This window comes from Anastrepha ludens, chromosome 3 (assembly GCF_028408465.1).
Source record: "Anastrepha ludens isolate Willacy chromosome 3, idAnaLude1.1, whole genome shotgun sequence".
NCBI classification, from domain to species: domain Eukaryota; kingdom Metazoa; phylum Arthropoda; class Insecta; order Diptera; family Tephritidae; genus Anastrepha; species Anastrepha ludens.
In genome coordinates, this window is record NC_071499.1 from 71,254,858 (window position 1) to 71,399,036 (window position 144,179).

At 36.9% G+C, this 144,179-nt stretch overlaps 1 protein-coding gene across 1 annotated transcript; it reads right to left on the minus strand.

The window, feature by feature from the left end:
• Positions 1–7,579: 7,579 nt before the first annotated feature.
• LOC128858193 (uncharacterized) lies at positions 7,580–87,980 on the minus strand. Its single transcript, XM_054094250.1, has 5 exons — positions 87,808–87,980; positions 14,095–14,347; positions 10,319–10,429; positions 8,281–8,433; positions 7,580–8,205 (listed from the first exon to the last, which is right to left on the minus strand). Exons 2-5 carry the CDS (start codon positions 14,335–14,337, stop codon positions 8,089–8,091), a joined length of 624 nt encoding a protein of 207 aa, XP_053950225.1. The 5' UTR covers positions 14,338–14,347; positions 87,808–87,980; the 3' UTR covers positions 7,580–8,088.
• Between the last annotated feature and the right edge of the window lie 56,199 nt (positions 87,981–144,179).

A 144,179-nucleotide genomic window follows, 5' to 3' on the forward strand; every position in this document is an offset into this window, starting at 1 on the left:
GAAGAAAAATGGCAAAAAAACGGCCAGAACTGATCAGCAGAAAGGGCGTCGTCTTCCATCAGGACAACGCTAGGCCACACACATTTTTGATGACTCGGCAAATACTGGGAGAGCTTGGCTGGGAAGTTTTGATGCATCCACCATATAGCCCTGACCTTGCACCATCGGACTACCATTTGTTTTGGTCAATGCAGAACTCCCTTAATGGAGTAAAGTTGGGTTCAAGAGAAGCCTGTGAAAATTACTTGTCGCAGTTTTTCGAGGAGAAACCACAAAAGTTTTACACTGATGGAATAATGTCTCTAGAAGAAAAATGGCAAAAGGTGGTCGGCCAAAATGGTACATATTTGGTTTAATAAAGTTCATTATAAATATAAAAAAAATTAGTTTGATTAGAAATACAAAAAGACTTTTTCGACTACCCAATACTAAATAATTATATTAGTATTTGTGACCTGCTGGCACCATTTTTGAGTTAGCCTGGAAACTTTTCACTCCGCCCTCGTACATGAAAATACATTTTTTTGTTATGCCATAGGTTTTAATGCCAATTTTAATAGCACTCACACTAAAGTAGATTCCGCGTCTTTCCTGTTTTATGTAAATTATATTTCTACAAAATGAAAAACGTCTATGTTCAAGGTCAATTTATTCTCGATTAGAGAGTTTACTTAAAATATCGATTTGCTGACTACAGTGCTGTACATTTAAAACCTTCTGAATGTCTCTCCCCAATTATTTGGTTACAATTGGTCACTGTGTGTTATGAGACCAAGTTGAAAATGTGGAAAGGAATGGCACTCGTAGAAGATAAAAATACAAAAGTATGAGAGCGCACACAGTCAGAAAGTCAGCAAAGCAGCCGTCTCGTGGGTATCGAATTATGACACTTTTAGTGGTTTTTAAAAAAATCGCAAAACTTTTACAACCAATACTGGTGATTTGATTTGCGTGTTGTTGTTTTTGCTATTTTCACTGCTACTGTAGTTGTATTTGTTGTTGGTTTCGCACATTGCATCTTCGTTGTATGGTTTTATGTTTTTAAAGTTTTAATTCTTCTTGGCTGACTGTTTGACTAGTGGCATGTCCCAGACGGGGTAACCGAACCAGCGTTGCCGGCTACGATGATGATGCCGCCAACAAGGCATGCGACAAGCGTCAACGACAACAACAATGAGGACGACTGTTGCGACAGAAAGTTTATCAATAAAATTCTGACATAAACTTTTTAATTTGATGTGTTATTATCTGCTGGATGTGTTGCCACTAAATGTACCTATGTATCTATGTATGCATGTTTGTATGTAACATTACAAATATATGCACGCAATGGTACGAGTTTTTTTTAGTTTTGTTAAGAACTGTTTACGCTTCTGGGTTTTAATGCTCTGCTACTGAGAATTCACCGGCTTACTTGGGTACAAACTTTAAAGTATGGAAACTTGGTTTACTTTATAGCATATTTTTAAAAGTTTATTTTAACTTCGTTTAAGAGGTGGCAACACTTAACCATCATATTAAAAATGCTACTGTAATACAGTTGCATTAACTCTTGACAGCCAATGGGTTAAGGCAAAGGGAAGGCACTGCTGCACACGAACGGGTTCAATGAACGAAGGAGCGGGTGCTACCATAAAAAATGTCCTTACTTGGCAAATAAGGAATTAAGTGGATAGCTAAGTGACAAGAAAAGGTCAGTCTAGTTTAAAAAATTATGTCACTTGCTATAACAACGGTACTTTTTTTAAACAAGAATTGTTTCACAGTACAAATTTTTAAGTTTTGACGTGCATTTCGTTCACGATAAAGTTTGCATAAGTCCGAATGAAACATAAAGGTACGCTCAGATATTGCGATTGGTTGTACAATATGGATAGATTTTACAGGAAGTTGCAACGACTTGTAGCTTAGTTGTAATTGCGGTGCAACTGAACATCCATTTTTGTTTTGCCGCGTTATGTGAACAATCGCAACGTATGAACAGATGTCGTACAATTTCATGTAATTGGCTATTTTAATATGGAAATATAGAAATTTGCCATGACTCTGGAACTATAAAGGTGAAAAGTTCAAATTTAGAAGTATTCCCCGCATGACCTATGAAAAATTCTGAAAGATAATAGACAAATTTATGCGAGAGCTACAATTATGTGCGTGAAGAAAAAAATGCCAACTAATTTTTACAAAATATGCTGAAATTTGTTGTCAACTATGCGCATATAATTTTAGTATTCACGGGCCCTGCGATTTCGAATGTTTCTAAAAGTTTCACAATTGAAAACTTGTTTGTGTGATTCAACAAGGAAGTGGCGTTTATCTTTATTTTCCAATTTTTTTTTTCTTTTCTATATTTTCACTTATAATCAAAATTATAATCAAATTTGTCATGTTGCTCGTTTCTTTCACACTCAAACACAGCTAAATATCTACGAAAATATTGTACAGCAAATCTCAACGTGTGAATCTAACACCTAACCTTTTGCACGAGTGGTTGCACACACTGATCGAAACTTCCAAAAGGTTTGTAATGGTTTCAATTTAGTAGAAAATGTATTAAAAAAATTAACCTTTACAAAAAAGTGAAAGTTTCACGGCACTATCAGAGATCTTGTTGTGCTTTATAAAAAAATAAAGTATACATACCTATTAACTGAAAAGGAAAATAGTTTTAAAGTGATACAATTAACGATTGAAGGTTAATTACATAATCTTGTATTTTTTGTTATTTGCCCTTAAAATACTTCTTCTTCTTCTTAATTGGCGCTATAACCGCTTACGCGATTTTGGCCGAGTTTAGCAAAGCGCGCCAGTCGTTTCTTTCTCGTGCTAACCGGCGCCAGTTGGACACACCAAGTGAAGCCAAGTCCTTCTCCACCTGATCTTTCCAACGCAGAGGAGGCCGCCTCCTTCCTCTGCTACCACCAGCTGGTACCGCATCGAATACTTTCAAAGCCGGAGCGTTTGTATCCATTCGGACGACATGACCCAGCCAACGTAGCCGCTGGATCTTTATTCCCTGCGCTATGTCTATGTCGTCGTAAAGCTCATACAGCTCATCGTTCCATCGTCTGCGATATTCGCCATTGCCAACGTGCAAAGGTCCAAAAATCTTACGCAGAATCTTTCTCTCGAACACTCCAAGCGTCGCTTCATCGGATGTTGTCATCGTCCAAGCTTCTGCGCCATACGTTAGAACGGGCATGATGAGAGTCTTGTAGAGTGTTAGTTTTGTTCGTCGAGAGAGGACTTTACTGCTCAGTTGCCTACTTAGTCCAAAGTAGCACTTGTTGGCAAGAGAGATTCTACGTTGGATTTCAAGGCTGACATTGTTATCGGTGTTAATGCTGGTTCCTAAATAGACGAAGTCTTTTACAACCCCGAAATTATAACTGTCTACAGTGACGTGGGTGCCGATACGCGAGTGCGCCGACTGTTTGTTTGAAGACAGGAGGTACTTCGTTTTGTCCTCGTTCACCTCCAGACCCATTCGCTTTGCCTTTTTGTCCAGTTTGGAGAAGGCAGAACTAACAGCGCGGTTGTTAAGGCCGATGATGTCAATATCATCGGCATACGCCAGCAATTGTACGCTCTTATAAAAAGTTGTGCCTGAGCGATTAAGTTCTGCGGCTCGTACGATGCTCTCCCACATCAGGTTAAAGAAGTCACACGACAGGGAGTCACCCTGTCTGAAACCTCGTTTGGTATCAAACGGCTCGGAGAGGTCCTTCCCAATTCTGACGGCGCTGCTGGTGTTGAGCAACGTCATCTTACATAGCCGTACTAGTTTTGCGGGGATACCAAATTCAGACATCGCGGCATACAGGTAACTCCTTTCCGTACTGTCGAATGCAGCTTTGAAGTCGACGAAAAGATGGTGTGTGTCGATTCTCCTTTCATGGGTCTTTTCCAAGATTTGGCGTATTGAGAATATTTGGTCGATGGTAGACTTTCCAGGTCTGAAGCCACACTGATAAGGTCCAATCAGTTGGTTGACGGTGGGCTTCAGCCTTTCACACAATACGCTCGCTAGAACCTTATAGGCGATATTTAGAAGACTAATCCCGCGGTAATTGGCACAAATTGCAGGATCGCCCTTCTTATGGATTGGGCAGAGCACACTTAAATTCCAATCGGCAGGCATGCTTTCATCCGACCATATTTTGCATAGGAGCTGATGCATGCACCTTACCAGCTCCTCGCCGCCATGTTTGAATAGCTCAGCCGGCAGTCCGTCGGCGCCCGCGGCTTTGTTGTTCTTTAGCCGCGTTATCGCTATTCTCACCTCGTCATGGTCGGGCAGCGGAACGACAATTCCGTCGTCAACGATTGGGGGTATCGGGATCTTCACTTTCTCGGTGACATGCGCAGCTGTCACTGTTTAATAAGTTCGAGAAGTGTTCCCTCCATAATTTAAGATTGCTCTGTACGTCAGTCACCAGTTCGCCGTCTTTGTTCTTACAGGAAAACGCCCCGGTCTTAAAACCTTCTGTAAGCCGCCGAACTTTCTGGTAGAATTTTCGGGCGTTTTTCCTGTTGGCCAGCATCTCAAGCTCTTCGCACTCACGTATTTCGGCCTCTCGTTTCTTCTTTCGGATAATACGTCTCTCTTCCTTTTTCAGCTCTCTGTAGCGATCCCACATGGCTCGCGTTGCGCCCGATCGCAGCGTGGCTCTATAGGCGGCATCCTTAGAATACTTACAGAGGTAAAATATGCCCACATGCAATATAATAAAGAGCCCAGTAAAGCAAGTGATTTTCGAGATCGTTAAATATGAAACTGAAGTGAGATCTAGGCGACTTTTTTTATTTGATTACAACTTCTGACTTATAGTATTTTGGGGTCGGTAATTCGAATTTGAAATTCGAAAATAATTATTGAGCTTGGCGTCTGTCAAAAATCAAGTTAGACAATTAATTTGTTTTGATGTTTGAAATTATGATATGCAGTGGTAAACTACAAGGCTGAATTTTTATATTGGCTATTTTGTAAAGTTCTCAGCACATCAGATTTAGTACGTACAAATTTTCCTAGAAAATGTATTAGAATATGATTTTCGGAGGCTTTAAAACACAGAAGTATAAAAGTACAAACACCTTACTTTCAAATTAAGGAAAAAATGCGCAGCTAGAGGAAATTACAGTACCAAGTTAAGAGTATCACGCAAGTAGCTCTAGCGTGTCATTTTGATATAATGTAGACCACTACTTGCGCAAAATTACAAAACTTAAAGGAATAAAAACCATCAAGTGTGTTGACATATGGTAGTAGAGGAGAGAAAAGGAATATAGGCTGGAGAATTGTCTCAGGCTATCCCCAAAAGGCAAACTATGGAACCTCGAGCGCTTAGCCGCCAATCCCAGTCATTTGTATAGAAAGTGTCAAACAGTCTCTTTATCTGTAGGATTTCCACAGCCTCAGCAATAGGGAAGGCCAAGTTTCTCCGCATAAGTTCCGATCACCCATCGGTGAGCGCCGCTCTGCGTTTAGAAAATTGAATGGCGGGAGATCCCCATCATCCCTTTAAGCGTCCAGCTTCTGTCGTACCAAAGTGTGTTTGAGCTAGCGCACAACCACATAGAACTTCATCTGCGTAGCACTTTTTAAGAAAGAAATTGTGCAGTTTTCCTTTTTCAATTACGGTATTATTTTATTATTTTAATCTAAGTAAAAGCAAGCGCGGGTAGAGAAATCAGGTACTGTAAGCCACTGCAAATCGAATTTCATTGAAATTTTCTGGCAAATGCACAGAAACTCACTCGTTAGTGGATTACAGAACCTCCCCTTATGTCTTCAATCCACTGAAAGCGGATATTCCGATGTAGTTATTTTGAGTTTTCTAAAGAGAACAAAGTTAGCCGGAGCCATTTGAAATGGTGGTTTGGTCGAGCTCCTTCTCTAAGTTTTAATGTGTGTCGTGATTTCTAAATGGAGATATTTTTCATGGCAGAAATGCCTTCAGCTGTCGAGGGACGATCGCTATTGGAAAAAAACCTTTTCTATCATTTGATGCGCCCTGTGTCCCGCAAAATTTACGTAGCTTTGTGTAGATCCATTTCTTTTTTTCTTTTAAAAATATATTTTAATAGTACCGGTTGAAGGCCTCCTAGCCACTGCTGCGGTTTTAAGCATTTATATAATTATTATTATTACAATATTTCCTATGGTTCCAGGGAAGAACAAAGGGTCATATTTACATTAATAGGTACATTTGCGTTATATAAATTTTATAAAAATAAATAAAATAACTTTTGTTAGTGAGGAGGGTAAAGTGGTGCCAGTGGAAGTTCTATCAAGGATGTGTATGTACTAAATTTAGTTGGTCTCCGCAAAACGAAGACCCAGGACTAAGAGTTAAGTTTAAGTATTGAGTTAAACGGTTTCTTTAGTAGTAAGGGGAGGGAGAGGTATTGAGAGAGTGAAATTCACATTTTATCGGGCGAATACCCGTGCTCGTTATCTTGAAAATCTGTGTGGCTGCAAATCCAGACCATATCGGGTTTTTCGAGTTTCTTCTTAACTGGTATCGAATTAATTGCTTGTCTCCCACCCGGTGGCGGATCGGGAAGTATTCGGCAGACATGCAGTGTAGGCAAAAAATGGGACCAAAACAAGCAAAACACCTACTTGGAGGTGCTGATAGAAATCTATTACTATAGGCTAGCAACCTAGTTGACTGATATTGGACTTGTCACGAATCGTCAACTACATTGCCTTTGACGCCCTATGCTTCAAAAAGGAGTTAAAGGAATTCTTCTTCTTAATTGGCGCGAGAACCGCTTACGCGTTTTTGGCCGAGTTTAACAAAGCGTGCCAGTCGTCCATCTTCACCTGATCTTTCCAATGCAGAAAAGGCCTAACTCTTCCTCTGCTACCACCAGCTGGTACCGCATCGCATACTTTGAGAGCCGAAGCGTTTGTATCTATATTCGACGTTGCCAACTTGCAAAGGCCCAAAAATCTTACGCAGAATCTTTCTCTTAAACACTCCAAGCAACGCTTCATTGAGTATTGTTATCGTTCACGCTTCTGCGCCACACCTATATCTACTTATATACATATATTATTATTATTATTAGAAGGCCATTACGCACTGCGACCACTGCTGACCTATTGTGAAAGGCCTATTTTGTAACCCTAGAGTTTTAGGCTTTTTAAAAATTTTAGCACAGTTTTGGGTTTGTTGTTCCAAAGATTGCATGGAGATACTACGATACCACCAAGGTGATGAAGTCTCTATCTGCCCAACGCAGGACATTCACAAAGCACATGTTTTGAGCTTTCTATGTCCATTTCACAAAAGCGTCAGACATTGGTCTCACATAGACCAATATTATTTAGAGGATACCTCAGGCTGCAGTGACCTGTAAGATATCCTGCTAAAAGACGCAGATCTACTCTGCTTAGTGAGAGTAGCTTGTCAGATATTCCTTTGATGAGACTTAGGAATAGTTTGGCTTGACGCTGACCGGCACAGTTTAGCCAGTGTTATTAAGAGAGACTAAATCTTTGTAACTCTGGCAAGAAAATATTCAAACTTTTAATCGATTGGCATTTAATGAAAAAATCTTATCACAGCGATGACAATTGGCACCTAAATATTGTAACCTAAAGTATAAAATAGTAAAATATAAAATTGTTTACATAAACGTACAAATGGTTATGACTACAAAATATATATATATTTACAATGCTGATACTTGCATATATACTCGTATGTGTTAATTGGCATAAAAAAATTACATTTTGTGGCGAGCATTTGAGTGGAGAACATGTCTCTCTTTCATATCATCTTCATATTACATTTTAACAAAGTATGTACAAAAAATACTTCTTATACCTATATACACAAGTATATCTATACACATAATATACAACTAAAAATTACATAGTTTTTATAGAAGTTTACGTAGCTTCTGCGTTGGTGAAATATAAAATTATAATTAAGTAAATACAAGTCTATGTACATAACAGCTTCTGCGACTTATGCATACACGATGTAATTTATTTACAAACGTATATGTTTCTATATATACATACAAATACATCTCTGTATACTATATATATTTATAAATATGTTCGTCTTCAGCTCAACCACTCAGCGCCGCTTTGAGTCCTTTTATTTGGTTTACCTTCTCCACGCCCACACTATTGGCGAATTGCTTGCGTGCTTCTTCTTTGTATTCTTGTATGTTGTAGTGTGATTGCTGCGCACAGATAAATAAAAATAAGTTCATAGATGTAGCAATGAATACAACTTTTGCAGCAGATATTTGACTTACATTAAAAGCATCTTGAAATTCGATTTTTGTTAAACGCTGCAATCCTCGAAAGTTTCGTCCCAAAATACGTCCCAATTCGTAGCGTGAAATTCTATAAGGCTCAGTTGTAGTGGACATCTCGCCGCTGCCAGACTGATCCTCATCACTCGTTTTCTAATAAAATAATACAGTTTATAAAAGAAATTAAAAAGTTAGCGCTGATGTGCTTAGAGAGATTACATCATTGCAGAAATTAAAAGGAAATTAAAAAAAGAGGTTGTCTGTAAAGTCGGTTTACTGACGATAGTTTAACGTGGCACCGTCATAAGAAAATACTGATGGAATGGTTGCATTTTTCAGAAAGAAAATTTTAATTTTATTTGTTTGATAGATATTTTGTATGGATATAAAGGAGGAGATAATGGAATTGCAATGAAATAGGTCAAGTTACATTTACACAAACGTGAAAAATGACGAAACATTTAGCAAATTCATGAAAGATATCTTCAATTTCGATTGTGCATCAGACGTTAATAAGTCAACAACACTAAGAGGCACCATCATCGATTTGCCTTTTTGAAGACACTTTTTACTCGAGACACTCCCTTTCATTTTCTAATTTACATATCATCGTCCTATTCTCAACAGAGAAATGGTTCATTACCATGCACACAGGAAGAAGACATATGCAAATACAAATATGTGAATTTATATACCTACATACATATGCGCATATACATACATATATATGCTCACTAAAGAAGGAGAGAGCCAGATGTCGAACGTTGCCGAACGCGGGCGCCGATTGTGCCTCTTTGTCGTTCGTTCCGGGTTCTCGCTTGCAGTTCAAGCAAGGCAACGACGCATGAGCAAGATGACGACGCATTTTTTGGTGCGTGCAGCCGGCTACATCGAATTATAAGACATTATCACGTCAAAAATGTGTTTATTTTTGGCTTAAAAGGCGCTTAATTGGCCCTATTTGGGTGTTAGGCCGAGCTCCTTATCCTATTTGTGGCGTGCGTATTGATTTTGTTCTACAAATGGAGGGACTTACAGTTTTTTGCCGACTCCGAACGACAAATATTTTTATCAGGAGCTTTTCCATGGCAGAAATACACTCGCAGGTTTGCCATTGCCTGCACAGGGGCGACTGCTATTAGAAACAACTTTTTCTTCATTTTGGTGTTTCACAAAGTTTCGAACCTACGTCTTCCAAATGGTAGTCACGCACTAACCCATTCGCCTATAGCGGCCGCCAACGAAAATATCTAAATACTTAGCCTAAAAAGACTTACGGATGCAGCCTCATTTCTTACAATAAAAACATAAATATATGTGAATCTATTTTAAATTTTAGTGCAGCCCCTCTCAATCACATGTGTACTGCACGCTATTATAACTTTAGCGCGTTTTTCCCGAAACAACAATTTCCAAGTCAAATAAACTCATCACTCAACCAAATCCTAAGCGATTGGCTTGAAAATAAAATGATATATTTGATATACAATATTACAGAGTTTATTTTCTGCAAATTTATTGAATGATTTTTATTTTTTTAACTTTTCGTTTTGACAGTTTTGAACTTTATTTTTAAACGCGATACAAAAATCCTGCCCAATTCTAAAAGGTACTTCAAAAGTGACGCCTGGATATCAGTAGTGAATAATTCCTAGACTGTGCTTTCTTTGTGCCGTCTTTGACCCTTTCAAATAAATTTTAGCGAGGTAAAATTTACACCAAGAAAACGCGTTAAAATTAATGAAACTTATTAAGAAAATGGGCGATCAAGAATCGAAGTCAATATATCGCAAAATTCGTGATTTCTTTGGTGGAGATAATCAACCAAATGAGCCGACAATTCAAAGGTTGGTGAAAAAATATCAAAAAACTTGTCCTGTCGAGGATAGAAGTAGGACTGATGAACATTTTCGAAACTTAACATTTTTGTTGAAATTCTGTGACCACTTATTCCCCTCGGATTTCAGAGGTGCCGTACAAAATGATTTACGAGTGCTGTATATGAGCTTCGTTGCAGAAAAAATACTTTCTAACTTACCTTTGTACTTGTAGGTGGTCGTAATGTGGATTTCCGAGGAGCTGGATCACTGAATCCTTCGTTTAGCATATTGTAAACATCGCTCAATGTATCTCTGGTATCAACGTATTGCTGTAATAAAAAAAAAGAATCACCGTTAAACTACAGAAAAACCATTTAATTTAGCGTCGATAAAAAGTTCGATTAGAAGATTATAGCAGAGATCAGGAAGAAAAAAATATTTAAAGACTACGAAATGTGGCTATTAACGAATGAGACTGGCGCTGCTATCAAATAAGTACGCATGGCTAGCGGCTGACAGCTGTTAACCGTGAAGTCTTCTCTTTCGCATGCAGTGCCTGTTGTTTAGATACCATGAATGCGAATGAAGGATTCACATAAATTTGTTAAATTTTTGTTTGGTTCCGGTGCAAAAAGGTTAAGTGGAGCAACAGGGAAATGAATTGTTGGGATCTATTGGTCTGCACTTTCTTACTGAACTCCGCGAAAGAGTACAGAGAAAATTACCCGATTTGGGAGTGAATAAGCCTGGGGTTTTTGCTAAAGCAACTTGCTGGTTTATTTCGTATCGTCGTCTGTCAAGTGATAATGAGGCAAGTACAGCATCCCTATTTTAGAGTATCCGACTTAGTAGCCGTATCTTGCGCGCCGTATTTTCTAAATGCTTTCTTCCTGCTTTAAGCGGATCATGACTTGAGTCCGTTGAAGCTTTGAAATAGAAAACGGCAGGTATCCTGGAGGAGCTAACAGAAGAGGACTTCCGCACAGTTTCGAATAGTGTCAAATAGAAAATTTTGTTAAGTCAGTCCAGTTATTGAGGTTGGCAAACAAACTCCTAAGGTATGCAGTTTTTGTAACCCATTATATTGTACAATATCAGTTTAAAATGGTTCAATATTCGCTGAAGTTCGGTGTTGAGCATTTTTATATAACTAGTGGCCGACATTTTTCTATGGACAAAATATATAAGGCAGCCACAAAACAACTTTGCGCTTCATCACACAGAAATTCAATGACTATACCTTAAATTAAATTATATGGATAACTTTAAACGGTTATTACTCAAAACATAAATAAATAGTCAAAACTTTGAATGATGTTCAGCTGCTATTAATGTGAACACAGGTGTACTTTGATTCAAAAGTTGGTCCCAAAAGATCAGAATTTCATGCAAACAAGGGACCGCCAAAGACATGATTTCCAAAGCTGAATCGGACGGAACATTCATTAAAGACGCTATTGGTGATGACGAGATATCAGGCAAGAGAGAGAGAGAACTCCGAATAAACTAAGACCAAAAAACGACGGACGACGTTGCTGTTTCGGAACAGGAGGCCCTTCACTTATGAACATCTGTAAGAAAGTGCAGACAACTCTGGATATGATTGCCACTTGGTCCTGTGCAAATAGGCTATCGGCAAACCCCCACCAAGACTTGCATTGTCATCTTCACCTGAAGGAGAAAGCTTGATGGACTCATTCTGCCTAAGCTAAAAGAAATTAAATATCTTGGAGTAATCCTCGATAGTAAACTGTACGGCCCCTGTCCGGCATTGGACAACAGAGTAGCCATGGACTTCGATCCAACTTTCCTCGCCATGCTCCTTGACTCCATGCCATCCAGAGTCGTGATTGACAAGAGATACAGTCTGGTGTTGCCAGTGGCTCTACTGTGGTCAAACTCAGAAAATGAGCCCGGGAAACACCGTTTTCGCATTTTCACGGATGGCTCCAGGCCGAGCACGGCTCCGGCTCTGGGATCTACGGGGAATCTAGCGTGACAAAACTGCACTTTGCTCTTGGAATGCATGCGCCTGTGTTTCAAGCGGAGTTGTATGCTGTTCAAGAAGCAATAAACTTTGTTGTGGAAAGCAGATGGAAAGGCAGATCTATATGTATCATCAGCGACAGCAAAACTGCCCTCATGGCCTTAGACAGCCCCCCAGCCACTTCAAGGGAAGTCGAGTCCTGTAAATCCAGGCTGAACTATGTCGGTAGACATAATAGCCTGATGCTAACATGGGTCCCGGGACACGTGGGTATCGCGGGTAACGAGATCTCTGACTCTTTAACCAGAATGGGCCCAGAATGAGCCCGTTCTGCCACTCCCTTCTGCAGCCATCAAAGCCACGGTTTCCAAACTGGTTACTCTAACCCACAAGCGAGCTTGACAGGCTGAGAGAGGCTGCAGATGGACAAAACTGATGTTACCTGTCATGTCCGACTGACTGTCGCAGTTCCTCCTGTTACTACTAAGCAGAGGGGGCTGAAGGCAGCTGGTTGGACTGATTACGGGCCACTTCCTTAGGCAAAGCACATGGAAAAGGTGGGCATCTCAGACAGTGCACTCTGCTCAGCATGTGGAGAGGAGGACGAGACGACGGACCACTTTCTGTGCGTCTGCCCAGCCTTCGCTTGAATAAGGCTTGAGGTCTTTGGCACTAATGTGTTAAGAAGCGACCACCTCGGGTCCTTGGCACTACAAGATCTACTCAGATTTCTTCGGAGGTCGAGTAGATTTAAAGAAAATTAAAAAGGGTACCCAAGTGGAGTAGAATGGACTTAATTCGATTTGAGTGCTGTACTTGCAAGCCTGTCTGACACAAACAGTAAAAAATAAAAAAAACCTTATTTTCAGTCAAAAAAGAAAGCGATGCGCTCGGTTTTTATGGATTACAGGAGAATTGTACACGACGATTTTTTGCCAGAAGGTCACAGACTTAACAAGGAATGTTATTTGGGCATTATTGTTTGGGCATGAGATGTTTACGTGAAGCAATTTCGTAAAAAAGAAACGATTTGGGGGAAAATAACTCGCAGACAAAATCATCATTATCCGACCAAGATCGAAACGAATACCATCCAACTGCCATCGAATTTCCCTGATATGACTCCCTGCGATTTATTTCTGTTTGATTCCACTACGAGAGGCGCGTTTTAACAGCCGAATAGCCAAGTTAAAGGGAGAATCAAAGGCAGATCTGATAGATATACCGAAAACAAAGTTCCAGAAATGTTTCGAGAGCTGGATCAAAGGCTGGCATGAGCGTATTACAGATGATATCGCCATCATCACTAGTGCGGAATAAACTTGTATTTTGAATTTTCTGAATATATTCCGGGAGCTTTTTAATCAAGGAGGTATATCATTGCCCACGAACTGAAGATTAGTTAGAAAACTGTTTGGAACATTTATATAATACCGCTCTAAAGAAGAAGCACGAAGAAAAAAAATTATGTAATTGGGATAATTCTAACAATACCAATTATATCGTCAAAACAATGGGGAAAAATGTTCCGAGCTTTTCACGTGACCCTAATGACCCTTTAAGAACAACACATCGTAAAATTCGTAATTTTTTTGGTAGCAATAATCGTTCGAAAGAGTCGATAATTCAAAGGTAGTTAAAAAAATTTCAAGAAACTGGTTCTGTCGAGGATAGGAGAAGGACTGGCAGGCCAAAAACTGGACGTAGCAAAGTGTTGATAAACAACCTTCAACATGGATATCTCGACTTTTTCAGCAATTAGGCATTCATAACTAGCCTGTTTGGCGGGTGGTGGACATTTAAATGATGGCATTCTTCACATATAATGGTTGAAAGTCGTATTTGAATAAAAATGGTGAAACCTGAAAATATTTAAATTAATTTTTTATTTTTTATTCCAAAAATATGGCTCACATTTACTCATACTTGAATTAAATACAATTTTTTTACCGTAGTAATTTTCTTTGCATTTCTTTAATAAAATTAAATCATTTCTTTATTACTTACATCAACAATTAGATTCTTCGTAGTCACCATTTTCTGAAAGAAGTCCCAAAATATGCCACGTTTCGTGCGTGATTTCGGAACATCCTCTGGCGCTACTATGTTCATCTTGCTCGTCTCATGATCATCAAAGGAAATATCCTCAAACCCTTCAGCCAATTGTGGGAAGTGTACGATGGTCGTCAAGAAGACTAAGAGAAGACAGACTCCAAACACTGTACGGGATGACATTTTGTTTGACTGCATTCAAGAAATACTGCAATAAGACAATAGCAAACACATTTATGATATTACTTTTAATAAGAGTGAATTCAACAACAACAACAATCAGTACTTCGTTGTCCAAAGCAAAATAGGAATTTAATCAATAAAATCATTATGTAAATGGCAAGCCAAATAATGCGTAAGGCAACACTGTAACGTTAACAACGAAATTGTTAGCAAATAACCAACAACAACACTTGATCAGAAGCTAGATAAAGTTAATGTGGCATGATGCTACGGTGCGTGCGTACATTGTGTGGGGCTTGTTTATCAGGGATAGTCCCGTTGTCCGTGTAATTTTCCATAAAGCAGCGCGGTTGGCTCAAAATCTAAGCTATTTTCGCGCATTATGCGCCTTCGTGAGCGGCTCATTATTTTAGCATTTGACATGCATACGTAAGTGGCAATGCAGATTAAGGCAGCATGAGGGGGTGCGGGAACTAGCAGAATAAACAGAAGATTTATGTTTATGTACGAGTAATTGACTATCACCGAACGACATTGCGCTTGGTCATATTGCCCTTTGCACATGTAAAGCCATGGCAATAAGCTGGCTAAAACTTGCAACATGCAAAAACCAATGCTGTAGGTAGGCATACAAAATGAAAAAGTTGGCGTGTTTGTAAAGGGGTTCTCAAGTTAAAGTTTGCATTAAAATTTCCTATGCGTATTCAATATATTTGTTTTTGTGTATTTAGCAGAAAGTCTCTAATAATGAATAACACAGATCTACACACATCCCGGGTTTCTTGTTTTTTGGAAAGCCCCAATTGCAATTCACATACATGGTTATTAACTTGTCCTAACCCCATATACCCCATTGCAAAATTATAAGCACTCCACAATTTTTTTCTTTAATTATAGTTGATACAACAACAGAAACCATATAAAGCAAAGTTTCACTCTTTGTATAACATGTTTTTAAGTTTCATCAAAACTTTGAACTTTATAAATAAAATTTTCTTGGGTACTCAGTTTTATGGCCTATTGAAATTTTAGAATTCTTTTCGAAATTTCTTTAAAGAAATTTGGAAATAAGTTTTCGCCCTCGTAGAAAAAGTGTCGCTGCTGATACTATTTTTGTGTTCGCTGTAGTAATATACTGGTGATTTGAAGGTGTATACTCGTATGTGAGTTCGCGATCGCAGTAGTTGACATTCGTTTGAAGCGTAAAGATCCTTTTCTGTCTGACGTAAAAAATGTATAACTTCGTCCTGAAAAAGCAGCGTTTGCGGGAAGTCATGCTTCATTATTACCTTTTAAAAGAAAGTGCAGCTGAAACGTGTCGTATATGGATCAATATTTACGGTAATCACGCTCCATCAAAGAGTGGTTTCGACGCTTCCAAAGTGGCAATTTCGACGTCAGCTATAACGCCAAGATAGCGAAATGGCACCAAAAAAATTTCGAGGATACTCAACTACAACAATTATTGAATGAAAACGCTTGCCGAACCTTTGATGATATGTCTAAAGAGTTGGATGTTGACATATCAACCGTTGGTAAACGTTTGCACGCGATGGGAATGGTCCAGAAAGCAGGAACTGGGAACTGGGTGCCACATCAATTGAAGGAGAGGGATATCGAGAGACGTTTGGTGGCGTGTGAGATGCGTCTTGAACGGCAGTAAAGAAAAGGTTTTCTGCATCGCAGGCGAAGAAAAATGAACCTATTATGATAACCCTGGGCGTCGAAAATGTTGGAGCCTGCCAGGTGAACCAGGTACAACGACAGCGAAAAAAATATTCATGCTTCAAAGGTTATGTTGTGCAACTGATGCGATCTGAAGTGTGTCATCTATGATGAACCCCTTAAACCATCTGAAACCATCACTGGTGATCGTTACCGACTGCAGATAATGCGTTTGATACGAGCTCTCAAAGAAAAGCCGCCGGAATGGACAATAGACATGACAAACCGATTTTGCTGTATGACAACGCCAGGCCATACGTTGCTAAATCGGTCCAAAAATATTTAGAAAGACTAAATTGGGAAATCTTGCCCCACCCGCCATATTCCCCAGACATTGCACCTTCAGACTACCATGTGTTCCGAGTCGGACCTAATTGGAGAGCATCGCAAACTGGCTCAATGAATGGATCAAGTCAAAAGAACTCGAATTTTTCATCAGAGGAATCCGTATTCTGCCTGAAAAATGGAGTAAAGTTGTAGCTTCCAATGGCACGTACTTCACATAATATCATGTTTTATTTAATTGTTTAAATAATTCGTCACTTTGACTAAGAAAAGACGGAAACTTATTCCCATACCCAAACATTTTTTCACAAGAATTTAAAACAATTTTTTGGAGTGCGCAATTTAAGCAAATTTAATTCTAGTTTAAGCAATAAGAAGTATCAAGTGATTTTTAGCAATTTTTGTTTTTTATCGATGTTAAAATTTTTTCCATATACGAAAAAACTTGTACTTTGTACCAAAGAAAAGGCGTGAGACCACAATGAAAAAAAATTTTAAATTTTCGCAAAACATGATGTAATGCCCACTTTTGGAGCCCAGAATGTTGTGTTCAGCACGCAACAAAAAAAATCCAGTCCCATCAATAAAAAAGGGACCTTTGTAGACCTAAGTAAATAATAATATTTTCCAAATGTTTCCCTCAAGCCTGTTTCAGACGGCGAATCTTTTTCTGAAATTTTCATTTTCGAATGCACTTAGACGCAGGCATTGCAGCACTTTGTCGGTATACCGAATGCTAACTTTCAAAGCTTCCACTCTTCTTGGAACTCTACTTTGAAAATTTCATCTCCAGGAATAGCCCAAAGGTGGAAATCGCTGAATTTTGATGACTAAATTACTGCAGAATATAGGTATGGCAATTATCCTCCCTGGGAAGTTTGGTAGTAAATTTTTTGGTATTAATGGCTGTGTGTTATGCCGCACCATTTTGTTTTAGTCACATATCGCCACTAGCCATACCATTAACAATAGGTGACATAGGAAACGTTGTTATCTCAATATCAGAATTCGCTACCAGAACACAATGAGTACTAAACAGTGGCACGAGAGGAATATAAAGACTTATAAATATGTCAATGTGCAAGAACTACCTTTTCAAATGGAAATAAGTTTCGTTTGATACCATATTCTTACAGACCACCTCGGTTTACTCAGATCTACAAGTATTTAAGAAATGGTTGCCGTCACCACCGATGATCATATGGCTTTAACTTTTGCACCAGCTGAATCTTGTAAGGCTTAAATGCCTAATTTTTATGCAAAATCTAAAATTTAGTTACTGCAGATAGGCCAAACTTTCTTTACTTATTTGCAAAAAAAATCAATAAACCATTTATACGAAGGTTCTAAAACGATAATTTAGAACTATAGCGCAGGTTAGGTTAGGTTTGGCAGCCGCATCGCACATAGAGACAGTGATGCCACTTAGACCATGAAATAGGTCCGTTGTGAGCCGCAGGGACTGGGCTACATTTCTCTTTCCATATTGAACCATTATGAGCTTTTGACAAAGCGTAAAAGGTTGTTGATACCTAAAGTGCATAGATTATCTATATTCGTTCAGAAGTAGGATCTTAAATATCGGTTCCTGCTCCTAGCTAGAGCTGGGTATGTGCAAAAAAGGTGTTGAATTGTTTCCAACTCCTCCCCATTTCTGCAGCTACGACATAAATCATGCATGTAAACGCCTAATATCCCTGTCGTCGTTCTGTGAGGGCCCCTACTAAGGTCCCAATTTGAACTCTATACAATTTTATAATATTCTTGGACAGGTGTAGATTTCGCCTTGACCATGTTTGCCTAGCAATTTCACAGGTATTGACACTAATCCATCTTTCATTTACAGAACTGATTAGTGCGTCCTTAATAAGAAGCATACAAGTTGCAATTAAAGTGCAGAAAGCACTCAAATAGTTTTGAATTATTGCAGTTTTAATAAATTAGAAAATACATTCTTTGCCATAGATCAAGCAATATATAATTCAAAATCTCGAGGGAACTGCAATGGTATCAAATTCGTGAGATGATGCAAACTGAGAACTGGATTTATAATAGAGCTATCCCTCCATGCGATGTGTGGCAAGTGGCCCCGTCCTGTTGAAACCACATATTGTTCAGTTCACTAATTCAGGTCATAAAAAGTTCTTTATCATATCACGATAACGTCACACCGTTACCGACATCGTTTTCGAAAAAGTTCGGTCCGAAATGCGACACCAAACATTGATGCATTGAATGAGATGTGGAGTATTATAGTACCACAAATATTGAAGTTTTGCTGTCCATATTTGAATATAATCCGGTAAGTTATGGGAATCTCATTATTAACTTTGCTGAGACTACTGAGTATAGTGTTAGCCATTTTTTAACAAGTGAAAAAGACCATCGTAGCCGAATGGGTTGGTGGGTGACTACTAAGTGGAAGTACCCGGGCTCGAAACCCCCGGCATGAAACACTAATTTATAGAAAAAGTATTTTCTAATTGTGATTCGCCCTCGGCAAGACGAAGACAATGGTGCCATCACCAAAAGAACAAGCTGTGCAAAACATCGGCAAACGTCTTAAAATAGGTCTTAACATTTTCGAAATTGGTCAGGAAATCAAATATCTCGGTGTAAAAGTCGACAATAAAAACTGCACAATAAAAACGACAGAAATTGATCAAATAATACTTACCACAAAGACGATGTCACTTTGCGTTACAAAAAGACATAAAACGTCGTATTCTTGGAAGCCCGGAAAAATAATAATTTATGGTACCATTACCGTACCAGTGCTTCTAGCGTGTACATGTAAGTCGAAGCAAAAAACTTGAAGCAAAAACTCGACGCTTTGAGTGTAAAATCCAACGAAAAATATTTGGTGCTCTTTATGAAAACGGCACTTGGAGAATACCATTCAATCTTGAGCATCAAAGACTGTATAAATATCCGGATATTGTCACGACAATAAAGTTGAACCGTTTACGATGGCTTGGTCACTATATAAGGGCAGCCGAAATATACCCAATGAAGAAAATCCTATTGGGTACGTGCGGAAGCAAAGAGGCAGAGAAAGACTAAAACTGCGATAGTTGGATGGCGCAGATCGGAACGCTGATCTACTTAGTATACGTTATTGAAGAACTCAAGCGAGGGATAACTCGAGCTGGGGACAAATGTTACCGCAAGCAAAGATCCGAACTGGGTTTTTGAGTTAACAATGATGATGATGATAGCACCTCGTCTGGTAGGAAAGGTTGGCGGAGGAGTCGTCTGCGAGGAGCTCCCCATCAGACTCAAATGCATGTTACCGAACCACTGTAGTGTGTTCCTGGCAGAGGTAGCCGCAATCAAAGAGGCAGCTGATTGGCTGCTCACATGCGTACTAACAGTCAAGAAAGTAAATATTTACTCCGACAGCCAAGCGACAATAAGGGCCCTCGGGTCAATGACGGTGCATTCGAAACTAGTCAAGGAATGTTTGACCTCACTTTCGACTGCGTCCGAATTCTTTGACATTAGCCTCATCTGGGTTCCTGGTCACAGCGACGTTGCGGGAAACTGTGAGGCGGATGAGCTGGCCAGACAAGGGACATGTGAGGTGATTTCCCTTCGAAGGGATAAAATTGGGATCCCCCTGACTACCAGCGGTCTGCTCCTGGAAAGATGGGCATCGTGCCAACTCAGCGAGCGTTGTAAGGTCGCGAAATCCTTCTGGCCACGTGTGGACCTTGGGTGCTCGGGCGAGCTTCTGAGGCTGACAAAATTACAGCTCTCGAGTCTCATGGGATTTCTCACAGGTCACTATGCGCGAGGAATATATGATGTGAGACTTGGAATCACTTCGATTCCTTTTTGCGCTGGATGTATGGAGGATGAGGTGGAATCATCTCAACACCTTCTCTCTTTCTCTTTCACCTCATCTCCTTCATAATGGTATCACAAAGGACGAATCCATTTTTTCTTCGTCCAAGTGTGCTTAATCCTTGAGCAACCATACCAACCTAAACCTAAATCTAGCCCATCGGCAACCAAAGACAAACCTCCAAGTGTATTTCTGTCACGAAAACTCATAAAATCCTCATGTCGGGGCGGCATAAAACTGTAGCTTCCGTCATTACATATACATAAAGAAGGTCAAAGTGATATTAAGTTTAGCCGGCTGTTAATTTTTGGAATCAAACATGAATACAAGTAGACAATGAGAGTTTCAAATTTCAGCATCAGATGAATGGACAGAAATTTCGTCTCAACAAAGAAAAAAACTTTTGTCCGATAATATTCAATAATATTTAAGTTGGGTATCCCAATTCTGCCGGTATACAAATGTTTATAACTAAAGGGTGATTTTTTAAGAGCTATAGGAAAGTAAAACACGTAAATTAAAAAAATTGCATGACATTTTTATCTAAACCGATAGTACAGTCCATTTAATTTAATGTTTGAAGATTATTTCATGCAAATGTTGACCGCGACTGCGCTTCAAATGGTCCATCCGCTTAATCCAATTTTGGCATACTCTTTCCAATGTTTCGGCCGGTATCTCACATATAAATGCTTTACTGTTGTCTTCCAATGCGTTTAAGCAGGCTTGTCTGAATAGACATGAGTTTTAACATAGCCCCACAAAAAATAGTCTAAAGGCGTTATATCGCACGATCTGGGTGGCCAATTCACAGGACCCGAACGTGAAAAAAAATGTTCATCGAACTCGCCTCTCAACAAGTCCATTGTTACGCGTGCTGTGTGGCATGTGATAAGGTCTTGCTGAAACCACATGTCTTGCAAGTCAAGCTCTTGCATTTTGGCCAAAAAAAAGTTGGATATCATTTCACGGTAGCGCTCACCATTCACAGTTACGTTACGATTCGCAGCATCTTTGAAGAAGTACGGTCCGATGATACCTCCATTCCATAAACTGCACCAAACTGTGACCTTTTCTGGATACATTGGTAGCTATTGCAATTCGTCTGGTTGATCTTCACTCCGAAATCGACAATTCTGCTTATTTATGTACCCATTGATCCAAAAATGAGCTTCGCCGCTGAACACAATTTTTCGATAAAGAAGTGGATCTTAAATTTTCTTAACAGAACACGCATTTTTATAATAAAATTCAATGATTTTCAAGCATTGTTCGCTTGTAAGACGATTCATGGTTAAATTATAGACCAAACTGAAGATGTTTGACAGTGAAACAAAACACGAAACGTGCGTCAGCTGTTTAAAAAGAGAATAGCTAAAAAATTCCTTTATTTTCATTAATTGATGCTGCTATGTACATACAACCGCTATGTGAATAAAACTACAATAATTGTATTCCTAAGTTCCCGGGTACAAACATATAATTTGACCATAAAGCAAAAGCAAAGTAAACGAAAAAATACAGGTATCCTACAAAATTAAAAAATAAATTGAAATGTAAAAGTTTCACTTTAAAGAAATCCACACTAATATTTTCAACTTCCAATAAATCTCTTGAATTCTTTAAAACATTTTTTAGTATACTTCTTATTATACTCAAGATAAACAAATTTTTAGAAGCATGATCGAATTGTAGCAGCTGTCAAAACAAATCACTAGAAGAACCTCGAACTTGAAATACCCTGCTTTCATGTAATTATTGAAAACACACACACACACACACACACTAATACATACCCTAATACGGCTTAAAAGGGAAACTACTGATATTGTGTTATATTTGCCATAGAAGCAACTGCTATTAAATACGTGCCACATGCCAGGCATCGGCGAAAATCATTCAGGCAGGCGCCGTGTTTGTGCCTACATACACACACATACATCCTTACCCACTTATAAGGGCGTGAACGCCCGTTACCAAGCACTTGACTGTTCGTTTAGTGTAACTGCTGCATTGGCTGGCATTTCAAAACTATTGACCATCATCGCAAATTGAATGCATAATTAATCGCTATTCATACAAACAAACAAACAAACAAACAATCACGTACTCCCATTTAGCCAATTACAAAACTAATTTAAATAAGCATCTCTTATTGTAAATACTAATTGAATTAAAAGTGAAATAAAAAGCGCGCTTTTAATGAAAAAGTGAATCTGAACTGTGCTTTGCTCCACGTAATTAAGAGTGATTAAGAATTGAGTGTACAAATTTGTATAAATACAAACATAAGTATGTATATATACGTACATGTACACAAAGAAAAGTCATGCAAAAAATTATAGATTAATAAATTCCTTGAAAAAGGGAATCTTTTTCAATTTAAATCATTTTTCCATTTAAAGTAAATTAATTAACATTTAATCTATGCAAATTAAATAGACAAAATTTAATTAAATCAAATTAACTTTGCACTGAATATTTGCTGATTTTCGTTCAGTTTTTATTGGATGTTAGCCGCAACATGACACAAACGGAGCCAAAAAACCAAAAATTGCCGTATATGCAAAGCGTTTTTTTGTTTTTTAATTTTGTTTTGGCAATGTTCAACTTATGGAGATTTCGAGTTATGCTATGTGTTTGCAAGAAACTGGAAATATATGTAAGTAAAAGATATAATCTTCTTCTTTTTCTTAATTAGCGCGATAACCGCTTACGCGATTTTGGCCGAGCTTAACAAAGCGCGCCAGTCGTTTCTTTCTCGTGCTAACCGGCACCAGTTGGACACACCAAGTGAAACCAAGTCCTTCTCCAAATGATCTTTCCAACGCAGAGTAGGTCTTCTTCTTCCTCTGCTATCACCAGCTGGTACCGCATCGAATACTTTCAGAGCCGGAGCGTTTGTATCCATTTGGACAACATGACCCAGCCAATGTAGCCGCTGGATCTTTATTCACTGCGCTATGTTCCTTTTCGAAGGCGTTTAGAGTATAACATTTCAGGAATGCTATTTTCTTTTCAGTTATTTTAGGTTTGCGAAATTGCAATAAGAATATCATCCGCAAGCCTGTTTAAATTTATCCATAAAGTTTGAGATACATTGAACTCGCAAAACGGGAACGATGATTTCGGCGAACTGTTTAGTCAATACGAGTGGGGTGAAGCTGTATGCACAATTCTCAGACGAACGACGGTCTTTATATTCCGGCATCATGAAATTGGCGAGTATTGATTGTTGAGCCTCGAAGGATTGAAGAGTTTACAGTGATATTGGTACTCATTCCATTTGATCAGGGATGTTTCATAATTCGTTCATCTTAATCTTTTTTTTTATATCTTCTACAAAAATGTATTCGAAAATGTATAACGGCTCTCTTCCTTATCTTTGATGTCGCTATGACCGGAACCCCTAATAATTTTGACTAAACTGGTTTGCTGTTATGGGCTTTTGTGATTACTGGCGAGTTGTTAACTGGGCTCAGAATAACCTCAATTGCTGGTTTGCCATCACTACAAATTATGTATTTATGTTTTTTTTTCGAGCGAAGAGTACGAGGGGTGCCTTTTATTTGTCGGGATTTGGCAACCCTGGTGTTGCAATCTGGTAACTGACACCTGTATCGCAAAGTTTGACATTTTTTGGCTTCTACGTACTCAGAACGTTTTGAAATTCCAAAGCTATTTGTGTTGTTTACAGTAACTTAAAAGATTCATCTCGGTCCAAAAATGGAATTAAATCGTGAACATTTTCTTCCGATTATTTTTTACAACTTTCGACATGGATTAACTCGGCAACATTGCATGGATGAACTTAATTCATTTTTTGGCGCTGAAGCACCATCAAGGACCAGTGTTTATCGATGGTATGGTGAATTCAATCGTGGTCGTAGTTCACTCCAAGACGAATTTCGTGAAGGTCGTCCAAAATCAGTTGTTGTTCCGAAAACCATTGATGCTGTGCGCGAACTGATATTGCAAGATCGTCATGTGACCTATCGTGAGACTGAGACCATCTTAGGGATTAGTGGGACCAGCATACATTCAATATTGCATAAACATTTGACTGTCAAAAAAATTTGTTCGCGTTGGATCCCACACAATTTGTCAATCGCTCAAAAAAAGGCTCGTGTCGATTGGTCGAAGGAAATTCTCAAAAAATACAATCGCGGGGCTTCGAAACACGTCTATGACATCGTGACAGGTGATGAATCATGGATTTACGCGTATGAGCCCGAAAGTAAACAGCAGTCGACTGTATGGGTGTTTCAAGATGAGCCAAATCCAACAAAAGTTCTTCGCGCACGAAGCACTTCCAAGCAAATGGTCGCCTGTTTTTTCGGAAAAACTGGACACGTCGCAACCGTACCACTAGAACAACGCAGAACAGTAAATTCTGAGTGGTACACAACCAGTTGTTTGCCAGTTGTCTTCCAAGAAATTAGGAAAATCAATCGCCTAAGACGGATCACTCTTCACCAGGACAGTGCGAGCTCTCACACATCGGCTCAAACAACTGCATTTTTGAGCACCGAAAACATCGAATTAATGGGTCATCCGCCGTATAGTCCTGACTTGGCACCGAATGACTTCTTTTTATTCCCGTACGCAAAAAACAAACTGAGAGGTCAACATTTTTCGACACCTGAAGAAGCGGTTGCGGCATTCAGAATGCATGTTTTGGAGGTACCTTCGACGATTGGTTCAAACGCATGCAAAAGTGTATAGATCTTCATGGAGAATATTTTGAAAAACAATAAAGTGATTTTCGATTATTAAAATTTGTTTTTGTTCTCTAATCCCGACATATAAAAGGCACCCCTCGTACAGATACAACTAACGCAGCAGCTTTGGCTGAAAAATGTATCAGTGAATTGGCAAAAGAGGTTGAGCTGCCCATTTTTTTTTACTGTAAATGAATTGCAGATATCGGTTTGAGATCCGTTAGTAAATAATATTTCTCAGCCTGGCTTCGAAGGAGTTACAGTTTCCAGATATGTATATAAGTAAATTCTTTTATTTATCGACGCAAGTAGAATTTTTTGACGGTGTAGTAAATTATTTATGACTAAATAACTTGGAATAGGACTCAGATTTTATCACAGCAAAATTCAATGGGCTATAAAACTGCGTGCTCGAAAAATCTTCTCGAAAAATCATCTAAAAATTCTGATTAAAAAGTGTGACATTTTTATGAAAATTTATTCAAGTTCTTTTTTAAGTTTGAGCAACATTTTTCTTAAGAGATTTAACAATATTTTCTTAAAAACATGTTTAAAATGAAATAAAAACACATAAATTGTCAAAAGCGCTATAGGTATTTAACGCAGTATAAATACTACCCAACAAACTCCTCATTCACCTGTTACGGCTCTGACTACCTCTTTTCTCAGATAATCCTAACTATGTTAATTTCATCATCGAAATAAGGTGGAAAATGATCGATGTTTAGGCCACACCCTAATATTAAATATAAATTTTTAGCCACCCTATTGGTAACTGCGCCTACCGTTCCGACTGTTGCTAACCACCGTTTCCAGTCGCTGCAACGTGAAGGCCGTTAACCCTGGCATTTCCCCGCCGAACAGTTAAAACGTTTACCGTGTTAAACGTTGTTCGGCGAGGTTACTTTCACTTTAATTTTAACTATAACTTTCACTGCGATTGTACAATCAGGAGCAACAGGACGTGTCAGCCAACCAGTAAGTAATATGATATAAACTATTAATTATACTTAACATAATAATCAATATATGTACAATAATACGTAAGCAACGTATTGCATATATATTTCTATGTATATCTATCTATGTATATACTGCCAATAAACTTTAAAGAATATATACTGACACTGTGCCTTTCATTTCTTTATAAAATATTTCATCGGAGCGACCGTGGAGGCCCACATTTCAAACCGCCCATCGCGTCGCATTCCGATCGAGAACACTCGATATGCTATACCTAATCTAATAATCCTTTTTTGAAGAAATGTAATCATCCTTAATATTCCCTTAAATAAGCCCTATTCCATTAAAAGTATGGTAATTTCTAACGCATTATTTTATTACAAGCAGAAACCTCGAAAATGGTGTTGCTAAAGAGTAAGCGCTACCCTCAATAGCGCGCTACGCTTAGTTTGTCGCCACACTAAATTCAATCTGCTGCCATATAGCCAGTTGTTGCCGCTATCGTTGGTCGCTGCTCGATAAAAAATACTGTAAAAACTTCCAAGTTTGTCTTTTATATTTTTACATCCGACAGTTTTATGCCCTTTTTGCTTACTCTTTGCATATTCCTTTTTTTTGCTTCTGCTACTCTGGCCTGCATTGAATTGCCAACTAGGCTGCCTATCTGTCGCATTTCTATACAAGCACTCCCGTTTTAACTCTTTTTGCCCTCCCCTCTATGTTGATTATAAAAGTGCTTTTGTGCACTATATGTCTGCAGGCATTTTTTAAATTAATTTTTCCAAATCGCCTCTAACTTCGCTTTATATGTATAAAATATGGCAAACGCTTTTGTAGTTTTGACAATTTGGACAAGCTTTTGTTTAATTCCCATTTTATGTGCATATATTTGGTAGTTTTGAAGCCAAAGGCAGTGTGTATTATTTTAAAACTGTCTCATATTTAAAATGGATTTCAATTTAAAGCAATCACATAAAAATGGAACTGATGGGGTATTCGTTTTTTTTTTTTTGAAGCTTTCATAGAAGTTTATTACTCTTTCATAGTAAAGAAAACAACAAACTTGCTGCCAAAATGACTGACATTTTTTTCGTTTATGGAATATCGCAATTTGAAAAACAAAAGAAAAAAACACACACACAACTATAGCAGAGTGTATAAAAGACCTGGCAACACAGAATTTGAATTTTAAATTTGCTTCACTTGACTTAAGGCTTAATGAAACTATTTAAAACTATTTAAATGGAGTTGTAGTTGATGGCCAACGCATCTCAGAAAAAAATTGTAGATCATGTCAAGTGATCCAAGTATTTTGAATATTGTCGACAGCTGTTCTAAAAATTTTGTTTTTCTTTGGCATAATAAGAAGTAAACTTAGAAGTTGAAAAAAGTAAATAAATATATACAAATTTTGAGATTTATTTTGCTATGCAATTTTCTGAATGAAACAACGTCGGTTCTTTGAACTATAGAAAAATAATAATAATAGGCGCTTAAATCATTTGTCTGGTGTTTGGCTGAGCTCTTCACTTTATTTCTGGTGTGCTCCTTGATGTTTTCCTCAAATGGAGGGAGTTTGATGCCGTCACCGATCAGCAGGTAGTTTTTTCATGCGGAGTTTTCTCATGATAGAAATACTCTCGAAGATAGAATTCAATGGGCGCTGAAAAACTTCGAAGCATGCAAAGCAGTCGGCCCGGAAAGGATATTCCCTGCCATGCTGTGGATAATTCGAGAAAGGATGATTCCATGGCTAGAGGTCTTTATTGGATGCTATGGCATATCTAATATTCTAATATTTTTATCCCCAAAGCTGGTAGACACGGGCTTGACACAGCGAAATACTTCAGACCCATCAATCTATCCTCTTGTATCGATTGCTAGATGCATATCTTAGAGAGAAGATCACAAACACCACAATTCCAACATCACAACATGTCTATCTCAAAGGAAAATCTACAGACACAGCTCTTCACGAAGTTGTAAGTACGATAGAGAGAAGCATAGAATACAAACAATACTTACTTGTCGCCTCGACATAGAGGGTGCCTTCAACAACGTTAACACAAGCTCCATTACTGAGGCTCTTAACACGTTAGGCACGGACATTGGCATCAGCGATTGGATAAACAACATGCTTAAAACTGGAATAATAATGGGAGAGATGGGCGACAGCACAGCCAAACGCTCTGTCAACAGGGGAACTCACAGTTGTCAGAAAAATAGTTACCAAGTTCAACCGAAAGGGAATTAAAGCAGTGGCGTATGCGGTTAATCATGATCGGATGCGGATTATAGTGATCATGGTTTCAAGAATGTTTCCCACAAGGGCATTACGGAAGGAGATTTGGGATTACTCAGCAATTGGGACTGCGGTTTAAGGGTAAACCCAAGCAAAACAGAGCTGATGTTATTCACTAAGAAAATCAAGATTTCAGACTCTGATCTCCCAAAATTTAACGGAGTTAGTATAACATTAACCAAACAAGCAAAATACTTAGGAGTTATCCTTGATCCCAAAGTAAGCCGGAGACCCAATGTAGAATACTGGGTGAGGAAAGTTAGTATAGCACTTTGCACGTGTAAGAGAATGCTGGGAAAAAATGGATTATTCAACATAAATACAATCGTCAAAACGTCGCAGCAAGAAGATCCTTCTACTGGGACCCTCACTGCTCAAAAACAAATCAGACTTCATAATCCTCGACCTCAACTTCAAGAAAGACTTTACTGTACGTTTTCCACCGAGAGCCGAATGGAGGAAAGGGAAAGTGATTGATAGATTTGATGTCGGAATCTACACTTATGGTTCTAAGATGAACTGTGATATGTGAGTTGGCCTCGAGTTGTATTAAAATACGTACGGAGAATCAGAGAAAAATCATGCAAAATATATTTCCGAACCAAAACCATTTTTTTGAGTAGACCAACCCCTTAAAATTAAAAAAAGACTTATAAAAATGCTTAAGAGTACCGAAGATATTTCACTTTAAAAAATTCTATACCAAAATTTCCAACATTAAATAAATCACAAAGTTATATATATTTTTTTTTATTTTTATAGAATAAAATAGTATCAAAATTTCCAACATTGAATAAATCTCAAAATCTTGAATTTTTTCAGTTTACCTCTTTCTAATATATTTAAGCCAACCACTAACAAACCAATTTTCAATAAAATCGAAGTCTCTTCCAAAATACGTAGATCACTCGTTCATACAAGTACGATTTTAAATATATGTTTGTACGCTTGTGTGGTCTGCTGTGCCACCAAAGAAAGTTGTTTTTTTCTTAATCAGGCACTTAGCGCTTTTCAGGTTAGAAGTATTTGGTCGATAAATTAACATAGAACGGTTTAGACCCAATATTCGCATGAGCAGTTTTTCGATAACTTTCGTCTATTTTGATGACAATTTCATAAATCGACATTATAAAAATGCCCTCGTCCTCATTGGGTGATAATCATTTGGTGGCTGATCTGTAATATATTATAGGGTGTAGTAGAACTACCCTTTAAAGTGTTCGAAGAGTCTGACGCTCCATTTACTGCTGTCAGCTCAGTACACTTCTAGTCGATCATGTGCTTACTCTAGTCATTAGTTGACAGTATGTAGTGTCCGAGTTGATTGTTGTTGTTGTAGCAGCATAAACATTCCCCATACTTACATATGGGGAATGCTGCTGGAGTGACAGTCCTTGGCCGGATATAAAGCCGGGTCGTTTCGGTAACGTAGAACCGACTGTCGTGGAAACTTTGTCCGAGTTGATCATTTAGGGTGCCTAAAAGTTATTTTCCCACAGTCTTATCAGCGGTTGTTCTCGTCAGCATCTTTTCATTGCTAGTTACGATCTGAATCAAAAATTGGTTGATTTCGTTACACTACAGCAAGTGATAGCAATCGTCAATTTATGTAGGTTCAAAAGGTTCACTTATGTAAATTTATTTAGCATTAATATATCGAGCATCTTCTCGAACCAGCTAAAAACTGTCAAATAATTTCGAATAATTATCTCACCTTTAAGTCCACATATAGTATGAGCCGATGCAATGATAAGTCACGAGATGTGGCTCACTAAAGACAGCCAACAAATTGTGAACTTTTACTGAACCTTATACACTACGTTAAATAATTATAGCACTAGAATGAATTGGAAAGTTTTGACAGTTTATTTGTTTTTTATTTAATTAGAACTTTTTTCAACAATTTTTTACTTCATTATTCCACAATAAGTTGAAAATTAAAAAAAAAGAATTAAAAAAAATTCAATCAGAATCAAATTTTGGGCATGTAATTTTAAAGCGGCAGGCTAACCACCTACCCTGTTAGAAATCAGTCCATTAAGTTCTGATAGCCCATTAAGTTCTGATACAATAAAGAGCTAGCTTGAGGTAGCTCAGAAATTGGTTTGAATTTTGACAATTTTTTGATATGGCTCAAAACAGCCAAAACTGACAAAAAAAAAATTATCTAAAGTCCACACAATTTTTTCACTACAAGGTGGCGTAAAATTAATCACCCTATAGTAAGATTTACAATCTTTGCAAATAGCATCTCCAATCATATTTGGCACTAGTGAACTGACCGTATACAAACACACAAGCAGTGGAGCGCATAAAGTTCAGAATAAAGATTTCCACCACTTAAAATTATTTTTTTACTCAATAAAAAATTATTCAAAAAAAATAGATGATTAATTTTGCGCCACCTTTTACTTAAACTTGAACTTTGTTATTTCACAAAAACAAATACATTTACTTCAAAGTTAGTTGAAATCCGCTTCACCCTTTGTGTTTTGAAAAACCACAAGTTTTAGATTTTACTGCTGCCAGTGCTCTGCAGTGTTTGATTTCATATATGCAGTGCAGGCCGTGCAAACCGAGAAAACTTAAAACTATGCTAGAACAGCTGCAAAATTTCCACCTTTTATTTATTTTACTCGCAACGATCAACTTAAAAGTTTTACAAAAATTACTAAAGGCGCTATTTTCAGGTACTATATTTGAACTCCTTTTGTTTCTAAAGCCTAACCAAGCCGTCTCTTATTCGCATAAAAAAGTATATTTTTTTGGTGGCATGTGATGCAATTGTTACGAGTATTAGTTGCAAATGAAGCTTTAGGGCCACTCAGCAGCATTTAACTGCATATAATATTTTTCCGGTGGTCAAATGTTATGAACAAAACGAAACCAAAATTAAGAGGAATTAGCCGGAAATACAGTGAATTAACCCATGTAGCTGGTATTTAGTGGATGAATAGCTACATGCAATAAAAACACCAGCAAAGGAGTGACTATTTACAAATATGCACAATTAAAATGTAAATAAATTCGATGGCGAACTAAAATGCTTAGTCATTTAAAGCGATTTCATTCAATAAATTGGCAGCTAGTAGGCAAATGTGCACATGTATAAGTGAGCTGTCATTGTGTGCGCCACCAGCACATTTATTTATAATTTAACGTAAAGCCATTTCATTTTCTCATCCAAAACAATTTATTTAAATTAATGAGTAACCGGCAACATTATTCGAAATATCAGCAACTAACTAAACTTTATTCTGCCCACACGAACTTATACATACATATTTAATAAACAGCAAATTTCTGCATATGTTCCCGTGCAGTAGCCAATGAAGGGAACAAAAGTGGCTGGCCCGAACATTTCAACGCATTCACAAGCATTATTTAATATATTTGCAAATGTGCTTTTAACTCGCCAACCCATCATACAAAAACGCTTGGTTTATAAAAAAATTAAAAAAAAAACGTTTTTATTCTTCAGTTTGTTTACCACTCAGAGCAATGACCCAACAGTTCTCTAATATTTAGTTAACTTTGCCAAAAAGATTTGTCCATACCTGCAAAACAGAACTCAGTTTCTGTTGAAACCTTAGCATTCAACGTACATTTTTTCGCCCCTGGAAGAGTTTTTTTTAGTTTAGAAATAAATATTCAGGGTCCGGCACTCGAAGTGTAGAAGTGAAGATAATCAGTAATGGATTTCTAACTTAGTAACGTGATTGCATTATTTTTTGCTAGAAAATCACAACCAGCGATTGTTCGTGAGCTCGAGCACCTTAAAGTAAATAAAGTGTTTATTTATCGCACCATTACTCGTTACAAGGATACTGGTAGCATCGCGAAACGTCATGGAGGTGGTCATCAAAAGACTGCAACGTCACGTGAATTGGTACAACAAGTGATGAAGCGACTTGAGCAAAATCTCCGACGAATTGGCAATCAAATGGCGAAAGAACTGAAAATATCTGCCCGTAGCATCCGCCGCATACTGAGGAATGATCTCTTAGTTAAGCATTACAAGATCCAAAAGGCGTACGATGTCATACCAAAGCAGCAACAACTCACACTTGAGAGAGCGAAGGAGTTGCCTCGCTTGGCCGAAGCCGAAAGGGGTCCATTTCCAAACATTGTGTTTTCTGACGACAAAATTTTTCAAATTGTGCAATTCGTAAACTCCCAAAACGATAAAGTTTATTTGACCGACCGTTCATACGAGAATTTGAGCAATCAGTTGGCCACCAGGAGGAGCTATAACCGCAGATGGGCGCTCTCCAATCGTTTTCATCAAGCCTGGCGTCCAAGTAAATGCGGTATATTATCGGGAAAGTATTTTGGAGGTTGCTTTAAAGTCATGATTAGACAAACATTTCGGTGGCAGAATGGCTAAAAAACAATGTTCCGAACTTCATTACGTCCACACAATGGCTCTTAAGGTCGCTAGACGCGAATCCGATGATTATTCTCTTTGGGCCATTTTGGAGAGCAAGGTGCGAACTAAAAGATTCACCAGTCTCGAGGCGTTGAAAAAGGTCCGCGACTGGGCCAAAATACCTGCAGTAACATTCGGGCAGCTTGCGACTCGTTTTTGGACCGTCTCAAAGTCATAGTCGGCAGATATCTTGGTTGGTCAAATGATCCACAAATAGGAGGAGGAGCTAAAACCGAAAAAATATTCGTATACTGCGTACTCTGAGTCTGAAGTATTTTAGCAAGAAAATTTTGAAAATAACTTTTCACAATTTTCCTTATATCCTCGACATTTACAGTCAAATCTAATTAAAATCTAAGTACTAACCCTTCATATTCCTGTTCTATAAACCTTAACGTCAGTAGATATAATTTATTAAAATGTAATTGAACGATGTCTGAAACTACCCCACTGCCCTATTACTTAGATTTACTTTTGCTATTTGTGTTCTCTGCTTTCAAATATATGTATATCTTATATTCGTCAGTTGCCGGCACACGTTTCTTATACTGACCGTCCGTTCATTAAAAATGTCGCGTACTTTTTCCAACCCGTGAATATTTCGTTAATGTTGAGCAACGGGACACATTAGTCAAATTTCTGGTCTACAAACAGATAATTTCGAAAAGTTCGGGTGTGACTAATACTTCAATATAATCGATTGCACAAAATTCGAATTGACTGATCTGACATGCTGGCAATTCTTCTTGCAAAACCAAATAGATGCCATGCAATATTCAACAGAAATAAACGAATTATCAAGTTGGCATAAGGGAAAACCTTCATTCGATGGTTTGCTTTATTAACCTTAGTTATTTTCACAGCTTATTAAGATTAATATTTTTCTCAAAACATCGAACTTTATATTCATGGAGCTCATGAATCTGCCACGGCGGTCATCGTCACTAATCGTCATCAAACACGAGTACCACCAGAAAAACAGCCAATTTGAATCCCGTCGGATTTTGATCGATTAATTAAGATCAAAATCGATTCGATCCACTACGAAACAATCTTTATTTGAGTTTTTATTTTTATTTTTTACTTTACGCTATGGAGGTTGATCTCCATCTCGTGGTGAGGGACTAAAACGTTGAACTTGAGCTCAAAAACTTTTGGAATGAATAAAACTTGACCTCTCGGGACAAAAACATCGATCACACATATAGGTATCACTACAAACGCCGAAATTGTGACGAAAATTTTGAAAAGGCAACCCCTGCGTTAGATAATAAATTATTATTTTTAAATACATCACTTCAAATAATTGAAATATTTCATTAGCAAAAGTTTAATGATTTTTGGCGACGATCTTTAATTTTCTGTCATAAGATGGCGCGTTAGTGTGGGAGGAACTGAATGGTTGGGTATGCACTACAAAGGGGTATTTGAAATCAATGAGCTTTGGAAACAAATTGTCTTCTCGACATAAAAACATTGTCATATTGGCGCTAAGGTCCGACTATAAATTTCGAAATTATGGTAAAAAATATTAAAAAATTACCCCTACGTTCGACAAAAAAGCAAAAAACACAATTTTCTAAATTATTGGGTATAGGAATAAGTAACCGCCCTCGTAAAAGAGGTGCAGCTGGTGATATTAATTTTAAGTTGGCTCTAGTAATATACTGGTGATTTGAAGGTGTGTATATGTGAGGTACCGATCCCACTAGTCGACATTCGGTTGAAGCATACAGATCCCGTTTTAGCTGACGTCAAAAATGATGATGTCTACGTTCGTCCCGAAAAAACAGGATTTGCCGGAAGTCATGCTTCATTATTACCTTTTAAGGAAAAGTGCAGCTGAAACGTGATCAATAAACGATGAACATTTACGATAATCACGCAAATACAGCTCGTAAGGAGTGGTTTTGACGCTTCCAAAATGGCAATTTCGACGTGACGGATAAAGACCGCGAAGGCGCAGCTAAAAAATTCGAAGATATTCAACTACAAGAATTATTGGATGAAGACGCATGTCGAACCCTTGATGATATGTCTAAAGAGTTGGATGTTGACAGATCAACCGACGGTAAACATTTGCACGCTATGGGAACGGTCCAGAAAGCAGGTAACTGGCTGCCACATCAATGGAGGAGAGGGATATCGAAGGACGTTTGGTGACGTGTGAGATGCTTCGTGAACGGCAGAAAAGAAAAGGTTTTCTGCATCGCATCGTCACTAGCGATGAGGCGATGAAAAATGGATCTATTATGATAACCCTAAGCGTCGACAATGTTGGAGCTTACCAGGTGAACAAAATCCATCGACAGCGAAATAAAATATTCAAAGGTTATGTTGTGCATCTGCTGGGATCAGAAGGGTGTCATCTATTATGAACTCTTTGAGCCATCTGAAACCATCACTGGCGATTGCTACCGACTGCAGCTAATGCGTTTGAAACGAGCTCTCAAAGAAAAGCCGCCGGAATGGACAATAGACATGACAAACTGCTTTTGCTGTATGACAACGCTAGGCCACACGTTACTAAATCGGTCCAAAAATATTTAGAAAAACTTAGAGATTGGGAAATCTTGCCCCACTCGCAATATTCCTCAGACATTGCACCTTCAAATTACCATGTGTTTCGATCAATGTAGCCAGACCTGATTGGAGATCATCGCAAACTGGCTCAAAGAATGGACCAAGCCAAAAGAACTCGAATTTTTCGTCAGAGAAATTCGTATTCTGCTTGAAAGATGGAGTAAAGTTGTAGCTTCCAATGGCACATACTTATGTATTATTTAATTGCTTATATAATTCGTAACTTTGGCTAAGAAAGGACGGAAACTTATTCCCATACCCACTACCTTGCAAAAATGCTTTGAACTCAGTGGTGTACGGCGAACTTGTCTTCTTCGTAAGGTGTCACGGTCCAGTGTCCTTTTTTTATATGAGGAGGAAGCCAACCCCGTGTGGCATTTAACTCGAACAAAAACCCCTACCGTCAAATTACCTATCCACCCTGTACTACCGTCAAGTAGTTCGTCGAGAGGCGGTTTGAATGTGCAAAATTTCTTTTGGCTCCATTCTGCTGATGTCAATAGTCTTTCTGACAATCTTCGTCCACTTTTTAGAATAAAAAATACGTAAGCGTACTTGCAGCTCAAAACCGGTCCCCATTGACTAAGACAGCTTCAACTTAATTTTCAGGTCGATTCGTAAGTAATCCAAGTTTAGTTATGTCGAGAATTTCATACATTGTTTGTAGTATTTTTTTTTAAATGGCAAATTTTCAAACTCGAAAATATTCAAATATTTAAATATTGTTCAAATGTTTTCCACTTTTTGGAAATATTTGTTAAGTGGGTTAGATATGGTATGGATGGCGGCTCTATTTTGCACATTAGAACTTTAACTCTTCTGGCACGCGCCCACAAATATGCAACAATATTCCCGTATATAGAAGCTCAAAAGCATTTTATTGTTGCAATAACTGTGAAATTTATACATTTAATTAAACTGCAAATCGCAAGCACACTCATACAGATGGAAATATTCGCACAGGCAATATCTGTGGTAATGAAAATATGTTGGCTGTCATATATGTATGTGTGTGTATTTGTATGTTAACACATATTGCAAGCCAGTTTCGAAATCTGTTAATCGACAGTAATAAAATGGAGTTGTGAAAATAGCAAGTATCAATACTACGCATTAAATGAACGACCAAAAGTGCATTCACTAATGAAACCTTAAACTAGAATTATGATATTCTTAAAATTAAAAAAAAAGGAAAATATGTGTAAGATATCATCGTAACGCTTGGGAATTGCCAGATCATAAAAAAATGTAAGGGCGCATTTGTAATTAAATAATAAAAAATAGCAGATCGGTTAGTTATTAATTATCATAAAAGCGCTGCTATGGCTAATAAATGTAGGGGGGTGCTAATTAGTAATTTGCTTCGATAATAAATTACCGAATGGGTTTGGTGGTGAACGAGGACAAAACGAAGTACCTCCTGTCTTCAAACAAACAGTCGGCGCACTCGCGTATCGGCACCCACGTCACTGTTGACAGTTATAATTTTGAGGTTGTAAAAGACTTCGTGTATTTAGGAACCAGCATTAACACCGATAACAATGTCAGCCTTGAAATCCAACGTAGAATCTCTCTTGCCAACAAGTGCTACTTTGGACTAAGTAGGCAATTGAGCAGTAAAGTCCTCTCTCGTCGAACAAAACTAACACTCTATAAGACTCTCATCATGCCCGTCCTAACGTATGGCGCAGAAGCTTGGACGATGACAACATCCGATGAAGCGACGCTTGGAGTGTTCGAGAGAAAGATTCTGCGTAAGATTTTTGGACCTTTGCACGTTGGCAACGGCGAATATCGTAGACGATGGAACGATGAGCTGTATGAGCTTTACGATGACATAGACATATCGCAGCGAATAAAGATCCAGCGGCTTCGTTGGCTGGGTCATGTCGTCCGAATGGATACAAACGCTCCGGCTTTGAAAGTATTCGATGCGGTACCAGCTGGTGGTAGCAGAGGAAGAGGGCGGCCTCCTCTGCGTTGGAAAGATCAGGTGGAGAGGGACTTGGCTTCACTTGGTGTGTCCAATTGGCGCCGGTTAGCACGAGAAAGAAACGACTGGCGCGCTTTGTTAATCTCGGCCAAAATCGCGTAAGCGGTTATCGCGCCAATTAAGAAGAAGAAGAATAAATTACCTATATACCTATGAAATGAGACTTTTGTTTCAATTTGAAACGTTTATTAACAAAAAATTGTTACAAATTTAATTTTCAAAATAATAGCCATCGCTAGCGACACATTTTTCCCATCTCTCAGGCAATTTGTGAATGCCGCGCCAAAACAATTGGCCGTATTTGGCCGCAAACCAATCATCGAGCCATTTTTTGGCTTCTTCGTGAGAATTGAAGCGCTGCTCGGAAAGTGCGTGGCCCATCGATGCAAACAAATGATAATCGGAAGGCGCCGAGTCTAGTGAGTAAGCCGCATGCACCAACGGTTCCCAATCGTACGTCTCCACCAATTCCCGGGTCGCTCTTGTTCGATGTGGCGGTGCATGTGGTGGTGCATTGTCATCCAGAAAAATTACTTTGTGACGCCGATCGGCACATTGTGGGGCCACGCAGATCCCAGAAAACATATAGCATTGTCTTGCGGCCGAAGCGATTTGGTTTCGCCGTTGTTTTTGGCTTGTGGCCGGTTAGACCCTACGATCGTTTACGCATAGGGATTGGAGAAATACACCCATTTTTCATCACTCGCAAGGATTCGATGCAAAAAAGACTTCCTTTTGAACTGGGGGAGCATTGTTGCATGAAACGTAACAAATAATGAACTGAATATTATTGACAGATGAAAAACGAAAATAACAAGACACTTGGGAAGGTTTAAAAATACTCCTAGCGACATCTATAGCTTATAGCTGAAAGTCTCACCTCATAGGTATACCACTGTGGGCAAAAAGTATGGTTAATTTGGTTGTAAAATGAAAAATCTTTATTTATTCTTGTAAATCAATTTCATCCCCTTCAAAATAATCCCCTCTCGATGAAATACACTTATGCTAACGATTTTTCTTATCCCCGAAACATGCCAAATAGTCCATTTCCGGTATAGCCATCAGCACGTTCTACGATTCAGCTTTTATCTCCTCAATCGACTCGAAACGCGTTCCCCGGAGTGGTCTCTTGAGTTTTGGGAATAGCCAGAAGTCGCACGGAGCCAATTCAGGGGAATACGGTGGTTGCGGAACGATATGCGTGGAATTTTTGGCGAAATCGTCACGAAGAACGAGTGCAGTGTGAGACGGTGCATTATCGTGATGCAAAAACCAAGAGTTGTTGGCCCATAATTCTGGTATTTTTAGACGAATTGCTTCACGTAAACGACGCATAACTGTTTGGCCAGGTGGAAGGAATTCATAGTGCCCCACACCACGAAAATCGAAAAAAACTGTCAACATGACCTTTATTTTTGAACGATTTTGATGTGCTCTTTTCGGTCTGGCCTCGCCTTCAGCACGATATTCGCTTGATTGTTCGTTGGTTGGTTGTTTCAGGGCCGTAAGCATAAATCCAAGTCTCATCTCCCGTAATGATGCATTTGAGTTTGTCCTGATAGTCTGGAAGCATTGTTTCACACACATCAACGCGACGACTTTTTTCCAAGAAATTGAGAGTTTTCGGTACCAAACGAGATTTGACTTTTCGTAGGCCCAAATGGTGTTTCAAAATGATTTTCACAGATCCTTCTGATATTCTGATCATATCAGTAAGGTCTTTAACAGTCAACCGACGATTTTTGAGCACTAACTCCTTCACTTTATTGACGTGTTGGTCATCTGTTGACGTCGATGGTCGTCCGGAGCGCTCCAAGTCATCAACACGTTCTCGACCCTCTTTGAAGTCTTTGTACCACTTATAAACATTTTTCTGCGACATTTTCGAATCACCAAATGCCTTCTGCAACATGCTAAACGTTTCCGTAAACAAAATTTGATGGCACTTCTCTGCTCAATCAAATCAGACATTGTAAAAATCGAAAAGTGCACTCTTGGTCGTTTGGTAAACACAAGCGTAAATATATTACTGATAATGATATAATAACGACGACAAATGTTCCTTAAAACCAATTTAAAGAAGGATGATGATTTGCTTCACTTTATAACTGACGCTTACATTCTTTATTAGGTATTTGACAGAGCTTCTTCTCCGATTTTCTTATTTTTGTCGTCAGCATATGGTTTTTATTAGAAACTTTGGCAGAAATACACATATCCTCAGTCCAAGAGCAGCCTCTTCATTAATTTACAGAAAGTGTTAATAAAAAACAATTGCAGAAATCACAAATAACAGTTGCGCTGCCGTTGGTGGGAGTAACTTAAAAGGCCTACCTTAAAAAAAAAAGAATATGGTAGTTTATTCAAAATTTCCACATGATATCGTTGGACTTAGTAGCCAAAAAAATTGTGTTCCCAATTATAACGCGTATTTTTACTTGGAACAGTTTATAGTACTACGAGTACAGCACCAACATTGATGGGTGGTACAGACTACGTTACACTGACCTTGAGCTTCGAAAGTTCTCTGGAAGGTGGTGCAGAATGATAGAAGATGGCAAGGAAGAAAAATGGGAAAGGTGTGGCAATATTCTATTTCGAACTGATGAGAAGCAGATTATTTTTGCGGCCGCCACAACACTGCAGTATATTTCAGGGTGAAATCCGAGAGGAAGTAGCAGAGCCAATATCGGAAAACAATCCACCTAAATGGAAAGCAAACCTTTACTTTGACAGTTAGATGACCATAAAGGTAAGCCAATGTTGATTTTGAGGAAAGCTTGGCTATGACTATAGGGTGCTGCCATTGGGGAATACTATGTCATTGAAGGCAATGAAAGTGTTGACGCTTCAAAGAAGGTGTTCCTCTAGATTAAAGTGAGTTACAGAGTTCTTTGTAAGTAGCACACACATAAAGTTATTCTAAAATTATATACAACAGTAAAAAATGATGTTACATACTTGTACAGTAAATTAGAAGATAGATTTGCCAACACTAAAGCGCAAGTGGGAGCTTTTTAAATGGAGAAAAATATTTTTGATTTCACGTAAGTTGACGCTATTATCAGTTCCCCTTTTCTTTATTCGGTTTCTCTCTTAAGCTTCGAACAGCAAAACTCTACTTTAAGCTGGTGCTGTAGGCAGATGAGTTCTATCCAATACTCTATTTATTTGATGATTTAACCTATTACTATGGCACGAAATCTCATCTTATAGGATGAAATATGAACCTACTACATAAAATTCCCTTCTTACTACCAAGGATTTGCGGATTTATGGAAATAGATCTCAAGTGCCATTATTTTTTATTATGTTGGGAGTTCGATTGTGATCAGCTGTTCATTTCATGGAGTTAATGCGGTAATAATGACGTTTGTTTCTGTCCAGCCCAAATTCCATTTGTTTTTTTTTTTTTTAATTTTTAGAGTAAGCGGGAGGTCTTTTTATTATTTGATGTTATGATGTTGTCATGATTTTCAATGTAGCAGCATCTAAGCCTTGATGCAACCATTAATAGTAACGTAACTTAACCCTCATCATCACGTTGAAGTCCAATATAATTTTGAATAATGGAGTACTTAATTCCGAAAATATATTTTATCGGATGTAAACTGTTTCGAAATTTGAACTGTTTTGTGATTTCAGCTGGTCTACGCTCGAGAGGTTAATAAAGATGCAGGTGTCCTTAGAGTGAGATGAGGAACTCAGCAAGCAAAACATTTTCGATAATGCGCAGGATTTCATTACAATCAAAGGAGTGATAAATGACGCTTTTATACGAGTACACATTTTTGGGCATGCAAATTTAGTCCAAAAATAAATATCTGTGATCTGACATGCAGTCTGAACGCCCATTCTCCAGTTGATTAGTACGCACTCGCGCATGAAAAATCGCAAATATTTTTGCACAGCTATGTATGGCTAAAAGTTTGTCCTCGTATGTTGGTGTATATGCAACGCAACGATAGCAGTTGGCAGTAGCATACCAGCATAGCAATAGCAATGTACTCACGCATTTTGTTTATATTTGTTAATGTTTTTTTTTTTTTTTTTATTTTATTTATCTGCGCTTAGTTCGACTAGAAGTTTCTGGTTGAATTGGAGTTGGAATTTTGGTTTGGGAATTGAAAGTGCAACTTGAAAATATTTGCACATGGCTGCAATTTGCAAATACTTTGTAATTAGTTTTATAATGATAAATCAATTGGGAATTGAGAATTTACGCAACAAAATACACTAAAATAAGCAGGTCAGCATGCATTCGCACACCCGTAAAATATACATGCAAAGGTATGTCTGAAAGCAACAACAAGTGTATGGCACAGATTTTTGCTCAGCGTTATCTACTTGTATATATGTGTATGCAAGTATGTGTGTACATACAAATTTAGCTACACGTACTTTTTGCTTTTATGCTTTTGAAAAACGTTAATTAATTTTATCCGAGATTTCCACAACACAGCTGCCAAGCACCGTGCATCTGTTGCAGCTGTCTGCAAATTCGCTAAACATTGTTCACATATACAATATATACAATTTTTTATTAATTCATATGCCAATTGATACTAAATTTTTATTGTTATTACCAGAGCGCGGTGGTCCGAGGATTTGCTCGATTTTAAATATTATCTCTTAATGAAATATTGTTAGGAATTCTTCTTAATGCCGGTTTTTGGAGGATTTACAACCAAGTTTGACTAGGAGCTTTTTACAACGTCTAAAATTCTTCAGCTGTAAAAAAACAAAAAAACAATAATTGGCGCGTACACTTCTGTTAGGTGCTTGGCCGAGCTCCTCCTCCTATTTGTGGTGTGCGTGTTGATGTTGTTCTACAAATGGAGGGACCTACAGTTTCAAGCCGACTCCGAACGGGAGATATTTTTATGAGGAGCTTTTTTCATGGCAGAAATACACTCGGAGGTTTGCCATTGCCTGCCGAGGGGCGGCCGCTATTAGAAAAATGTTTTTATTAAAATTCACGCAACAACCCATTCGGCTACGGCGGCCGCCTGTAATAGCACAGAATAATCCGAATTAAAATATTATAACATACCAAACTTAATTTAACATAACCAAAACAAAACATAACATAACACAATAAAACATAACATAACAGAAACATAGCATAACGTAACAAAAAAAAATATAACATAACTTATTACAATCAAAACATAACAGAAACATAGTAAAGCATAACAAAACATAACATAACACAACACAACATAACATAGTAGAACAAACAAATATAATGCATGGTACAAAAAATACATAAAAAAACCAGCAGTACATAACGTAACGCAACATAACATAACACAGCATAACATAACACAATGAAATATAAGATAGCAGATACATAGCATAACGTAACAAAAATAAAATATAAGATAACTCAATAATATAAAAACATAACAGAAACATAGCATAACGTAACAAACAAAATATAACATAACTTATTACAATCAAAACATAACAGAAACATAGTAAAGCATAACAAAACATAACATAACATAACACAACACAACATAACATAGTAGAACAAAGAAATATAATGCATGGTACAAAAAATACATAAAAAAACCAGCAGTATATAACGTAACGCAACATAATATAACACAGCATAACAAAACATAACATAACACAACACAACATAACATAGTAGAACAAACAAATATAATGCATGGTACAAAAAATACATAAAAAAACCAGCAGTATATAACGTAACGCAACATAATATAACACATCATAACAAAACATAACATAACACAACACAACATAACATAGTAGAACAAACAAATATAATGCATGGTACAAAAAATACATAAAAAAACCTAGCAGCACATAATGTAACGCAACATAACATAACACAACATAAATACAAAAAAAAAATTCAATATCATGTGTTTATCTGTCGAACTTAGTTGTGAAAAATCGCAGACATATGACTGCCTGTGATGCCAAATATGACAAACACATATAGTATTTATGTTATCTGAGCAGTTATACACGCTACATATTCGCTGTAACGCGTTAAATAATTAATTATTTATATTATTATTAATACCAACAAACCGATACTCTAATATTTTTTCCACGTACATAGACTTCCACACGTGAGCCGATTGGGCACAGATTTCATTAATTTTCACAGGTATAATAATTAGTATGCATATGCACAAGTTTGGCTTAATGAAGGTATTTTAGTAAAAGTACTACGTTTGCGTATTGCATTTTCAGTGATTTAGCATCTCCAATAAGCGCTGATGGGAGTAATTTGATGAGCGAATATTTTTATACATATGCCGTTAAATACTATAACATATTATTATCATTTATTATTTATTGAAGTAAAACTTAGTCAACAAAAATAAATAGTCGTACAGAATAATCCAGCAGTTTTAACTTAAAATATAATTATAATCTTAATCCATTTGTGGAACAACATCAAGACGCACACCACAAATAGGAGGAGGGCTCGGCCAAAGACCTAACAGAAGTGTACGCGCCAATTATTTATTATAATCTTAATCAGTAAGAAAAAGATATAACAGAACATTAAAAAAATGTTTTAAGAAATTTAATAAAACTTTGTTTAGAAGAAGCAAAGTCAGTATCAAAAGATTTGCAAATAGTATTGAGATCGAGCAGAGCTCTCATGATGGATGTATTTCTTGCAAAAAGAGTTCTTATAAGGTTAGGTTAGGTATATCAGGCTGATCCGAATAGATTTCACATAGGCCACAAGGGCCCTTAGTGTTAGTGCACTTTTGTCGGGGCCTTGTTGAACATAATTCATGATACATATCTCGGCGAGTTATAATAAACAGTTTACACTTTTGTCAGCAATATCCCCAGGCCCAGGCAGTGGTAACGAGTGCTGCTTAGAGCATGAAAATTCTAAAGAAGATGTTCTAATGTACCCCTTTCTTCTTCGTATAAGTTACACGCGTCGTTCCAAACCAATCCCATTTTAGCTGCGTGATAAAATGAGTGAGACGATGTTCCGTCAGTACTCCAATCAATATTTTACATTCTGAAGTTGTACAAATTCTCAATGGTATAGATTGTCCAAATTGGCGAAATCTTGCGATAATTTTTCTGGCAAACGCCTTTTTTATGTTGGCTTATGTCAATGCCGTATTTTTTGTAAATTACATACTATTTCTTATAAGTTATATAATTAATGAAGTTGGTTGCTTTTGTGTTGCAAGTTCGTAGCATTATTTTAGAAATCCTGTTTCCAGAGTAGATATATATATATATAGATAGATATATATACTCGACGTGCTCATCCTAAGCAAACGGGCCACTGCCTTAGCATGCTCGTCAACTGTCTCATTTCCCTCTACTTTCTTGCGGCCTGTTATCCAGTAAATTGTGACCTGTCTATCCTCACAGAGCTCTTCTTATCCACAACACTTTGAATAATGTTAAAGACAACAGATAAAGGAAAAATCGATCGCCGAGATTACGAAAATTTAAAATTTCCAGGCACCTGCAAATAAAATGAAGGAATGGGCAATGAAAACGAATGAATCATAAGGTCTCCAGATGAAAGATTCATATTCCATTTTAGAATGCACAAATGATGTGTAGAGTTATTTAAAGTATGAGGACTTGTAGAATCTATTGCGGCTTACAAATGCTAATATAGCATAAGATCTAGGAGTTTTGAATTAATATGACTAGAAAAATGAACTTTGCGTCCAAACAAACTCCCAACTCCAAAATTAGTTGTAATATATTGTATGTATGTATGTATAATTGGTATGTATGTATAACGCGTTCACCCTTTCTGGATGGTTTACCGAGCTCCTCCTCTATTTTTGGCATGTGTGTTGATATTGTTCCACAGTTTCCAGCCAACTCCGAACGGCAGATATTTTTTATGAGGAGCTTTTTTAAGGCAGAAATACACAGAGGTTTGCCATTGCCTGACGACGGGCGACTGGAATTAGAAAAAAAAATGTCTTTATTTTGGTGTTTCACTGAGATTCGAACCAAGTTCCGAATGAAAGTCACGCACCAACCCATTCGGCTACGGCGGCCGAATAATTGGGTATGGGAATAAGTTTCCGCCCTCGTAAAAGAGGTGTCACTTCTGGTACTATTTATGTGTGCGCTCTAGTAACATACTGGGAATTTGAAGGTGTATATGTGAGGTCTCTATCGGTCTACTATGATAACCCTAAGCGTCGAGGGAGTCATCTATTATTAACTCCTTAAACCATCTGAAACCATCACTGGCGATCGTTACCGATTGCAGCTAATGCATTTGAATCGAGCTCTCAAAGAAAAGCCGCCGGAATGGACAGTAGACATGACAAACTGATTTTGCTGTATGACAACGCCAAGCCACACGTTGCTAAATTGGTCTGGAAATATTTAGAAGGACTGAATTAGGAAATCTTGCCCCACCCGCCGTATTCCCCAGACATTGCACCTTTGGATTACCATCTGTTCCGATCAATGCAGTCAGACCTTATTGGAGAGCAGTTCACTTCTTACGAGAGCATCGCAAACTGGCTCAATCAAGTTAAAGGAACTCGAACAATTCGAGGCCTGAAAGATGGAGTAAAGTTGTAGCTTCCAATGGCACATATAGTACTTCACATAATGTCAGTTATTATTTAATTGTTTCAAAAATTCGTAACTTTGGCTAAAAAAGGAGGGAGACTTATTCCCACATTCAATATAATTCTAAAACTAATTAGGAAGGGTATGAGTACTAGCTGCTATATACTATTGCTGGGACAAACGAATAGGACTGCATAAACTTGGAGTTGAATTCTGCACCGTTGGGAGGCATACATATATACACACATATATTATAGTTTTAAAGTTAAGTGTAACTAATTTGCGCTTCAGCGCCAAGTCTCGCGCAAGCTACTCTTAAATTTAATCCACTCTAACGACTAGTGCTGCTGTGCTCTCCCCATAACTCAGCTTTTTGCCGAGTTGTAACACTAAATAAGCGAGATTTGTAATGCCAGGATAACTTATTAGGCGTATTTCATTGAATTGGTTGTAATGTAGAATAAACGAAAAAGGTAGTTTCAAGTCTAAATACTTAATTAAGATGGATTTTATTTAAAAAAATGGATCAGAGGGAATTTTACTAACGTTCTTACTAGGGCGAACTGAGTGGTAGTCAAGCATAGTAAAGCAGTGAAGTCTATATATAAATTTACAAATATACATAAGTACATACAAATATGCGCCCATTATTATGAAAGTGACCTAAGTCATATACTTTTCGAGATATTTAATGAATTGCATTTGAACAAATTAAGAAATATTTTTACATTATGCGTCTTTTTTATTTTGAATTTTATAAGTTTTGATTCACCGAAATTTATTATGAATATGAAATTTTGTGTTAATTTCATATGAAAATGTTGTTTTCAAAGTTGGAATTGACTTGGAATATTTTCAAAATTAACTGAATGTCCTATAATAAATCTGAAAGCAATAAGGAACTTGGACTTTTATTTGAAACAATAACTTTAATGAAATTATCCATAAATATTTATTAACTATTTTAAAAAAAGGAATGCATTTTCATCATTTCGAGTTTTAAGATTCTTAAAATGTCCCTGAAAAACTGGATTAATGTATGGTAGTAAATACATAATAACTTTATGTTTTTCTTCCGTTACTGGTCTTGTCTAAATTCATAGAAATAAAATCCGGCTGTGACATTCGTTTTATCGAAGTCGTATTTCTTTTTCTACACTTTTCTATCAATTCATAATAATGCTTATAAGTATTATAATGTTGCATAAGTAATTTGCTTTTTTTATTTTCATTTCTATCAACCCAAAATGACGGCTATTTGGTAGAAGGGAATGACCCTATACCAAAAATGTACGGTATATTTTTTCAATATTATTATTTGATGAGTGAGCAGTTTTCATCCATGTCAATGCTACTTGAATGATACCATCTAATGGCTCATTTATGACGATATCGTAAGAGTTACATTGAGTAAATTGGTTTAGATGTGGTGTGAAATAACTGATAAACTCACTTTTCTGTTACTTTGACTTAGACCAATTTCATAATTACGGGACCATCCACTTAGTCTTGGCATAATTGCTGTGACAAACTGCAGGATCAATCGTTTTCCTTAAACTTCTGAAGTGACGGACAGAAAAAAGTGCTCGTCCTCGCGTGGCTCGAATCACTGCAGCTATAAAAGCCGTTCGAGAAATAATTGACTGAAATCCCCCGACGAAGCAGAAAATCATACTAATTAAAGATGATATCCACGTCGTTGAACTGGTAAATTTTTGACAACGCGCTTGAAGACTTCTTTAGCTGCAACCAGCTTCTTTGGTGGCGCGCGGTCAACGGCCATAAAAATATTCTTTTCACAGATGAGAAAATTTGCAGGAAGTTTTTAATAAAAAAAACGGCTAAATGTATGCTAAAACTTCTAAAGACACAAATAATGTTATTCCAAGGGTTCAGCGTGGCCACCATCCAGCCTCTGTAGGGGTTTGGTCTTGTAAAGGCGTTACATCGCTTCATATCTGTGGAAGAGCGGTTAACGCCGGGGAAAAAGTGTACCAGGAGGATGTCTTCAAAGGCTTGGTGAAGCAGTTGAGCAGTATTTTCTTCAATGGAGAGCGTTGGATCTTCCAGCAAGATTCTGCTCCAGACCATAAGGCAAAAACCACCCAGTAGTGGCTGAAAAACAATATTTCTGTGTTCATAGCCACAGAAGATTGGCCGTCTGAAAGTCCAGATCTGAATTCATTGGACTACAGTTTGTAATCATAATTAGAGAACATGGCCTGTCGAAGGCTTCACAGAAATTTGGGAGCCTTAAAGAATCTTTGGTTCGAGTTGTAACGTCAATATCTATAGAAACCGTGCGTGGTGCAATAATTGAATGGCCTAGTCGTTTGAAAGCTTGGGTCAAATCAAATTGTGACTTTTTCGAATGAAAATTAAAAAAAATATTTTTTAATATTTACATGATTAAATAAAACTAAAAGTAACGTACGTAAAAGTTTTATAATTTCATATCTTTAACAGATTTAACTGATCTTGTTCCACAAATGGAGGGATCCACAATTTTATGTCTCTTCCGAATGGTAGGTATTTTTTTATGAGGAGCTATTTCATGGCTGAAATACTCTCCAAGGTTTGCATGCTACTGTCTGCTTATAGGCCGAAATAGGCGAAAAAAAAGTTTTACTGCATAATAAAGAAAAAAACAGTAACAGAATAAAGTAAACCTATTTTTTAACACATCTTCTGCCCTTTTCTCTTTTTAAGCACGCTTATTTTCAAAACGGATGAACCGAAATTGACGGAACTTTTTCTGATAAGTAAAGGGATTTCCTGAGCAAGCTATAGAAATTTTTTTATATACTTTTCATATGGTGTTAGCGTTGAAATAGTATCATCATTATATAAATATGCCACACTAAAATACTTAAACTGTTTTATACCATCTGCCCAATTTCAATGAAACATGCACCGATTTGAAGGTAACAACTTCCTCTCTTAGACCAATGTAGTCGACTCCTTCCTGGCAAGCTCATTAGCAATTTCATTTCCCTCTATGCTCCTATGTAACCCAAATTAGAGAAATGTGCACTCGTCATACCGAAGAGATTTGAGCTCCTCCTTGTAGGAGTTGAACAGTTGGGATCTGCTGTATGGCGTCGTCAGAGCCTTGATCACGGCTTGACTATCAGAAAAAATGTTAATATCTCCCGTGCTGCCTACTTGGCTAGATTGCCCTAGCACAACCCTCAAACTACAGTTTGCGAATGGAGAGATCTGCCCGAAGTTCAGAGAAATGCAGTGTTAACTACCCAAAAATGCTACCATGTCGCCCGAGAGATAGCCCACAAAATGGAAATAATGTAAAACACGATGGGAAGTAAGAGCAAACCGACGTTCAAGGCAACACTGGGGTAAGTTTTACATGCGCTGGTGATGCCAATACATGCAATCCTTTGCACCCTCCCCAGTTTAGTGATATTATAGCCCTTCCAAGCCGCAGAAATTTGCAGTAATTTTTCTCAGTGATGGGACGCCAATGGGTTAATATCCGATTGGTTGAACGATTTGACGTCTTTTGTTCTAAAATCCTTTCTTTTAAATTAAAAAATACATTTTTTTCGCTTGACTTCGGGGAAAGGATATATTCTTATGTTGCTGTTATTCAGAAACCTATAGAAATGCTATAATATGGTGTAAATGAATATTCGTTTATTTTAATAAGGCGGCATTGAAATAGCCACTGTGAAAGTTATTCCTTCATTTGATGCCCAGAGTAGTTTTATATAAAAAATTGACCAACTTGGTAGCGGAGTTCCCAAAAATTCTAGTTTTCATCTGTTCTTGATTAAATTTAAAATAGATCTTAAATTTCGAGTAATTTTAGAATGTAGTATGCCAGGATTCAGCTATAAAATATTTCAGAAAGATCGAAAAATGATAATTTTAGGGCCTTCCCTCTTTTAATTTCTAAAACGTGTCCTGATGGACTTCAACTTCTGTTCCACTTACGAAATTCGATGAGATGCATAAGACTCTATGTATTTAAATCTTCAGACCAATTTATTGTATAACAATAAGAACAACAACACAAATTCTTTCACTGGCATATTCGTTAACGCAAGAGACTTAAACTAAACAATTTAAACCTCGATAAATAAATTTGACTTCCCTAGCGGCACTTTCCATGATCCTTTAATTGAGACCTTTAAGTCAAGATTTAATGAAAAAAAAATTTCCATCAGCACTATTAAAAAGAAGATTTAAGAAACTGCGATTTTGACATCCCTAATGTTATATACACCTCTGAAATCATTTATGTATTTTGTTGCCGCTGCCAAGTCCATATGAAATACTCAATCCACCGTAGTTATAACGACTCACTCGACCGCTTGACTGGCTCCGTCCTCAACTTGAATCTACTAACATTTCCTATTTACATTCCACCATCCTTTCATTTTCGAAATATTTTTCTTCATTTATATTCGCTTGCAACTATCGAGAAACTGCAATTGTGTGCCTGCAAACTTTGGCTCCTTGAGAATTTTAATTATACCCTAATGGCATATAATGCAAGTAGTTGCACCTATCGGACCATCTTGACGTACATTGCACATATATATCTACTCGTACATACACACATCGCGGCAAAAAGGGCAACTACGGGCGTGGAAAGTGGCGTATAGAGTGTTGAAAAGAAATGCCAATAGTGGCACATTCCTCTGTAGTTCCGGCAAAGTACGAACGAGTAAGTAGCCTTTTCCTTCATTAGTGTCCTGCGATTGCGTTAAGTAATTTCTCTTTCATTTATTTGTCCATTTTACTTGCTTGTTGTGTGTGACCTCGTTTTTTCGGTTGCATTTTTCTTTTTCACTTTCTTTTTCTTATTTTTCTTTTTCACTTTTTTTTCTTATTTCTCTTTTTCGCATTTTCATTTTAAATTCTTGCCACTGATTAGTTCCTCATTTCATCTTCATTTGGTCTTCACTTCACTTTGTTGCTCTTAAGAAAGTGAAGTTCTTCGTTTGTGTTGTGGAACTTTTGCCATTTCGTTTAGCTTTGATTATTTTATTACCTTTGCTTTTGGAATAACTACCGCTTGCTACCATTTCGCTTGATATCTACGTTGGACACACCTCTGCAAGCATACCACCCCCTTTGAGCATTTTCTCTGCATTCTAATTTTTATTCATCTTCTACAGTTTCCATCCGATTTCTTGCCCATTTGAGGTCGCAGTTCTTTTCGAAATTAAAAACTTAAGCAATCAATGCCGAATATTCGTTTGCTAACTGCCACTAACATTTTAATTTCTTTCCCTTGATTCTCGCATACTTGTATGTATGTATGCGCTAGCTAGTGTGTGTGTACTTTTTCTCCCGAATCGAAAGTTATATTTACTTACGAGTAGATGTGTGCGAACGTTTATGCATTTTTTGCAGTCACTTGAACTTTTTTATAAGCTTATGAGCTGGTTTTTCTTTCCAATTAGATATGCATATATATGCATATATATGTGTGTATGTATATGTGTGTGTATATTTTGATTAATCTCTCAATTTATGGCCTTATTTTCCACACGTATTTGGTAATTTTCAACCAACTTCGCCTTTGCATGCCTTAAGCTAATTAAGGACATTTCAGTAAATATCCTTTCGGTTGTTCAACAAATAAATATTCGACTGCGACAAACGATTTATATCTTTAAGCTGACAATACGGTAATGTGTCATAAATAATATGCATCGATAAGCAGTTATCGGCTGTCAATATTTTGGAGTGTCATGCATACTTGAACAATACTTAAATGTATTGCGAAATATTTATACATACAAATACAATACATAAAAATATTTTATTACATAAATATATAAATATGTATGTTGGACACGCTTTAGGCACGCACGCACTTGAACGTCTACAACTCTATTAGGCAAGCTCAGATATATTTCGCAACCCAGATGCACACTCATGGACAAAATAATGATTACTCGATATTTTCATCAGTTTTTACTATTTGCTCTTTGGTGTTTATCTTAATTAACTGTGTAGAAAAAAACTGTCGATTCGACAATAAATACATTAAAATCAAAACTTCAAACCTTGTGCAAAATTTATAAAATTTGCTAAATTTGCATTGAAATTTGTAACACTTAAATCAGAATTAAATAAATGGTTATGCAGAAAGGAAAAGGAACCCATAGGATAAGGATAAGCTCCAGTGGTATTACAATGGAGCTACGAAAGGCCTAAGTGTGTCGTTGTGACAGCTACTTTACCTACCTACGCAGTTTAATAGTCCGTTAAATTTAAAACTAAAAAAGTGCAAATTTTACGCGGTACAAAATTCTTGTTGATTTACATTTTGTTTCCTCTTGTGTCTTTCCCAGGTTTGACCACTTTTCTTTCATTTTCTTTAATTTTAATTTAGTTTTAATTAAATTCTGATGATTTTTCTCGTTAATTTTTAAAAAAATTATTCTCTGACGATTTGGCGCATTTTCACCCTAAAAAACATGTGTGGCTTCGCCAGTTTTGATTGTATGTATATATAATTGGCGCGTACACCCCTTTTGCGCGTTTGGCGGAGCTCCTCCTCCTATTTTTGGCGTGCGTCTTGGTGTTGCTCCACAAATGCAGGGACCTACAGTCTCAAGCCGACTCCGAAGGACAGATATATTTCAAACGGTGGTTAAGTTTTAAGGGCCGGTCAAATACATTTTTTTTTAGAAATTATTATCTTTTCTCTTTATTATGATAATATTGGTATAGCTCAATTACAAAATATCGGCCAAATAGCTGCCGCGGCCTCGGCGGCACATCTCCAATGGTCCAAATTTTCGATGACGCAGAGGCATAATTGAGGTTCTGTGCCGTTAATGTGCCGAATTATCTTATCCTTTAGCTCTTGAATTGTTGCTGGCTTATCGATGTACACCTTTTCTTTCAAATAACCCCAAAGAAAGATGTCCAACGGAGTGAAATCTCATGATCTTGGGGGCCAATTGACATCGCCGCGACGTGAGATTATTCGGCCATCAAATTTTTCGGGCAAAAGAGCCATTGTTTCGTTAGCTGTGTGACAAGTGGCACCGTCCTGTTGAAACCACATATCATCCACATCCATATCCTCCAATTAGGGCCATAGAAAGTTCGTTATTATCTCACGATTGCGAACACTATTCACAGTAACAGCCTGACCGGCCTCATTTTGAAAAAAATACGGCCCAATGATGCCGCCGACCCATAAACCGCACAAACAGTTACTCTTCGTGGGTGCATTGGTTTTTCGGCAATCACTCTTGGATTGTCATTCGCCCAAATGCGGCAATTCTGCTTATTGACGAATCCACTGTGGTGAAAATGTGTCTCATCACTGAAGATGATTTTCTTCACGAAGTGCGCGATATGCATTTTGAATTGAACGCCCGTTTTCATAATAGGCCTGAATAACTTTAACGCGTAGTTCGATTATGTGTATTTCCTTGGTTCAAATTGAATTAGTCTGATATTGAAAAATGTCAAATGAAATGCAGAAAAAATATTGACGTTTAGGTGTGGTTTACATTCAACATCCGCCCTTGAAATTTAACCCTTTATAAGGAGCTTTTTCATGCCACAAACACATTCGGAGGTTTGACATCGCCTGCCGAAGGGCTATTGGAAAAACGTTTTCTTCATTTTGGTCTTTCACCGAGATTCGAACCTACGTTCTCTCTGAGTTCCGAATGGTAGTCACGCACCAACCGATTCGGCAACGGCTTTGCCAGTTTTGATTAATTTTCTTTCATTTTGTTAAATTTTAATTAGTTTTAAATAATTTCTTATAAAAATATACTTAACTCGACAGCAAATATCACATAAATCAAACTTCAAAATTCGTACAAGATTTATTTATTAGTTCGACAAATTTTCATTAAAATTTAAAATTTTTAATCAGATTGTAAAACCAAACGTTGGGCTCATTATTTTAAGCCCATTTAATTCTAATATAACATCGTTCAAGTTTGAAGGGGCTTAAAACTCCCATTGATTGTTAGAATTTTTTTCCTTTACATTTTTTTTTCTCTATATAAAAAAAAATGTCGTGGATTCGTTATATCAAAAACAGAAGCCAGTAAAAAAAAGTATCAAAAATCAAAAAGGGTTTTGACACACTTAAAACTTTCACTTTGTTATACTAGAATTTTATAAGCTATAAAGCGGCGTACTCAGTTTCCTTTTTTAAAAAGTTTGAAATTTTTGGTAAAATTTTTACAAATCTTGTATACAGTCTGAAAAGTTGATTTATTTGATATTTGAATCAAATGAGCTATTTTTTATAAAAAAAAAAAACGAATTAAAATTAAAAACAAAAACAAGAGACGAGTAGTTAGTGCTGCCCAAAACAACGTGTATTTATTAATTTGAACATGGGTGTATATACCCTAACTAAACACAAATTATAAATATGGGTTTTCAAATAAGAGGTGTTATTTTGATATTCAAAGAAAAATGTTTTTCTTTAATATAAATCATCGGATGTTTATTTCATTATAGAGAGGAGGGTATGCCGTTAATGGTGGAAAATAATATCAGGCAAATGACCACCACGCCCAGGCTTACAGGACAATATCCTTTTCATGAAATTTTCCATAACCGAATTGCAAAGTGGCTGCCCTATGTCCTTGATAGCCTCACGAATTCCATCTTTGAGGTTTTGAATCGTTGGTGTCGACCTTCTCTTTCACGTGGTCTCAAAGAAAAAAGTCAGAAAGTGTTAAATCACAAGATCTCGGTGGCCAATTGTGATCACCTCTTCGGGAGATAACACGGTCCGGAAACATTTGCCGCAAAAGATTAATGGTTTCGTTGCTAGTGTGGCACGTAGTACCGTCTTGTTGAAAATAAACGTTGTCCAGATCAATACCATCCAACTCCGGCCATAAAAAGTCGTTAATCATCTCTCGATAGCTTTCACTATATTTAAAAAAAGGTGTGGTTTAACAGCTTGGGAACTTAAAATGGTAACACAAATCAGAAATATTGTTTGAGTGATTTTTTTTTATTATAAACTGTCCGCTGCGATTACGAGCTACATCGTCCATTCGATAAGTCCAATTTTTGTCTAATTTTTAAAAGAAATTTGGCCGTATGTCGTCAATGGTGGCTTGAATATTGCAATGAATAGATTGTTGAGCGCGCTGTAAGGCAAGTTACGCCACTTTGTTGGAACCAAATGTCGTCGATGTTTAGCTGATTAATTTTTGGAATCAAAAATTGAGCTAGCATGGCTCGATAGCACTCGCCATTCATCTCTCTTCTCTCATCGGAAGAAATAAGAACCGTTGATGCCACCAGAGCTTTATGAATTTCGCGCCGCAGATATTATATATTTTTTATTTTTGCAAAATAAATTTCCACTATTTGTAAGCAGTTTTTTCACGTTTCACGATTAAGTGATGACTTGCCAAACCTTACTGAACAGAAATGTTAATACAATTTGCCATTCTCAGCTAACAAACCATAATTATCGATATTGGTAGTTCTCATGCAGCTAAAAAAAAACACCCGATACATATACGTGCATATAAAAATGTATACTTTTATATATAAGGGTACATCCAACACAAGTATCTACATGCAAATTTGGCAATTGTCGCTTGACATGCAACATTTGCGCCACAATCCTGCTCAACTAAATTTCCCTTTGCTCTACTTCTCTTTATTACAATTCAATTCAATTTAATTCGATTGTATCCACATCGTGTTTTAGTGGTGAAAATCGATTTGATTTGTGGTTATTGAATATTGTTGTCGCATATGTATACCGTTGTTGTTTTTAAGTTTTTGAAGAACGCATTTTGTGGCCAATTGTCGGTATTTGTGACAGTTACAAGCTGGATTACGTAGCTGAATGCCTTCATACAATATACATAAATACATATCTACATAAAAATATATACTCGTATATACAGTATGTCGTTGTGTAGTGCTTTCTATTCCAGTTAGCTCACTGAGAAACTAAATATGTATGAAGCTGAACAGTTATGGAGTAAAATTCTTCAATTTGTATATTCCTCTAAATTTGTATTACTTTGTACTACTAAATGTTGAAAATAAACTTAAGACTTACATTACTCCAAATATAATTGAGGGAGATAGAAAAAAAATTAAAAAAAGTGTTGCACCGAGATAATTATGTACCAATAACCTTCAAAGATATCTCAAAACGAACAACCTCTTCTTCTTGATTGACACGTTAAACGCTTTTGGCCGAGTGTAACAAAACGCGTCAGTCGTTTCTTTTTCGTGCTAGCCGGCGCCAGGTGGGCATACCAAGCGAAGCCAAGTCCTTCTAGACCTGGTCTACAGCTGTCGGTGATATGTAAAGATCCAAAAATGGTTCGCAAAATCTTTCTCTCAAGCACTAAAGGGACGCCTCATGGGATGTTGTCATCTTCAAAGCTTGTCCGCTCTACGATAGGGAGGGCATGATGAAAGACTTATAAAGTATAAGTTTAGTTCGACGAGAAAGAACAATTGCTTACGAGCTCCCGGTAGAAAGCCCACATAGCTCGTGTTGCGTTCAATCGCAGCGTGATTCCATGGGTAGCAGCCTTTCTGAGAGCAGGAGTGAGAGCCGAGTGGTGAATCTTCTGGCTGTCTGTTGCGATTGCAGCTTTCCAATGTCGAACATTCTTTGCGTAGGTATATAGATGTACATTTTTTGTTGCACACGGGTGTCTGCGTAATTTGGGTGCAGCAAAGTAATGATCCGAGTCGTTGTTGGGTCCTCGGATCGTACGTACACCTAAAACACTAGAAGCATACCTTCCATCTATCACAACATGATCGATCTGGTTTCGCGTTTTTCGATCAGGAGACAGCCACTTGATGTATCTTCTTATGCTGGAATGTGGAGCTGCAGAGTACCATGTTTCGGGCCCCGGTGAAGTCGATCAGCCTCTGGCCGTTACCGGATGTTTTGTTGTGCAGGCTGAATTTCCCGACTGTGGGATCAAAAATTCCCTGCCTGTCCACCCTGGCATTGAAGTCGCCAAGCACGATTTTTATGTCGTGGCAAGGGCAGCCTCATAGGAATGTTCCAGGTGTTCATAGAATGAATTTTAAGTCGCATCTTCTTACTCTTCCGTCAGGGCGTGGGCGCAAATAAGCGAGATATTGAAAAATCTCGCTTTGATGCGCATTATTGCAACACGCTCGTCCATCGGAGTAATCGACAGTGCTTGGCGACGAAGTCTCTCTCCCACAACAAATCCAACACCGAATTTTCACTCCTTTAGGTTTGTTGTTCCGAATATTGCATGGAGATACTACGATACCACCAAGGTGATGAAGTCTCTGTCTGCCCAACGCAGGACATTCACAAATCACATGTTCTGAGCTCTCTATGTCCATTTCGCAAAAGCGGCAGACATTGGTCTCAGATAGACCAATATTATTTAGATGGTACCTTAGGCTGCAGTGACCTATAAGGTATCCTGTTAAAAGACGCAGATCTACTTTGTTTAGTGAGAGAAGTTTGTCAGATATTCCTTTGTTGGGACTTAGGAATAGTTTGGCTTGACGCTGACCGGCCCAGTTTAGCCAGTGTGCGGCAAGTTTTCTTTCTTCCCATTTCCTAAGGAATTCATTAATGTGGCCTACGCTCCTTTGCTCCAGCATAGTGTTACTATGTTGAGGTTTCCTAACGTGTTGAGAAGGTTTAGGCAATCATTTACCAATTTAGAGGTGATAGTTGTTGATAGAAGGGCTTGGTTATCTGAAAGTATGTAGATGTGAGTACCTCTCATTTTCCTGCTAAGGCATTCTCTCACACATATTCCAATGGCATGTATTTCTGCCTGGAATGTTGTTGTGTAGGATCCCATCGGAATCGATTTTTTGAATTTGGGCCCATTGATTCCTGCCCCTGCTCTACCATTTTCCAATTTGGACCCATCAGTAAACCATAGCTGGAAGCCAGGTTTGAAAGTGATAGAGTTAGTTCTCCAGTCTGTTCGTTCATTAATTATAACTTGGAAGTTCCTGAAGAGTATTGGTTTGGGTGATAGTATATCATCCCTATGAAGAATGGGACTATGTAGGAAATCTTCCAAGATCTTTAAATGTCCTTTCATATCCCCACTTTTAAGTTCAGATATACCTTTTAATCTTAAGGCACTCGAGCGAGCTTCCCTTTCAATTAGAATTGGAAGCGGTGGTATGTTCAGGAGCACTCCCAACGCATCCGTGGGACATGTTTTCATAGCCCCTGTAATACCAACACATATCAGGCGATGCAGTTTGCTTAATTCGTTTGCTGCCTTTCTTTGCTTGACCCTGGGCCACCATGCTAAGGATGCATAAGTGACTATGAGTTTCACAACTGTGGTGAATGTCCAGAAGGTCATTTTAGGGTTTAGTCCCTATGTCTTTCCAAAAAGCCTTGTACAGGCAAAGAATGCACTTGTGACTCTTGAAGTAACTATCTCAATATGGGTATTCCACGTAAGCGTTTTGTCAAGACTGACGCCAAGATAGTTCGCTTCTGTCGAGAGCTGAAGTGTTGTTCCATTAAGGGGTTAGGGGTAGTCAGAGGCCCGAAAAAATGATGATTTTCACGAATTTTTTTTTGCTACTTAATTAATTTATTTAACAAAAATAAAAACATAGCATAAAAACATCATGTTTTAACTTGACTTCACCAAAATTTCAAAAAAAAAAATTAATAATTGCAAAAGTTATCGCTGTTTGTGTGAAGCCCGTTTCTCCAGAAGTCCCTTGCGGTGAACATCACAAGTCCTTGCAGATTCATCTAAAACCAATCGGATGAGAAAAATTATTTTTATTGATAGATAATCTCGAGCCGGATCGAAGCTTGTTTTTTTTTCAAAATGAACAAAATGGCGGCCTCAGGAAATATTTTTCAGATTTTCGGGAAAAAACCAACAGTTAATTGTTAAAAAAAAAATCGAAATTTTTGAAAAAAAAAAAATCCTTCGATCAGGCACAAGTTTTTTATGTTTTTCAAAAGCTGTATAAATTTTATTGAAATCTACGTAGGGGTTTTTAAGTTACAGTGTTCACCAGTTTGAAAAACATAGTTTTGAGAAAAACGCATTTAAAGTTTTGCTATCGGCTCCGGAGCGGCCGAGCGCCCTTTGTTAATTGTTGAATAACTTGAAAAGTATTTGTCGGATTCACTTCAAATTTTTACACAATATTTTTAAAACATTATACTTTAAGAAAATGCAAAAAAAAAAAATCGATTTTTTGAAAATTCTGACTACCCCTAACCCCTTAAGGGTCGGACATTTGAGATTTATGTTCCTTCTCCTAGTAAACGGTACAAGTGTTGTTTTGGATGGGTTGATGGAGAGCTCTTTTTCCGTGCACCATTTCTTTATTATTGTAAGGGCTTGCTGCATGCGCTCCGAAATGGTTTCCTCATGCCAGCCTAATACATAAACTACTAGGTCACCAGCGTAACCCTGAGAGTGAAATCCTAGGTTATTCAGTTTGTGGAGAAGTTCATAAACTTAAAAACCTTAAAAATATCAACCACCATTCTTCCCACTTGAAAAAGGTGTAATGGTATCGATTTAATCATCCATATACCCTTGTAAACCCTGATTGCAAAAAATCCATATTTCCAACTTCCCTTTCCAAACAACAGATCACAACTTTCATACGTCTGAGACTCGGTCGTACTAAACTGACACACGAACATCTTCTCCTCGGCTCTCCTTCCCGGACTTGACAGTTTTGTGGAGAGCACCTCTCAATCCAACACATCCTAGAGCTCTGTCCAACACTAACCACCAAACAGACTACTGCATTTGGAACTATGGTACCATCAACTGTATTAAATAATGTTACTTTCGAAAATGTGGTTGAAGTATACAATTATCTGAAATGTATTATTATATATCAGACACTAAATTGCACAGTAAGAAATAAGTCATTTTGTAATCGTCATTAAGTACTGAAGGCCCTAGTAGCCAGTGTTCTAATTAAGTTAGGGTTATATTGTATATATCTCCTATAAACAATAATAAAAATAAAAATATTAAATAAAATACTAAGTTTTAAACACGATGATGCACCAAAACAGATGTCAAAGGAACCTTTGCGTATTTCAAATCGGCCGCTTAATCGGCTTGGTACGCACGTATGTATGTCTGGAGCATTCCTGAAATATTACAGATGGATGCCAAAGCTTACTTACCAAGCATCCTGTACATAGCTAAACCGCTGGTTAGATGACTGGAATATTGTTTATGTCATACATGCACCTCATTAGTTGTGGAAAATTGACATGCCAACGTGAATGCCAGCCAGCGTGGCACATAGGACATGGGAAAGACGTCGAGGAGAGCATAATTGCCAGCAGGAATGATAAAGTGAGTGTGCGATGGGGCGAATGAGTGGCTATCGTATAACTACGCGTATGTGCATCTATGCCTGTGTTGTGATACGTTTGTGCAAATATTAGCTACCGTTGGCCATTTTGATAAAGTACGGCGATTCGAAAAAAAAAATCGAGTAAAGAGAAAAATACCTCTGGCTAGTATAGTAAAGGTAAATTGCGTACAAGTCAATGCAAAAGCCAAAGCAGGGCGGAGAATAGGGAATTTATGATTACATGAGTACACATGTACGTTTTTGATTTTTTTTTGCGTCCATCTGGCTGCCTGTGCGTTAGAAATGTGTGCGCAAAAACATGGGAGTGCTGAATAATAAATGTTAATAAGCTTTATGAGCAACTGTGCAGCTTAGCTGGAATGCATGCATTTGGCGCGTGTCCTGCTGCTGCTTATACATACATACATACATGCGATTGGAAGGTGGTGTCGTGTTAATAAAAATATACAAATATACATAGGTATGTACAAGTATTCGTGCTTTGTATATAAACGAAGTACCTCACCGATTTATGTTTGTTTTTTGTACGCCAGAATTTGCCAAGCATTAAACAACAAAATCTTCTATTAAGTGAATGGGTTGCCATTCATAATAGTCGCACACACACACACGCACACATTTTCACGCAACCTTATATAGGTACTCCTCTCAAGTCGTGTATGTGCGAACAATAATATTTGTCTTGCCACCTTTGCGCTCTTGGCCATTAGCCTTTTCGCTCGCTCCCGCAATTTCCGTCAGCTAGTACCGTTCACCTCTGACCAGACTGATATGTGATTTATTTTATAGCAACACACACACACACACACAAGCACAATTGCCTTCTAGCAATGTGAATAGGATATTCATATATATGCGTACATATGTACGTACATACACGTGTGTGTCATATAGTTGACGCAATACTTAGATGATTGCGGGCGCACTTTTGTACACGTAGAGTGGAGCGGAAAATTGCTTTTCTTGGCGCATATTTTTGAGTTATGACATCCAAAAATGGCGGTGGTGACCAACTACAATACCAATATGAAAAATAAATTCAGTTCTGTCAATGCTTTCGCTTACGGAACAAAGCCTGCGCAATTTTCTATAAAAGGAAATTATGGGGGTTTAGCTATTCGGCATTACGCCTAAAAAATGCCTAAAAAATATATACTAGCGCAAGGGATTTAGGAATCCCTTGAAATATATCAGAAGAGCATTTGAAGCTGCCACCAGTTACTACACTGACGGTGATGGTGATTTACTACCACATAAATTTCTTCCCACGAAATAGGAACCTAAAATAGCGTAAGGTGCCCTATTTTGAGGCTTTCAGTAAAAATTTATTCATTAGTGTTCAAAAAATGCATTGATTATATGAACCTACAGCTCTTCGCCACTTTTAATAATTTTCTGCATGCAAATGAGGAACGTATCCAGTAACAATAATATAAATAAGATTGATACCTCAAATTGGTCGATATGGCACTTTTAATTGCTGGCAAAAGGAAAGTAATTTCGCAACCAATTAATGAAATATTTGGATCAAAGGTTTTATAAGTGAAAATCTTCATAGATGAAGCAGAACTCATGATGGAAAGAATACTGAAATGGCGCCTATCGTGGTACCGTTACTTGGCTCTCAGCGAATTTGACAACGAGTTACGTGATTTTAGCTCCAGTATGGCCAGATTACCATTTTCGTAACTTGATTTAGCTTTTTTTGTTATTTAGTCTCGGAGTTCTTATTAAAATGTTATGTTTATAATTTTGTAAAATATACATTTTTTAATAATTAGTTAAATAATTCACTCAGTTTTATTTGGCTTTACTTTTTTTTAACATCTGGTGGCATTGCCCGCGATTGCAGGTGTTGTTGGTGTTCTTCTGCTTTCGGCAGTCAAATCTCTCTCTCGCTACTGCAGTGTTGCCTAGCTGTGGATATAAAAACGCACTAAAATGCCCATTCAAAGAAAATAACCCAACAAATTTTTATTGAATCACTTAAAGAACTTTGTATGCGTGACAAATTGTCTTTAAAATATGCGTTTGTTTTTTTGATAAATGTGTTATTCTTATGTACAATTTAATTTATCAGTTTTTTTTTGTTAAGCGAGACTATATTGTCAAGGGAACGACTTTCTTGCTATATTTGAGGTCATGTAACAAGGTGAGGTAATTGTAAAAATGTCGTTATGTTTTTTGCAGTATTTTCTGGTATTTTGTGGCTTATTTTTACAATGAATACATCTATTGATGCCCTATGTCCCACTAAGGATTAATGGCCGGGAGGAACGATTGCACTTCAATGGTTTTAATCCGCATTCAGTAATCTGGTTCAGAAGTGTTGAGAGAGGGACATTTAATATTCTTGCATGAAGCAAAAAATTAAATTCACACTTTCAAAATATCAAATTTTATAAGAACTAACTAATTTTCATTAGCACTAAAATCTTCTCTGAGTGGCCTTTTTTAACCTTCTTTTGTATAATAATACAGTTTTGTTTTAAGGGGGTAGTATGGTATTTTTTTTTTTTTTCATTTTTTTTTTTTTTTTTTAAATTATTCTATAACATCTTAAGATTATTGTGTGAAAGTTTGAAGTGTATTAGAGTAAAATTGACAAAGACACAAAGGATTAAGTATCTACCTCTCCAACCGGATTTCACGCTGTAAAAATCTTCACAAATCTTTAAACGCGTTTTTCTCACACTTGCCTTTTTTACGGTCGGTGTCCACTGTAGATTCATATCTACTGCACCGATTCTTTTCAAATTTGGTTTTTTTGTTTCTTTACTTTATTCACGAGGTAATGACGTCGAGTTTTTTTTTTTTTTTAAATTTTGTCATATTTTAAAACAACAAAGTTTTCAAGTTTTTTTTATGACTTTGTGTTTTGACTTCAAAGCGCTTTAAAAAATTAAAAAAAAAATAAAAAAAAAAAATTCGACGTTGTTAATTGCGAAACTTTATTAGCTGATGAAATCAATTTGGTTTTTTGATTTTAGTTGATCCAGTAATGAGTTCTGAGGGACACCGCAATAAAACTTTTTTATGAGACGTCCGCGAAGATTCGCTGCCACCAACTCATTTCTTCATAAAAATCAATGAAAATTTCACACAATATTCTTTAAATATGACTTTATAATGAAGTAATTTTAAAATTTTGAATAAATCAATTGTGTCGACAAAAAAAATTTCGAAAAATATGCTTGTTTTACATCGAATTAACCATACTACCCCCTTAACTTAAAGTTTCGGTAGCTTTAAATTAAAAAAAAGAAACAAACACGAAACTTCAAAATTTTCGATATAAAAAAGCACTAAACATATTGCGAAGAGCAAATGGTTGGCAATACTGCACAACTTGGAAAATCGTGACGTCACGTACTCTCTGATTGGCGCAATCTTCTTTCTATCATTCTTGGCAGAACTCTTACGTAAAATAAACACATTCACTTTCTTTGCGAAACACGCGGAATTTGAGGGCTGCTTCACACACGATATAACCGCAACTTTGACCATCAAAAATTAACATTTTTAGACCCTTTACTGAATGAATTAATAAAGAGTTGAAAAATAATTATTTCACTTTTGAAAAATAATTATTTTTTTTAAAGAAAAATAATGAGTAAGGCTTACATTTTTTTTTTTACTGAACCATATGTATAACTAGTTGTGAAGTATAGAAAAACACAGACTCAATGGAAATATTTTTTTTTGTCAAAAAGTACTGACTATATATTTTACTCTGTTGTCGTTTTTTGAAAATGAATCTCTCGCGCTGCATTTCTGCGCTTTCACCCCCTTGCACAAAAGTGTTTTTTCAAAGGTTATTTCGAAATTTCATAAAATCATAGACAATTTTAATATTGCTTAATATATATTTGATTGAAAATTGTTTTGAATTGTTTTATATTACTTAATTTGGAAATAAAATTGGATCAAAACTGCAATACCACGTACGATAAAGGGTTAATTTGTATTTATTTTTTGGTTCAATATGAAGGCCGAAGAAAGGTCAAAAATAAAACAAAGTCTATAGAAATGTGTCAAAAGGATACACTGCCGAGTATCTACATATAATTTATTAACTATTCTTGCAACTCTCCCATAACAACCTGCCTTAATGAAAGTAAAAGATTATGAGAATAGAAAATAAAGATAAAATTCCTATGATTAAATTTTTGAAGTACATAAGCAATTGAAAGGATTGGTGGTGTATACATATTATTAAACAAATAAAATGGCTGTTTTATTCCCCTTTAAAATCAAGAAGAGCCCATGTGAGGGAGCCTTATGTTTCTGAGGGTCTCTTCTGTCGGGTTATCCATGAAGGTCTCCGGTAGGTTAGGCTAGGTTAGGTTAAAATGGTTGCCCCGGGAGTGGGTATACTTGGACGAAGAACGAGTAAGCACCAAGATGCCTAATCTTAGCCGTGCGGGAGGAGGGCCGCTAAGGGGAAGGTGCTGAGAGGATTCCACCTCACTCTCCATTCATCCGACGCAAAAAGGAAGCAAGGCAATTCCAAATCTGACAGCATACACTCCTCTCGCATAATGTCCTGTGAAAAAACAAACGAAGTTAGAGAGGGGAGATTTTGTCAACCTCAGAAGCTCGCTCGAGCGATCCCGATTAATACGTGGCCAGAAGGATTTCGCGACCTAACAAGTTAGTGTACTTGCCCAGTTGGTGCAAAGTCCATCTTTCCAGGAGCAGACCGCAGGTAGTCACAGGCTAATAGAGATCAGTAATTACTATCCACTCTATGCAGCCAGCTTAGCTTAATACAAATTAGCTCATCCTCCTATCAGTGGCGTGATTGATGTTGTTTCACAAATCGAGGGACCTACAGTTTCAAGCCGACTCCGAACGGCAACGGTCTTTTATGAGGAGCTTTTTCGTGGCAGAAATACACTCAAAGATTTCTCATTGCCTAGCGAGGGGCGACCGCTATTGAAAAAAACTGTTTCTATCATTTTGCTGTTTTATGCACGGAGATTAGAACCTACGCACTCTCGAATGGTAGTCATGCACCAACCCATCCAGCTGCGGTGGTTACTTATGTTATTTTTATAAAATATTTGGATTGTTAAATTATGTGCACACTACAAAAATGGGTTATTACTTTTAACGTACTTTTGACGGCCGTAAGGACCTTTGTGTTTGAGCGTGACATATTGCGAATATTAAATAATATAAAACTATGCCAGCCTAGCGGCGGCTGACAAATCTTCGAGTGCATTTCTGACACTTTCTCCTAAAAAAAGCACCAACCATTCGAAGGTAGCTTAGAACTGAAGATGCGTAAATTTTTTGGTACATCGTGAAGGCGCACACCACAAATTAATGGAAAAGCTTGGAATAATGATCTTTGCAGGTTGTATGCGTCAGTCTATTGATATTCGACGCACAAAAATTTGACAGTCCTCAAACGCCACACGAACATATTTAATTGTTAACATTTACATTAATATTATTACAATAATGGCGAATGTACGTGATCAGAAGGACAAATGGTTTTTCATGCACACGAGCATTTGACAACAGTGAACACACACAGCGGCGTTAGCAAACAACTACACAAGTTGAACCGCACATACACTCGCACAAAACATTCAGACAAATAAGAATCGCCCAGTAGGAGATGGCAACGTTGCAGTCAAGATTAGACAAATGAATGGCTGTCTTACATGGGAAAAGCGACACCGTCAAAATTAGTCTTTGGTGGAAAAGACGCTGTTAAGTCAGTTGCACTGACTCCACAACAATCAATTGTACATCTACATGCTCGTATATGCATTGTAGCACTGTCGGAATTTTTACCTGTCCTCGTGTTGGTGTGAAAAAACAAACTTGTCAAAATTCCAGCTCTACGTGCACATGTATGTGCTGCCATAAGCAACGTGCGTGATTGTCATATGTCCCGGGAAAACATTTATTTATATTACCTACTCATTTATTTATTTGACTGTGCTATGCACCAACAAATATAAACATATATGTAGAGATCTAAGTATGGCTATTTCTTAAGTCTGTTATGAATGAGGCGAAATCTATGAAATTCTCACGTAAGCGATGCATTATCTATTAATAAATACTAATTTAATTCAGTCACATTTCATATTTGGTCCATTTAATCATAATTTCATTAAAATATTGCCCTACGTTGCTACTGTACATACATACGAGTAAGTACTGCAATTTAGCGTACAATTTTCATTTAATTATTATTATTTGAAACAGCAAAATTTAACTCGAGTAGTCGGATGTCACCTCCAAAATGTTTGGATTTTAACACGTTCTGGAGGGTTTCATAAATTTTTCATTGGAGGTAGCGTGCATCATTGATGCCAAAACGCCTCGAGAAACAACAAAACAAGAAATTGGCGTCACAGTATTGGACAGGCCTTCCCAGTTCCCAGACGCCAACCATTATTAAAAATATGTGAATGAAAACGCGTCTTACCCGAAGGCTAGTCCATGATTTAAAGAACTCGTGCGTCAAGTTCGCAAAATCTAGTCCTGTTTATCGACGAGCTACGCAGAAAAGCTGGTTTAAAGCACAAAGAAGATGGCAGGCTATACTCGATAACGAAGGAGGCTGCACGCCTTATTGAGTAAATGCGACTCGTAGTTTTGTACATACTTTCAAGTAAAAAAAAAAATTTAAATATATATCTTTTATACTTCAAAAATAATCTTGGCTCCTTTTTTCTGACACAGACTGTATATATACAAATCCTTATTTAACTGTTTGGCTGAGCTCGTTCTCCTATTTGTTTTTTTTTTTTGTTTTTGCGAAGCTTAGGGGCGTTCATATTCTACCATTTGGAAGGCTTCGAGGCCGTGCATTCAACTACGGCGACCTCTACTCATATTTGCTTTACATAAAAATATTCATATTTTTAATACCACTTTTCGGATTTTGCAAGATGTATAGCTAAAATTGTAAAAAAAACTACAACAACAATGCCGCATACATATGCTGGGTGGCACAAAATTAATCATGGAAGTTTGTTTTGAATAACTTTTTTCTAAATAAGAGAAACTAATTTTGAGTGATGAAAGTGATCAAAAACGATCGTACATCTTCCATGATTAATTTTGCGATCATTATGCGTTAACTTCAAGATCGTCTGCATGTGTGTATGTTGGTTTTTCAATAAGTATGAAATATATTTAATTATTCCGCATGGTTTCCCTGAACACCAACCCATTTGTTCCAACGAGATTCCAATTTATAAATTCCATCCATGAAGTGAGAATCTGGAAGGGCTGCAAAAGAAGCTCCCTCATCTGTTATCAGCTAATCATTTGATTAAAAACGCTTTCCACGCATGAAGTTTTTTTAGATCTGGAAAGAGATGGAAGTCGATAAGTGCCAAATCTGGTTAACGTGGTGGATGCTCCAACAATTAAATCCCTAATTGATGGATTTTAACCATTGTTAAAATGCTCTTGTGACACGGTGCATTGTCCTGATGAAAATTTTTTTTCTTTTACAACCTGGGTATTTTTTCACGAATTTTTCCCTCCAGCGGGTCTAAAAGATTGCAATAATATTCAGAGTTTATTGTTTTACCAGAAAAACTGATGCTAACACCTTCTTGGCCGATTTCTGAATGAATGGTGAATCGACGCCCAAAATCTACTTTATCCTTACAAAAATGTTCTAAATGTTGCTGAGAAAGTCGCATTTGAATGTATTTTTGATCCATTGTTAGCGAATTTTGCACCCATTGTGCACACAGCTTTCTAAAACCCAATACTCCAACCAAAATATTACTTACACTGCCCAATGAGATGCATACGGCTTTTACAACATCTCTTTTATTCCCTCGATGATATTCCAATACGATATCCTTTTATCCGTATATCTTCAATAATGTCTGCTATTGTTGCTGTTTTCGACCATCTCTGACGTGGATTGTCTTTAAGACTGGTACGACCACGTTTAAATTTAGCAATAATAATTAATAAGGAAAAAACCTTATACAAAAATTTCATTTGCTTTTAAACCTTCCAAAAATAGAAATTCAAACACTGCACGATACTTGATATTTTCCATTGTAGAAAACACTGAGAAACGTCTATACCATTTGGCTTTCCAAAATAGTAAACAAAAGTGGGACATGAATACTACCTTGAGGTGCTATAGCTTGCATGAAATAAATGGGAGAAACGTATTTTGACGTATTTTAAACAGCGCAGTATCTTTCGCGGAGGCAAGAGCTAATCCAATCAAAGAATTTGAAATAAAACCGGAGTGACCTGGTTAATTTAGTAATCAGTATCAAATGAATTATGGAACTCGGTATATGCAGTATCGACTGCTTCAAAATTCGCAATGCAATATTCGTTAAAAATAATGAGAGTTGAGGCATTAGTCTTCTTTTAATAAAATCGTGCTGGTTCAGGCAAATAACATTTTGGATAGCATACCACATTTTGTCAAACTTTCCAAGAGGAGGGCAACCATTGTTAACTTAGATATGCAAGAATAAGTACATATAAAATATTTATAGAAACTATAATTTAAGACACAATTTTTGATTACACTTTTAAGAACCGTAACTTCGTTACTTGTGAGTGAGGAATTAAGTTAAATTTTTTGCGAATATTTTTCTATTCAAAGTTTAAGCCATCCACAAGCCACGAGAGCAATTGAAAGAAACTTACATGTGAAACAAATTTTGTAGAATATCGAAGATTAAAAGAACAGGATTTCAATATTCTGATACGTCCAAGAAACTCAGATATCACAACCTGCTTTTTAGTATATTCCAGGCTGAAATTGTAGCCATTAATGCGATAGCTGTCTGGCTAGGCAACAATGTGGCTAACTTTAGTGAGGTATATATTTACTCTGATAGCCGATTAAATATCTTCGCGGGTATGTTAATAACACTAGTCTACAAGGAAAAGTATCCGAAATAATTTAAACTAATATCTGCTTCTCTGTCCATGCAAAATTCGGATTGATAACTAAAATTAATTTATTAGTTTGAGTTTTCGATATATCCTAACCTAAAAGTGCAAAAAACACCATTTTTGCCTATATTTGAGGTTATGTAGCCTTGCAGATGTTTTCTTTCACCAAAATTAAAGGATGGCATCTTTAAATACAATCCTTCTTTTTTCAAATGGCGTTTTGTTTGCTCAAATATAATTTTTTTTCGCAGAGATATCGCATTTTGAAATTTTCATGTTTCGAAATTTTCCTACACCTGAAAATCGATTAAGATAACATAGACATGATATAGTCGATTACTAATTTTCTTGAATTGAGTCTTATTTTTCTTAAAATTTTGTCTCACACCATAAGTGTGCTGACTCACCACACCCCTACACTATCTAACCTTTGGGTACCGAGTCACACACAGCCCTAACCCCTAGTAACCACCCCTATCATGCCGCAAGCAGGCTTACCCACAAACTCCAAATTTACATACTATTAATCCATATATTTCAGGCCCTCAAACCCAAGAAAATTAGTAAGCGACTATATCATGTCTATGTTATCTTAATCGATTTTCAGGTGTAGGAAAATTTCGAAACATGAAAATTTCAAAATGCGATATCTCTGCGAAAAAAATGATATTTGAGCAAACAAAACGCCATTTGAAAAAAGAAGGCTTGTATTTAAAGATGCCATCCTTTAATTTTGGTGAAAGAAAACATCTGCAAGGCTACATAACCTCAAATATGGGCAAAAATGGGGTTTTTTGCACTTTTAGGTTAGGATATCTCGAAAACTCAAACTAATAGAGCAATTCTGAGGCCAGATTTGGATTCAGCGCATCATAAACCTTCGGAAATATATAGTCTGGTTTCTGGGTCTGAATGTTGGTTAAATTTTGTCGGCCTGTGTAATTCCATCATTCCTTGCAAATGCCGGGCATCTCTTAATGAGATGATGGAATATTTTCGCATCCACTTGATTGCCAGTCCATAATGACAAACCAGGGAATTGTAAGGCAGGCAAATTAGCGAGAGAGGGCACTATCACTCGCCTCGTTCTTGATACGGAGAATGTAGGTATACCCCTCTCAACCTAGAAACTGCATGGTACAAGTAGTATTGTCACTTCAGCCAACACGAGATGTGTTGATCGTCTGCTGAGATAGTTTGATGAGGCGTCAGGTGCGCAAATGCGCTACTTAATCCGTCAAGGAGAAACGTCTCTATGTTAGTTGCTTTAATCACCGGCCACTCTCCCCAGGTCCACATGCTCAAAGATTGAATTTACTTCTTTTCGGTTATTGCACAAGCTGCAAGAATGAGGCCGAGGAAGAGTATTTCAGACATCTTGTCTGTCACTATCCAGCCTGACATGCCATGAAAAAGTTCCCTATAAAATAATCATCTGCCGTTCGCAGGCGGCATAATCCTGTAGGCCCCATCATTTGCGGGAAAAAATCAATCAAATCAATTCATGCGCCTACAAATTGGAGAAGGAGCTCGGTCAAACACTTATCCAGAGGTGTACGGTCCAACTATATGTAAATATTCCCTTAGATTTTGTGTACTAAAAAATTCCATCATAAACTAGCACCTTCATGAGCCAAAGCTTACTGAGAATAATTTGTAAAGTCAAGGTCATAACAAATACTTGAATGTTTTACTAGCCCTTGAAGAACTTACGACCGTTAGCAGTTGAAGACCATTAAGTTTAAAGGCTATGCATGAATTTAGATAATAAACTAAATGTATTCAAGTCACCTTTTATTGACATTGCTTTCGATAACGGACTGAACTATAAGTAAAATGTATATGTAAATGCGACGCGCAGTTTGAATTAAAAGATGAGAAGAAGCAGTGCTCATAGATATGTAAATAAAAGAGCAATTATATACGTACATACATATGTTTGTTGTTATTGCACACATGCGAAATTCAACGTTTACGTTGCCCTTGACTTTCTTAAAATTTGTTAAATTTTTCAAACGACTTTTTGTTTTTGTCGTAAACTATTTAGTTGCCTCAAGTTTTCGCTCATACATTTATGTTTCTTTCTGACACGAATGTGTGGTGACGCGTTCACATACTGCTGAACATGATTGAATGCGTGTACATACTTGTACATATGTATGTATAAGTATATACTAGGGCGGCTGAATTTATTTTCGACATTGTTACTAGCAAATTTGGGCCCTACATCAATTTCTAAGAGAAAAAATCGATTAGAGCATAGATGTAAAGTCAATTTCGAGCCGAACAAACTTTAAAAAAAAGTTAGGCCTCTTCCTTTCGCCAAGCCTTGGCGAGTGGAGAATAGATGAAGCAACTGATTTAAATAAACATATCTTAGCAACGCTGGAATAGAGCTGCCTAAAATTACATTTGTTTGTAGAATAGTGTGTTATACCGGTTTTATCAAATAGAGCCATGTTCGCTAGTGGCGTATCTTGCTCGATAACTTTGTTGTTGCTTTCACATGCTAATTTTACGTCAAGTGCGCCGAGCAGAGTGTAGCGAGCAGAGAAGTGGCGAATAGATGAGGCCTTATCTTTAATTAATACGACTTTAATGTGAAAATTAATATTGGCCAAAGTATTATCAACGTTATTGTTTTTTTTTTACAAATTTGTACTTGATTATTTTTTTGCCGAAACTATTGTATTTTTATTTTTGTTAACAAATTATTATTTAAAGAAATCCAAAATGGCGCTATAAAGCAAAAAAAATGCAAATTTTTAATTTTGTATTAAGAAAAGTGACCGTATTTAATTTTTTCTAATGCAAACTAACTGAACCTTCAAACAAAAAACAAAAAAAAAAAACAAGAAGCAATTGAATTCTAAAACATTACAAATGTTTTTTTTATTTTTTTCTAATTATTAATTTTTCATCTTTAACAAATAAAAAGTATGTTTGTACACAGATTTTTATTTCATAATCTTTTTACTTTAAACACGAGGTGTCTCTTTTCCTAATATCTGCCTTCATACCTTCATAATTCCCTCTTAATTTTCGTATTTATTATAGATTTTTCTTTTCTTTTCTTTTAAAATTTGGCTGGCCCAAAACTGGCCCAGAGCTATGCTCTAATGAGCTCTTTTTCTTACAACTTTATTTAGCAACCGAATCTACTGGGAACAATGTCGAAAAAAGATTTTCATATACATTAACCCACCCTAGTATATACATACATACATATGTACTGCGTACTGTGTGTGATCGTCTGCATTGTTTGAAGTTCAAGCCAAGTTTTATTTCTGCGCCATCAAATGTTCAATGCGTTTCGTGTGTTGGCTTATTTTTGTTGTTGTTGTTGTTTTTGTTGTAACATGGAAATCAAATTGTGCGAGAGCTCCAGTACATTTGCATAAAATTTCAAAGTCAAACAAAGTGAGCTCGCGCACAATCACACAAACAGATGTACTCTTATAAGCGAGCAGAGTTTTTAACTTTTATGCGTTGGCAAAGAGGTGTTGCCGCCATAACTGAAAGTAATTACAATAAAACCAACATTGAAGAGTAACGCAAAGTAAACGACAAATTGGTTAATATTGATAACATGTCCGCAAAGTGAGGGCTGAGAGAAACTTCAAAGCGTGTGGATTGCCTTTTTAGACGCCGTATTGCCAAAGACGGATTTGTGACGTACGAGTATTTACACATCTACATACTCATATAATGATAAACACAATAACAATTTAAGTGAGTTGAGCAAAGTCAATGAGTTTACAATGACGTCTGTCAGCATTCACTAGCTCAGTTGCCATTCAAAGCAAATGCCAATAGACGATTAGTCTGACTACGTGTGTGTGTGGGTGAGTGTCAACGTCTTTTTTTGTTTACAAACATTTGGTTGTTTATATCAGTTGCAAAATTTACACCTACCGGTGTGGCGCATTTCAATGAGCCAATAATGACAGTGACAGTGAGATGTGACAAAATCGAAACCCTTTATAAGGGGAAGGCTAATAGACATTCCTAATAAATATTTTTCGCATACATAGAGTAGATATGTATGCAGACACACGTTTAAGGTGCTCTTATTTTGAGCTTGCGAAATTAAAACTATGTGGCTTAGCATTGGCTAAAATTTACAACAGTAATGTTTAGTAGAATGGGCATTAGGGGTGCTAATCCCGGGATCCATTTTTTTGGGATTTGTAACGTCTGCATTTTTTAAGTATCAAAAATATATGGTTTACTTGAGATGCATTCCGAGATTATTTGATATTTTCTTGCATTAAAGTATTGGTAAAATTTTGCATAAAAGTAATTACTCCCTTAGCTATTAAGGGGTTACATGGATTTGGTGGGTTCAAACAATCGATTTTTTTTAGCTTATTAATTTCTACAGAATCTCGAAAATATTATCCTAAATTTTCAAGTCGATCCGAATAATACAATAGTTTCGGAGATACAGCCTTTGCAAGGTGTGCGCTCCAAGCCGCTTTTATTGTTACTCAAAACTTTAAACGCGTTTTTCTCGGAACCGTGTTTTCAAAGTCGGTTGTCAAATGTTCTCGAAAACTACTCACCCGATCTTGGTGAAATGTTACATAGGTATTCGAGATACAATTTACTCGTGCTTGAACGAAGGATTCTGTTTTTTTTTTTCAATTACAACTATTTAAAAAAAACAAAATGTCAAGCAAATTTGACCGAAATTTTCATTTTTTTGGAAAAATGTCTGCCAAAATTCCAATTTTTACTTCGTTTTTCTTTCCTTCGTTCAAGCACGAGTTTATTGTCTTAACTAAAACTATTATTTTTTTTTCATTTTTGATGATCCTGTCAGGAGTTATGCTGACAACGCGGTCGTACCTTTTTTTCGAGGGGTCACCGGAAATGACGTCACAATGTAGGAGTTTTAATTTTTTTTTTGAAAATTTCAGAAATTATTCTTTAAATATATATCTATAAGACAGCAAAAAAGTTTGGATTAAGTAAATAATTTTTTACATAGAAAAAAAATATTGAAAATGGGCCTTTTTTTACCCGACGAACCCCTTAAAGTATTTCTCATTCTCGACACCGGACGTACAGTATAAGTGAGCACCATCGATAAACAGGTAACATGTGTTCCCCTTTATTGCAAAAGGATAAATATGCAAATTTTCCAATTTGAGTTAATGAATAGATTTGATTCACCTTTGTATTTTCTATGCTTCACCGAAACCCAGGATACAGTGCCAATAAGAAAATCAAAAATATTTATTTTATATAATATATCCAAGAAACCACACCTTTCATTTGTCATGAAGCAAAAAGACGTTCAAACTTGATTTCCCAAAATTTTTAGTTTTAAATATTTTTTTCTGGCGATAGGGAGGGCAATATATAAGGTAGCGCAAAATTAATCATCCTATCGAAAGTTCTCTAATTTTTGCAAATTACTTTGTACGTAAATCATATTTGACACTTGTGAACTAGACAGCTTCATTATACAAACAGACAAGCAGTAGAGCGGGTAAAAGGTGAAATTAAGATGGAAACTAAAGATAATACCTGTAATACCTGAGTCAACAAAAATATATACTTGTTCCCGTTAGTGTTGAGTTTAAACCCATTAAATTTTTCAATAAATTTATTTGTTGTTTAAAAAGGTAATGTCAATTTTTTTTAATTTTTTTTTTCTTGTTCGGGAACATAGGGCCTGCACAAGACTCAGTCTTGCGTTGGTTTCGTTTATCTTTTTTTGATTTCGGACAGGGTAGATGAATAGCCTGCCGTTACCAGTCCTAAATAGTGGGAATGCCCACCTGTCGTTGCATAAGAACAACATCTTCTTACTGCTTGGAGCGCCTCCTGTGTCTCACCTGTGGCAGAAGGATCGCACAGATTCGCTAAATTTCGTGTGTCTGCGCTATTACCGCGGCTGCCTGCTTCTTCTTGCTGGCGCCACTTGACGCAATGTGTAACTGTGTGATTTTCTTTGTTTTTGCTTTTTTCAACCGCCACTATGGAAATAATGCGCAGACTATTGTGCGGGAGTGAGGCTTTAAGAATGGAAAGGATAAGGTTTTGGGTTGAAGAATGAATTTTTTTTTGTTAGGTAAGTAGGTAAATTTGGAAAAAGGCGAAGGGACTCGAACCCACAACCTCTGGGTGGGCAGGCTAGCACATTTACGCTAGACTATCGAGGCCGCATTAAAAATAAAAATTAACCTGCTTAATAAAAACTACTCAGTCGATTTTTTTCATTTATATGTAGATGAAATAATTACTGCTATGGGAGAAATGGTTCGAGCTATACGAGTGCTTCATTTTGGCATTACCACCAATCAAAATATAGGCTAAAATATGATCCCAGACAACCTAAATAGCGTATTTTTCGACACAATAGAAAACAAAGTGTCACGATATGGATATCAAAAGAAGAGTTGGGCAAATCTTTCATTTAAAAATATTTTTCAATAGAATAAGAAAAAATTTTTAAAACATGGTATAAAATGGGTGCCAAATGGTGAGGTCAATTCCGGGATCCAGAAATTAGGAAATTCCATTGATAGTTAAAGTTATGTAAGTCAGAGTAATGGCTTGTATTAGTTCCGATATCCCGCGGTTACTTTAGAATTACCCCAAAATCCCCGGATCCTGCTAATTTTCGAGTTCTGAAAATCCTGAGATTAGTTTATAATAATTCCGGAACTATGCTATTAATTTGGAAATATCCCAAAAAGCTGGGAACAAAATTTTCCGCTAATATCAGCAACCCTAGTACCAAACGAAGGTTTTGGAAAGCATGAACAAACAATTTTTTTTCTAAGTTTCTATCTACGTTCGTACGATGCTTGGACTTCCTTACAACCCCCATTGCCGAAGCTGTGGGATCCTGCAGAGAAAGAACTGCTGAATATTTTCTTTGAAATGGCCAGGTTTGGCGGCCAGGTTTTTCAGTTGTACCTTTTGGGGATAGCCTGAGGTAGTTCTACAGCTTAGATTCATTTTCTCTCCTCCACTACATTAACAGCACTGGATGACTGGAGATGGGATTTCTTCCTTTAAGTTTCGTAACTTTTCCTTATGGTATAAAAACGGCAATCGAGTGATACAAGTAGCTCCGTGGTGCTCTTGTCATTCAACCTATCTTGACCTTTACATTCTAGATTCCAGGCTCTAATTATGTAGAAGTATTTCATCAGGCGGAGTATATTAATGGTGAAAACTCAAAAGGGTTATTCAAAAATATGTAGCCTCTTTCGACAAATCTGCGCTCTAAAATGCCGGCTAATCCCTTTTTTTAAATTTTGATCATTCTTTAGTTATTCTTCCCTCCAATACCACCAAAAATATTACTCTCCACGGCATAATTTTCGGTCAATCTGAAGTTAATAAAACTCTCTCCAAGTAAATTTAGTGGCCCTAAACTTTGGACGGGCAAGACGTCACGTATTTAGGAAAGCTGCATGCGTTTCAATTTAATTTATTTAAGGGGTAATGAATAATTCATGCGTGAGTAACTTAATTTCCCTTTTGATCAACCTTTTGAAATTCCATGCCGTTGAAGGCAATTGATTTACATATTTTCTTACTCTGGTGCATTATTTGTATGTTAATCAAAATTTCTCTACTGAATAATACTAACACGCTGTTTGCTGAAATGCATTTCGGTATTATTTGAAAAAGAAAATGGCAAGCCCATTGGGTCGCTTCATAAGCATGCAACACCTGCAGCGTGAAAGACAAATGGCCTATGCCAGACTGGCACAAAGCCACTTCGCCAGACACTCATCGAATCGCCAAAAAACGAGTATAACAAAAAATAAAAATAAACAAAAGCCAAAACAACAAAAAAAAAAATTAACTAAAAAACTAACCAAATTGACCAGCCGCTTTGTTTAAAGCTCAATTAGTTGACTACACAAACGACTCGAGTGGTGTACGAAATTTTGCAAAAACGATTTAAAAATAACAAAAGCGTATGATTTTCCTAAAAAACACATAAAAGTAAACAATACGATACGCTGAAATAGAAAGCATGGATGGAAATTGCACCGCATAAAAAATGGCGCAAAAAACAAAGCGAATCCCAGTGCAACATCCGTGTCACAAATGAAAAACAAAGCACAGCAAATTAAAACAAAAAAATATGTGGAAAAAATTCGCAAGCATTTGTGTACATAAACGCACACAAATAGTCACATTTGTATTTTATGCTTATTGCGCCTTCTTCTGTTTTTCCAATATTAAAAATTTACCACAAAATTTATTTATAGCATTTCAACTAATATCCTTTATCAGTAAATCGTTTTTTGTAAAAACGAAATGTTAATAAAAATAAGCAAATATGCTGGCATAAAAAATGTGAACCACCAAAAAAGTGAATGTGAATGTGAATACATATGAATATGAAATATGGCCAAAGTTTATATAAACTCAAAATTTGCATTTTGTTCTGGTATTTTATGAGACCGCAAGGTTAATCTATACACATACACGCACACCACTTTATGATTGCGTATGCCCAAAAATAATATATAAATACGTGGCTTTTGTGTACATATGTTTTTATGCCTCTGGGCAAGCCTGTATGTTTTAAGTCTTAAATCTGCACGGTTTTCGGTCTATGAACTGGTTGCTGGTGTTCACTGCGTCACAGCTGAGCGACCTTCATAAGCGACCAAAATATCACACAAACGGAACCAAATGAGAAATAAGCCAACAAAGATATATAGGAATGTCTCAGAAAGAGTTAGTAGCTAAAATGTTTCACGAAAGCGATATTGGCGTTTTAAATGAATGAATTCGCTCGCCCTTTCTGTTTGTGTGTAATAAATATTAAAGCAACTAAAGATGTATATATTCCTAGACTAAGTAATTGTATGCTTTTCCGTGTTCCTATCAACTGAGCCCTAAGGACGACCTTTTTCACTATTCAAAGCCGGTTGTGAAGAGTTGCTACAGTGCAACTGCTACTATTTGTAAGTGTTATAAGATCGGATGAGTGCATGGCCAGAGATGTGAATCTTGGAATACCCTTAGAAATCTATGAGAAGGTGCCTTTTGCGCCAATTACCGCGGGATGAGCTTCATCATTATCGCTCTTGAGTTTATATCAACAGTAGTGCCAAGAATGATGGAATCCAATATTGCGTAGAAGTAAATGTGGATGGCGTATATGAGAGCACTAAGAAAAGAGTATCAAAATAGTGAGTGTTTATAAAAAAAATGTTTGTGGTTGACTGATAGCTGTTGAAATAAAAGAAATTTTAATAAAATTGAAGAGCATATTGGCCAATGTGGCAGACACTTATGGGAACAAAAAATCCATGAACTTAACATTTCAACTATGCCACTATTATACAGTTCAAATTTTAAATCGATGCCCGTGAAAGAGTTGTACGGCGCCATTACCAAATTTTGTATCCCTGCGAAACTCACACTCACTTCACCTCTTGCCTTTATCTTAAGTACCAATCCATGCATGTATGAAAATCCTTGGCTCTACACTTATTAACTGAAACGAAATCCACACTGGATGTCTCGAACATCAGAGCTTCCAAATTTTATTATGCTATGCGCCTAATTTTTTAGTAGAATGAACTGCGCATATTCGAAGTTTTGCCTGGAAGCACTGAAACCTATTAACCAACTATCGAATATTACTTAAAACTCAATCGTACTTCCTAAGGTAGACTGCGATCTCATTGCTCCCATTTTTGCCACTGAACTACAGTTGATTCGCTTTCTATTTCTCGAATAAGAATTTTTACTTCAAAGGTCCTGCTTTCATCGCTGGAGTTATTACAGGTATTTCGCAAGCTGTACATCGCCACCAAAGGATTTAATGCCACCAATATATAAATAAGGTTCCGCAAGTATTCTTCCCTTCAAACTTGTGTTAATACTTTGCTGCCACTGGTCTGTATGAAAGAGTATTTTTTTCCTTCTATTTATTTATTTAGTCTAAGAATTTACAGACTGCGAACAACACAAAATATCTAAAAACTAATAAATTAGAATAAAAAAATTAGAATAATAATTTCAAAAACTAAAAACCGGAGTTCAAAAGAATAAAAGAAGATGCCCTTGAAACAGAAAAATCACGGGAGACAATACGAGTATAATTGATAGCATTAAATTTACGAATAGATGGAGCGATAGCAGCTTTAGATGAATAATTATAATTAGTTCTCACGTTAGAGGAGTAAGTAGGACGGAAGTAGGCTACGAAGTGAATGTTGATGAACGATAATAGTGTAATTGCTCCAGGCGTAAATTTAACATAATTTACGTAAACACTACTAATTAATATTGGCAAAACATAAGCATTTGCACAGCTTTGACGATTTATATATATATTTTTTTTAATTTCAATATTTTTTTTAACCAAATTATTTTAATAACTTCTGATTCAAAATTTTTGAATTTTTATGAAGAGTTTTAGAATTTGTATTAGTCCTTGCTGTACACAGAAGTGGTTAGGCCTATTCTCTACTATGGTATTGTAATATAGTGGAATGCCTTTGAGAAGGGTGTGAACATCAAAAGAATTGAAAAGAGTCTAGATTCCGGAAAACTAGAATCTGTTCTTATAACTGTGTTTTTCACACTGAACTGATGGCAATAACGAATGCCGCGACACTGGTACAGTGTGATGCGAACTCTGGAAATGTCATCTACATTTTCACTGACAGCCAGGCGGCGATCAAAAACCTTACAAAACAGCCGACAACCTCCAATATGGCCATAGAATACCGCATATCTCTTAACGAGATAGCTGAATCATTATCTAAAGGATAATATGGGTTCCTGGCCATCGCAACATTGGGGGTAACTGCAGAGCCGATAAACTAGCGAGTTGACCAACCAAGTTGACCGATGAGTACATAGACAATGACATAGGCATACCCTTACAAACATATAATCTATTCATCCTTGAAGAAATCATAAGGAAAGCAAACGAAAGATGGCGTAATGAAGCCACCTGCAAAATCGCCCGTCAACTGTGGCCGACTCTCAATGCTTAACGCATAGAATCTCTGCTAAGCCAAAATAAACACAGTCTTAACACACTGATTTCTGTCATAACGAGGCACTGACTTTTGTAAAAGTTGTCTTTATGAGGAAGAGACAATCTTGCACCTTCTGTGCCATTGTCCTGCTCTATCCAGACGGGGATTTACTATTCTAGGCAGACAACTTTTTAACGAATTGGAAAATTTTTGAAAACCACACACTGGTTTTAGGACAGATAGGGAAAGTTCCCCAAGCGGCATCACAATGGGATATGAGCCTGAGTGTGTCCCACAGGACAACAATCATGTCGCACCTATTCCAGAACAAGGTTATCAGAACCATTCTAAATGCGCCCTGGTACGTACGAAACGAGAATTTGCGTTAAGAGGTAAAAATGGTTGCCGAAACAACTGGTCTGTCTGCGCTTAAACACGCACAAAGGTTGCAAACACATGTATGTAAACCAATAAGGTGCCGTACGTAGTGATGGAGCAAACATAACAAAAAAGCTAAAGAGAACCAAACTACTTGATCTGATTAGTGGTTGGTATTGGAATGCATGTTTATATACATATATTAGTATACAACATATCTTATAAGGTATATGGTAAATATTACCATACATTTTTTCCTTCATATATAATAAAAAAATTAATAATAATAACATTAAAACAACAGGTATTATTAACAAACTTGGTTTTATTTTAAATTCTTCAAGTAAATCAAATTAATAATAATCAATAAGAAGGCATATGCAAATACAAATACGTGAATTTATATATGTACATATGCGCATATACATACATATATACGCTCACTTAAGTAGGAGAGAGCAAGATGTCGAACGTTGCCGTTCGTTTGCTTTGTTCGTTACGCGCTTTCGCTTGCAGTTCATTCAAGGTAACGGCAATGAGCAAGGTAACGGCAATGAGCAAGGTAACGACATATGAGAAAGGTAACACTAATGAGCAAGGTAACGACACATTTTTTCGTGCGTTCAGCCTGTTAAATCGAATTATAAGACGTTATCACGTCAAAAATTATTTGAGTTTCTTAATGTAGCAAAATTCATCAGCCACCCTGTAGCATATCTAGTACTTTTCTTCAAACTGTTCAAGAATCTAAAGATTGGGCAATTTTCGACAGTCGTTTTTAAATTAATAATCGCATTAATTGCATCTTATCAAGATCATATTCTGTCAAGAATTTGTACGATGGAATACCTCAATTACGAATTCTTGTACCCTGAAATTGTTGTTTACTGTATATGTACGTTCGTTGTAAGTGATAATACACTGCCTTTTTTTGAAGGCCATACCATAAATTTCTAATCGATAGGATCGATTTTGTACAAAAGTTGTTTCTGAAATTTGTACTAAGATCTATAAAATTGTTTGATTCTATCCCATCATACACATAAGCAAACGTGATGTCATCTTGAAGTATTTAGAAAGTAGAAGATCGATTCTATTATAGGCGACACTGATTGCCCATTTCTGCTTCAAAGTATTAGTTTTCTTACATCTTCCCGAAATCTTCGTAACGCTCATCCTTTCTATTTAAATAAGTTCAAAACAAGTTATGCTCACAATGCTCCTATTGAACGTACTTTTTCGTGATTTTAATGTGATCTACAATTCTAATTTGCAAGATTTCTCATTCTTTTTCGAAGGAATTTTCTATATTATTAAACTCTATCTTTTTGTTTAGTTAGATATAAGTTTGTAATTGAATTATGTAGTTATATATATTTTCATTATTTTTTTTAGTTCTACTAAAAAGAAATTATGTTTTCTTGACTTCTTGAACCAAGTTAGAGAATATAGTTAATTTTATAAAAAAAAAAATTTGAAATTAAGAGATAAATAAGCAAATAAGTGAATAGTAAAATTTGTCATAACATATAAAATTGCTGGTGAAGTTAAACAGAAATTCTTTTTTCTTACACTTACAGATTTGATGTAGCAGCTACATATTTACGATTTTACTGTATTTTCGGTTAATATTAAAGTCAGCGAGGAAATTTGACTAAACTGGTGGAGCAGTGTTATTGAGGATATTTTGATTTCTCTGTTCCTGATCAAAATAAGGATTGGACGCCCTGTGTGTGATGTAAGACATGAAATGCACTTAGAATCAATGCAACCCAGCTTTATCATGAGTTAATAAGGGAACTGGGTCTGGATGAGGTACTGTCATGAGTAGAGTGCACAAAATACCATGAGGTCGAAATCTCGTAGAGAATATAATCTAATCTATGGCATGAGTAAAGAATCCTATAAGTTGGTTAAAACGAACGCGATTTATGGCTTTCGGAAAACCCGTGATTTGAACAAAGTCTGTAGAACACGTGCCTTATATCCACTTATGCTTCCGCAACATAAATAAAACGAATATGGCGCAAAAATATACTCGTATTGTAAAATATCGAAATATACATTCTGAAAATTGATAATTCATTGTGGTTAGTGCTGAAGTTCCTATACTTAAACGCAATGCCAAATCAATCACATGACGGAGCAAATAATGTCATCGACTTTCCTTTTATTTAGTGAAATTGAAGATAAAATTCACGATCCATATTGAGAGTTTTTTGTTGTTAAATAATCCAGAAAGTCATAATTTCTAGTTTTTGAGAACATATTTTCAAGTAAAGTGTCCGTTTTTTTATAATATACAAGGTGGCGCAAAATTAATAATTCAAATTTGTTTTTGAATAACTTTTTATCCGATGACCCTAGTAGCAAGCGCTTATCTTTAGTGGATTAATTAATATAAATTAGTTATCATATAAATAAATAAAGAAATACATTTGTTTAGTAAATAGATAAATGATTCTGAGTGATGGAAATCCATTTGAAAAAATTTTAAATCTTCCGTTACGATAATCAATTTAAAAATGTAATAAAAAATTGAAAATGATAATACAAAAGAAAAATATTGTTGGGACTAATTTTTCTTTATTACATTCTGTCAAAAAACTACCGGAAATTATTCAATGAAACGCAAAAAAATTGTTTAAACACTAACATTTATTTGTCACCTTCAAAGTAGGCTCCATTCGAAGCAGTATACATATGCCAATGATTAGTCTAGTCATCAAAGCACATTTTAAATGCGTTTGAAGAGATTTTCTTCAGCTCCTTCTGCGCATTCTCCTTAATGGCCTCTATCGACTCCAAGCGACGTCCGCGGAGGGGGCTGTTGGGTTTCGGCTCATGTGGATAGCGCCATTCAGGCAGTTGTTGACTGGTTTGCATGTCAAACTCATATACCCACGCCTCGTCACCTGTTACGATGCGCTGGATGACCGTTGGGTCCGAATTCACGACAGCCACCTTCTTCCGGTGAGTTTTGTGAAAGAAATTCTAATATCTTGGAACGAGTTGAGCAGCCACGCGTCTAATGCCCCATTGATGGCGTAAAATGTTACGTATTGATTCGTAAGACACGCTAAGGTCACGAGCTACCTTACTCAAACTTAAATGATGGTTTTCTAGCACCATTTCCTTGACTTTGTCAACGTTTTTATACGTTGAAGACGTTGATGGGTGACCGATTGGATTAATTCTTCCACAACTTTCGGCCTTCTGCAAGCGCCTTATACCACTCGTAGACCCGATAAAATACAATCGCCATAGGCTTTCTACAATATTTTCAACGATTCGGCTCACGAAACCCTTCCAAAACACAAGATTTAAGACAAATTCTTTGTTCGATATTTTTATCCATAGTGAAAATCGCAGAGCACACCTGCGGTTGACTGATATAATTAAATGCTAAAAACAAGCTAATTGATAGATCACCGTCAAACTCTGCGGCACTATAGGGGGCAGTTGTACCAACATTTCAGCAAATAAAATTTAGACATATTTGTAACGCGCACTTTTTAAATAAACAGTTCCCAATATTTTTTCGACAGAATGTATAATCTTATAGATATGTTCATGGCATTTATTTTTTGAATACAATATCAACTTTTACTACTCTTTCTAATAAATCTGGCCGTGTGGCATCAATGGTGATATGGCAATATATGGAGTGTTAGCGCGCTGTACTGCCAGAGTGCCGTCTTCATGGAACCAAGTGTCGTCGATATTTAGATGATTAATTTTTCAAAACAAATTACGGAAGAAATAAGAACAAATGATGGCCCCAGTGCTCCATGAACTACGCGAAAAGATTAATTTTTTTTCAAAGTAATTTTCCAAAATTTGGAAGCGTTGACTTGCCAAACTTTACCGTGCAGAAATGCCCACACTTTGCCATTACCAACTGTCAAACCATAGTTATCGATATCGATAGTTCTCTTGCAGCTAAAAAAATTCCCGATATGAAGTTCCTATATTTGTATAAAATTTTTTCCATATTTGATTTTCACGTTAGAGAGTCAAAATAGAGTAAAAAATACCCAAAATGTGGACATGACAGACTAAAAGTTCATCTTGGTCGATCAATATAATCAGTTTTCAGGCTGTTAGTAAAGATTCTACAGTTCATAAGTCTAAACTCGCTATTGGCATAAGGCTTATTGAGTTTAACTCTCAGTAAACACGATATTATAGTACAACTTTTCTTGCGACAAATGACACAATGGGAAGACAAGTGAAATGTACTTTACAAGTTTCAAACTTTTCACATAGGCACTTTGCCTAAGTCGATCCAATCCCTATAAGCTTACCAAATAAACCGGCGCATTTGTATTGCAGATTGACTTGAAACTAAATGGCAAAACAAATTTCTAACATCTTCACTTCACCATAAAGATGCTTTCATACAAATGTACCATAAATACATGTATGTATGTGCATGTATACCTACTTTTATTGTCTTTGAAAGCAAAATCTTTGACTTTTTCAACTGCTTTTGCGACTCTTCAATAACATCTTTCGTATGTTTTGATTGACGCTTGACTGAATTCGTTGACCCAATTATCGCTGAGCGCTCACCGAGGCACCTCGGCTAATGCATTGCAAACAAATTATTTCTTAACAAAATATACATACATAGATGTGTAAATATGTACAAATGTGCGTTTATAGCTATGAAATTCACAAAGCATGCAAAGTGCACAACCGAAACATGATTACCTTCAAATGTGCTAATCAAATGATCGGACGTAGAACTTAGGTCGCCGAAGGCTAAATACCAATGACATAATACGCACACATATATTTATGGGACCAAAGTTCCACGACATTTTAGTAGAAGGTGCGTAAGGTGATTGGTGAGAACGATTTCATTGAATATGAGTGGAGTTCGAATAGTACGTAGGTGGCTACATGGAGGATACTTTGTACAAGTCGAAGTTTTGTGAGTTTTAACTCAGCCCGCATATATTTGTAGTTAAGTATTATTTATGGAAATTTTATGCAATCGAATTTTCCAGAGTTTGAATGCTAGTTATAATTGGCAGCAGGAGACGCATATTAGTGTAGAATAAAATTATACATTTTGAAGTATTATTCAATAACACTTTGGAGTTATATGTATGTATGTACATTAGGGCGGGTCGATTTAAAACTCGCTCATTGCTCTGTGAAAATCGTATTCTAGGGATCAAAATAAGAAACTTTGCCAAAGGAACCATACCTCTAAAACGAATTCTGATGTCCCCCAATTTGGGTCGAACGAAAAATCCCACTTTGACCCATTTAGAGTGCTCCAAACGAGTCCAAATGTATGACCGACCCCCACTAACTTTGTACGGCGGATCCACCCATTCCAGTGGCACACCCCCTGGAACTCCCCTGGGAGGTTCCCCATACAATCTTTTCAAAATATCACCATTTTTGGCCTTTACATGAGAAAAGAAACTAAAAAGTTCGACCCAAATTGGGGGACATCAGAATTCGTTTTAGAGGTATGGTTCCTTCGGCAAAGTTTCTTATTTTGATCCCTAGAATATGATTTTCATAGAGCAATGGGCGATTTTTTTGCCTCCCCACAAATCGACCCGGCCTACTATGCATCAATATGAAAAGGAGTGGGTGGCTCCGGAGGATACGCCAAAGCCGAGAGTCAAGCCGGATCTTCTTCCAAAGAAGATCATGATATGTATTTAGTGAGACTGGGAAGGCATGGTGCACTGGAAAATGCTCAATGCCACAGTAAACAAGGAGCTACACCGCATGTATGACTGAAAGGACCTGATCGACATGGTCAAACCATACTCCTTCAAGACAACGTCAGGCCCCAAGTTGCACTAGTCGTCAAATCCAAACTCAAAGAGCTCGAATGGGAGGTCCTTCAATATCCGCCGTGTTCTCCGGACCTTGCACGGACCGACTAAAATCTTTTCCGTTCCCTGTTAAGCCATATGAAGGGCGTTATCTTGGATAACAAAGAGGTCCTTAAAAACTGTCTCAACAACTTCTTTGACACCAGAGCAGGTGATTTTTGGCGGAAACTCATCAACAAATTTGCGCTAGAGGTGGGAAGAAGTTGTAAGTAGCAACGGCGAATATTTAATTGATTTACTTACTGATATAATTATTGTCTTTTGTTTACATAAAAGTCTTCCGTAAAAACGCTATGAACTTATTCCCCAACCTTCACTTTGAAAACTTTCTACTTCTCCTAATAATTCGTTCCTAAAATGTCAGCATTTTGTGTTATTCTAATGTAAGCCAACAACATAAAGGGTATTTCAAATAAAACATGTAAAAATTTAGGGTCTTTCAGGTTTCATTATTTTTGCTCAAATTACGACTCTGAACAATTATATGTGAAAAATTACACCATTTACCATAATTGTCCAATATTATCAAGTCTACGAGTAAAATAGCCCAAGCAGTCGATTTATGAGTGTCTAAATATTGTGAACGTCGATATATCGATGTTTAACGTTGTTCAGCAACAATTTACGCAACAGCAGCTATATTCTCAACAGAACGTACAGTTTTTGGTCTGCCAGTCTTCTTTCTATCCTCGACAGAAATAGTTTTTTTTTTTTTTAATTTTACACAAACCTTTGAATTGTCGGCTCATGCGGACAATTATTTTCATAAAAAATCAGCAATTTTGCGATATTTTGCTCTTAAAGATCGATCATTTTCATAATAAGTTTCAATAATTTTAACGTGTTGTTGTATTGTGTAAAATTGTACATCTGTCTACTTGACAAGCGTCAAAGATGACATAGAAAAAGGGTACCGTCTGGGAATTATTCACTAATGACATTTAGGCGTAACTTTTGAAAGACCTTTTGCATGCGTAAATGGGCATATTTACTTATTTATTTGTAAGGCAGGCTTAGAAAGAAATCTGGTATATAAATTTGATATATTTGGCATATAAATGTTTTTTGATTCACCTAAATTAAACAATGCTTCTCCATTTACGAATATTAATTACTTAAAGCAATTAATTGACCTTCTAAGTGGGCCTTTTAAGAATATCCGCATATATGTATATTCAGATGTATTTTAGTTCACTTTTCAAATAATTTTTTTTTTTTATTTATTTAAATATCATATTTTACTTTGCTAGCGGAAACATATAGATGTATGTACTTGTATTCACAGAGCACACGCACATGCATTTACCAACATAAATTGCAGGAATTATTTACATATATTTACATATTTACATACGGTATACAAGTGTTTTAAAAGCACTCCATCATTTAAGGTTTGGATTTTTTTTTACTTAATTCTTAAAAACAATTTAAAAACACATCAGCTATTCACTATTCATTGTTGGAAAGCGCAATTTTGAAATTTAAATCACTTTCAGAGCCCAACAAAATTGCATCAATTACTAAGGCACATTCACATAAATCAGTATTTTCATAGAACCTCATACCTACGTTAGATATTAAAGGAAAATTCACCACACTTCACAATTCGCGTACTAAAGCAGTCCGTGGAAGGCACACCGAAAAACGCGCGTATGCACCAACGTGAAAAAATTTAAACTAACAAAATTCTTCACTAAATTCCACATAAAAAATGCGCTCACGATCAGCAAACTAAAATTTTAAAAATTCAAAATACAGCAAACGCTTATAAGCTTGGCGCAATATGCAGCGAAGTACAAAGTACTATTTGAGTATTACTTGGCTGCATATGAATGTAAGCTTGTGTATAGCGGTACTAAACTAGGTTGAGATATTGAGTAACTGGCGGTGGTTGAGCTGAGCTCAATTGAGTCGAGTTCAGAGTGTTAGGGGAGAGAGTGAATCCAAACGCGAGGTGCTGTTGTGTGTATGTGTATGTGCGTGTGTGTGTGGAGTTGCTCCGTTGCTCAAAAAGTGCACATGCTCAAGAAGGCCCCCCATGCCAATCGAGTAGGTGAGCACTGGCGCTCTGCTCTGCTGCAATCGTTTGCTCAATACAATCATAAAGATCGCAGCTGATGCCAGACTAGGTCACTCAGACGTCAGCCAGACAGTTGCTACAGCAGCCAAACAATCAACTGCCCAAAGAGTTGGTCAGCCAATTTGAAATGCATGCAACGAGACTGTAGTAAAACTGGGTTTTTTGTACGGCGATTGCAACGTGCAACTTGCATGCTGTTGTTGACTAACTGGCATAGCTGTTGCGTAATGCAAATCAACAATTATCAGTGCTATTGTTGTTGCTTTTTGGTTTTATGTCTTTTCTTCATTTTGTCGAAATGCAGTGAGTGGTGTCAGCGATGACGTCGTAGCTATTGAATTACCCACCTGCCATTTTTTTCTCCCTACGCACAAACTTTTCTACGAATTAAGGGCTTACAGTCGGTTTTCACGCCGTAAAAACAATTAAATATACCTTTTTTGTACAAGTATTGCACCGACTGGTTTCTGCTTCATTGACACTGCGCATGCGTGGATTTGTGCGCGTTGCTTTTTAGCGCTTATTCGCTTTTAGTTGGAAGCATTCATCCGCACTAAAGCATAACTGATCCATATTGGTGAGTAAATGTGATGTTTGACCTTGAGCCCAAGAGTGATCTGCTAATAGTTACATACACTGAACGAAAAAGTGTTTGAATTGGTATCTGTTTTAGATTTTTTGGTTTGTTTTTGGGGATGCAAGCAAATTTTTCAGTAAGCCAATTTAACAATTTTTTAACTTATGTTTTGAGAAAATGTATACTATAAAATGTACAAATAAAAAGCAACTGAAATGAAAGCCTATGTACCTGTACTTGTATGTTGAAAAAAACTAGTCGATAAAATGTAATATAAATAAAAAAGTGCGTGTAGCGTAGTACACATAACAAACGTGAAACTTTCAAGGCAGACAAAGAAAGAGGGAGAAACCCGAGAGAGAATGAGAGAGAGAGAAAGAATATATATCTAAGTAAATTCACAACATTTGCAGAGAATACAAATAGACAAAATTTACAAAAACGGAGAAGGGTCGACCGGTGTAGGTAAACGCACAACGACACAAACCGTGGCAACAACGCGCACTACTCCCAGCGCTTATCACTCGCACAAACAGCACAAATTATCGCAAGGCAATACCAATAAATCCGGCGCCAGAATGAATAGCACTTTATAGTATGCACAAGCACTAGCCAGCATACGGAAATCAGCGCCAAAAAGTAGGGACAAAAAAAAACCCAAAAAAATGTTATTTCTCAGTAGAAACTAACAACCAAAACGAAAAACTCAGGAAAAATAGCCTAAAGAGTATTTAAGATATATATAAGGTATAGCTCTCTCTCTCCATTTCCTCTACGTTATATCTTTTTCTCTTTCGCGGAACGAAAATGCTCAAAACGTTGCATGGCCTTGAAATTTTACTCTCCATTCTCGCTCGTCCATCGACGCCTAAGAAGTTTCACTTCAATAAATTTCTAAAAATTCGTTTTTTTAAGATTTTTACACCTGGCTTTATTTTGACTTCATTAAAATTTATTTTTGCTCATAAAAATTTGGTAGTTTAATCACAGCAGTTTCATGTCATCCCCAATGTTTTCGTTGAACTAAAAATATAAAAAGACAAAAAAAACTAAAAACATATAAGTTATTTCTTTACAATAAAAAAATATGTAAAACCCACAAGCTGGACTTAAGCTATTTTTAGATAGTTAGAGTTCATCCCCATGATGTTTGATCAATGTATACCCTCGCTGGATCGGAGCGGTACTTTTTCCATGCATATTCCCTCAATTGTGCAAGATTTGGAGATAGGGCATGGCTATGGTTACGGTTGGTTACGGATGGCTGGAAGTTGGACGGAATGGTTAGTGCGGAAGTATTTTGTGAGCAGATCACCAGGAAGCTCAAATTTAGGCTTCCGACGAAGCGGAGGTAGCCGCAATTAAAGGTGCGATTGGTTACTTCTGCAATTCGTTAAGGGTGGTAAATATAAATTTTGACAGCTAGGTACCCGGCAATTAGGGTCCTGGGCTCGTTATTTGTGCGATTAAAATTAGGCGGGGGATGACTGATTTCTTTTCATTTGAACATTCGACACTAGGCTCATGTGGGTTTTCGTTCATCGGTCAGCGGGAAATTGCTAGGTTGATGATTTGGATAGACAGGGGACCTTGGAGATAATTTCCCAGTGAAATGAGAAGATTGGAGTTTTCTTCAGAACCTGTGTTCAACTCCGGGAAAAATGGACCACGCGTCACCTCAATTTAATTAACCTTAATTTCAACGGATCCATAAGCAATGTTCAAATCTTCTGCCAAATCTCTTATGGCTAATTTACGGTTATTGATCAACTTTTCTTTTATCTTATTGATGTTTTCATCAGTTTTCGATGTCGACGGCCTGCCACTATGTTCGTCATCTTCAATGGACTCACGATCTCTTCTGAATCGTTAATGCCACTCGTAAACGACTGTTTTCTTTAGAGTATCATTACCGAAACAGTTTCCCAACATTTCTCATTTTTTTGGGACCATTGAATCCATTTTTAACAAAGAATTTAATACAAACTTGTTGGCGATAAAATTTAGCAGTAAGGTTAATCATAGATGCGGCAACTTAACCAAAAAAAAAAAAAACAGAAATCAAGTTTGGTGACTTAAAGCGTAACTTGGCGGTTGTTCCGAGAACTGCTTGATCAAGGTGGTATATTTTAGTTGATACGGTAAATGTTTCGGTAGAGCAGAGTTTAAAAAGCCTTATATCATAGGGATGAACTTTTTTTGGTATATATTATCGGAAAGTTGGCCTGTCTTGGCATATTTTTTCACCTGGTATGTAAACTCTTTGAATTTTGTATTTTACCAAGTAGACCGCCTGCTAAAAGCTAATTGTTGACTGAGAAGTGTATGAAACTAAAACTCATTGAAACCGGTTTCACGGCATTGTTCTTCCCTGAATTTTAATAGTTTACAGAAAATCTTTAGACCAATAGTCTCTAATAGATCCATCTATCAATAATAACATTCCCAGAAGAAGTCCGAAGATCTTCTTCATTTCAATTGCAACGCTTTTTTGGTAAAAATCTAGTATCAGTGCATTGATTTCTAATTGATATTATAACACAAATTTATTTGGTTCTGCGCCAATTAAATCTTCATTATCAATGAATAGAAGGTATGCATGAAAATAAGAAATACCCATTGGAATACTTTGTTGCAAGCCTGATCTCCCTGTGAATGTGAAGGAATTCTGACGCGTTAATAACTCAGTTCAAATGTCGCTCTGTTCTGAAAACTCTATTGTGTGATAGGCTTGTTGTTGTGGGTCCGTCTTCATCTACATATATCCTAATCGTATTCAGTATCGTCAAGAGTAATATTAGAATCTGTAGAGTCAGTACTCGAATCAGCTCGTAGCCAATTTTAATCAGTCAAAGAGTCACCGCTCGAAAAATTATCATCACTCACCTTCAAAATTTTAAATATTTCCCTTATTTTAAGTTCTTCCTCCGCAATTTTTAAATTACCATACAAATAAATTTGTAAAATTGAAACAAAAACAAAAAACAATAAAGAAAAGTAAAAATAAAAACCAAAGTAAAATCGAATAAACACAAAGTAAACCAATATTTAACAAAATTGCAAAAAAAAACGCGTCATATGCGACGCCGACAATTTTTGCGATTCTACTTCCATCGTACAGTGCCATGCCAAAAAATCTGAAATGGCTCGGAAATTTATATATTATAATAGCTTGATAAAAAATATCCATTATTTTCTCGATTAAAAAACATTAAAACAATTTAAAGTTTATGCTATATTAGTTGTCAAGGTCGAATTTCACATTAAAAAAATTATTTTGTTGTTTTTTGTTTGTTCCATTCAGTGTGTTAACCGTGGAAAAGAAAATTCAATACATTTTACAGTTTTTCTTTGATAAATTTGAAAATGCAAACCAGACCGCTGAAATTGTGAATGATGTTTATGGGGCCGATGCTGTGACAGCTAATTAGGTGCAATTTTGGTTTCCTCGGTCCCGTTAGAGCATTTTTACGTTAGAGAAAATACCGATAATGTCGAAAATGCTAATAAAATCACAGAAATAATCGAAGTTGACTGGCCTGTTAGTAGTCGTAGCATCGCCCAGCAGCTAAAAATTTACCACAAAAGAGTATTAAATAAATTGCGCAAAAATCTTACGCAAAAATAATGGATTTCTTTTTCTTCAAACTTTTTATAATATACTACATTATATTATAAGAAGCATCTCTTCATAATTAAAAAGGTGCTTGTATGAAGGTTTTTTTAATCAAAAACGAGAAAAAATTGTCACTGTGTCAAATAAAGGGTTTTCCAATAAGAGGTGTTATTTTGATATTCAAAGAAAAATACTATTTTTTTAAATAAATCATCGGATGTTTATTTTATTATAAAGAGGAAGGTATGCCGTTAATAGTGGAAAATAACATCAGGCTAATGACCACCACGACCACGCTTACAGAACAAAATACAATACTTTCCATGAAATTTTCAATAACCGAATTGCAAAGTAGCTGCCCTATGTCCTCGATAGCCTACAATTCCATATTTGAGGTATTGAATCGACCCTGCGCTGTTGGTGTAGACCTTCTCTTTCACGTGGCCCCAAAAAAAGAAGACACAAGCTGTTAGATCACAAGATCTCAGTGGTCAATTGTGATCGCCTCTTCGAGAGATAACACGGTCGGGAAACTTTTCCCGTAAAAGATCAATGGTTTCGTTGCTTGTGTGGCACTTAGCGCCGTCTTGTTGAAAATAAACGTTGGCCAGATTAATACCAGGCAATTCCGGCCATAAGAAATTAATGAATCATCTCTCGATAGCGCAATCACTTTCAAAATAACTCCTGTTATTGGAAGACCCTTTATTTCATTCAGTGTAGATTATTCCATACAACTCCCTTTCTCATTGCATACAAATAAGCGAGAACTTATAGCGTCTTACTCTCGATTTCCAAAAACAAAAGAAGGTTTTTTTTAATGAAAAGAATTTATAGTTATCGTATATAAAATTTTCGACTTAATATTAATATCATTCCATACTGTAAAATTCTTGCTGGTACGTTTTGTAATGCGGTAGAAAAATGAGTTTCTAACGAAGATCTGTCACCAATATTTTTGCTAAACTTGTTAATTTTGTTTACCAAAACTCAGCAAAGGCTTGAAAGATATGTGGTGATGATCGGTTATGCCGCACGAAAAACTTATAAGTGGCAGAAGCGAAGTAACATTTAGTGATAATGAAAGAACCGGTCGTCTATGCAGTAAATCTTCTTCTTCTTATTTGGCGCTATAACCGTTTACGCGATTTTGGCCGAGTTCAACAAAGCGTGCCAGTCGTTTCTTTCTCGTCAGTTGGAGACACCAAGTGAAGTCGAGTCCTTCTGACTCCAGCTGATATTCCAACGCAAAAGATTTCATTATAATAATAAATCGTTTGAATTTCTTAACGTTTCATGCGCTTCCGAGTGGCAGATATTTTTCATGAAACTCTTTTTTCGTAGTGAATATTCACTCAGAGGTTTATTATTGTACATTGACGTTGTTGTTAAAATGGTTTTTGTTTTAAACATTTTGCTGTTTCCTGCTTGAACTAAAACCTTTCAATCTAAAATTCCGTACAGCAGGCACGTGCACACTCAACTGCAACATCTCCGAATTTAATTACTGCGAATGAGAGAATACACAAGTGTATAATTTAAATTTGATTTTTTTGAATGATAAATTAACACCGAATAAAAAAGTAAAATTATTGCATTAAATCATTTAATCAGATTCCGTTAATCATTTTAATTCATGAAGTATTCAATTGTCGCTGTAATCGATATTAATTAGACAATGTAAATGGAATATTAACAAAGCGAAATGACATAAAATGCTAAATCTCCTCTCTGGCTCTGCATGGCGTACATCCACAATTAACCCACACGTTTAACTCTCCTCTTTCGACGTCAACGACCGTAAAGTGTTGGAAATTATTTAATACGCATTCGAGTCATGTTGCGTTGAGCGTCGCTTATCTCGCCGGCATACAATGACTGTCAGTAACAGTAGTGGCAACCAGCAGCCGTTGGCGCTTGGCAGTTGGCAGCTGGCAACTGGCAAATGACTTTGCTTTTGTGTTTGAGCACCACCCACACCACCGTCAAAGCGACGTAATGACGACAAAGCTAAACGGAACGTGGCAATTTACGGATGATGTTAACAAAAACAACTTACAATCACGTTATAATACAATTTTGTATGTTGAATTTTTGTGTGTATGTGTATTAATGTTAGCAATATGTGTCACATGTAATTTATTGTTAATTGCATAATATTTAAACGACTCATTAAAAAATTATATCCTCACAATAAACAATGTAGCATATTTTACCACACATATACCTCTTGACACATGTATGTATGTATGCATGTATGTAAGTATGTATGTATGCATGTATGTAAGTATGCATGTATGCATATGTGCTATATATAATATCGTTTTGTTCTTCATTGGATTTAATAATAATTTTTTATTACATGCGATTTTTTTTTATTTACTGATTTTGATACAACAATTGTGTGCTGCTAAGCGAAAAACTGACAAGTGCCAATATGTGCATATATATGTACATACATTCATTTATATAATCTCTGTAGTAAAAATTGAGATAGCTTTACATAAGATACCCACTTCGAAGCTGTAGTCGAAGTAGTGCAAAATAAAACCAGTCGGTGTCGGTGATAAGTCACTCTTACTCAAGTCTCACTCACTACTCGCTCCTATAAAATATATCTAAGGTATACTGAAGAAGATGATGGTAATTAATATTCTACACAAGCTCAATTAAGAAAGGTGCTTGGCTGGAAATTGTAGAAATAAACGTTTCGTCTCATCGTATGATGCCATCATGTGATTATATCATATGATCTCATCATGTGATCACATCATATGATTTTATCGGATTATAAATTTATTACATGATTCCATCATATAATTGATATTTATTGATTTGATATAGTTTTGATGGTGGTTCGATAATGTAATATGTTAAATCAGTAGTAGAAGGTAGGTAGGCGGCCGCCGTAGCCGAATGGGTTGGTGCGTGACTACCATTCGGAAGTGCGTAGGTTGGAATCTCCGTGAAATACTTAAATTAAAAAAACAGTTTTTTCTAATACCGGTCGCCCCTCGGCAGGCAATGGCAAACCTCCGGGTGTATTTCTGCCATGAAAAAGCTCCTCATAAAAATATCTGCCGTTCGGAGTCGGCTTGAAACTGTAGGTCCCTCTATTTTATGGAACATCATCAGGACGCAGGCCACAAATAGGAGGAGGAGCTCGGCCAAACACCCAAAAAGGGTGTACGCGTCAATTATATATATATATATATATAGATACTATAGGTAGTACAAAATATTTTACCAAACGAAGATCGCCCTTATGAGATCACATGCTGATTTAGATGAGATTTAAAATACTATAAATTGGTGTGAGCTGTCCTATTTTATGTGAGGTCGAATAAAATTGGTGAAAAACCCCTGTGACACGTCTACTTTCATATAATCGTCTATTTTTGTTTGAATACTATTTTTTCTTATAGATTAGAATTCTAATTCTTACACGATTTGAAAATAAATTTATTGGGGCCTTTAAGCTTGCATCTCCACATGTAACTTTAAGGTCTATATTGTACATCTACGGAAGATAATCAAGACCATTTTTAATTGTTTATTTTACATAAAAAATGTCGCTAAACTGCCAAAGCAGGACTTTTACTTTAACTTGAGGTATATCCTCCTTTTTTCTCACTGGTTCCTAGATTTGATCAAATCGATTCACTAAACCAGGAGTTTTCTGGGTACACAATCGACGCGATAAGCGATGTCTGTTTTTATAACACCTCAAAAATTTGTCTTTTTTAGTTATTGATTTTTTTACTATTTTAAAAGTTACCGCTAATACAGTATTAACTATTTCAGTTTCTATTTTCACTATTGATTATCTTAGACCACGTTTGAAGCATTCATATTTTTATTCAAGGTAACTTCTGAACGCAATTTAATTTATTTCGTTTACTTCAAGCATAAAATGTAATTATTATATAACAATTTTTTTACACCATTTATAGCTAATATGAGCTTAAATTACTACATATAACTAAATAAGTAAATAATTGAGCATGGGGATAAGTATCCGCCCTCGTAAAAATGGTGTCGCTGCTGATACTAATTTTGTGTTCGCTCTAGTAATACATGTACTGGAGATTTGAAGGTGTACCTATACCTTTATGTGAGGTATCGCAGTAGTTAACATTCGTTTGAGGCGTAAAGATCCCTTTTTATTTATTTTTTGCCTCCTTTATGAATTACAACTGTCATATGACACTAAGTAATTCTTTCTACAGCTTGGATTTCATAACATTAATCATTATCAATATTATATTTTGGTTAAGTTTTTGTGTCAGTTTACAAGTGTTTGTACAAAGCCTTAAATTATTCTAGTTATCAGCTGAGTTGGGGTTAGTCGTTTGAGCCGCCTGGAGTTTACCCTTTCTGTTGATGGGAGTTTTCGCATGTCAGTATTTGTATGGTTCATTAAACGGACAATATGACTGTGCTGCGTTTGCGGTTGATTTCTGCTACTGTATCGATGTTGAGGTTACGATGAATATTTTCGTTTGGGACGTACCAAGGTGCATTGGTTATAGTTCTGAGTATTTTTGATTGTAGTCGTTGAATAATTTACTTTTTGACGTCAAAACTGTCTACGTTCGTCACGAAAAACAGCATTTGCGGGAATTCATGCTTCATTATTACCTTTTAAAGAAAAGTGCAGCAGAAATCAATATTTACGTTAATCACGCTTCATCAAATACAACTTATAAAGAGTGTTTTCGTCGTGGGTAATAAAGATCGTGAAGGGGCACCGAAAAACTTCGATGATACTCAACTTCGACAATTATTGGATAAACACGCATGTCGAACCCTTGATGGCATGTCTAAAGAGTTAGATGTTGACAGATCAACCGTCGGTAAATGTTTGCATGCGATGGGAATGGTCCAGAAAACAGGTAAGGCAGCAGGGAGTCACATCAATTGAAGGAAAGAGTTATCGAGAGACGTTTGGTAACGTGTGAGATGCTTCTTGAACAACAGAAAACAAAACAGAAAAGGTTTTCTGTATCGCATCATCACTGGCGAAAAATGGATCTATTATAATAATTCTAAGCACGGAAAAAGTTGGAGTCTGCCAGGTAAACCATGTCCATCGACAGCGAAAAAAATATTCATCCTTCAAAGGTTATAGGTATAATGCGTTTGGTGGGATCAGAAGTGTGTTATCTATTATGAACTCCTTAAACCATCTGAAGCCATCACTGGCGATCGTTACCGCCTGGAGTTAGTGCGTTTGAATCGAGCTCTCAAAGAAAAGCCGCCGTAATGGGAAGGTAGACATGACAAACTGATTTTGTTGTACGATAACGCCATTCCGCCCGCTTCTAATTCGGTCCAGAAATATTTAGAGTAACTTAATAAGAAAATATCTCGAGATCTCATTGAATTCTCTTAGTCCGTGGCCAATAGTGTCAAGATCTAGTGGTGATATGGAAGTGAATGCTCTGTAAGAGGAATGGATAATAAATTTAGTTACACTAGAAACAGAAAGCAGTGAGAATATAGACCTTCTACTCTCTAGATACTTTAAGTTAATTAAAGAAATTATAGGAAGGCATCGGATTTGAGAATTTTAATAACCTGAGAACTTATTTACTTATACACCTTCTGTATACGTTCAATTCTCTCATTAGCAAATTTGTGGCAAGGCCTCCAGATAAATATTGCATATTCTAATCTAGAGCGAACTAAGTAAGTAAAAAGTAATTTGAGAGTGTAAGGGCCCTATAATTCGGGAGTACCAAGGTTCGAATATCCGTGCAGGAAGCAGCAAATTGAAAGACACGGATTTTTCTATTAACGTCCGCCCCGCGGCAGGTAATGGCAAGCCTCTAAGTGTATTTCTGCCATAGGGCTAAGTCTCCATGCGTTACCAAAAAGCCTTGTGCAGGCAAAGAATGCCCTTGTGGCTTTTGAAGTAACTATCTCAATATGGGAATTCCAAGTGAGCCAAGATAGTTCGCTTCTGTCGAGAGTTGAATTGTTGTTCCGTTAAAGATCGGACATTTGAGATTTATGTTCTTTCTCCTAGTAAACGGTTCAAGCGCTGTTTTGGATGGGTTAATGGAAAGCCCTTTTTCCGTGCACCATTTATTTATTATTATAAAGGCATGCTGCATGTGATACGAAATCGTTTCGTCATGCCAGCCTAATATATAAACTAGTAGGTCGTCAGCGCAACCCTGAGTGTGAAAACCTAGGTTGTTCAGTTTGTGAGATACTGTTGTGATATTGAGATATTGTTCATAGATCTCGCCATGCATTTTTGAATTTGAAGCATAAGAGAAGAAGGGAGTTTGTGAACATTTCTGTATATTTATCTTAAAAGAAAACAATTTAATATAATATTAAGACACTTTTGCAGTAAATAGTAAATAGAAACGTTTTGGAATTTTGAAATGAGCGTAAACTCTTTCAACCAACTGTTAGGAGAACAAAACTGTAATATTAAAAACAAGAAAATTAAAAAAAAATTGAGAAAATAAATTTAGGAAAAAGTTATTAGAAACCTTGCCCTCTAAGATTTATGGAAAAGTATTAACTAGTCCATTTTGGTAGCCATATATTTAAATATTTCACTAAGGTATTACAGACAATCGTCATATGAACAAAGCTTTCATAAAAGATGAAAAATATATTTTGGGACTAGTATATAACTAGTCCCTATATATATAAAATGGAGCAGTCGCCACAATCGCCAACTAAAAGTAAGCACTCAAAAAATTGTTGTGGTTTGAACATAAACTGATGTATATTAATTTCCCAAATGGACTACTTCCACGCTAATCTGGAGATGCCCCGATTTACTACAAAAATGTATATACCCTGCTTGTACTCGTACTTACATACATACGATTTAATATGCACATAAATGCATACCTACAATCACTGTTGACGAGTCGCGTGTTTAACACATAAAACATACATGCATACACACTCATATAAATACAAGCTTGCGTACCACATTTGACAAAACGTTTCAATTAAAGCGATTATTACGTAAATACCAACATTGTTTTGTGGCCCGCATGCAAAATACCACCACATACCATACTGCATCAGAATACAAACCGCAGTAACCCAACAGTGTGATGGAGATTGTATGTATATGTGTGTGTGTGCTTTTGGTGTGCATGTATGTGTGTAAATGCTTTTAAACCCGTATACATGTGTGGTCGCGCTACTCACCATAAGCAGCTTTGTAAGTGTTTATATTTGTTGCTTACGTGCAATAGCTACAACAATAACAAAATTGTCATCACGACAAAGTGACTTGTACACCCAGAAGCTCAGAAGCTTATTATTACATATTAACAAAGCGAATTAAAAAACGCGACAACACTTTGAAGGATAATAACTGTATTAAGTGCTGGCAATAAATCTGTGGCACGCTTCCATACAGCAAACATTCTAACGGCATAAGGGAGCAGACAAGTTGCTGTTATAAATTATATATTACTCAACAGAGATTCCGTTAGATTAAGCTTTTTAAACGAAAACCCAGCATATACAGTTTCGCATGATTTAAAGGGCAGCGGACGATTCAGCTGGAGACTTAATAGTTAAAAAGCGTAGGCCAGCAAAAATTGCAGCAATCGTTTGTGATTAATGACATCACCACATTCATAAACAAAATAAGGAGTTATGATTTATAAGAACCTTGAACCCGACGAGTGGTATATAATATCAATATAATCCTGTGTTATGTTTTGACTTATTTTTCGTCGTTCTGTTGAGTGCTACAGCTTTCTAAAATAAAGATGAAAAACAGAAAATTCGATACAATTTTCAGTATCACCATCGATCATGGTTAGAGGTCGGAGCAGGAGGCCAAAATAATTTGTGCTGTTTATGGGACAAGGCAATAAAGCAGTCGATTCAAAAAATATGTTCTGGTAACTCAACCGAGGAATATGCGATTAAGGGGTCCCGGTGATCTAAAATTCTCAAAAAATCGATTTTTTTTGTGGACATTTCGAAAGTATAGGCTTTTAAGAATATACTGTCAAATTTTTAGAAGGATATTCCCAGTATTTTCGATTCAACAGCCGTTTTAGCAGGCAGAGTCAGATTCGTCCCGCGGTCACTCTCTAAACTTTAAACACAATTATCTCAAAACTACTTTTTTCGACCTGGTGTTATCAAAAAAAAAAAAAAAAAAAGAAACAAAAGTATTCAACCGAATCCTCTGAAACTTTAATAAGTTGTTCACAACATCAATAGCTATCGGTCGTACTAGCATATTATTATTTCGAAGTTTTGATTAAAAAACTGAAAAATTACCGATTTTTAGAGTGTCAAATTCAAAACCGCGCCATTTTCTGAAATTTTTTTTTTTGTTCTAGTACGGGACATAGCTACAGTCATACTGATTAATCATTTTTTTGATTTTTGTGTTTCAGATAAATAGAAGAGTCAAAATGGACAACACCGGTCAGGTCCAATTTTTCGGGATGGTCAACTTCAGCGCCATTTTTAAAATCATTAAAGTTACAAAAAAAAAATTTTTTTTTTATTTTTGTATATAAAAGATGTTAGATAAAAAGCCAAAAAATTTAAATTTCGTTTTATATTTTTTTTTTTTTATTATGAAAAAAATTCCTGAAGATACCTTAAATTTTCAAGCTCTAGACCACCGGAACCCCTTAATTCATAAAAACCATTGAGTCAGATCGGCATCTGAGAAAATTGCAGCTTAATTGGAAAATTACACAAAAATTATTTAGCGATTCTACGCTAAGTGATCCATGTCATTTTGGGCATTGCCATGAACTCTTAAAAAAAAATGTATTTATTGGATTGAGTATAATAAAAAGAAAACTGAAACAATTTTAAAACAAAATTGATAATTTGGAGATTTATTTAATGTTAAGTTCGGATAGGTTGACCTGGCTGGCTGAAAGCCATAACATAGACCTATTGGTGCTTAGTGGTACCAGATGGAGCTTGACCCTCCTTTCCTTGTAGTAGGCTTCTTGTAATAAGCCTGCATCTTTTGCGAATCTAAGTAAGCTCTGAAGCTCTAACCTCGGGAGACTTTCTAACCTCTCATATTGTAGAGCCCCTAACATTTCATTCGTGTTCTAGCTAATGTTGGACAAGAATATAGAAGGTGTTTAAGAGCTTCTCTCTCTTCTGGTTCATTGCAAAATCTTCAGCTATCATTGTTTGCAATTCCCATCTTGTATGTGTGTGCCGCTAACAAATTGTGGCCTGTCAGTATACCTACGATAGTTCTGCTTTCCTTTATAGACAGGGCTAACACGAATCTGGCGAATCTGTCTGTCCGTATTTTCACTTCCGCAGCGGGCATGTTATTAATCATAGTTAAATTAATGTTAATGTGAAAATTCTATTGTTGGTTCAAAAAAATTTTGGAGAAAAAAAACCCACCCTAGATTTGTTTCTATTATTTCTTTTTTAATTTATAATATTAGTATTAATATTTGTTTGTTTTTCAAAACAGTCCCTAATTTTGTTGTTTTACTCCAAAATATATTTAATTTTATTAGCTTTATTTTTTAAAAGAAAGGCCCCTTTGGGCCTAAGGGTGCCTTCTAAATGGGCATATATGAAGATGGCCACAATCACCTAACCCAGCTGAGGTAAACCTCATGTAGGTGTAAGTGGTGCCGTACATGAAAATGCATAAAATTTCACCACGTGGAGAAAGGGCCATTTAATTATTTAATGGACGCCCTCTAATCATTACCTTCCCTCCCACTAACGTTTAACCGACACTTCACACATACATATGCAGATTACCAGACATTTGCTCTCATGCACACACATACTACACTCGTAAATTTGCACTCGTCTGCATTCATTCACCTGCCGATCATTTGTACACTCTTCATGGCCAATTAGCAACGCTTCTGCCAATGTAAAGTTTTTGATGGGATAAAAATTAAAAGTCAAAACATTTAAACGAGTTTTTCTGCATTCTAAAACTTTTTCCCCCAAACAACTTTTGTTGGAAATGCAACTTGCAACTTGCAACTAGAAAATAGAACAAAATCCTAAAAGTGCATTTTGAAAAACACTAGAAATTTATCGCCTTCAATTCTTATGGCAGGTGACGGAGGGTTGCTTTCGTGTGTGGGTAAAGTAAAGAGTGAGAATAAAAACTAAATGAAAACCTTCGACTGGAAAAAAAAGTAACCTGCCTTGAAATATTTGGTCGTAGCATTTCTGGCATGCAAGCATTCTGGAAAAAGCTATGGATACTTTGAAGTCAGTACTTTATATCCGGTAATGGTCGTAGCATGAATGGATGTAACAACCTCTGAAGAAGTATTACATTTTTTACATTTCTAAGAGTAACTTTTTTCTGATATCCAAGGTTTGAAGGTATCTACTTTAACAGAATTCCATCGCACTTATTTCAGCACCGATACAAGATTTTAGAATGCCGTAAATTTGCTTAAAATCGAATAGATGTTTCTAAAGCCTATAATAGAAAATTTCACATGGTCAGGTCCATAGTTTGCACCGAAGCGTTCTGAGTTCTTTATATTTTCTTAACGATGAAACCCAACGACTTTCTTATTGCAAATGACTCCTTTCAGTTTTCTGACTATTCACGTATTGGTCCATTAAAATGAATTTCTTTTGTAAGACAAATGCGCAAGCCCATTTGAAAAATAAAAAAATAAATAAAAATAATCAGCTCCAGTTTCTATAAATTGGACTTGTTATGTGAAAGAAAGAGACTGCACAAAAGAGTTTGTGTTTTACCATAAGTTTACTTGAATTCAGTAGACTATAAAACTGCATACTCGAGAGTTTTCTAAAAATTTAGCTTAGCTTTCTAAATTTTGTACAAAGTTTGTAAATTTGTTTTATATGACTTTTGGTTAAAAAAATGAACCATAATAAAAAATTAATAAAATTTCAACTCGAAAAAGTTTCCAATATTAAAAAAACGTGCGTGTTATTGTTGTTGTTGTAGCAGCATAAGCATTCTCCATACATATGCGGAGAATGCTGCTGAAGTGACAGTCCTTGGTCGGATATAGGTAAATCCGTGTTTTTAGCTAGCGATGTCCAACCTGTCGACACTATTTTGCTGATTGAATGCGCGACGATGCCAGAATTTACGGAAAGAAAATGAGATTGTCTGATAAAAGGTAGCCACGTCTCAGTTATTAAGGCTCGAACGCATTCAATAATACCAATTCTCAAACGTCTATTTCACTATCACCGAAATCATGAACCGTGAAAAAAAATTAAACTCGAATCTACATATAAAACAATTGCAACACCGATATTGACTTATGGAGCAGAAGCTCGTGCAGAAAACATGAAAACGAAACAGCTGTTGCGGACTGCTGAAATGCATGCTCTTAGGGTCATAGCTGGAAAAACAAGACTAGACCTATAATAAACGTGGGGACAGCCAGGGGTGACCGACATTGTAAAATTCATAAGGACCAGAAGACGAGCATGAAACGAGCATGTGACAAGAGCCGCTAGCAATCGGTTGATAAAAATAACTCGAGATGGGATACCAGAAGGAAGAAGACGACCAGGAAGACCACCAAAACGATGGACAGAAAGTTGGATATCTAGCTCAGCAGAAAATCAACCCCAACAATGATATGAAATGGATGCAATATATTGTGCAGGAATGTATGTTATAGTACAACAATCTATGTTTAATATCCCTAACTATTGAAATGTATTTATGTATCAATGTATATATGTAAACTTTATTGCATAAACATGTATACATCCTAATTGTTGTATATTATAAAGAAAAACAGGCAAAGCTTATAATAAAAGATAAAGAAGAAGATGAAGAAAAATGCCGATTTATTTATTATTTTTTATTTACTTATTATTTATAAAAAAATCAGCATTTTTCAGTAAATTTTTTCTACTAAATGCAAATTTGAAATATAAAGTTGTACGCTTGAAAGCACTAAAAAGCATATTTTGAGATAATTCCGATAAATTCATTCAATTCTATCATAAATGAAAGGATTTTCTTTACTATAGCACATAAATCAAATACGCAAATTACTCGGCTAATCGTAATACGCCATCGAGTTCCCCCCGCCTGGTCGGGCTTAGCGGTCAGCGCTGCGTATACGTAATCAACAGCTTGCGGCGGTTGCAACGTTTGGGTGGTTGGTAGTGCGCAAATATATTCATCTAATTCCTGTCAGGTATTAAAGAGTCACTTGAATCTCAGAAAGGGTAGATCGTCTATCGCTTGGCCAAAGCACTGTATGCCTTGGCATAAAATCTGAATTAAATTTCTTTTAGTGGCGCATAAGAGAAAGTTGTAACACCGCAAATATTCTTCATAAATGTTTGATAAATACTACCAAAGAGACGATCCTTTCACAGATAATTACGAGTCACTCCGCTAGTGCAGAACTGCTGTCGTGGAAGAGAGGGAGCACCAACTTTTTCTTGAAAGAAGAGGATGAGTGCGAAATTGTAGGAGATCGTGGAAAAGAGCGAGGACAAAACTTTCTCTGAATGAAGAGGAAAGTGTGTAAAATTAAATGTGAAACTACTTTTCTTTACATATATCTCCTTTAATTCTAACACAAGCATATTTACTTCATTAAAGAAATGTTTTTCTAGACCTTCGAGATAGGCAGAAATAGTAATTTTTACTTCATCATCTCATTACCATCACACACATTTCTTCTTTGATTTTCTTTTTTCCTTTTTATAATTGAATAATACTTGGAATAGCTAAGTCTGGATTATAATGAAGGTGACTACTTTTAATATTACATTATATGGGAGGACTCCTTTAACCCACCCTTGTAAGTTTTCAAACCTTGAATGCCCATTTTCGACAACACCTACACACAGAAAGTCTGAATTCTAAAATTTTGCTCAGGTATGAGAAACAGTTTGTGAAAGATCAATTTGAAAATTATAACTCCTTAAAATTTCTTTTAATGCATTCCTTTACTATATTATTGAATCTTTCTTATAACTTAGATACTTACAATTAGACCTCACATCTTTTCCATATTCAGCTGTTAAGGCCTATCTACATAATCAAGTCTTACCTGATACCTTTAGAAGAGATTTTATAAGCTGGTTACATTATTTACACAGCTTAGTTTAATATCTTGAAATTTTTGCATTATTTCAGCTTTCATTGTTGACCTCAGGTCTTTGTGAGCGTTCTCGTTTCTAATATACTACGATTCTCCAGTGATTGTTTAAATTTTGATTTCGCTTGTTGAACTATTCCGACATTGCTGTTGTGAGCGTTGCATAGTTCATACCCACACGTGACTGGCTTTGGTATGGTGCTGTGTACCAGAATTGTGTACCCCAAAGCTGAATGAATTTTGTTTGTTTATGCCAAATGAATAGAAAACCTCCTCTTTTAGAAACCCACTTATCGAAGCAACAATAATGTCTAATAATACCTAGTCTCATTTTCATGTATGCAGGTGAATAAGTATGTACAGACAGATATAGTCATTTTCGTATATTCTCGCATGCACGCAATTAAATCCTCTCCTTAGGCTATTGCAATACAATTTATCTACACTTACCTCAACCGAAACTGTATTTAATCACCTAATTTACAGACATGTAAAACAACACCTGCACAAAAGTGTAACTAACAATAGTTTTTATCATACACACAATTGAGTCTGCTCACTAATTATATTACAGGTATTTGAAAAAAAACATCAACAAAAGCTCCAACTTCGGTATATACAGCATTTTTTTTTAATCAACTAATTTGCATAAACACAGTTCATCACCAAACCGATTCGATTTTTTTCTTTATTTTTTCTCAAAAAATTGCCAAGAATGCAAAGCGGTCGCCCCTCGACAGGCAATGGCAAACTTCCGATTGCATTTCTCTGCTATGAAGAAGCAGGAAAGGAGGCGTGCATCTTGATGCTCCATAAATGGAAGAACTTACAGTTTAAAGCCGATTCCAGACGGCTATTTGTTTTTAATGAGGAGCTTTTTATTGGCAGAAATAAACTCGGAGGCTTGCCATTATCTGCCGAAGAGCTACCGGCATTAGAAAAAACGTTTACTAATAATTGGTATTTCATGCCCTAAGTGTCAAGCGTGCATAGGCTTCCGAATAATAGTCAAGCATCAACCTAATCGGCTATGTTGGCCGTCGTAGTAGTGTACGAGTATAAACTCGATTGAAGATGAAATTATATTTTTTCTTCACAATTTTAAAACACTTTAAGCGCTTTGAAGATCTGGAAGCAATTTGTGTAGGGTGTAGGGTTTTCAAATAAGGTCTCATGAGCAGAATGAGACGAAGATGTATTATGTGAAAATATGTTTAAAAGCTAATATATTCCATTATTTATGAAATACAGTATCGTTTGATTACTCACCGCGGCTGCTCGTGTTGACACTATGCCGTGTGGATCAACTTTGAATAAAACTGTTGCTAAATTCGAGAGGACTTTGAGGACATCATTCAATTGCAAATTATCAACATTTTTGTTTCCTTGTTCACTCTTCTCGGGAGCGTAGGGCCTCGACAAGACTCAGTCTTGCATTGGTTTCGTTAATCTATTTTGATTTCTGACAGAGTAGATGATTAGCCTGCTAATAGTTCAAAGTAGTGGGAATACCCACCTGTCGTTGCTTAGGAACAACCCCTTCTTACTGCTTGAAGCGCCATCTGTGTGTGGCATTTTTTTCCAGAAGGATCACACAGATGGTTGGGGACTTCGCTAAATTTCGTGTGTCTGCGCTATTACAGCGATCGCCCAATTCCTCTTGTTGGCGCCACTGATGCAATGTATAACTGTGTGTTTTTCTTTGTGTTTTGCTCGTTTTAGCAGCCACAATGCAAATAATGCGCAGACTATTGTGCGGGAGTAAGGATGAAAAGGATACGTTTTTGGGGTTGAGGAATAAGTGCGAGGACCGCGCTTTACGAGGTATTCGAACGCACAACCTCTGGGACGACAGGCTAATGCACTATGCTAGACTACCGAGACCGCTATTAACATAGTTTTGTGCGCCCTGTGGGAAAGGGGTGTTAGATGAGGGAGTTTTAAGGGGCATGTGAAAAGGAGGTTAGTGTCGTCCGGGGTGTCTTTACATGCCGGACAAAAGTTAGGTATGTCGGGGTCAATTCTGGATAAGTAGGAGTTTAACCTGCTACAATATCCAGAACGTAATTGTACCAGTGTTACGCGGGTCTCACTGAGAATGGGGAGCTCTTCATCTGTAATGGGTGTTCCAGTAGGTCTCTGTTTGTTATGCCCTGGATCTCGTCGACGTAGTGTAATAGGTGTATCCCGACGTGCCTGAGAGGCGGATCTGGCTCAAGCAGGTGTCTGCAAGGGTGAAACCTACGGTAGCACCCTAACAGGAACTGCTTTCTGAGCAGTTGTTATGCTCCTTGAGAGGTAGCATATTGGCCTCGTTACGAAGGTGTTGTAATTGGGACATCAGGAGGCAACCCGTCGCTATACGAATGGCAGTGTTTTGGCATGCCCTAAGCTTTATCCACTGCGTGTCACTAGTTCCAGATGACCAGAACAGCGCAGCATAGTTTAGAACCGGCCGGCCAATTGCCTTAAATGTCGATAGCAATAGTTCTGTTTCTTTGCCTCAAGTGCTGCCCGCAAGCGATTTGAGGACCTTGTTACGATTTTGGACTTAAGTGACAATTGCGGTTGTGTGCGCAGAGAAGGAGAGCAAACTGTCAAGGGTTACACCCAAAATTTTGGGATTGTTTACCGTCGGACTTTTACCTTAAGAGGCAGTTTGACCTCATTTGTCCAGAAAAATATCATCTAGTAGCGTGGAATGGCTGACTGCCCGTCCTAACGTATGTCGCAAAAGCTTGGACGATGACGACATCCGATGAAGCGTCCGTTGGAGTGTTCGAGAGAAAGATTCTGCGGAAGATTTTTGGACCTTTGCACGTTGGCAACGGCGAATATCGCAGGGGATGGAACGATGAAGTGTATGAGCTTTACGACGACATAGACATAGTGCAGCGAATAAAGATCCAGCGGCTACGTTGGCTGGGATATGTCGTCCGAATGGATATAAACGTTCCGGCTCTGAAAGTATTCGATGCGGTACCAGCTGGTGTGGCAGAGGAAGAGGAAGACCTCCTCTGCGTTAAAAGGATCAGGTGGAGAAGGACTTGGTTTAACTTAGTGTTTCCAACTCGTGCCGGTTAGCTCGAAGAAGGTACGACTGGCGCGCTTTGTCAAACTCGTCCAAAATCGCGTAAGCGGTTATCGCGCCAATTAAGAAGAAGAAGAAATGGAACTCAGTCTACGTGGGTTAGCGCAAAATTTTATTTCCTACGTAAGCAAGAGAAATCCAATTACTTAGTCGGAGAGAGAATATTATGAATTCATAATCTGTTTATGAGCTTGACTCCAAGGATACTCATAATGGATTTATTTACATCAGAGTGTGACACAAAATTAATATTATTTATATTTTTGCAAATGGCGTCGTACGTCAGTAATATTTGACACTTGTAAGCTAAATAGCTACCGTCATAGCCGAATGGCTTGGGGCTTTACTACCATTCGGGATTCGGAGAGGACGTGGTTCGAGCCTCCATGAAACACCAAAATGAAGAAAAAGTTGTTTCTAATAGCGGTCGCTCCTCTGCAGGCAATGGCAACCCTCCGAGTGTATTTCTGCCATAGAAAAGCTCCTCAAAAAATAAAAAAAAGTATCTGCCGTTCGGGGTCGGCTTGAACCTGTAGGTCCTCCATTTGTGGAACAACATCAAGACGCACACCACGCTCGGCCAACCACACAAAAAATGGGTAAGCGCCAGTTACATGCCGGACATGTAAACTAAATAGCTGTAGTATTCAAGCAAACGCGCAATGGTGCACGTGAAGGTTACATTAAAGATTTCCGTCACTCAATATTTATTTGTTTTTGTTCTTTTAAGTCATTCAGAAACAAAATTTGATGAGAAGTATTTCGTTGTGCAGTGCTTTGTGAATGGAGCTGCAAGTAAATTGCAACTACAAAAGACATTTACTTTTCATAAATAAATAAATAATTCAGAATTTATTTATAAAGTAATTTAGATATATAAAAGTTCAATACGATAAGTGAAAACATTTTTAAATACATTTAAATTCATAAATATTTACCATAAAGGAGTATGTTTACAAAAATGTATTAAAGTGTATTAAAAAAAAGTGGACTAAATTAAAAAAACTTTCACTTGGTAAACTTCCGCCGCTATGGGACCCAAATGATTGCATATGTAACCTTTTTCCTGTTTAGCTGTCCACTTCCGCTGCATCAGTGTTGCGGACAATCATACATGGCTATGGACGGCAGTGTTTTTTTGTTTAACAAAACTAACACAACATATGCACATTAACATACGCACTCCAGAAAAAAATGTGTTGCATATTTAATTTATATTAAAAAAGACAGCGGAAATATGCAGTGTTCCCAGCCATTGTAACTTTTGCCAAACAGAACTTTTCATAGATATGAATTTTATATAACCACCCATACAAATGTAAATTTTTCAACTGTCTAACACTTTGCATATATATGCATATATATTTGTATGTAGTTGCCTTACACTGTGGCAATACATAACAAATTGAGTTGCAATGCAAACCAACCGTACGTACATTGGTCAGTATGTGTGCGCCTTTGGTGTGTGTGGGCGAGTAAAGCAATGCAATTCGTAATGTAAACAAAGCACGAGACTGAATGAAGCGGCAAATCGGAATGAGGATTAGAGCGACTGGAAATATTTAAATTGAGACTTCGGCGTTTTCCAGCAAACACCTGTTGCACAAGCCATTTTATCTCATTTAACTTATTTACACTCTGATGTTTTCTCTCTCTCTTCCTTTGGGAAACTCACCATACTGCCCTCACTGCGCAGAATCGTTAAAATTCGTAATATTTCGGGATAAGTAGCAAACAGTGGTTTGAATTAGCAACAAAGATATCTGAAATTCAGTTATGTCCATCATTTTGGATGATATGGTTGTACGTTGCTAAGGTTTAAATTTTTTGTTTTTTTCTTTTCTTAGATACGTATAAATTTATACTCGAAATATCGAACTAAATATATTACAATATAATAATGATTTCCCGCTTACAAATCCACACAATTTGACTTAAGTTTAAAAATTTTTTTAAATATCTGTAAATCTACCTGTTTTCTTTGGTAAATGAAGAACTTCTAAGTTTTTTGCCCTCTTTATTGGTTATTTTGGTTTAGAAACCTCATTGTAATAGAAGTTCCTTCAACTGTTTTCATTGCAAGTAACTTACTGATGCTCTCAAAACTAAATATTTGCTTTCACGCAGAAAGACCAAGGCCCGTCGTCAAAGAACTTTGGTGGCGCGCTGTCAGTGACGTCGCTTCAACAGTTGACTATGCAGGCATACGTAAATTTATATGAAGACGTTCATAAAGCCAAAGCTGAGCAACGCCAACGCCAAAATAATGCGTAAAGATGGGTGACTCTCGTGCCTATCGCAAGCGTCGACAATCATTAGAGGCAAGCAAATAAAATTAATCCAAGCAAATTAAGCCGGAGCTAAATTTAAATAGGTAATTATTTGGTAAATGCAGTTATTATTCTAAAAATAATAAATAATTTTAAGCTTTCGTTATCGAAGCGCTCACAGTAGCAAGCACCCGAGTTTCTCGCGTTACGTCAAAGCGAGGCGAAGTATGCATGTAGGCGGGCCTTTATGGTACACTATGTTTGGTTTGGTAAAGAGTGTAGAGGGACCCACTTAGGCCGGGTATAGAGGGGCCCACTTAGGCACAGAAACCCATTTTGATACCTTTGTTTGAGCCCAGGTCTAAGTCTGCCAAAAGTCGTAAGAACTTAGATAGTAATTGTAATTTTGACTTTCAACAATTCATGATGGCTTGCCACACCTTACTGAATAGAAATGTCAACACACTACCATTCCCAACTGTTAATCCATAGTTATCGATACCGATATTGGAAAGAGAACACCCAGTACAAGGTTTCGCAAAATAAATCATCAAATTTTGTTTGTGAATATAACTACAAATCACTGCTGGGCAGTCGCATAGAAAATGTTTTGTTGTTTCTCGTGCCTCTTTACAGAATCTACAAGAATCATTTTCTGCCTCACCAATTTTTTTTATGTGGTAATTGAGTTTACCATGTCCTGTTAGTAGTTCAGTGTAGCGTTTTATGTTTTTTCTGCTGACGATAAGGATTGCATCTACTTTTACACGTTCTGGTTAATTTTTTTTTCTATTCGCATGCCCATTAGGGCTCTCCAGTATTCGACTAATTCTCATTGCTCCCGCACACGTAAAAGGCTCTTTTGAAGTTGTTGTTTATGCCGCGTAAAGGTTCAGGGCCAATAAAGGGAATGAATGTTTGCACCCGTTTCCGCTAAAGTGTCCGGAATTTCATTTCTTTTGTGCCCCTCATGTTCCGGTGCTCTCATCAAAGTAACAAAGTTTCTTGATTGCAGAGTTCGAGAGTTTTAAAACCTTCCCAGGCGAACCTTGATTGAAATGGGGAGCAATCTATCGGTTTTAGAGCTGCTTGACTCTCACAGAGACTTTTGATATTGGCACCATGCGTGGCTCAACGAAGACATTCCCTGGCACACAGATCTAAGGCGTGGACCTCTGCCTGAAAAAGGGATGTCGTTTTCCCCGTTTTAATTGCCTTTTTGAAGTGTGGTCTGACAATTCTAGCCCCGGCACTGTCGTCTTCCATTTTGGATACATCAGTAAACCACCCTGCTATGATGCGCCCTGTTTTAAAGATATTTCATTATTTCTCCACGTTGAGCGATCACTGATGACCACCTTGAAATTCTTGGAAAACTCTACTTTCCTTTCCATCTTGACCGTTAGGTACGGAGAGTTCAGAATTGAACCCAGGAATCTGACATGCCCTGTAAGATTACCTTCTTTAAGATAGAATCAATTAGGAAGCCTTAGGACTACACTAGTTGCCGAGCGGAGTGGAATGAGTCCAGTGACCATACCTAACGCCGTTCTGAGACAATTTCGCATTGATCCCGTTATGCTCAGACAAGCTAATATTTATCATATACCTTAAGAGTCATCTTAGTCTTAATTTCTGAAGTTTTTGAACAATTTTTTACTAAATAAAAATAATTGATTTTGAGTAATGAAAATCTCTATTAGGAGCTTTACGCGCTCCATTGCTTGTCTATTTGAATACTGCAGCTCGTTCATAAGTTTCAAATACGATTGAAGACGACGCCATTTGCAAAAACTCTAAATTTTCTAATAGGGTGATTAATTTTGCACTACCTTGTGTACCCTGATATGCTATTGTAACCATCTACCACCGCGGAGTACACTTTGTGTTTAGGCGTGTGCACTTAAGAGCTTACAACTTGCCCGAATAAGATTAGAGACCATTAAGGGGACAGATACCTGTAAACGGCCACATTTTTCCTGATTTTTATTAAAATTATTTAAAATGAAGAAGTCAGTATTTTTTTTTACAATTGGTATACAGATTATTTATACATTAAAATAATATAAAATTTTTTTTTTATTTTAATCATTTAAAATGGCGGATGTACACGCAATTCTTCCAGGAAGGTCGCAGCGGGGCTTCTCAATCGGCGGGCATTGTAGCATCGGCGACAGTGACCTGAATACAAAAAACCAAAAATTTTTTTGTTTATTAATGTCATAATTTCTATATGAATTAACAATAAATGGAAAAAAAATTCACGGAATAAAAATCCCTAACAAAAAAAATAAATTCTGGGGCGAATTTTCCTTGCTTCTAAAAAATTCCAATTCGAAAAATATAGTTTTGAGCAAAACGCGTCTAAAGTTTGAATACCGATGGTCCAAATTTTCGATGACGCTGAGGCATAATTGAGGTTCTATGCCGTTAAATCTGCGTTCTAAAAATTTTTTGACATATTCTTAAAGGATTATTTTAACAATTTATGAAAAAAAAGTTGTAGTTTTTAGTTTAAGTTTTGTCCTGAAGGGTTATTCCAGAAATACAGTCTATGTAATGTTTTCTGAACCATTGAGACTTTCGAATTTCAAATTAATATATATATGTAAATATGTTTACCTTGAAATAATAGTCGCTGAACCAATTATATGTATGCGAATGTTCCACAACCTCCCACAAAATTTGCTTTAACACAGGTGAAATTAGTTATTAGACAAACGGACACACAGACTATTTATACAACTACTCATGATTTAGCAAATGATGGTAAGAAGTGGATAGAAAAAAACTTTTCCTATTTGAATATGTGGAAATGAGATTCGAAAAATACCATTTTTTAATCTAAAAGCTCATTTCTGGAAATCACTTCCTTTATACGCACTAAATATAAAACTTTTCATTTATTTCGAAAGTTATAGGAGTACCTAATCATAAAAATGTGTAAGGAACGTATCATTACAGCACATCAACTTAAATCATAAATCCCGCCCACAGCATTGCAGATGAAGAACGTAATCATAGATAAAAAAAACCAAAAAACAAAAAAAAAAAAAAAAATGCGATAAAATGGAGGAGGATAGAAAGAAAACAAAACCCATAAAGAAACTATTGCGTGCCTAGACACAAAAGGAAACTTGCTACAATAACAACAACGGCTATTACCTCATATCCTTGCACACAAGCTTAGACACTAACAATAAACTAGGAATATTGGAAGTTAATATAAGTGAAATTTAATTTCACGCTTTGTAGACTTTGCTGCTGATGATTTTTTTCTTTGGTATTTTCCGAATTAATAAAAAATTTAACGTGCAGACGGGGTGTGCACGATTTATATAGGTAGATATGTAGAGTAAAATCTCACACGCGTAGGTATGTAGAGTAAAATCTCTACTTTCTGCATACGTACATATGTATGTACTTATGTAAATAAGTAGATTTGAGGTTGTCATATATGGAGCGAATGCTTCAACAAGCGCACTTCAGTACGAGGCACGCACATGGCATTGCTTCAGTTTGCTTTTTACTTTTTACCAGAGTGAAACCGAACTGTTTCCAAAAGTAAAGCCAAATCGCACAAGGTGTCATCAAGTCTCAAACTGGGTGCCTTAGAGTGATGCGTAAAGCTTTGCACATTAGCAAGAATAAAGTTGGCTCACACAAAATAGAATAAATGTATGACTATTGTGATTTCTTAGGGGGCGCAAAAAAGGGTTAAAGCGCTTACCGCGAGTGTGGCAAAGAAGAAGAGAAATATATTTTCGTCTTTCGAAGAACACTGAACGCTTTTATTACTGGATATTTAGACGCCATCAGAAAAGTTAAAAAATGACACAGCAGCTAAAAAAAGTTTGGAAATAGTTAATTTGAATAAATAAATTGATTCATTTATAGCCGAAAGCGATTTTAATATGGATGAGTTAATACGCATAGGACAGTATTTTGGGGCTTTAGAGTTAAAAATGTAGAAAATTATGGTTCAGAAACTGCAGGTGCACATTTCCGAATAATTAAATCATCACAATGCACGCGTTTAGGTAAATCTGATTTAATGCAAAGAATGACTAAGCCGTTCGGGATATTTTCACTCACCATGAAATTTAAGTAGTTCTTAATAATTGGATCGACGGTACAGTGCGTTGCAGCTAATTTGATATATAATATATTCGGTGAGCTATCTTCTCTTCTTCTTAATTGGCGCTATAGCCGCTTACGCGATTTTGGCCGAGTTTAACGAAGCGCGCCAGTCGTTTCTTTCTCGTGCTAACCGGCGCCAGTTGGACACACCAAGTGAAGCCAAGTCCTTCTCCACCTGATCTTTCCAACGCAGAGGAGGCCGCCCTCTTCCTCTGCTACCACCAGCTGGTACCGCATCGAATACTTTCAAAGCCGGAGCGTTTGTATCCATTCGGACGACATGACCCAGCCAACGTAGCCGCTGGATCTTTATTCGCTGCACTATGTCTTTGCCGTCGGAAAGCTCATCGTTCCATCGCCTGCGATATTAGCCATTGCCAACGTGCAGAGGTCCAAAAATCTTCCGCAGAATCTTCCTCTCAAACACTTCAAGCGTCGCTTCATCGGATGTTGTCATCTTCCAAGCTTCTGCGCCATACGTTAGGACGGGCGTGATGAGAGTCTTATAGAGTGTTAGTTTTGTTCGTCGAGAGAGGACTTCACTGCTCAGTTGCCTACTTAGCCCAAAGTAGCACTTGTTGGTAAGAGAGATATTTGTTTGATGGCAGGAGGTACTTCGTTTTGTCCTCGTTCCCCACCAGACCCATCCCCTTTGCCTCTTTATCCAGTTTGGAGAAGGCAGAACTAACAGCGCGGTTGTTAAGGCCGATGATGTTAATATCATCGGCATACGCCAACAATTGTACGCTCTTATACAAAATTGTGTCTGAGCAACTAAGCTCTGCGGCTATTACGATCCTCTCCCACATCAGGTTAAAGAAGTCACACGACAGGGAGTCACCCTGTCTGAAACCTCGTTTGGTATCAAACGGCTCGGAGAGGTCCTTCCCAATTCTGACGGCGCTGCTGGTGTTGAACAACGTCATCTTACATAGCCGTATTAGTTTTGCGGGTATACCAAATTCAGACATCGCGGCATACAGGTAACTCCTTTCCGTACTGTCGACGTCGTACGGTGAGCTATCTACACGTCTAGAAAATCAGAATATCGAGCAAAGCTCACATAAAAATGTCTTCGCTTCGATTTTCATGAAATTTGATAAAGATGTCCAACTCTATAATAATTGGTACCTAAACCTTTCATAATTAATAATTTAATGTTTTTATTAAAATGTTAATTCTCCAACAAAAATCTAGTAAGCCCAAGTTTGAAACTTAACGTAAATTTGAGAGCAAATTCAACAAATTTTCCCAAAATTCCAAGGTTTTTAGAACATTTTTAAATATGCAGTTTTATTGCTCATTGAATTTTGACATTATAAAGAGCAAATCCCAATAATTTTTCTTCAAGTTTTTTCCATATAACGATTACTCGATTTTTATATAGAAGAAAACACACAAAAGCTGTTTACAAAAACTTCTCCAAAATCAGAATTTGTATGAAATTTTATAAGGAAAGCAACAACAGCAGGAAGTAGCAGCTTATGAGCCTGTTGTTTCAAAACATAGTATTGAATGGAGATGAGTATTCAGAGAGAAGCTGAATGAACTTTTTTTAATTTAAACAAATAAACTCAATTATTAAAATTATCATACTTTATAAGAATGTTTTACAAGATATAACTTACAAAATATTTAATACTATATTAATAGGACTATGAATAAGTTCGTGCGGTTTTTTTCGAAATTTGAAACTTTATTGACGTAAAATGGTTACAAATTTAATATTCAAAATATTGTCCATCGCTTACTACTACTTTTTCCCATCTTTCTGGCAATTCACGGATTCCCTTTGTGAAAAATTCGGTCGGTTTTGCCGCAATCCACGAATCGATCCATTTTTTGACTTCATCGTAATTACGGAAGTGCTGGTCAGCCAGGCCATGTTGCATCGATCGGAAGAGATAGTAATCGGATGGCGCAAGGTCTGGACTATACGGCGGGTGGGGTAGGACATCCCATTTGAGCGTTTCTAAGTATGTTTTGACCACTTGTGCAACATGTGGCCGAGCATTGTCATGTTGCAAAATAACTTTGTCGTGTCTATCGGCGTATTGCGGCCGTTTTTCTCGCAGTGCTCGGCTCAAACGCATCAATTGTCGTCGGTAGACATCCCCCGTAATCGTTTCATTCGGTTTCAGTAGCTCATAATACACACCACCCAGCTGGTCCCACCAGATGCACAGCATAACCTTCAGGCCATGAATATTCTGCGCCGACGTCGATGTTGAAGCATGGCCAGGGTATCCATACGTTGCCCGACGTTTTGGATTGTCGTAATGGACTCACTTTTCATCGCCAGTCACAATTCGATGCAAAAAACCCTTTCTTTTGTGCCGTTGAAGCAGTTGTTCGCATGCCATAAAACGGCGTTCAACGTCTCTTGGCTTCAATTCATACGGCACCCAATGGCCTACCTTTCGGATCATTCCCATGGCTTTTAAACGTTTGGAAATGGTTGATTGATCAACTCCCAAAGTTTTTGCAACCTCTTCTTGCGTTTGAGCCGGATCTTGATCGAGCAATTCCTCCAATTCGGTATCCATGAACTTTGGCGGCGCACCCTCGCGTTCTTCGTCTTCCAAGCCAAAATCACCACTTTTAAAGCGTGCAAACCACTTCTGGCACGTTCGCTCAGATAGAGCATGCTCACCATAAACTTCCACCAAGATACGATGACTTTCGGCTGCTTTTTTCTTCATATTAAAATAATGAAGAAGAATTCCCCGCAAAAACACATTATTTGGCACGAAATTCGACATTTTCAAGTGTGGTAAAAATATTGTTGTTTACGCTTCAAATAAAAAACTTATACTGAGGTTTGTGCCTTACGACAGTAGCTCTCCAATGAATGTTTGGAAATGTGGATCGATGGAATAATAATCAAGTTACGCCATCTGTTGTAAAACCGCACGAACTTATAAATAGACCTATTATATTAATATTTATTAAAGTTCACGTTACCACGAAATTTTTTTCAACGGATTCGTTCCTTTTAAGGGTTATCACGTAAGCTAAGGACTATCACTTAAGCAGTTTTCCACAAAATTGTACTTCCAAAATCAAGGTTACATTAGAATAAGTAAAAATGTATAAGTATGCACGAAAATGGTTTTGTGCTGCCACAACAACAACAATACCTGAAGTTAACAGCAAGCAAGGGCTCGTCTAAATAGAAAACGCCACTAGATTTCGGACGATTTACTGCGTTCTCTAAATATTTTCGTTCCATATACGAGTACCTATAAAAAAAAATTAAAAAAAAACTGCTAAAGTGTAGCAAGCGTGTCGAAAGCAAACTATCACAAAATAATAAGGCAAAAGTAAACAAAGAAAAATTCAGTATACAAGTACAAGACGCTCAATGTGCAATGAACGAGAAAAACTGCCTATGCTCCAGCCAGAATATTCATAAAATCCCAGAAATATCCAATAAGTTTAAATAAAGCGAAAGTAAATTGGTTAAGCATACACACGTATGTGTGCATATTTATATACTTGTGCAAAAATACAAATAAGCTTATAAAGGGTGTTGCGATATGGACATCTGTCGATATACGCCAACTAATTAACAAAATATTTAGAAAAAAGGTTATAAAAAAAAGTTTATAAATCTGGAAAATGTATTTCAGAAATAAAGTTTGGTCCATAATTATAGTATAACCCTTTAATATGTTTCAATTGTTTTGAATAATGTTAAGTTCAAAAGTCAGCTCATTTTTATTTTATATGCAATTATTATATCTTGATCCAAAAGTTTCTGGAATATATTCAGAATTATTCAAAATACAAGTTGATTCCTTAAAATTGATATTAACCCTCTGCGACTAACGTGACTTAATTTTCACAATTCCACTGACATAGTAGTATATCAGACACCATTTCGACGACTTGCCTTTACCAAGTTCCGGTTTGTAAAGGTGGTGAAACTATTTAACTTTTTGCTTGAAGACTTATATTTTTATTTATTAACATATTTATTGAATTGAAAATGGCAGTTTATGTTAAATAGGCTCTGTTCTCATTTCACAAATTAAACCTTAAAACTTATATCTATACAAAAACAACGAAAAATATTCCATATATTACTGTTTTCAACAAATGTTTTACATTTACTTTTATTTAAACTTAAACTCAACGATATATTACGAAAAAAGATAAATTCAGTGGTTAAGTCAGAAATAATTTCATGTTGAACATTACTTAAAAATTCGTCCTCCAGAAGTTATGCATTTAAAAAAAAACAATATTCCATTCATTCATTCATTAAAAAAAATTGTTTCTTTCTATATTAAGCTTAAACTTATCAGTTTAGTAAAAAGAGATCATATGAATCGTGTAATAAAAAGTTCCAAATTTTGTTGGCAGGTCACACAAAGTGGCTTAGAGCATTGGAGAAAAATTGGCTTTAAGCAATTGCAGCTACAATATCTAGTTATTCTTTTTGTTTTTGGCGGACAAATAGTGCAAAGTTTTCTTCCACTCGATGAGATAGATCGAATGGTTGGTGGGGGAGGGGGAAGATCTTTACCGAGAACCCTGTTTATCGTCATTTTTAGTTCTCTTGGCAATCTTTCATTATACACCAGAAATTTCATGTGATCTAACGCCAATTCTCTTGCCAGATTGAGTAAAAAAGTTATTTTCTCATTTTATCATCACTGTCTGAACACATTTGGTTCAAAACAAAGCTATAATACCAATCATATCCATTGGTATTTGGAAAACTGCCATCATAACTGGTTTTTTTGTGTCAGCATTCATTTCTTGATTGTAAGTACGTTGTTGTTCAGCGATGGACCTGACTTGACTTGAAACAATAAGTTCTTCATCTGCTTCATCGTTTCAAACTTCATCGTTTTCTAAAAGTTCAGTTTCTGGCTGAAAATTGTGGTCAGTGCCTTCGTCATCATCATCAATTATGACAAGTGATATGAGACCAAAGATGGGACATTAACTGCGAATGTATCCAGACAAATGCACTGTTCGGTATGTTTTGCTTTTCGTAGTCATCAGTGTATCAGGCGAATGATTCACAAATTTTCAGTTTCGCATGTCAATACTATACTCCTAGGTGCTAAATTATCGCAGCAAGTAACTTTTGATGACCGAAACATCTAAGAAATGGGCCTAACAGTTAGCTGCCCAAGCGATGTACAATAATTTGACTATTTTCACCTAATTTGTGTGGAGTGCCTTCGATCACTGTTAAAGCAATTAGGGTTGGCGACTAATTTTGTAAGCAAAAAGAGAACCAGGCACAAAGCACGTATGATCGCATGATCGCATGATATTTTTAAGAAGCAGTCGGGGCAGGTTTTTATAAACACTAATTACTATGAAATTATCGAGCTATTCAAACTAAGTAAAGGCAATTGCTCTTACTTAAGCATCTACAATGGCTCCTCGAAAAGAAATATCAGTTGACGTTAGAAATTTAGTTATTCAGCACAGGAAAGAAAAAAAATCATATGGCTAAATTTCAAAAATCTTAAACTTAAGTCGTGCAACAGTCCAGACCATTGTAAAAAACTCTAAAAATAGTGGTTCCACCGAAAATAAGCAGCGCAGTGGCCGCCCATGCAAGCTATGTCGCAAAAACGTCAGCTTGATTCTCAAAGAAGTGGACAAAAATCCAAAGTTTCTGCTCCAAAATTGGCCGAGGATATACCAAGCTCATGCAACAAGTGTGTTCATCCAAGAACAATTCAAAGAGCTCTGAACAAAAACGGCTTTCATAGTAGAACACCACGAAAAAAGCCTCTTATTTCTGAAAAAAAACCGTAAACTTCGCCTAGAGTTCGCCAAAGCACACGAGGAAAAGGGCATGGATTTTTGGCAAAAAGTTTTGTTTACAGATGAGTCGAAGTTTAATATATTCGGTAGGGATGGAAGAGCGGTAGGGAAAAAGTGTGGAGGAAAAAATACTGCACTGAGTCCGAAGAATTTGGTATGAACAGTGAAGCATGGTGGCGGCAATGTAATGGTTTGGGAGCTGTTGCTGCATCTGAAGTTGGAAGATTAGTATCTATAGAAGGTAATGTGGATTGTTATAAATACAAATCACTATTGGAGGTCAACCTGAAATCTTCGGTGGATGATTTGGAGCTTGATCCAGGTTGGGTCTTTCAACAGGATAACGATCCAAAGCACACAGCACAAATTGTGAAGGATTGGCAGCTTTACCATGTTCCAAGGCAATTAAATACACCACCGCAAAGCCCAGATTTGAATATTATTGAACATGTCTGTGAAATTTTAGATTGAAAAAGTCACGCAACAACCCATTCGGCTACGGCGTCCGCCATACATACTTAATAATAAAAATAATCTGCACCCTAAAAAAATTACCCGTTACATTAATATGTATTTCCTGTACTTATAAATTATGCTAAACGACACTAACACAACTACAGTTACTTTCTATGACGGTGGCGGAATCTCCGGAAATCCCCATTAAGCAGCAGAAGAAAAACGCTAACCCGCTATAAACCAAAAAAAAAAAACAAAAACACCAAACACAAAAAAAACATACAACACCAACAAACAAAGCAATAAACAATGAAATTTGTTGCTTATTTTTATGAGTCCTTCCGGTTGCTAACGCGGAACCCTCCCCAACAACGACAATAATGTTGCTACACGCCTAATAACGGCTCGTTCTTTGGTAATATCAGTAGTGTCATGCAATTTGCCGCTTAGCACTGACTTCACAAGCAGCCGCAGCGAAGTTCACCCTTCTTCAATTTTAGTATTTTTTTTTTTACTTCTTTTTGTATGAAAAATCTTAGCCTGTTGGATATTTTAGAAACCAAGACCAAGAAGCAAAAACGCATGAAACCTGCTTTCCGCCTACTAAAGGAAGCTGCTCGTAAAACGCTTTTGTGCATACTTATACATACATACATACACACGTATTTGTAAAAATATTTCTTTGCATGCATACTACTAAATACATACATATGTATAGGTATATATGTATGTAGATATAAGTGTAGGTTAGTGTTGGAGTTTGTGCGCTCTGCAACGCTCCTTTGCTGACATATCATCAACGTGTAGTATTACAAGTTGCTCGAAGGCCTAACGAAAGGAAATGAACGCACAATTTTATGGCATTTTGTTACAAAGCACGTTAAGCACGTTAAGCATAGTGGCAGCATCAACAACAAATACAAATACAACAACAACAAGAACGACAACAACTACTGCCACTACTGGTTCTACAAAGGAGTGCACTTTCTTGCGCAAACCATTTTTGTAATATACTTCCTATTTTTATCACTACAAATTTATTAAGAAGCCAGTTCTGTTGGAAAGATGTACTTAAAGAAAGAAAGACTAAGGAGTTATAAGTTGTGCTTCAATACTTAAGCACACATACGCACATAAGAGTTTATACTTGAAGCTGAATTTATGCATTTTTTGCTAAACAGATTTGTGGCAATCCATTTTGTTTAAGCGTTGACGTGGAGCTGGTGTACTTATATGAAAGTTTTGCTTTCCTTAAAAAAGCGTTATCTCGTTGGATACCATTTGATTTTTGCTTAAATGGAGGTACGCAATAAGCTATCAAAAATTTGGTATATTTTTTATAGTTTTTTAATATTATATCGTCCCCTTAGTATAACAATAGCCTATGTGCTCATAGACTTTTTTTTTTATTGAATTTTTGGATTCTCCATCGTCGATTTTATATGTGGTCAAAATTTGGTCAAATTCTAGTTCCACAAAGTGGGTCAAAACGTCAGTCAAAAATAATAAATATTTACAGACATAACGAGATTTGAGTGAGAGCTACTTTCGACAAAAAGTTTGAAATTCATTTTCTCAAAACATCAAAAAATTTATAGGCTATTTTAATACTAAGGGGACGATATGTCTATGTGAGGTCTCGATTGCAGTAGTTGATATTCGTTTGAAATGTAAAGATAATTTTTTATCTAACTTCAAAAATGTCCTGCTTCATTATAACCTCTGAAAGAAAAGTGCAGCTGAAACGTGTCGTATATTGATCAATCTTCTTCTTTATTTGCAATTCGTTACCGACTACAAACGATCATGTATAAAATATAATGCAACTATAAAATTCTATGCATAAAAAATTTAATGAATACAACAAAGCTTAACAAATATGCTCACAAAAATAAAAACATTTTTATAATTTCTTTTATAATACGAGGGGTGCCTTTTATATTTCGGGATTAGAGAACAAAACAAATTTTAATCATCGAAAATCACTTTATTGTTTTTCAAAATATTCTCCATGAAGATCTATACACTTTTGCATGCGTTTGAACCAATTGTCGAAGCACTTTTGCCACTCTGAATGAGGTACCTCCAAAACATGCACTCTGAATGCCGCAACCGCTTCTTCAGGTGTCGAAAAACGTTGACCTCTCAGTTTGTTTTTTACGTACGGGAATAAAAAGAAGTCATTCGGTGCCAAGTCAGGACTATACGGCGGATGACCCATTAATTTCTTGGAAGACAACTGGCAAACAAATGGTTGTGTACCACTCAGAATTTACTGTTCTGCGTTGTTTTAGTGGTACGGTTGCGACAAGTCCAGTTTTTCCGAAAAAACAGGCGACCATTTGCTTGAAAATGCTTCGTGCGCGAACAACTTTTGTCGAATTTGGCCCATCTTGAAACACCCATACAGTCGACTGCTGTTTACTTTCGGACTCATACGCGTAAATCCATGATTCATCACCTGTCTCGATGTCATAGACGTGTTTCGAAGCCTCGCGATCGTATTTTTTGAGCATTTCCTTCGACCAATCGACACGGCACGAGCCTTTTTTTGAGCGATTGACAAATTGTGTGGGCTCCAACGCGAACAAATTTTTTTGACAGTCAAATGTTTATGCAATATTGAATGTATGCTGGTCCCACTAATGCCCAAGATTGTCTCAATCTCTCGATAGGTCACATGACGATCTTGCAATATCAGTTCGCGCACAGCATCAATGGTTTTCGGAACAACAACTGATTTTGGACGACCTTCACGAAATTCGGCTTGGAGTGAACTACCCCACGATTGAATTCACCATACCATCGATAAACACTGGTCCTTGATGGAGCTTCATCGCCAAAAAATGAATTAAGTTCATCCATGCAATGTTGCTGAGTTAATCCACGTCGAAAGTTGTAAAAAATAATCGCAAGAAAATGTTCACGATTTAATTCCATTTTTGACCGTTGACTGTTTTAAGTTACTGTAAACAACACAAATAGCGCTGGTATTTCAGTTAGCAGATTGCAACACCAGGGTTGCCAAATCCCGACGTATAAAAGGCACCCCTCGTATTTGAAAAAGCGTCTCTGTTTCGAGCTAATTCCAAAAGATGACCGATATTTTGGACTCCGATCCATTGACGTATATTTCGCAACCAGGATAATCTTTTTCTTCCGATGCCTCGTCTTCCTTCAATTTTTCCTTGCAGTATAAGTTGCAGAAGATTATACTTATGATTTCGACATATATGACCCAGGTAGGCTGTCTTTCTGCGTTTAATGCATCTTAGAAGCTCTCTTTCGCTATTTACTCTTCGAAGCACTTCAGAGTTTGAGACACGGTCGGTTCAGGGAATTTTAAGTATTCTTCTTAGTATCCACATTTCGAATGCTTCTATGCGATTCATATCAGAAACTTTCATCGTCCAAGTTTCCATGCCATACAACAAAACTGACAGAACATAACATCTAACAAAACGTATTTTTAAGTTTAAATTAAAATTATGGTTTTTTAGAACGCTGCTGTATTTATAAAAAGCAGCTCTAGCCATTTCTATGCGGGATTTAATTTCCATTGAATCATCATATGTGTCATTAATATATCGGCCAAGGTACTTAAATTTATTAACCCGTTCAATCGACATGTGATTACTTGTCAGTGTGCGCTTATTGTAGACATTCTTACGACTGATTGACATAAATTTTGTCTTATTGACATTGATTTTCAAACCATATATTTGGCTTTGTCTTGTCACACTATCGACCAATCGTTGGAGTCCTTCCATGCTGTCCGATAATAAAGTTGTGCCATCAGCGTATCTTATGTTGTTTATATATACGCCATTAACTTTAATACCGTCCTCAGTGTTTTCTAAGGCTTCTTGGAAAATTGCTTCTGAATAGATGTTAAATAGAAGTGGAGAAAGAATACATCCTTGCCGTACTCCCTTGGAAATGGGTACATCATTCGTTTTTTCACCGTCAATAACAATGTGTGCAGTTTGATTCCAATATAAGTTTTGTATCAATTGTATGTCCTTTTCTTTAAGATGTAATGCCCTCAAAATGTTGACGAGCTTTTCATGCTGCATATTATCAAATGCCTTTTCGTAATCAATTAAACATAAGAAAACGTATTTTTGCACGATCAATATTTACGGTAATCACGCTCCATCAAATACAACTCCTAAATAGTCGTTTCGACGCTTCCAAAGCGCCAATTTCGATATGAGTGATAAAGATCGCAAAGGGGCACCGAAAAAATTCCAAAATACTCAACTACAACAATTATTGGATGATCCCTTGATGATATGTCTAAAGAGTTGGATGTTGACAGACCAACCGTCGGAAAATATTTGTACGCGATGGGAATGGTCCAGAAACTGGCTGCCACATCAATTGAAGGAGAGGGATATCGAGAGATGTTTGGTCACGTGTGAGGCGCTTCTTGAACGGCAGAAAAGAAAACGTTTTCTGCATTGCATTGTCACTTGCGATGAAAAATTTATCTATTATGATAACCCTAAGCGTCGAAAATGTTGGAGCCTACCAGGTGAACCAGGTCCATCGACAGCGAAAAAAATATTCCTGCTGCAAAGGTTATGTTATAGGATCCGAAGGGTTTCATTTATTATGAACCCCTTAAACCATCTGAACCCATCACTGGCGATCGTTACCGACTGCAGCTCATGTTTTAAATCAAGCTCTGAAAGAACATCGGTCGGAATTGGACGGTAGACATGACAAACTGATTTTGTTGCATGGCAACGCCAGACCGCACGTTACTAAATAGGTCCAGAAATATTTAGAGGGACTGCTTGGAAAGATGGAGTAAAGTTGTAGCTTCCACTGGCCCATACTTCACATAATATCGTGTTTTATTTAATTTTTTAAATAATTCGTAACTTTGGCTAAGAAAGGACGGAAACTTTTTCCCATACCCAATAACATATAGAAAATAGTAAATTTCAAAAGCTATATTACATTCAAAATAAACAGTCAGCATTGAAATATTAAGTCGTTTGCCGGCAAAAAGATCAATATTATTCATCTAATATAAATTGCCTACATTGTGAAGCACAAATAACAAAGCTCGTAGGATTTCTCCAATTTGGATCATCGATTACCGTTCAGAATTTTTACAATTTCAGATTGGTATTTCCCAAAAGCTGCGTCTCAATAACATTTTAATATGGGGCATCTTCCCAGAATTGTTTCAATTTCATGTACGGATGGAGCAGTTTTTCTTATATAGCCCGTTTTGCATAATTCAACCACTCCTCGTTTAAAAAATCAACGGAATTCGAATGCCTATGGGTAATTATGTCCTATATTATGATCTTAAAAGCTTTGTTGGGTGTTTTAATGCTATTCAGCATTATTTCGCATTTATCATTCCAATTTCCATTCCAGAAAATTTTTCGTTTTAAAATCACTTTTCACAGTATATGCGGCAGTCTTTCATTCTTGTATTCGAATAAAGTCTTATGTATATATTTCAAGTATAGTGATAGATTATAAATGTGTCCTTGTTCTAACCCTGTGCCAAGATAAATAGCGTTAGAGTATGCGCAGTCAGGTAAAAGATTATTTATAAAATGCAGATGTTATTCACCCACATCTTCAAATAATCCATGCCCCCACACCTAAACCGCATAACTTTGAATGGCTCGACAGACAGTCTGGAATATCTTCCGCTTAGCACTTAGATCTATTTTATTTGTTCCAAAAAAACTAGTTCATAAGCTATTTATACTTGCTACTATTGCGTTTTTTTTATTTTCGTATTGTTTTTTGAAGTACATTTTTGGTTTAAATAGCACCCCTAAGTAGCAATACTCATTTACGACGATTATTTCTTTTCCCACGTACTACCAAATTTTTTTCATTTCCTCCGACTTTGCAAGATTCACCTCCATATTCCATTTTCACAATATTTTTCTAAATTTTTAATGAGTGACTATGTATGACATTTGACGACTTTAACACCACAATGCAGTGGTCTAGATTTTAAACCGGTGACATCATTGAACCATACTTCTTTGAAAACGACGTTGGTGAGATCATCACCATTAAAGGCGAGTACTATAGGTCGAGAGTAGTACAGTTCGACATGTAGTTCTAGCAGAAATGTCACGATCTATATTCTGTATGTGGCTGGATATGGCTATCTCTCGTGGAGGTGGCATAGATTGTGCGATTTAATGCCACTAGAATATTTTTAGTGAAGCTTTCCGCATCCCAAGACAAAATGAACCGATGCCCTCCTATGTCTGTTTAACCCACGACATTGCTCAAAATCACTCAGATCTACTAACCTGCAACAGAGGCAATGAAAATTGGTCCTCTCAACGATTCCATATTCCATATCTAATAGCATGAATAGGACCTTCAGTTAGAAAGGGAGCTCCGCACGCTCGTCTTATTCCGTTTTAACATCAATCCACACTTAGAGGATTTATTATATTAAAATTGTTTGAAATAAAAGCATCAGAAGTAATAATTTTCATTCAAATACTACCCGATTAGTCGGTTTACTGAAAAAAGTGCAGCTATGGCAATTCCCTTCAGTCTACGAAACCAAAATGTCATTATTTTCCATTTCATGCGAATAAGAAAAACAGTGAATAGCTGAAAGATATTTTTAAGAAGTAACAGCAATTACTCTTTGCTTACTGCGAGAAAGTTTTCAAACAAGTAAATATGAAAGAAAAAAAAAAAAATTCCAGCAAAGTGAACAACAATACCACATTTTTTATAGGCGTCAGAAGAAAATGAATTTTACATAGAATAGGCACCTCCACCGAACGCCATTGCAGTTGAATTAGAAATTCCAAGATACCAACACCAATTCAAGTAATTTCTTTGTAGTTTTTGCTGTTTGTAAATATACTTACATATATTTATGTTTGTGTGTTAGCGCCGCGTAGTCTTGGTTTTGTCGAGTCACTTGCTGAGCGCCAAGAGGCAAAATGGCTCTTACGAAAATTGCATTTTGAAAATGAGTGGTCGCCGCTTAATATTTCATCCAGCAGGCTCATTTGCGGTGTACAACCATTCACTTATAACACCACGCATACACACATACACTTTAATATGCTGAAAGCTGCCAGCTTCTATCGTTTTGAGGCAAATTCCTTAGCACTTTTTTGCCACTTCTTCACTTTTCCACTTTCATTTCTTATAGTGCAACAGCATAACTTTTTCAAATCCACATCATTCTCACCTCTGACAGGAATGCCTTTTGCTGCCGAGCGCAACACCTTAGACTACCACTGAACAACTACTATACTGCGACTCTGCTTTGCCCTTTGACTCATTCACTTTCGCATTCTCACCCGCATGCGGGCCTTGCACCTGCTGTGTGTTATTTACTGCCACAAGCGGCCGTTTAAAACCATCGACCGGAAGTCTTAACGCTGGAATTAGTTGCAAGTGGCGTACTAGGCGCGTGGGCGGTTGGAGAGCGACGCTGCAGTACTTGTTGTAAGGTAAAATGGTTCCGTTATAACTTGAAGAAACACTTAACTTTTCGCTTTGTGGGCGTATGCGATCTCATCTAGTAGAGGTTAACCCAAACGCTTGGACGGCAGATGGCACAGCAGGATAAATGTACGAGTAGATGTAGAGAAAGAGCAGAATGTGGGGTAGCAAAGGAAACGCCAAAGCGCTAGGCAAGTGGCCGGGATACATTAATTTGTGGTAAGTTTCTTCTGGCATGCCTTCACTATGAGTACACTCGCATACAATTTTCACACTCTTCCTCAACTGTTCTTTGCGCCGATTTATGCTTTTTGTGTGCCCCGTAATCTCATATTTTTTAGGTTGAACGTGTTTAAAAATGGCGAAAAGTGGCCGCGCTGACATTTGATGCAAGTCATTCTCACATTCTCACATTAGCACTTTTCGCGGTTAACACCTGTGGATGGGTCGTGGATTGTAGTCGGTTATGGTGAATGAATTAGGTGAGTTCGTAGGAGGGTTAGAAAAGAACTGACGTATACGTTGGGTATAACGTCTATTGGCGTAACTGAAACTGTTAATTTCAAAATGTCATAACGTTTTTTTAAAAAATCGTACAATAATTTAAAAAAATGGATTTTAAAGCTAAAGAGTTGTACTATTTTCTATCCCAAAAAAAATTATCAAAAATGGCTAAAATGGCCATTTTTTGACCTTTTAGGCTTCATTTACCAAAAATCCTGACGTGATGGAGCATTTTGAAGGTCAGATTCGTTTTCAGCGCATAAAAAACTACAAGAAACAAGTACAGCCATTCTAGAAACTCACCCTCGCAGGACTGTGTTATTAATTTGGTGGTTTGTGGTACTTAGAATATGGTAATTTTATTTGAGAATCGGTCATTTGAAATGCGTCACTGAAACGGGTATGGAATGGGAATTGGTAGGGCTGCACACAACTAGCAGGTACACGTCACTATGTAAATAACACATGGGCTGAAAAGTCCCGGGCTTAATACATAGATGGCAATAAATTTATTACGCGTAGTTCAGTTAGTACTAAAAAGACAGCTGTTAAAATTTCATGATATTCCATTCCATAGTTCGTTAGTTACTACGCTAAGAGTGATGCTGCTTTTGTTATATTCAAAACAATGGACCAAAAAGAATTTCAGGTTTCATTTCTAATTGCTTCTTCATGGAAAAAAATACCGTTCAAGTGAAGTAATGGCTTGAAAAATGTTATCGGTACTCCGTTCCATCATAAACAAGAATAATACGAGGGTTTGCTGGCTTCAAACGCGGTCGTAGAGACACCGATGAAGCATAGCGCACTGGACGTCCAAATGAGGCGGGGAAGTTAATGCGGTCGCAAGAGGAGCTAAAGTCGCTAAATTCGTTCACAGGGTTGCTACGAGTATTGATGAAGTTCTGATAATGCTAAATAAGGGTGGGCTTAAGGTAGTAGCATACGCCGATGGTATCGGGACCGTTTTCCTCAGTCATGGCTGAGATTTTTGAAAGGTCACTGGCTGTACTCAGTCGCTGAGCTCCATTTCTTCATGTGCTATTTCGAAAACCCTTTGGCCCTAATACGAACTCAGAAAGTGGCGCAAAAGTTTGCACGATGACAATATCGGTGAGATTTCCCTTGAAGTTTTTGACAGAAAGATTCTGCGGAAGCTTTTCGAACCTTTCTACGTTAACGACGGCGGTTGAAGAATGAGTTTTAAGAGCTTCGCAGCACCATAGACATAATACAGCGAATAAATAGCCAGCGGCTGCGCTCCGCCCGAACGGACACAAACGATTCTGATTAAAAAGTATTTGATGCGGTTCCAGCTGATGGCAGTAAAAGAAGAGGAAGGCGTCAGGCATTTTGGCTTGTGTCAAGTCAAGAAGGACTTGGTGTGTCTAATGGTCGCCGGTTAACACGAGAAAGAAACGACTGACGCGCTTTATTGAAATCGCGAAAGTCTCGAGATTTTCGGAACTCAAAACATTACGGGATTCCGGGTATGACGTCAACTCAGTGAGCGTTGAATTTGTGCGCAAATGTGGAAAATCGCGAGATCCCTCTGGTCATAGGTAGATCGAAGGCGCTCGAAGGAGTTTCTAAGGCTAACAAAGCCGCAGTCTTGAAATTTATAAATATCGTTACTGGGCATTGTCAGTGTCCGTTAGGTATTCATGCGGTGAGTCTCAGGTATTGTTTTAAGGCTTTCTGCAGCAGATATCTGAAGGATGAGGGCGAATCATCTTGGCACCTTCTCTTCAGCTGTTCTGCTCTCACCGGACTAACGTTCAGAGATTTAGGCTCTCACTTTTTTGGTACACCTGCGCATATAGCTGGTTAAGATAACAGTAACTTGAAGCGGTTAATGTTATTAAGATATTGAGTTGAGGAATAGGTTCATAGCGTTTTTATATATATTGTATTTTTTTTTTATTTTAAAACGATTTGTTTGGCAAAGCATACGTTTTTTTTCGATAGAACTCTTTCTGCTCTACAAAACTGTGTTAATTGTATTTTTGAATTATTTAATTTCTAATTAGATTTGAGGGTTTTTGTACCGAATCGTCACGGGAGATGAGAAATGGTGCTTAAATATCAACATGAAGTAAAAAAAGGAGCGTGTGGTTCCAGGAAATACGTCAAAGTCGAGAGTCAAGCCGGATATTCATCTAAAGAGGATCATTATATGTGTGTCGTGGGACTGGGAGGGTATGGTACAGTGGGAAATGCTCGAGAAGAATGTCAAGATCAACAAGGAGCTCTACATTTCACAGCTACACCGAGCTGAACGAGGCTATTCGACTGAAAATACCTAATCGACTTGGTCAAGCCATACTCCTTTACGACAATGCCAGGCCTCACGATGTATAAGTCGTCAAAGCCACGCTCCAGGAGATCGAATGTGGGGTCCTACAGCAACCGCCGTATTCTCTGGATCTTGCACCGACCGATTACAACCTTTTCCACTCCCTGTCAAGCCATATGAAGGACCTTACCCTCGACAACAAAGATATGATTAAAAGCTGGCTCAACTCTTCTTTGACACCAGAGCAGGCGATTTTTGGCGGGGCGCCATCAACAAATTGGTCAAGAGGTAGGAAGAAGTTGTACACAGCAACGGCGAATATATAATTGATCAACTTATTGATATAATTATTGCTTTTTGTTTAAATAAAAATCTTCGGTAAAAATGCTACGAACTTATTCCCAAACCTAATAATTACCACCGTTTGGTTGGATTCCTCCTCTAATACAAAGCCTCTTCCTTTTCCTCTCTGTAGTATTATTTCACCTTCTATTTTCCGCTGTAAAGTATAACAATGGACGAATTTGATTCCTTGTCCTATGGTAAACTAACCTATCCCAATCGAGATTGACATCCCTCATGTAGACTCATTACACTCTACAATTGAAAATATAAAATTGTGTGGCACCACTGCACTACGTTAATAAATAATTCATCAAATCGTAAGCTAATATGATTCTTAAGCCTGCGTAAATTAGCACTTCCCTCTCTAAGGATTTGAGCAATGAGTGATGCATACCTTTAGGCTGCTAGTAGCGCAGCTGAGTACAGATCAGCTAATTCTTGCTAATTTGTGCCTTGTAAAAATATGCATAGACAATTGCTGCTCATAATTAGTTAGACTTAAAAAAAATTAAAATACAATTACTAATAGTAAGTACAAATTTTTAAGTACAAAACGTATTATGATGGGGATACGAGTAGGACACAAAGAAGACAAGGTAACCACTGGGAAACCAAAAGTTCAAAGCAGTCAAACAGTTGGCCAACAACGTCTTAATATTTGTGCTAAATGTCTTGAAACTTGAACGTCAACCATTACATATTCTTCACCGACTTTTGCTCTATTCCTCGCCCCGCAGCATCAGAATAGATCGAAACGAAGAAATTTACGCGTCGCCGCTAGTTCGTGTCACCTACGCTGGCCACTTTGCGCGCGTTTGCGTTCAAACTTTCTAAAACATTAAGGAAACAAATGGAAGAAAAGTCGCTAAGAACAAACAAAAACAAAAAAAAAAAAACAACAAAAACAAATAAAAGCATTAACAACTTTGGTGGCCGAAAACTAATAACCCAAGTAAGTGCAAACTGAACCAGAAGCGTTGACTGACGGCGAGGCAGCCAAAGCCGCAACAATTGCAGCAGCCACGTAGCAATAAGAGTTAGCTAACAACACCAACGTCAGTATGACGTAACTAAAACCGTACAAAGTTTATACTGCAGTCGCGGTGAAACGAATGGCAGCGATGATTGGGGGCGGAAGAAGCGAAAAGTTGACGAAGGGTTGAAGCGATGACCACAAAAGCGGATGAAAGCTCACTTCAAAATGCCAGTCACCTCGCTTTGGCGAGCAGCAGCTCAAATGGGAACAGCGATGTCATCAACGCAATCAACGCCAACATCTACAACAATAGCAACAACAAATATAACTAGAAACTAAAACGAAATCAACATTAATAGCGCACTCATCACTGCTGCAGAGCAATGTAGCCAACATCATCCTCATCAGACGTAATCATCGGCATTGCCAACAACGCGTTGGCGGCAACAAAAGACGCTATACGTACCAGCGCATACAACACCAATAAAAACGATGATAATAATAATAATAATGAGAGCAATAGCAAAAGTAATACAAGTAGCAACAGTAGCAGTGGCGGCCACAAAATCCATTGTTATTGTTATCATCATTTGCCGCAGACACTTTACAACCCCAGACAAGCCACTTGCGATACCTACTTGCCACAAGGCGCCAAATGCGTTTACTAACGGTTCCTCCTCTATAAAACCGCGCAACACTCGGGCACCGCATAAACACCGCGCGCTCAACTCACTCAATGAGTTTGCCTTGTTTTTGTTTAGCGTTGCTTGCATTTTTTTTAATTATTTTATTTTTTTTATATTTCAATTTTTGCTATTTGGCTGTATTATGTTTTTGTTGGTGCTTCCTGTAATTGAAAATTCTGTTAAAAATTAACAAAAATGTTCAACAAGCTTTTTTACAACGCCTTGTCGATATTTGCTTTTATGTATGTGTGTGTGTAGATATACAAGTATAAGTGTGTATATATTTAGGATGTATTGCAGATTGTAGCCAAGCATTGTGGGCGAGAGTTTTGCATATTTAAAAAAAACAGGTCATTCAAGCGCTTCAGGGAGAAGACCGTAAGCAGCAGTAGCAGAAGGCGTTAACCTACGCGCATGTGTGCGTATGCGAGTACATTTTTGCGCGCGTTAAAGTGCGAAGTGTGCCGATTTACTTATTTTTGTTTTTGTTAATTTTTTAAGTATGTGTTTGTTGTGTGCTGTGTAATGCTGAAGTTAACGCGACGGGTATAGAGATAACAATGGCAAGAACAGCGATAAGGCAGCAACTAAAAAATATTGAACTGCAAAAACAAAAACAAAATATGTTAGTGAAACAATAGCAACGGCAGAAGGGACAATGAACGGCAAATTTGCCCACAGTGTGTGCGAAGATTGTACGGAGAGCCGTCAAGTACTATTTGCATGAGGTGTTCAACAAGAATTTTGTTCTTCAATAGGCGGAAATATTAGACTTTACGCCTAATTTGCAGTTTTAATATTTAATATTTTACATGGATTCGTATGCAGTAGCAGCTTTGGCAATTGTTACAATGCATTTAAATTTTCAAAAAAATCTCATTAAACTAAAAAAACTCCGCTATGACAATGGCAGATCTGTGAAAGCAATATTTTGCTGTTTTTTTTTTCTTAAAAAAGCATTTCTTCAATTGAAGCGCATTTGCATTTGTCTGGGTACGTCAACAAGCAAACTGGCAGTTGAGCTTCTGAAAACCCAAGAGCGATTGTTGAGAAGTCTTCGCACGCTCCACGTGTCGCTGTTTGGTGCGCTATGTGGTTGGTAGGAATAATTGGGCTATATTTTTTTCGCTAATTCGACTGGAAATGCGGCTACGGTCAAGGGATTACTCTATCCAGAGATATTGACCACTGAATTCGAGTCTGTTACTGATGTTGAAATCATTATTACTGATAAAGGGTGATTTTTTAGTTATTATCTTTTTAAACAGTTGATTTAAACAGCTGACGCACGTTTCGTGTTTTGTTTCACTGTTCAACATCTTCAGTTTGGTCTATAATTTATCCATGAATCGTCTTCCAAAAGAACAACGCTTGCAAATCATTGAATTTCATTATAAAAATGCGTGTTCTGTTAAGAAAGTTTAAAGTCGAAAAATTGTGTTCAGCGACGAAGCTCATTTTTGGATCAGTGGGTACGTAAATAGGCAGAGTTGTCGATTTTGGAGCGAAGATCAACCAGAAGAATTGCAAGAGCTACCAATGTATCCAGAAAAGGTCACAGTTTGGTGCGGTTTATGGGCTGGAGGTATCATTGGACCGATGCTGCGAATCGTAACGTAACTGTGAATGGTGAGCGCTACCGTGAAATGATATCCAACTTTCTTTTGCCCAAAATCCTAGAACTTGACTTGCATGATATGTGGTTTCAGCAAGACGGTGCCACGTGCCACACAGCGCGCGTAATAATGGACTTGTTGAGAGGCGAGTTCGGTGAACATTTTATTTCACGTTCGGGAATTTCAGCTGCTAATTGGCCGCCCCGATCATGCGATTTAACACCAGTCCAGTGGTGGTCTTTTGTGGAACTATGTTAACGATAGAGTCTATGCGGACCCAAACGAATTGAATGTAGCCTTAAAACTCCAAAATTAATTAACGAAAATTGCCAAAAAAGTGATTAAAATGTTTATGAAAGATTCGACATCTGTACTGTGGTCGTGGTGGGATCTGTTCGATATCATTTTGCTGTTGGCAATAAACTAAGACTTCTGAACCCGGCTTAAATAAAACAAGGGAATATTAAATTTATTACTGTATCTTTATTCTAAAAGTAATTTTTCCGTAGGTTTAAAAATTCTTAGTTTCGATGCTGCCAGTTTCACACGTTTCTACCGAAAGAGTTTTACCACTACCGTTCACGAATTTGTACCCATTAGCAGTTCTTCAGTTGACAAAATTGTCCCCTTTGTTGCTTTTCCTGTTTCGATAGTCAATCAGCAAACGACTCAATTTAAGCTTATTCATCACGGTGCAAAGCTCTCGGTGGCGATGCGGCCAGGCTGTTTTCAACTTTCTTACTTTTTCTTATAAAGGGTATTGGGTATTTGTGTTTTGAATTATCGATATCCATACCTATGGCTTGACGGCTGAGAATGGCAAATTGTGTTGACATTTTTGTTCAGTAAGCTTTGGCAGGTCATCATGACTTGTTTAAGGCCAAAAAAATTCCTCCAATTTATGGAAATTTACTTTGAAAAAATAAATCTCTTAGCGAAACTCATAGAGCAGCATCAGTGCTTATTTCTTTCGAAATGACGAAGAAGCTGCCCTTACAGCGAAGGGCGAGCTTTATCGAGCCACGATGACTGAATTTTTGTCTCTAAAAAATTATCAGCTAAACATAGACGACATTTCGTTCCAACAGGATGGCACAACTTGCCAGAACTCATTCATTGAAATATTCAAGCCCCCATTGACGCTATTCAGCCTGATTTGTTTGAATGAGCCATGTAACTCTGACAAATGCTGGATGTCATCTCCAAAAAATAAATGTCAAAAAATTATCTACCAGATTATAATCAAAAAATAGATTCCTATAATATTTCTATTTTGTATTATCAGTTTAAGTTACATATTCTTAAAAAAACTCGCTATAATGAAAACTTCAATAATTCTCTTCAAAGTTATTTGTTTAATTTTGCTATAAAAACCAAAGCTCTTGCAAAATACTAAACAAAAACCGGCTTACTGTTAGAAAAAGCAACCAACTTCAAATTGGTGCATTTTGCAAACATAGTAAAGGGTGATTTTTTAAGAGCTATAGGAAAGTTTTTCAATAAAACACACGTAAAATTCAGAAAAATTCATGAAATTTTTATTTAAATCGATAGTACAGTCCATATAAATTAACGTTTGAAGATTATTTCATGTAAATGTTGACCGCGACTGCACTTCAAATGGTCCATCCGCTTAGTCCAATTTTGGCATACTCTTTCCAATGTTTCGGCCGGTGTCTCACATATAAATGCTTTAATGTTGTCTTCCAATGCGTTAATTGAAGCAGGCCCCATAGCCCCACAAAAAATAGTATAAAGGCATTATATCGCACGATCTGGGTGGTCAATCGACAGTTCCAGAACGTGAAATAAAATGTTCATCGAACTCGTCTCTCAACAAGTCCATTGTTACGCGTGCCATGTGGCATGTGGCACCGTCTTGCTGAAACCACATGTCATGCAAGTCAAGTTCTAGGATTTTGGGCAAAAGAAAGTTGGATATCATTTCACGGTAGCGCTCACCATTCACAGTTACGTTACGATTCGCAGCATCTTTGGAGAAGTACGGTCCAATGATACCTCCAGCCCATAAACCGCACCAAACTGTGACCTTTTCTGGAAACATTGGTAGCTCTTACAATTCTTCTGGTTTGACTCCAAAATCGACAATTGTGCTTATTTACGTACCCACTGATCCAAAAATGAGCTGCGGCGCTGAACACAATTTTTCGATAAAAAAGTGGATCTTCGGCCAACTTTCCAAGAGCCCATTCACCAAAAATCGTGCGTTGCGGTAGGTCGTTCGGCTTCAATTCTTGCACCAGCTGTATTTTGAAAGGCTTCACACCTAAATCCTTTCGCAAAATTTTCCACGTTGTTGAGTAACAGAGGCAGAGAGATAACAGCTAAAAAATGATCCGTTAGAATTCATATTTACACAAACTGTTTTGTAGAGACAATAAAAAAATCTTTAAAGTGAAATTAAAATACCCGTATAATTTTAATTTTCGGCGGCCGCCGTAGCCGAATGGTTGGTGCGTGACTATCATTCAGAAGACGTAGGTTTGAATCGCCGTGAAACACAAAAATGAAGAAAAAGTTTTTTCTAATAGCGGTCGCCCTTCGGCAGCAAGGTCAAACACAAAAATAATTTTAGTGAATTTTTTTTTTTGGTCACTCCTCTCGAGAGCTTAGGGTCTCGACAAGACTCATTCTTGCGTTGGTTTGTCTGTTAATTATCTGTAAATATTTTTTGTATGTCTGACAGGATAGGGAGCAGCCTGCCGCTACCAGTCGTAAGTAGTAGAAATACCCACCTGTCGTTGCTTAGGAACAACGGCTTCTTACTGCTTCAGCGCCATGTGTGTCTCACATTTTTCTGGTAGAAGGATCACACAGATGGTTGAGGTCTTCGCTAAATTTCGTATGTGTGTGCTATTGCCAAAATCGCCCGCTTTCTCTTGCTGGCGACACTGATGCAATGAGTAACCAGCCACAATGCAAATAATGCCCAGACTATTATGCGGGAGTGTGGAAATGGAAGGGATAATTTTTTTTTTTTGTTTTGGTAGTTTCGCTTGAATGCGTCCTAACGTAGCTTTAGCATTACGGATAAGCCCATTATAAATACACAAATCCACTGACACAAACTCCCACTCCAATATTTTAAAATTCTTAATCGTGTAAGAATCTCGCGCATACAACTAACAGCTGATTCGAGTTGTCAAAACTAAACGAACAGTTGCCAGAACTAACCGATTGATTGTCATTAGCTTAACGAAACAATTGAATTGCATTGTAATTTATAGGGCAAAAAATTAGGTGAGTATAGTTGCTACATCTACAACTCAATTTAGTCTAGTTATGAAACGCATTGGGACATTATTTTATGAAGATTTATTCTGAGATATATTTTTGCCGATTTGCTTCCCTTAAGCGTAGTTTTGGCTTATAACGGTATTTTCAAGGGGGAATCTTACACTTTTTATTATTATTTTACTATGATTAACTCGCAGTCAATTTTTATTCATTCACGTCTCGATCTTCTTCAATATTACTAATCTTGTGAGGCATGGGGAATGTGGCAAATTCCCGTTTATGACCAGGGCAGAATCGTTTGTATATGCGGTAACACGAAGACTTCTTACTCCATTACTGATTACTGATACTTCCGATAGAACTCGCTACTACTTAGTGAAACTTCCGTGGCGTCTGCTCGGGAATGCAGTGTGCCAGCATTTTGTACACGAGTGTCGCAAATTGTGAATGAAGGCCTACACTCATAAGATCTCGTCGAAATTGCATTCGGCTTAATGCTGTTTAAATCGCACTACTTTACCGAATCCGAAATTAATAAGTATTTATTCCTTAAGGCTAGTGACCTGTATGTGTACGATAAGATTTCAGGTATTGAAGTTTCTGGGGGTTTGTCTTTCATGCAGAGAGGTTGTGCGCCTAATAACCTTATGATGGATTCTCCGAAGTGGTATTCCCATGTACGTATTTCCGTAATAACTTAAAGTGGAGGAAAACAACCATAAACCAAGCTTACTCGCTTCCTATTTAAAACTTTGAATATGTTTGTGTGGCACTGTTGAAGTTCAGCATTTGATGCAAGAAAAACCGACACCCCAGGACTACCGCAATTTGGTCGCTGAGCATTAACAAATTTGTACACGCTTTTGTTTTTGTTGTTTTGCAGTTTTTTTTTACTTTTTACTCATCATTTTTTGTAAAGCGGTATTTTTTATTCGCACCCTGAAGCGTTTGCTCACAGCAAAGTAAAATACACGAACATCCAAAACAATGTAGTGCATACATATACATATATATATATATCTATCTATACATATATTTATATATAAACAAACAAACAAGTGTTACCAAATTGTAACAAAAAGAGAAAGAATCATCAGCGCAGGAAGCAAACAAGCGACTGACTATTCGATCGATTCGCTGGAAAATGATTTTTATGGAAATTTCACGCTATACGTAAAACCCTGGTTTTTATCAATTTCTTTTTCTTTTTGTGTGTTTTTTTTTTTGTTTTGTTTTCATTGGGAACTTTTTTCAGTCATAGCCATTGTTTGCTGTTTGCATTAATATCACACAATCACATGAACACACGTACCCACAATAGGTGTATACAAATATACTACAGCAACTTAGCGAAAAGCACTTGTAGCACCAAAGAGGGCCGAAAAGTTGCAGGTGAGCTCCGCACGCCAGTCAGACAGCGGGCCAGCATACCAGCCAAAAAGTAATGTAGCCAGCTCATGAAGTCTGCTGAGCTACCAAGCCTCGAAGTTGCCAAGTACTCAGCATTCTCATCGTTAGTTTCCTCAACTTTAAATGATAATTTTGTTTCAAATTGAATTGAATGGAATAGCACTGAAATGAGTAGAATGGAAAATAATAAGTATAAGTAGATAGGTAGCGGATGTATGCACGTACTAGGTATGTGAATTTGTTCGATTTTTACGTTCACGAGATTTTCGGAATCTTGTTAATACAATGTCGGGATTCTGGTTTTAACGCCGAAAATTTTCATATTTCTTATTTCGAAGCGACTTACACTAAAAAATTGTATCACCAATTGAGGAGCACTCCGTTTTGTATATGCAAGTTAGTTGATGGACTTGGAAAAAGTGATGCGACAGGAAATTTTTTCATGACTTTATCGAACATTTTGAAAAAAACAAAGAAAATCTAAAAAATATAAGAAAAATATTAAATAAAACAAATAAATAAAACTGACGACATATTGCCTGGATTTACAGGACTCGACTATTCCTGATGTGATTGGGGGGCTGTCAAAGCCATGAGCGCAGCTTTGCTGTCGCTGCAGACACACATAGATCTGCCTCTCCATCGCTTTTCCACAACAAAGTTCATCGCTTCTTGAACTGCATACACCTCCGCTTGAAACTCAGATGCCTCTTTGCCTATAAGGAGGCGAAAAGCTTCGTTGAAAAACTCATTTCTATTGTATTGTATGTAAGAATATAGTATGTCATTAGTACTTAATCTCACAATCTTTTAAATATGTTTTGCCTCCCATATTTTACATTAATTTGATTGCCATCAACTTTTTTTCTTCAACTTTCTTCACAATGAGTCAAAATAAAGAGCAAAACAAAAAAATCCGTTTTTTCGCAAACCAAAATATTTTCTGCTATTATATTCGCTTCTGCAGCTCAATGCATGCCAAAACTCATGAAAAAGCTAGGAAATTAAAATTATGTACCAGCGATACTTAAAAATGAATTATAAATAGGAAGCATTTGCACATATTCCCATACAAATGCATGTAAATATTGTACAATACAGCCAGACCGAAATGCCCAACCGAATGTGTAACTTTCTAAATCCTTGTTTTTGTCCTGTTCGGGGATACTTTTTAAAGCGTTTTATCCAGAAATCGATAGAAAATACAGTGGGGAGCAAAACTGAGTAAATGTTCGAAGACTTTGTACAAAAATGCCCACAGAATGAAAACGATCAAAGCAAATGAAACAATTTTATTTTTAATTTTGCTGTATCAATTCAGAATACATTTCAGTGAAAGAGAAATAAAAAATCAAAAGAATGATGAAAAAGAAAATGAAAAACAAAAACAACTCACACGTACTCAGTTTTGCACATTCCTATTTTTAGCTCTGTTATCGCCGAATGCATCTTGATTTACAGTTATCAAGCAGCAAAATCATCCCAAAAAGAAAGAAATATGTAATTTATTTTATTTTAGTCTTTCGGTGAGATCAGTGCAATCAATTGCATTAATATTTGAAGTGTTCCTAAAATTTAACAAAAATGAAAAAAATTCCTTTTGACATTGAGAATAATATCAAGTCCCTAACAGAACAAGGCTCTTCGTCTCGAAATATTGCAATGGCTTTAAATATTAGTCGGTCAGTGGTAATTAGAGTACAGAAAAGGTGTGGAGTTGCCTCTAAAAAAAATTCTGGTGGACGCCCACGACTTTTAAAAGATGGTGACGCAAGGCTCATAGTCACAAACTTGAAGAGAGACCCTCAGCTAACACCAAAAGATGCTGCGGCTGCTATTGGCAAAAATGTTAGTCGATGGACAACAAGGAGAGCCCTTCAAAAAATCGGATACATGGCTGAGATCAAAAAGAAAAAGTCGGCATTATCTAAAAAAAATATTCAAGCTCGTTTAAAATTTGCCAAAAAACACCGAGACTGGACCATAGACGACTGGAAAAAAAGTTATTTGGGGGGGAAGCAATATTGCTGGAAGCGTCCAGGCGAATCATTGCAAAGACGCCATATAAAGAAAACCGTCAAGCACGGAGGCGGCAATGTTATGGCGTGGGGTTGCTTTACGTGGTGGAAGCTTGGTCCCTTAGTAAAAATAGATGGCATAATGAAAAAGGAGGACTACCTGAGAATTCTTCAAACCCATCTTACCAGCTTTGTGAACGTATGCGCATATCAGTCAGCTGAACTTACATTTCAGCAGGACGGAGACCCCAAGCATACAGCAAAGGTGGTTAAGGAATGGCTTATGACTCAAAGTTTTAAGTTGATGGAGTGGCCCCCACAAAGTCCCGACCTCAATCCGATTGAGAACTTGTGGTCAATAGTGAAGCGACGGTTGGGACAATATGATACTCCTCCCACTAACCTCGACATGTTATGGCAAAGAATAAACTATGAATGGAAGCAAATCCCCGGCGACATTTTGCATAATTTGGTAGAAAGTATGCCTAGACGTATTCTTTCAGTAATAAAAAATAAAGGTCTATGGACCAAGTATTAAAAAAAAGCCAATAAAATTGCACTTACAAAAAGTGCAAAACTGAGTACATACGAGTACAATTAATTTTTTATTTTTGTACGGTTTATGGAATATTCTTTTTTCTCTTTAATTATGAAATTTTGTTAATTATTTGTTATTGAATAAAGAATAAAAAAATTATTTCATTTGCTTTGATCGTTTTCATTCTGTGGGCATTTTTGTGCAAAGTCTTCGAACTTGTACTCAGTTTTGCTCCCCACTGTATAGTTTTAGGAAGCTTCCTGGAAGCTCAAGTCGTTAACTGTTAAGGAAATATGTTAAGTTCACGTCCAAAATCGAAAAGGTCTGGCCAGACCTGGGTGCCCAACCGGGGGTTAAAGTGAAAACTATTTATTAGTAACAACATAAAAGACAAAAGTTCAATGTATGCGTATTTAATATCACTTCAGCGTGTACATATCTGATAAAGTAACTTAAAGTATGCATGTCGAAACACTGCAAAAAGTTCATATGTAATATTTTTAGATCTCGCGCAATTTAAGCGGAACAAGCGGAAACGTAGCTCCCTCATATATTGACTACGCAAGTGTTTCAATTTTTTTTATTGCGTCTTGTGTGACCAACTATTTCTGTTTCAATTTAGAAAGTTGAACTAAATGGCAATAAATAAAAAAATGAGTAAGTCAGTCTTGATTTCTACAATAGAGGCATACATACATATGTACATATTGATATTTATATTAAAAAGAAAACAAAAGCAAACATTTTAAGGTATATCCATAATTTTAATATTTAAAAGTCGAAGTCAGTGCTGATTTTTTTAAAAGGATATTTTATTGTCTCCGCAAGAATTACAAAAATTTAGGAAATACCGAAATTCGGGAGGACCAGATTGACATCTCTGGTACGAATAAAGTGTATGTATTTGTATAAGAAGTGCCAGCCGATAAGTAGGCACCTCAATCGCAAATATACTTACATTCCTTTTGTACTACGCCGTATATACCGCGCATACATACTATAGTTGATGATTTGTATGCATAATGAAGAAGTTACTCGGTATTGTTTTTATTTCGGCTTGAAGTTGCGGAAGTTGCGGAAGCTGCTGAAGTGCAGATAGTAAAATTAAAATATTTTTTATGCATGAAAAATTAAGTTTTCGTTTAATAACTGCGACAGTCCAAATTCATTAAGTGCAAATCCAAATTTCACTGGAGCAAATCTTGCAAATGCTATTTGCAATATTGACTTTTAAAGATAGCAATTTTAGCATTTCAGCCGATTCAATGTTAAGGTGTTTTATTTCTAGATCCAATATAATGTTTTGTCAAGCTTCTTCCCCTATTAGTGGTCTGTTTCTTGATATTTTTCTAAGGGTTGAAGAACTTTAAGTTCTATGCCTTTTCTGAATGATACATATTTTTTTGTAAAAAAGTTTTTCATGGTAGAAGGGCGAGCGCTAACAGGAACAACTTTTAGCATCCTTAAATATTTCATGTATACTGTAAGTTTCGAGATCGGAGCAACCGTAGAAACTCATTCGGCTACCATAGCCACCGTGAATGCATATATAAGTAGTATGATTTTTTTTTAAGGAAAGAGGTACCATTGTTTTTGCTCAACTATGCACACCTCATTAGCCTAGGAATTCCAGCAGAACTCATAAGGCTAATCATCGTTACTCTCACGGATACAAAAGCAAAAGTAATCATCCAAGGGAAGCTCACAGAGTC

Coding starts and splice junctions, on each gene's coding strand:
- LOC128858193 (XM_054094250.1), bottom strand. CDS start 14,337: ATGCAGTCAAACAAAATGTCATCCCGTACAGTGTTTGGAGTCTGTCTT. Junction 10,430..14,094: donor CGAAGAATCTAATTGTTGAT/GTAAGTAATAAA, acceptor TTTTTATTACAG/CAATACGTTGATACCAGAGA. Junction 8,206..8,280: donor AATTTCAAGATGCTTTTAAT/GTAAGTCAAATA, acceptor ATCTGTGCGCAG/CAATCACACTACAACATACA.